The sequence below is a fragment of the Cucurbita pepo genome, chromosome 5 (assembly GCF_057944985.1).
Source record: "Cucurbita pepo subsp. pepo isolate OVF chromosome 5, ASM5794498v1, whole genome shotgun sequence".
NCBI lineage: Eukaryota > Viridiplantae > Streptophyta > Magnoliopsida > Cucurbitales > Cucurbitaceae > Cucurbita > Cucurbita pepo.
This window is the reverse complement of record NC_141802.1, coordinates 4397088-4535134: the sequence shown is the minus strand read 5'-3', so window position 1 is coordinate 4535134 and position 138047 is coordinate 4397088. Positions and strand designations below refer to the sequence as shown.

General features: G+C 34.7%; 18 protein-coding genes and 1 non-coding gene across 32 annotated transcripts; 10 read left to right on the top strand and 9 right to left on the bottom strand.

The window, feature by feature from the left end:
• Positions 1-540: 540 nt before the first annotated feature.
• Positions 541-3852, bottom strand: LOC111795986 (uncharacterized). 3 transcript variants are annotated; one of them, XM_087124376.1, is made up of 8 exons: positions 3691-3851; positions 3401-3463; positions 2884-3295; positions 2432-2594; positions 2086-2262; positions 1923-2006; positions 1681-1762; positions 541-1321 (listed from the first exon to the last, which is right to left on the bottom strand). In XM_087124376.1, the coding sequence occupies exons 3-8, from the start codon at positions 3210-3212 to the stop codon at positions 873-875; spliced, it is 1284 nt and encodes a 427-aa protein (XP_086980502.1). In that variant the 5' UTR covers positions 3213-3295; positions 3401-3463; positions 3691-3851; the 3' UTR covers positions 541-872. The 3 variants fall into 3 exon arrangements, with proteins under 3 accessions (XP_086980502.1, XP_023534423.2, XP_086980503.1); XM_023678655.2 differs by having other exon boundaries at positions 3401-3852; XM_087124377.1 differs by lacking the exons at positions 3401-3463; positions 3691-3851 and having other exon boundaries at positions 2884-3384.
• Positions 3853-5957: 2105 nt separating this feature from the next.
• Positions 5958-10594, bottom strand: LOC111795995 (beta-1,6-galactosyltransferase GALT31A). The gene is made up of 11 exons (XM_087124278.1): positions 10101-10594; positions 8796-8905; positions 8668-8722; positions 8315-8526; positions 8172-8235; positions 8013-8085; positions 7067-7187; positions 6873-6960; positions 6660-6785; positions 6473-6582; positions 5958-6276 (listed from the first exon to the last, which is right to left on the bottom strand). Exons 1-11 carry the CDS (start codon positions 10202-10204, stop codon positions 6128-6130), a joined length of 1212 nt encoding a protein of 403 aa, XP_086980404.1. The 5' UTR covers positions 10205-10594; the 3' UTR covers positions 5958-6127.
• A 5242-nt stretch (positions 10595-15836) lies between these two features.
• LOC111795031 (RING-H2 finger protein ATL2) lies at positions 15837-16352 on the bottom strand. Its single transcript, XM_023677255.2, has one exon. It carries the CDS (start codon positions 16350-16352, stop codon positions 15837-15839), a length of 516 nt encoding a protein of 171 aa, XP_023533023.2.
• Positions 16353-17956: 1604 nt separating this feature from the next.
• LOC111795988 (metal tolerance protein 1-like) lies at positions 17957-21623 on the top strand. Of its 3 annotated transcripts, none has more exons than XM_023678658.2 (2): positions 17957-18133; positions 20264-21623. In XM_023678658.2, the coding sequence occupies exon 2, from the start codon at positions 20264-20266 to the stop codon at positions 21521-21523; it is 1260 nt and encodes a 419-aa protein (XP_023534426.1). In that variant the 5' UTR covers positions 17957-18133; the 3' UTR covers positions 21524-21623. The 3 variants fall into 3 exon arrangements, with proteins under 3 accessions (XP_023534426.1, XP_023534428.1, XP_023534427.1); XM_023678660.2 differs by lacking the exon at positions 17957-18133 and adding an exon at positions 18147-18295; XM_023678659.2 differs by lacking the exon at positions 17957-18133 and adding an exon at positions 18312-18457.
• Positions 21624-22305: 682 nt separating this feature from the next.
• Positions 22306-25591, bottom strand: LOC111796045 (mitochondrial import inner membrane translocase subunit Tim13). Its single transcript, XM_023678738.2, has 2 exons — positions 25370-25591; positions 22306-22661 (listed from the first exon to the last, which is right to left on the bottom strand). The coding sequence occupies exons 1-2, from the start codon at positions 25478-25480 to the stop codon at positions 22512-22514; spliced, it is 261 nt and encodes an 86-aa protein (XP_023534506.2). The 5' UTR covers positions 25481-25591; the 3' UTR covers positions 22306-22511.
• A 6130-nt stretch (positions 25592-31721) lies between these two features.
• On the top strand, positions 31722-33535 carry LOC111796004 (WAT1-related protein At3g30340). Its single transcript, XM_023678679.2, is given in 7 exon segments — positions 31722-31956; positions 32049-32111; positions 32191-32307; positions 32399-32810; positions 32892-33043; positions 33144-33270; positions 33272-33535. Coding segments are annotated over 7 exon segments (1101 nt in total). The 5' UTR covers positions 31722-31774; the 3' UTR covers positions 33320-33535.
• Positions 33536-33705: 170 nt separating this feature from the next.
• LOC111796029 (uncharacterized) lies at positions 33706-37156 on the top strand. Of its 3 annotated transcripts, XM_023678718.2 has the most exons (7): positions 33706-34169; positions 34467-34774; positions 35707-35841; positions 35936-35978; positions 36357-36413; positions 36485-36602; positions 36684-37156. In XM_023678718.2, exons 2-7 carry the CDS (start codon positions 34506-34508, stop codon positions 36812-36814), a joined length of 753 nt encoding a protein of 250 aa, XP_023534486.2. In that variant the 5' UTR covers positions 33706-34169; positions 34467-34505; the 3' UTR covers positions 36815-37156. The 3 variants fall into 3 exon arrangements, with proteins under 3 accessions (XP_023534486.2, XP_086980066.1, XP_023534487.2); XM_087123940.1 differs by having other exon boundaries at positions 33712-34774; XM_023678719.2 differs by having other exon boundaries at positions 33714-34774; positions 36488-36602.
• Positions 37157-38071: 915 nt separating this feature from the next.
• LOC111796036 (heavy metal-associated isoprenylated plant protein 30-like) lies at positions 38072-39326 on the bottom strand. Its single transcript, XM_023678727.2, has 3 exons — positions 39110-39326; positions 38622-38697; positions 38072-38541 (listed from the first exon to the last, which is right to left on the bottom strand). Exons 1-3 carry the CDS (start codon positions 39278-39280, stop codon positions 38219-38221), a joined length of 570 nt encoding a protein of 189 aa, XP_023534495.2. The 5' UTR covers positions 39281-39326; the 3' UTR covers positions 38072-38218.
• A 2896-nt stretch (positions 39327-42222) lies between these two features.
• LOC111795980 (putative alpha-L-fucosidase 1) lies at positions 42223-44558 on the top strand. Its single transcript, XM_023678646.2, has 3 exons — positions 42223-42822; positions 42907-43146; positions 43684-44558. Exons 1-3 carry the CDS (start codon positions 42272-42274, stop codon positions 44393-44395), a joined length of 1503 nt encoding a protein of 500 aa, XP_023534414.2. The 5' UTR covers positions 42223-42271; the 3' UTR covers positions 44396-44558.
• A 3223-nt stretch (positions 44559-47781) lies between these two features.
• LOC111796005 (B3 domain-containing transcription factor NGA3-like) lies at positions 47782-49365 on the bottom strand. The gene has a single exon (XM_023678680.2). It carries the CDS (start codon positions 49034-49036, stop codon positions 47972-47974), a length of 1065 nt encoding a protein of 354 aa, XP_023534448.2. The 5' UTR covers positions 49037-49365; the 3' UTR covers positions 47782-47971.
• Positions 49366-56205: 6840 nt separating this feature from the next.
• LOC111795952 (nuclear pore complex protein NUP98A) lies at positions 56206-65474 on the top strand. Of its 3 annotated transcripts, none has more exons than XM_023678601.2 (13): positions 56206-56321; positions 56993-57053; positions 57339-57641; positions 58344-58991; positions 59103-59330; positions 59420-60021; positions 60483-60543; positions 60636-60696; positions 62513-62648; positions 62797-62916; positions 63053-63224; positions 64154-64210; positions 64565-65474. In XM_023678601.2, the coding sequence occupies exons 2-13, from the start codon at positions 57035-57037 to the stop codon at positions 65236-65238; spliced, it is 3081 nt and encodes a 1026-aa protein (XP_023534369.2). In that variant the 5' UTR covers positions 56206-56321; positions 56993-57034; the 3' UTR covers positions 65239-65474. The 3 variants fall into 3 exon arrangements, with proteins under 3 accessions (XP_023534369.2, XP_023534368.2, XP_086980232.1); XM_023678600.2 differs by having other exon boundaries at positions 60456-60543; XM_087124106.1 differs by having other exon boundaries at positions 56225-56321; positions 56905-57053; positions 60456-60543.
• Positions 65475-67422: 1948 nt separating this feature from the next.
• On the bottom strand, positions 67423-71306 carry LOC111796008 (cinnamyl-alcohol dehydrogenase). Its single transcript, XM_023678682.2, has 6 exons — positions 71072-71306; positions 69619-69732; positions 69307-69537; positions 68136-68421; positions 67885-68035; positions 67423-67770 (listed from the first exon to the last, which is right to left on the bottom strand). The coding sequence occupies exons 1-6, from the start codon at positions 71158-71160 to the stop codon at positions 67574-67576; spliced, it is 1068 nt and encodes a 355-aa protein (XP_023534450.2). The 5' UTR covers positions 71161-71306; the 3' UTR covers positions 67423-67573.
• Positions 71307-71739: 433 nt separating this feature from the next.
• On the bottom strand, positions 71740-75066 carry LOC111796041 (tumor necrosis factor receptor family protein). Its single transcript, XM_023678734.2, has 2 exons — positions 74675-75066; positions 71740-72143 (listed from the first exon to the last, which is right to left on the bottom strand). The coding sequence occupies exons 1-2, from the start codon at positions 74912-74914 to the stop codon at positions 71910-71912; spliced, it is 474 nt and encodes a 157-aa protein (XP_023534502.2). The 5' UTR covers positions 74915-75066; the 3' UTR covers positions 71740-71909.
• Positions 75067-76498: 1432 nt separating this feature from the next.
• Positions 76499-77280, top strand: LOC111796038 (RING-H2 finger protein ATL79). Its single transcript, XM_023678730.2, has one exon. It carries the CDS (start codon positions 76560-76562, stop codon positions 77109-77111), a length of 552 nt encoding a protein of 183 aa, XP_023534498.1. The 5' UTR covers positions 76499-76559; the 3' UTR covers positions 77112-77280.
• A 2123-nt stretch (positions 77281-79403) lies between these two features.
• Positions 79404-108865, top strand: LOC111795951 (ARM repeat superfamily protein). 3 transcript variants are annotated; one of them, XM_023678597.2, is made up of 27 exons: positions 79405-79661; positions 79746-79841; positions 81379-81542; positions 82409-82682; positions 84619-84686; positions 88727-88796; positions 88892-89242; positions 90197-90276; positions 90436-90487; positions 90644-90797; positions 91544-91631; positions 94291-94393; positions 94474-94564; positions 95327-95412; positions 95861-96043; positions 98446-98697; positions 100168-100263; positions 100359-100453; positions 100552-100615; positions 100709-100796; positions 100892-100965; positions 103530-103739; positions 103850-103923; positions 104572-104678; positions 104914-105029; positions 107060-107137; positions 108111-108865. In XM_023678597.2, the coding sequence occupies exons 1-27, from the start codon at positions 79485-79487 to the stop codon at positions 108318-108320; spliced, it is 3501 nt and encodes a 1166-aa protein (XP_023534365.2). In that variant the 5' UTR covers positions 79405-79484; the 3' UTR covers positions 108321-108865. The 3 variants fall into 3 exon arrangements, 2 of the variants coding, with proteins under 2 accessions (XP_023534367.2, XP_023534365.2); XR_002815271.2 differs by lacking the exons at positions 103850-103923; positions 107060-107137; positions 108111-108865 and having other exon boundaries at positions 79404-79661; XM_023678599.2 differs by lacking the exons at positions 103530-103739; positions 103850-103923; positions 104572-104678; ... (1 more) ...; positions 107060-107137; positions 108111-108865 and adding an exon at positions 102020-102489 and having other exon boundaries at positions 79404-79661.
• A 2793-nt stretch (positions 108866-111658) lies between these two features.
• Positions 111659-115856, top strand: LOC111795972 (putative methyltransferase PMT18). Of its 3 annotated transcripts, none has more exons than XM_023678634.2 (6): positions 111659-112405; positions 113155-113869; positions 114229-114439; positions 114516-114813; positions 114879-115343; positions 115420-115856. In XM_023678634.2, exons 2-6 carry the CDS (start codon positions 113183-113185, stop codon positions 115655-115657), a joined length of 1899 nt encoding a protein of 632 aa, XP_023534402.1. In that variant the 5' UTR covers positions 111659-112405; positions 113155-113182; the 3' UTR covers positions 115658-115856. The 3 variants fall into 3 exon arrangements, with proteins under 3 accessions (XP_023534402.1, XP_023534403.1, XP_023534404.1); XM_023678635.2 differs by lacking the exon at positions 111659-112405 and adding an exon at positions 112499-112618; XM_023678636.2 differs by lacking the exon at positions 111659-112405 and adding an exon at positions 112511-112535.
• Positions 115857-118115: 2259 nt separating this feature from the next.
• LOC111796003 (uncharacterized) lies at positions 118116-126040 on the top strand. Its single transcript, XM_023678678.2, has 10 exons — positions 118116-118606; positions 118706-118784; positions 118939-119033; positions 120572-120676; positions 121311-121390; positions 123622-123712; positions 123792-123899; positions 124139-124225; positions 125325-125393; positions 125512-126040. The coding sequence occupies exons 1-10, from the start codon at positions 118367-118369 to the stop codon at positions 125653-125655; spliced, it is 1098 nt and encodes a 365-aa protein (XP_023534446.1). The 5' UTR covers positions 118116-118366; the 3' UTR covers positions 125656-126040.
• Positions 126041-129903: 3863 nt separating this feature from the next.
• LOC111795959 (trihelix transcription factor GTL1) lies at positions 129904-133296 on the bottom strand. Of its 2 annotated transcripts, none has more exons than XM_023678610.2 (3): positions 132578-133291; positions 130559-132149; positions 129904-130466 (listed from the first exon to the last, which is right to left on the bottom strand). In XM_023678610.2, exons 1-3 carry the CDS (start codon positions 132988-132990, stop codon positions 130221-130223), a joined length of 2250 nt encoding a protein of 749 aa, XP_023534378.2. In that variant the 5' UTR covers positions 132991-133291; the 3' UTR covers positions 129904-130220. The 2 variants fall into 2 exon arrangements, with proteins under 2 accessions (XP_023534378.2, XP_023534379.2); XM_023678611.2 differs by having other exon boundaries at positions 130334-130462; positions 132578-133296.
• Positions 133297-137564: 4268 nt separating this feature from the next.
• TRNAM-CAU (transfer RNA methionine (anticodon CAU)) lies at positions 137565-137648 on the top strand. Its single transcript is given in 2 exon segments — positions 137565-137602; positions 137613-137648. It is a non-coding gene; the product is annotated as a tRNA-Met (tRNA).
• Positions 137649-138047: the final 399 nt, after the last annotated feature.

The following is a 138047-nucleotide window of genomic DNA, read 5'->3' as shown; positions in this document are numbered from 1 at the left end:
TAATGTTTGCCATTTTTTAGTGATTAAAAAAAAATCCATTTCTAAAATAATTATTTATCATTGTGAATTTGATAGTTCAAAATATATATAAAAAAGAACAATAAGTTGATTTGAATTTTTTTTTTTTTTTAATATGTTTAAGGTTTAGTGAGTTTAGATGGTGTGAAGTGATTTTTATATAATTTTTTTAAAATAAAAAAACACTTAAAAGAAAATATATAATCTATCATCTAAAAAAGTACTTCAACTATGTAGAGAGAAAACATAATTATAATAGAAAATTAAAAGAATAAAATTTACAATGATTTATATATAATTTACATTATCTCGATGATAAATCAAATTTTTATTTAATGATAAATCAAATTTTTATTTTTATTTAATGATAAATCAAATTTTTATTTAATTATATACTAAATTTGCGATCCCAACACGATCAATTGGCACAACTAAGTATTAATCATCAACCCAGAGATCGGTCTCAAATCTACCCAATCATAAAGAAAAAAAAAAAACATTCTTACAGTGAGCAAGTAAATATAACTAAGCAATAATTGACATATATTACTTTAAATTCTTCGTTCTCGTATATTGGAGAATCGGGACTAAAGCTGGTAAGAGATGGCCATAAAAATTAAAAAAAAAAACAGCTACCTAACATTGCTTCTTACTTTCCCCTACTCATTATTCTACAAACACTTCCATCTCCAAAATAACAGGAAGATGAGGAGATGGGAAAACAAAATACAATCATACAAATCTACTTTCCCCATTCCAAACCTTCTTTTTACAACTCAAGAGGGTTAAAAAAAAATTACCACCTTCAGAACTTTCTTCAAAGCTGAAGCTGATTACGGGCTTCTTTGCACCGATCATCTCTTTCCGATGTTCGAAAATCTCCGAGCAACTCCGAATACAACTGCTTTCGTTAAGAGGCCGTGGTCGAGAGTACAAGCAAGGGCAATCGCTCCACCCACCATAAGAAGCTTTGGAAAGTTCTTCCCTGCTGCTGCTTTTTCAGAGGGCTCCAACCTTTTGTTCACCTCTGTGGGATCATCAGATGCATCTTCTTCTGAGCATCTCAGAAACTCAGTACTCACTTTTGTGTTGATATTCCCCATCACTACACACTTCGAAACCGGGGCCTCGGTCGCTCTATGCTTTTGATACAAACGTAACGCGGGATCCATCTTCTTCACAGCTCCCCACATCCCCTGCCTCACTCCAAGCTTGGCAATTTCCCATGGAATGCCCATGTCTTCGTAGTGAAATAGCGACACCTCACATGCACTCAGCTGCCCGTTCCCCGTTTTCGACTCCACTGTTCCATATACAAGCCAGACGAAACTCCTTTAGTTACAGTAATTGTATCAAAAAAGCAATTCAGAACTCTAAGCTACTACTTTGATGCATAGAATATGTAACTGTCCAAGCCCACCAGTAGCAGATATTGTCCTCTTTGGGCTTCCGGTTTTTAGAATGTGTGTGATAGGGAGAGGTTTCCACACCCTTATAAAGAATGTTTTGTTCTCCTCTCCTCCCAACGGATGTGGGATCTCGCAGAATAAATTATTTTCCCCGCCATCCAAAAAATTGTATAGTGAACGTTGCAGCCAAGAGAGTAGGAATTCTACTTGTTCAACATATTAAAATAAACAAGATGACGAAGAACTTAGTTACCTGCACGGATGCACCAACTCGAGTAGTAGAGATCGACACGTTTTAGCTTGTTTTGTCTAGGTACTGAGGAACAAGGCACACCCTGAATCAAGAGAAACCAAGAAAATCTATTATTTCCTGAAAACCAAGTGTTTACAACATAGCAAAAGACTTTAAGGGTTGATTACATCAAAGAATTAACCGAATCGCGAAGAACAGACAAACATGGAAAGATAGTACTACACCAGCATAGTATGTCTTACCTTTGTCACACAGTAATATGACTGTCCCGATTCCCAAATTCTTCGTCCGATCACGTATTCTCGATTACTACAGAAGAAAGGGAACTGCACAGACATAAAAACAATGAGAAAACAATACAAACAAGATTAAAAGATAAGGGTGACAGAAACAAGCTTCACTCACCTTGCGCACCCAGTGGACTGTCATGGTCCCTGTGGTAGGACACTCCTCCAAAGTTTGAGCATTTACAAGCATATCATCCCATTTCTGTCTAAATTCATCATCCCAAAAGAAATCCCTCACCATCTGAGGTGTTGCATCCTCAAAAATCGTTCGGCTTCGATACTGCGGTGGCCCGGTCTGGCAAAACAACCATAATAACACACCTCAATATGCAGATACTCATAACAATTGTCTTCATCAAACATTCAAGAACTTTTCACTAATCATAATGCCAAATTCGTTCAAAACAAAGAAGGTCTATAAACACAAGAGAATATAGTAATGTAATGGATAGCTAGCTGTGTACCTCAGGGTCTCTCCGCCATGCTTGATAGCTCATGGTAGCAGTAGAGCGATCCATCATTTGAATCCATGAGGCTCCTCCATCTTTCTCCTCAACAAGCCTGTATAAATGCTTTAAATCCTCCTCAGTTAACTGGGCTCGATTTTCGCCTTTGAGTTGCGATGAACTGTGGTTAAGAATGTGTTAGAGATTAAACATATCATAACCTATTCTCAAAACTTTTAGAGCAGATTTTAGTATCCAATAGTCACGTCTAGTTTCCTTAGAATTTCTAAGCTCGATATGTTGAGAATATGTCTAGAAAACAAGATTTCCATAACCAATCAGCTTAAATATTCAGACTGAATGCTACATGAACAAGTGATAAAGGAAACCCAGAAGTTTAAATCAAACACAAAGTCACAAATAAACATCAAATTCAAGCATCATCGTTGCTATAATTGAAAGCAACAAACCTGGAGAGGGCGGTGGTAGGTGGGTCAAGTAGAACTTCTTTTTCATCCACACAATTTGACATCAAATTCAAGCATCTGGGTAGTTGAATCTTCACCAAATCCAAGCCAGAAATTGATCCAACAGAGCAAGACAACAGATTGTCCTTCAACTTTGAAGAATGGAATAAATCACTACCGAAATCCGCCCATTTAGGTTTCCAAATCCATCCCACCAACACCCCCACAATAATCCCCACCCACAAACGAACAATGAACATCAAAATCTTAAACGCTGAATCGTAGGCAGTTGAAGCCTCCGCCGCCTCCAACAAGAACGAATCCACCGCCATCAGCTCCCAAAGTCAAAAAAACGAAACGACCCACAAAGCCAAATAGCGAAGAGAACACAAGGAGCGAAGGAATTGGGTGAGGGCTGCCAATCGCGAAGACCAAATAGAATCAAACTACTGAGAAACGGAGTAAGAAACGGAAATATATAATGCAATCATTATAGCACAATGAAAGAGAGAAAGAATACCGGGATTCGGGTATAATTTTACCGAGATTCGGATATAATTTTCCGCCCCTTTTCCCTCTTTTTCTGCGAGGGGCGAAACAGAAGATCAGAAAATGGATAAGAATCCAGAGATAATCGGTGAAAAGAAGATGAACTCCTCTAAGAGCCAGATAAATTTCTCGGGTTATAGAGAAAATTTGGGGCCAAAACAGATTCAACTCTAAATATCTCCCCCTCGTTGCTTAAATATAGATAAACAGAAGAAAGGGTTCTCTCAAAATCACAAAAAGAATCAACGAGTTTGGCCGAACTTGGAATCACGCTGAAATGGCAGATGGGTATGGTCGGTCGCTCTCTAAATCGCCATTAAAATGCCCAAATACCAATTTCCAAGACAGCGATCGGTCGTGTTTTTGTCACCGCGTTTGCATTTTTCACGTTTGAAACTTTTCTTCTCTTCTTCTTCTTCCTCGTTTTCAACTCTACGAAAAATTTGACTAAATTTAAGGGTCCATTAGTGGGTTTTTGGTGCATTAACAAAGATGGGATTTGTGTACCGACCGGATACTAAGATAATGGTGTAATTTAATGTCGCTAAAATTGGGAATTGAGTGTCCTACTTTTATCCATTCAAATGCTTAATCCTTCAATTTTGAATAGAATTAGCTATTTGGTCACAAATGTTTTGAAACTGTGCTTCTAACCTTATTTGAACATCATGTAGATTATTTATTTTATTCTACAGTTTCGTTTCCATTTTTTCATGCTATATCAAATTAGTCAAAGTTTTATATTACGACATGCCACGTGGAATTACATTGGGTCAAAATTTTATTTTGAAACTTTGAATGCAATCCCGATATAGCTACAAACTATTAATAAATAAGTTTGTTAATCTATTTCAAAGTCATAACCCCTTAAAATGAGGCAAAGAAAATTATATTTTTGTCTGCAAATATTAATTCTTGATGACATATTCAAAGCCAATTACATATTTTTTTAATAATTTAATATGACATAGGAAGAGAATCTAAATATTAATACGAATAAAAATAATAATTTAAATTGAAAATTGCTTTATATATATTTAAAAAGAGCAACCGATTATTATTATTATTTATATATCTGGGTATAAAATTATTTATTGTTTAATTAGGCAGCTTTTTTTTATGAAAAAAAAAAAAGAAAAGAAATAGTGAGTTTGACCTATGAAAGTAATTAATTTAATATTAAAGGAAGAGGGTTGGTGGAATGCTAAGTTGTCACATTGGATATGAATTTGTAAATAAATATTAATTGGACTTATTCTTCATTCTTTGGACAAATCACCACTAATAAACTCTATTTTTATTTTTATTTTTATTTTCATTTAATCCTTTTTATTTTTGCATGCAAAACACATGTGTTGAGATCCATAGTTGGGGGAAGCATTGGTGTATCTTTTCAAGAAAAAACACAATATTTTCACAATTTTAGGAACTATTTCTAATTTATTCGTTTGTGATTGTGATCGTGACACCCGAGAAAATGAGGGATACATGAGTGAATCATATATTTGCCTCTCAAATTAATAATTTTTCTAAAAATTTGATTTGATTTTATTTTTTTTTTCAAAGGGTCAATATTCCAATATTCCAGACTTGAAATGAAAATCTTGAACTTATTCGTGGTCGCAACCACCAACTGTTTATTAATTAATTGATTAATTAATTAATTATTATACTGATTTTCAAACCTCAGAATTTTGGTCACTTTCGCTGCTTCTTCCACCACGAAATATTTATTTCGGGTATGAGGAAAGAATAATATACACGAAACTATATATATTTAAATTCAATATTTTAGACACCACTAGGTAATTATTTGTTGTTTTTTTTTTTTAATTTTATAATTAGAAATTATTTAAGTATTAGTCCAATTGTAAAAATAAAAAATAAATAAAATAAAATTTAAAAACTAACTTTATAGCTTTTAAAATATATTTATAAAATAGATAACAAAATCTATGAATCAAATTAGTAGATAACTTTTGTTCGGTAAACAAGCTCCTAACATTCAAGCTAGAATGATTCAAAGGTAAAATACAATCGAGTATTACTTTTTTTCAATCCGAGATTATGTTACTAAATCAACAACTTAACGAGAGAGCATGCACTACTAATAAAAATCAAGTAGTCTCGATGAGATGACTTTTTTTATTAACCTCAATTCAACCTTATGACCTACTAATAGGAATGCATATTTTAATTAATTGAATTGTGTTTATATTAACGTAAATGATTACGATATCACACCGACGTCTCGAGTTGATTATTGGATTGGATGTGACCCACAAAACCAAACCAAGAAGAAAATGTACTACCGACCATACATATGTCTCTGTTTCAAAGGGATACAGGGCACAGCCAAGCAATGCCACAAATTTTGGGTCAAAGATTTAGCAATGGCGACGCCCTCTTCCGCCTAACATCTTTTTGGGGCTTTCCCACCTTCTTCTTCTTCTTCTTCTTCAACATTCTAACTATTACTTGTTCTCGAGAAAAATTTGTTAGAATATCGAACGAAAAGTGGAGGATGATTGAATAATAGCTTCAAACCATTAAATTAATCAACACCCACTGCCATGAAATAATAAATAGGCAAAAATTGGGCATGGGTTTGTGAGTATCAGTTTTGTGTTGATGGTACAAACAAATATTCTACAAATATACAAAGACAAGAAATAATGATATCAAATTCAAAGGGCTTCTAAAAACTGGTATGCCAAATAGCTTCATCGCCTTCCCCACACCTCTGGTGTACCTCCTCCATTCTCTCCACTGATTTGCAAATGCCACTGCAACTCCAATCAAATGATGCAGCACAAGGATTCCCTGCTTGAGCCTTCCACTCACAGTCTAAACCCACAGTTCAACCAAATTCAATCACACATTTCATTATCTAGAATCGCATTCAAATCCATTCAAGAAAACTTTTGGTATTTGAGTCAGCTTTGATGAAACGAAATGCGATATTAACTCGTTTTTCGACATGATGAATTGAAATTTTGAAACGATCGAGTAAGCGAAGCGAAGGGAAAAGGTATCGTCTTACCGAGTGGAGTGCCACAGCAGAGGTTCCTATCATCAATGTGTTCCACATCAAGACCAATGAACCATGAACCCAGAGAAACATCTTCATTTGCATATCTATGTAGTATGGGCCTAGACAAGAAGCAAATTCTTCTTGTAAGTGCACACACCAAATTACTCTAGTGCCAAGAGAACACCTATGAACTTACTTATTAACTGAAATGTAGGTAGCCAAATCTTTGGAGATCGCATAAATTTGCCCAGTTGCATGTCGAAAGTACTTGTTGCCTTCCTCGCCAAATTTCCAGTATTCAGGTTCGTGGTACTTAACCCCTCTGCAAAGATATTACCGAGTTAGTATTTGATCTAACATTCCGGGAAGTAACATAACGTTCGTGAGTACACAGTGTTTAATTGCTTACTTTTGGGCAAGGACTGGCCCCGACTTCATGCAACCAAGATAAACGCGAGGCTTCGATCTATGACGAGCCAAAGTAGAACCAACCATACCTGTGGAGAGCAAGGGGAGGCATCACTCAGCATCCCACCCTCAACATAAACACACACGCACCACTCGTACATAGAAGCAATAATTCTAGAATGTGAGAACACTAACCGAGATTTATGTGAACATCGTCGTCAACTTTGATAAAGAAATCTGCATCCCACTTAGCAACCACGGTTGAAAAGTATATTTGGGTTTTCGAGGATAATTCGTGATATCCTTCTATGTGATTCTGTAAGAAAGCAATACAAGTTTAAGTACACTTGATTTGTTTCACAACTAATGCATTATTTCACACAGTAACTCAAGAAACGACGTGCTACAAGATTCGTTCATTATTAATAAATAGCATTGTTTAAATTGAATGGCATTGTGAAAAAACTTGTCACATCCACGCAAGTCGGGATGCTACACCCATGCCTCAATCTACATATAAAAATTCTAGGGTCGCCCATAATTATTAAAGAATTTACTCCACACGCTCAAGCAGCACGCTAATGTTCTCCTCACTTGGGATCTTCTGTAGATCCTAGCATAAATCTGTCCTCATTTCATCCACTACAACTTCCAATAACTCCTCAACAGAACCAATTTTCCCCTCCATGTTCTTCCCTTTTGGCATTCCTAGAAATAATTTGCTCTTACACCAAAGTTACTAGATGTGAGATCCCACATCAGTTGGGGAGGAGAACGAAACATTCTTTATAAGGGTGTAGAAACTTGTCCCTAGTAGACGCATTTTAAAAACCTTGATGGGAAGCCCGAAAGGGAAAGTCCAAACAGAACAATATTTGCTAGCGGTGGGCTTAGAATAGACAAGCATTAGTAAGGGCAATTTACAAATCTTTCCAAGCATTCTAGAGATTAGACTTCCCCTTCTCTCAATTCTCATTGTCCTTTGCTAGCTTATTTTGATTATTAATATCAGTTAATAACTGTAACTAACAAAATGAAGATTAATTGAACCCATAAGAACCTCGCCAATTGCCGACAGTAACTAGCTCTCTCTTCCCTCTCCTCGCATACGTGAAATGCACATCTATTAACAGTAACATACCAGTCTTAGGAAATCCTTGTGTTGTGCATCCTCTGCATCGACTGCACGATCCAACACGCCACCAGGAGTTGCACTGAAAACCAGAACACATTAAATTAACTATTACATTATGAAACATGAGACTTTGCAGCTCATTGCATGCATTTATAACAACTCTACCTATGTCCAATGACGAAGCGCATTATAATTCCCTTCTCCACCTCCAGCTTCCTTAAATTTTCACCTAAAAATTAGATATAACCATGTGTTATAAGGAACAAATTTGTTTCAGTTGTGACAGAATGACTATATTATGGTTAAACCTTGAGGCATCCATGTTTCTCTGATAGAGTCTCTTCGCTTTCTGCTGCTGAAGGCCGTAATGATTCCCATAACAAAGAAAACCTTTGGCCGCTCCTTCAAATTCTTGATTCCGGGCTCTGTAACCATAGGAGATCCTTCGTCATTATTTGCTCGAGAAGCTCTAGCTGCAGCTAGCTGCACCTCCAACGATGAGATTGTTTTGTCTAATGTCCTGAAAAACTCATGCCATAATATGCTTCAAACTTAGGACGGCTCAACAATTAATTGTGAATCATGAAATTTGAGATATGATTACAAGGGAACAGCTAAATGTCTTCAACATCACATAGACAGGCAAGAGACTGAAACTTACATGATAACATCATGGGTCTCTGATACCCGAGAAAGTATGTCATCCTGTAGGGAAGCTTCCTGTGACACGAACAAAGTCATAAAATATTGTTGTAAAGAAAAAATAAGTAACATTTATTATACTCTAACTTGCCTTCTTCTCACAATTAACAATAGGCTGAGAGGTTTTTGATTGAACTTTCTCTAAAGACGCCTCCTCATTTGTTTCGACTGGATCAGGCACAGGCACGGCCCAAAACCTACAAGACAATACAAAAAAAATCAACCAACCAACCAACTTCATATCTAAATGGACAAACTTTTCATAGCATGAAGAAGATACTGGAAATATGAATCTTTGTAATAATAATTAAGAATATGCACAATATCATACATGAACAGTTGGTAAAGGTTAATTCTGAATTTGTTACAACGGAACGGAGGAACTCTCATGGCACAAGGAACTCACTCAATTGATTTAAACTCGCCAAGACGATCTTTACTTATCGCACATAAAACACGAGCATTACCTAAGAGTCTAAGACTATCCCCTTAAAAGAAAAGAAAAAAGAGAACCCATATTGCAGTTCTTTCTTCTGGATCCAATTTTAAAGGCTTTAAAAGTCAGTGAAACATAATGAAAGTCATCCATGTTCACATGAAGGATCTACTGATTAAAGTCCTCACATCTAGCCCTTCCCCATTTCCTTAGCTCGCCCAAAACGAGAGAAAGAAGCACAAAAGAAGTACATGAAACGATAACGAGACCATGGACGGTTTAGAGCGCTTCATTGCAACAACAGGATTGCCCCTCAGATTTCTTTTCGATCAGTACCACCAATTTTTTTAGTAATTCTTCCATGAAATTGTTTCCTAAAGAAATCAGAGCCAATGAGGACTCAAATCCAAAGTTGTTCATTGTATTCACAAAGGCACATCAAAATTCATCCCAGCTTTAGAAACTTGGTACTCTATTTTCAGGATCAGTAACAAAAAGATTAAACTTGATACTAACAATGTAACAATCAAAATTGATAGGCTTTTGGTATACTAGATCTCGAAAGTTCACAAAACCAACTTTTCAAACCAATGCCACGATCAGAAAGAGTTCTCATAGCTTGCACTGTTCTAACTAGTTTACATCTAAAGCTAAACGAAGAAATCAGAAACAGGAATCTGCTGCAATTGACCAAGAATTTGCTAATCGGGCAACACCAAAAGATCCAGCCCCAGGAAGCCCAGAGATCAAAAGGAACACACAATGCCTCCAAAAATCAAAGTACCCATGCAGCCTAAACACAATTTCAAGCATCCGATCAGGCAAATTCCTCAAAAGAACAGCTCAAGAACAGAGCCCACTACCCTCAGTAAAAATGGCAACACCCATTACCCAAAATCAACAAGAAGATTCCATTGAATACAAGATCTCAGGCACAAAAGAGACAGAGAAAGTACCTGTCAACAACAAAAATACCGAAGAAGAAGCTAGCAATGCAAAATAGAAAAACCCATCTGGGAGAGAAGCCATTGGTGGCCTTGTGGGGTCTGCTCAGACCCATTAGAGCCCAGAAGCTTCCAAAACTCAACGAAACGCGTCCAGACTATTCTCTTGAGATTAGCCTCAGAAAGAAGAAGCAAAGAGAACCCATGAAACAAGAAGAGACGAGAAGCAACAAAATCAGAAAGAGGGTTCCGATTGTGGTGGGAATATGGGAATATAGGAACCTGGAAAATGATTTTTCCTTCGCAGCTCTGTTCTGGGCGAAATCGAAATGGTAAAAACTGTTGGGATTTTGAATAATTTTGATTAATCTGGAATCATTGCCTCACGGGAATGTAAAAAAATTGGTATATTCAAATGGAATTGGACTCGGGTCTCTGCTACCCCCACCTAGTCACCTACTCGTCGCCGTCAAGGTCAAGCGGTGTCTAAAGCACCAGCAGATGTATTAATTTTGATTTTGGGGTCTTTTTCTCTGCATCTTTTAAGGATGCTTTTCAATTATAATTTCATACATCCATTTCTTTAGCTAAATTACAATAAATAGAAAAATATTTTCCCACAACAATACACACTGCCAAATTAAAAATACAAACTTTAAGTATGACATCAAATCATAATTAAATAGTTTTCTTTTTAGAGAACCCATTTATTAGTAATTTAATTAAAAATATAGACTTAATTTTAGATTTATTAATTTATGTAAAAAATAAATTATACTTCCTATTTTTAGAAAAAGAGAAATTTTTGTTTTTTTTATATATTTTGATTAAAGCTTAAGGCTACATATAAAGTGTAGCTCACATGCAAGTGAGTGGATAAAAATAATAAATAAATAAATAAATAAGGAAAGAGAGAGAATTGTTTTTTTTTTTTTTTTTTTTCTTTCCATAAATTTTTTAAATATTTAATTTTGGGTCTCGAGAGACAGAGAATAGTTGCATTTTGTTTTTCAAGGTTGCCCATATCTTGTAAAGAAAATATAATTTTTCCATTAAAATAAAGAACCATATAATAAAATAAAATATATAGACACATTAATAACATAAATAATTTAATTCGTGTCACATTCTTATTTATGGGATAGAGGATATGTCGTTTTAGCTTAATATTTACATTTCCTATGTTTATACTCGCCTAAATATAACTATATAATTAATAAATGTCTAATAAAAAAAGAAATGGTCCATCATGGAAGAAATTAAAATCTTTAAAATTGATAAATTTATAAATAAATTGCACCACCAAAATGGGAGGACATTTACGTCATTTACTTAATTCAACAATAACAGAAAACGTGTGGTGTCTGAGGGTGTATGTGGACACACGTGTGAGAGAGAAAAAACACGAGACACGTGGCATCTACTTTTGCAGGCTGATTCATCACGGGTTTAAATTATTGTGGCCCCCACTCACCACTTCCGGTTTGATTTTCGTGTTGGATACTATTTGTATTTTGAGTTCAAATTTCAAATTTAAAATTTAGCTTTTTAATTTTAAATATCTACTTTAGTAACTTCTTAAATATTTAATAAAGTTGTGTGTATTTAATTATTTGATTCCCTGCGGCCAAAGTGGATCCCGATCATAAAATTTATGAAAAACTAAAACATATGGGCCGAGGACAAACAGTAGCAGCCCCAATGGACTTTCATTTTGTAGATAATCTTTTGTTGTCACTATTTTAAAAACATCATACGAAATTGTGTTCATTATAATTTGTTGCATATTTATATTAAATTTAAAAGTGTTAAAAAGGATATTTAGTATTAAATATATCATATTTTATTATAAGTAAATATCTACATGTTTGACTCTTTAGCATAGATATCTTTCCATATATTTTTTCTTTCCACTTATTACTCTTTTCTATGTCTTTGTAATTTATTTGATTATAAATAAGATAATTTTCACGCTATTTAGATGTGGTCGTTATAGCAAACATTCTCAAAAAGCTAAATTCTAATTAACAAACTTTAAAATATTAATTGAGATATGTAATTATACTTCCTAGCAATATAGGTTAAGAGAGACATTGAAAGTTAGGGGGTACATGATCTGGGTTGGGTTGAGGAATTTTTTTTTTCCAACCAAAAGTTCGGTTGGTTGGATTCGTAACCCAACCCAACCCAAAACTTTTTACAACCCAACCGTCGAGTTGGGTTCGGGTTGGGTTGTCAAAAAAAATTTTAAGTTTTATTTATCCACCGTTTATAATTATTTCGATACAATCGCATATAAAATATATTAAAAGTTCACAAATAAACACAAATCAATCTATAATTATTTAAAAAAAAATCAATAAAAAATAACGAGTGAAAATTGTAACATACTAACTAGTTCAACATTGTCATAAAACTAAAAACAACGAAATACCGACATTTCTTGAAAATTGGTTAAAATAACAAAAATAATATTAAGGATAGATCATTAAGTTAAATAAACAATAAATAAAAATAATTAGTTTAAAAGTATTGTATAACAAAAAAAAAATAAAAAATATATAAAAATATTTTAATTAAAATATGTTTATTTATATGTGATCTTATATAATCAAAAAATTAAAAAATATATAAATTGTGATATAATAACATTACAACAAATAGATAATAAATACATTAGAATTTAGAATATGCTTTAAAATTATATATATATATAATTTATGAATCTTCACGGTTTCCATCTAAATCATAATTAATAAACCTTTTGTATTATAATAAACTTTTATATTATATAATAAATAATATATTTAAATTATATACAGGTTTAAATCATAATTAATAAAACTTTCTATTATATAATAAATAATATAATTAAATTAAATGTTGTATAGTAGAATTTAGAATTTAAATATTTAAAATTATATAATATATATATATATATATATATATATAATTTATGAACCTTCAACACGTTTGTATTATATAATAAATAATATATATAAATTAAATGTATGTACATTGGAATATGCTTTAAAATTATATACATATATAATTTATAAACATTCCTATAAATCTTAATTAATAAACTTTTGTATTATAATTAATAAACTTTTGTATTATATAATAAATAGTATATTTAAATTAAATGTATGTATAAATCATAATTAATCAAATTTTGTATTATATAATAAATAATATATTTAAATTAAATGTATGTATATTAAAATGTAAAATATATTTTAAAATTATATATATATAATTTAGGAATATTCAACCTTGTTTCAGTATAAAACATAATTAATAAACATTGGTATTATAATAAATTTAATCTTTGTATCCTAATAAACATTTGTATTATATAATAAATTAATATTTAAATAAATTTATATAAATCCTAATTAATAAACCTTTTTATTATATAAAAAATGATATATACCTTTGTATTATATAATAAAAATTATAATTAATAAACGTTTGTATTATATAAGAAACGATATAATAAACCTTTGTATTATATAAGAAATTATATAAGAAATCTTTGTATTATATAAGAAATTATATAAGAAATCTTTGTATTATATAAGAAATGATATATACGTTTCTATTATATAATAAATAATATATTTAAATTAAATGTAGGTATAAATCATAATTAATAAATTTTTATATTATATAATAAATAATATATTTAAATTAAATGTAGGTGTATATTAGAATATGCTTTAAAATTATATATATATATATATATATATATATATATATATATATATATATATATAATTTATAAACATTCGGTTTCGTATAAATTATAATTAATAAACTTTTGTATTATATAAGAAATGATATATACAGTTTTGTATAAATTATAATTAATAAACTTTTGTATTATATAAAAAAATGATATATACCTTTGTATTATATAATAAAAATCATAATTAATAATAAATCATAATTAATAAACATTTGTATTATATAAGAAATGATATATACCTTTGTATTATATAATAAAATAATTAATAATAAATGATATATACAGTTTTGTATAAATTATAATTAATAAATCTTTGTATTATATAAAAAATGATATATACCTTTGTATTATATAATAAATGTCATAATTAATAATAAATTATAATTAACAAACCTTTGTATTATATAAGAAATATACATACCTTCTGTATTATATAATAAAAAAATTAATAATAAATCATAATTAATAAACCTTTGTATTATATAAGAAATGATATATACATTTGTATTATATAATAAAAATCATAATTAATAAACGTTTGTATTATATAATAAGTAATATATTTAAATTAAAATTAAAAAAATATGCATTTGTTTAGCGTCCAACTCGAACATTAAAGTTTTTAAATTGGTAAGTACCACTTTAACAAATCCATTAATATGAAAAAGTTCTTGATATACTATATATATTTTATTTGGATTTGGTCAACCCGAAGGTTTTACCCACGAACTCGAAACCGAACTGATTCCGTTCGGGTTTAGAAAAATGAACAAAATCCTACCTGAAATGCTAATCCAATCCAACTCAACTTCGAGTTGGGTTGGTCCGAGTTGTCGGGTTGAATGCACCCCTATTGAAAATAAAAATTAAGCTATATTTAAATTATAATTATCTTTTATATTTTGTTTTGATGCTAAAATTTTATTAAACAAACGGCTCTATATTTTTTATCGCATGTTATATTATATATAATAAAATTAATTTTAACTAAAAAAAATTAAAAATGAAAAAAACAACGTTTTTTTTATGAGAAATGGTTAACCAAATAGTTTTTTAGATCTTTAAAAGATAAAAAATGAAAAATAGAAAATACAAAAAAAAAAAGAAATGATAACATTATTATATGTTCGTAAATATTTCAGATCACCATCGTCAATGAAATTTATTTATTTATTTATTTATAACATATTTATTTAGGAACAAAAAAAATCAAATATTTTAAATGCAATAAAAAACAATTCAGTCGGTGTTGTCTTTATACAGGTTTAATGGCCTTCAAAATGAACGTACCTTTTATTATTATAATAATAATAATATTATTATTATTACTCTAATTTATAAATTTTGTATTTTAAAACGTATTTAAATTTTAATTATTCTCTGCTATATCTCTACATTACATATTCGATTAAGATAATCTGACCAATTTTTTTAAATATATTAATTTATTAGTTTTTCTAAAAACTGGGATAGGATTGCTTTCCACGTCCCCATAATTCGTGCCAGGGTGGACCAAGATTTGTAATTGGATAACTCTTGCCAGCTCATTTTTCCCAGATTGCTTGCCATAAATGTGAACCAATATTCTTTTTTTTATTATAGTTTTATTTGTTTGTTAATTAATGCTACTAAGTGTACCATAAATAAAATTTAGGGTATATTTTCCTCATCGTCTTTTATATATATATATATATATATGTTATCTTCTTTAAAAAAATTTACGTTACACTCCATTAAAAAAGAAATTAATAGAATAAAAAATAAAAATAACTTATTATCAATTTCATTCTCATTTCTTATATAATAAAAGAATGTTATAAATGATAATTTAAATTATTAGTTAACGTAATGAAATAATGAAGAAGGATGTGACAATTGATTGTTTAAACAAATTAAATTTTGAGTGAAATACGATTATCTATAAAGAAAACTTCAGTCAAAGGAATCGCCGCCGTCCGTCTCAGCTTGCGGATAGTGGTTCGCTGCGGCGGCTCAATCTAACGGTCACCGGAGAATCGAAATCTATCGGCTTGACCGGCGGGAAAAAGCATGGATCTACAAACAGGGCAAGTAATCCGAAACTCATCAATCCACGTATCCAAACAGTCCCGATGGAAGACATGGCAGCAATTAGAGAGCTCTCTCATCGTCTCCGATCTCTCCATTTCACACAAACAGATCGTACACTTTCGATTCTCTTCATCCACCTTATTTTCCGGCGACCCCCTCCCCTGTTTTTCAACAAAATCCCCATACTCGATGATCGGAAGGCTGGTCTTGATCCTGGCCTGTAAATCCACGGCCGGGACAGTGACCAGCGAGGGGTAGGGGCCCTCGGTGAGCAACACGTAGCTTGTAGGGCGCTCGAAGGGAGAGTCAGCGACGAGCTCCGGTGAGGGCTTGATGAGGCCGAAATGAGCAGCGAGAAGCTTGAATTGGAGGAGGATTCTGGTGAAGAGATGGAGGATTTGAGAGCTTCTTTGGCCGTTAATGGCGAAATGGAGGAACCCCATGAGGTTTTTATGGATCAAAACGAAGGAAAATCCCCAAAATGCTCTGTTTTTTTATGACCGAATTGGAGTTTTAAAGGGGAAAATTTGGATATGCCGGCCGGTGATTTCGTATAAAATATATAGCTCCCCTTACCAACCCACAACAAAAATAATATAAATCTTTAGAATTGATTATGTACCATATGGAATGGACAAGGCAGCTGGATCCTAATAAACCTTCTTACAATAATAATGATTCAATCTCAGTTATGTTAATCGCTAATATATATGGTTTACTTTAGTATGTTATTTATTGCCGTTAATCCGTACTGTTTTAAACGCATCTATTAGGGAGAGATTTTTATACACTTATAACCAATGTTCTGTTATCTTCTCTAACGCTCTCATAATTCACCCCTCTTAGAGCCTCAGTGTCTTCGCTGGCATACTGCCCGGTGTCTGGCTCCGATGCCATTTGTAACAGCTCAAGTCCACCACTAACAAATATTGTCCACTTTTGATCGCATCCCTGTCAACCAATAATAAATGCTAGTGAGAGATTTTCATACCCATAAAAGGAATGCTCTATTTCTCTCTCCAACCAATCGTGACTTCCTCTTTAAACATTATTTCAGGTATCACATGAAATTTGGGATGTCATCGTTCTTCTTGCCTCCTAATGGAGTGCAAGTTCTAAGGAATTAATGACTCTTCCCCTTTCTTTATAGCCCCTCTCCCCTTTACAAAACCATAGGAGTAGATATATGATTTTTTTTTGTTCATTAAGAAAATTGGGTTTGTCAAGTAAATCTTAGTTTAGACCATACATCAACGTTTGCACGAATACCAAAAAAAAGTAATTTTAGCATATTCATTTTCAAACACGGTTATTTTCAGCTAGTCAATCAATAACTAGCCCAAGTTCAAGTCGATAATGTTGAGTTTTAGTGGTGGAGACATGTGTTTTGGTGCAAACGAGTGTCTTCTTTTGAGAATGAGATTCCAAAGACAATGTCAAGTGGCACCATGAGTTGAAGGTTGCATCATAGGGTTGGAATTCAACAAAAGTAACTTAGCATGGACATGAAAGGGATCGTGTCGCACTAGTGTCAAAATGAATCATGAATGGATAACTGAGAACTCCCAATTCTTAATGGGCATCTTTGAGCGAGCAACAAAAATAAATAAACATCCTAATGCTTGCCTGCAATAGGAACTGTTTGCATAGTTATGATTTTGGTAAGCATTACTAATCCTCGTTGTGTCTTGATAAGTGCTGAAACCATCTAAACTACAATCGAGAGAAGGCCATTTTAGCCCTGAAACCATCTAAACTACAATCGAGTGAAGGCCATTTTGGCCCAACAAAAAGACAAACTCATTCTAATGAAGCTTAAATCGAGTCGTGTGATTGGAAACTGAGATGCAACATTTTTGGAAGGACCTAAATTTTAAGTCATGGTTGATTTTTAAAATATTGCTTGATTTTTAAAATCCATGTTCTGTAATATTTTTTTCTTTTTTGAATTTTTAAACCCTATAAAAGTACAGAATTTGACATATTTCAAAACAATAATAAGAATAATTTCCTTATATATCAGTTTTTTTATTGGGTTAATTGAATCAATTTTCCATTTTAAAAGGCGAAACCAAATCATTGCTGCGATCCCACACTCACTGCGCCTCCAAGAAAGCCAAAAAGCCCCGGCGGCCGTCCTCATTTCTCCTCTGCCACTCAGTTTTAGCGATCCCCTTTTGCCTATGCACCTCCTTTTCTCTGAGTATATCAGCATTTTACGAAGGTTTCTCTCCCTTTCTCTCTCAGATTCTTGTTGGGTGTTTTTTTTAATAGTTTTTTCCCCATTTATTTTAATCCTGTGGAATCGATCTGATTTCGTTGACGCTTGAGCTTCTGGGAATCCTGCGAATATTCGTTTATTGCCCCTTCTGGATAAGCGTATTGGGTATTTCCTTTTTTTGCTATTTCCTTTCTGGGTTTTCGATTTTGCTCATCTCTAGATGGGGTTTCGTAGTTTTCATGGATTACATTGATTGCAATATTGATTTGATCGACAAATAGTGTTAGGTTTTGTGCGTTGAGTTTCTGTGTTGTTATCTTTGTTACGGTATATGTGTTCTTGTTCCTTGAATCTCTGATTGAGTTGCTCTTGTTCTTTTTTTTTTTTTTTTTGGTTGCTGAGCATTACTCTCTCTGTTTGCTTGCTGAATGAAGGTCTGCCTCTGAAATAACGAGCTTATGTAGTTCTTTCTGGGTTTGGAAATTTTTTTTAGCTGCTACATTTTTTTATTTTAATTCTCTTTCAAGAATGATATTCTTTATAATAATTGAAGAATTTGTTGTACAAACTATAATTGTTCTTTGAGGAATCTATTGAAGGTGGGGGAACTAGATACTTAATATTGAACTTCAATTTTTGTTGAGTAGTTCAATTTCACCCAGTAGTTTTGTACTTGTATCATTTGTGGGAGATAATGATCATTATATTAGAACAGTTGTTAATATGGATTTCTACCGTAAATTTATTGATTCTCCAGTCGTATATCTCTTGCTGTTTTACTATTGTTATGCTGTTCATGACAGAAAACCGATTACTTTTGCTCCACCCTTCCTTTCTACCTAGAATTGTGAGCTACTGAGTGAGGGATCATGCAAGGCTTGCTGTGTTTCGCTTTGCGTTGTCATTATATGCTTGTCTTTATCTACTTTTTCCTTATTCTACAGCTCACATGTATTCTACCTCTCCAGTTGTCTTTGTCCGCTTTTATGCTGTGTTTTTGTCAAGTCATTAGTCTTAGCACTGTGGTTGGGAAGGGGTTCAGATATAAACAAGAGTTCTCGTTGACTAATGATATGTAACGCATGACTCTATTTGAAACTGCAAAGTTTGATGAGGATGTTGACAGCTATCTTGCCAATTTACTGTCATGACTTTGCCTGAAATAAAGATATAGTGTAAGATAAAAGTGATGCATGGTGCTGTAACTGACATTAAAGCTCTTTAAATATTGCTTGGTTCATCCATTTTTGTAGGAGTTATTCACTGTCATGATTTCAGGAAGGAAATTTTTTATGTTAGAACTTTTGATGATCCATAGTATGAGAAAGTTAATGTTCGGTGAAATTAGTCGAGTTTCGCACGAACTAGCGTAGACACTTATCGATATAAAAAAAAGTTTTTCTTGTGGTAACTAGATTCATGAATTTATACTTCCACTGATCAAAGTACTTTGCATATACCTATTCAATATCCTTACGAGAACTTATTTGTATCAAAGTGTTCCTGCAGTTGAATCCATTTTGAACAAATAAAAGCAAACATCCTATTTGATATATATGATATTTAGTACTAAATTATAGTTTACCATATATATCATATTTGATATTTTATTATAAGTCAAATATCTAAATGATAGTTTACCATATACATCATATTTTATATTTTATTATAAGTCAAATATCTAAATGATAGTTTTTACCATATATATCATATTTGATATTTTATTATAAGTCAAATATCTAGATATTTGCCTTCTTACCATAAGTATCTTTACCTTTGTTGTTATTTTCATTTATTACTCTTTTCATATCTATGTAATTTATTTGATTATAAATAGATAACTTTCACACCATTTAGGTGTGGTGGATTAAGTAAACATTCTTAGTTTCAGCTAGCTTTCAAAGTTGCGAGCGTATCGTCGTGTTAAAAATTTCGTCTTAAATCTTCTTGTTGCAGTATGAATACTAATTCAGCATCAAACCTTACTTGAACATGATATGTTCTATAGGTCGTACAATTGTGTCCTCGAGTTCTAAGAACACTAATTCATCGTACTAAAACAAACTGAGACGTTTATGCCTTTGCTTTTGTGTTGTTCTTATCGTTTAAACATCTTTTCTTCCTGAAACTCAGATGGAAGTGCAAAATCATGATCATGGTCACATGATTGAAGTAAGTGGAGATGTGCAAGCAGTAGGGCCTAGCATTGTGGGAAGTAAAATTTGTGGGGAGGCACCTTCCTGTGGATTTAAAGATGCAAAAAACAGTTCGATTGATATGAGGGAGCGAAATGCATCGATGCGGAAGCTTTTCATAGCAGCTGTTTGCTGCATCGTTTTTATGAGTATAGAAGTAGTGGGAGGTATTAAAGCAAACAGTCTTGCAATATTGACTGATGCTGCTCATTTGTTGTCGGATGTTGCTGCTTTTGCCATTTCCTTGTTCTCTCTCTGGGCCTCCGGTTGGGAGGCAACTCCGCGCCAGTCATATGGGTTCTTCCGGATTGAAATACTTGGTGCCCTCGTTTCCATTCAGATGATCTGGCTTCTTGCTGGGATTCTTGTTTATGAAGCCATTGTCCGCCTTATCAATGGTCCGGGAGAAGTCAAGGGGCTGCTCATGTTTGCTGTTTCTGCATTTGGGTTGGTTGTTAACATAGCTATGGCTCTGCTGCTCGGTCACGAACATGGTCATGCTCATTCTCATGGTCACAGTCATGGACATGGTGATCACGACCACGGTCATGGCAGCCACGAACATGGTCATGAAGATCATAGGCATCACCATGGGATTAGTGTTACCGCACACCACCACCACCCCCACCCCCACCACGAAGAAGAGGGAGCTGCCGGCGATAGTGTTAAGCATCACCATCATCACGCACATGAGGAATCAGTAACTACACCCTTACTTGAAAGCCATTCACAAAAGGTTACCAAGACACAGAAAAGAGAACGAAACATAAACGTCCAGGGGGCTTACCTTCACGTACTCGGAGATTCCATCCAAAGCATCGGAGTGATGATTGGCGGGGCAATCATATGGTATAAACCCGAATACAAGATTCTTGATCTGATATGCACTCTCATTTTCTCTGTAATTGTGCTATACACAACAATTCAAATGCTCCGAAACATCCTCGAGGTTCTAATGGAGAGTACACCGCGAGAGATTGATGCGACGAAGCTCGAGAAGGGTCTATGTGAGATGGAGGAGGTAGTTGCAGTTCATGAACTGCACATCTGGGCGATAACGGTTGGAAAGGTTCTATTGGCATGCCATGTTATAATAAAGCCAGAGGCAAATGCAGATATGGTATTGGACAATGTTATAGAGTATATCAAAAGAGAGTACAACATCAGCCATGTCACCATTCAGATAGAGCGCCAGTAGATTTTCGGATTCAATCAATGAATGTTTATTTGTAGGTTTGGTTTAAAAGGAAAGATGCTTTTGAATTCCCCAGAATTTAACGTCTTCATTTTTCTTCTTAGATCTCATTTAAAAGTGCTTTCAACGATCTAAAAAACAAATAGGTCGATAATTAAATTAGCATTGTTTTAATTTCAAAATCAATAAACTTTTCTGAAGGGCATCTTCTAGTTAATGTTAATATTGTAGTATTCAAAACACCTAATCATGCGACTTTCAATCAATAAACTATTTCCCTACTGATACCTTTTTACAATTCTGATTTTGAATGACGTGTTCGAGAAAAAATCAAGCATGAGTGATGACTTTAAAAGTTAAGGTAATTGTACTTTGTCTCAATAGTTTCGATTAAGATAATTTTGATCTGAGTTAGAATCAGCTAACCAAAAGGTACCTTCCATTGATGTAGGTTTTCATGATTGTACTAAGGCTGAAACATAATCTATCCCTGTAAAATTTTTGGAGCATCTCATGTAATCATAGATGCAAACATTGACCCGATGAGAGAGAAGCTGTAATTGCTGGTCCTACTCCTATCATGTGCCTCCCTTAGTCGCAGGCTTTTGCACTATCGATAGTGACCTTGTTTCTTACCTACTTTAAATATGATATCCTAATCTTTAAGGAATCATCTCAAAATTGCTATCAGTGTAGCTTTCAAGGTACTTTCACATCGTTCTACCCACTCATCTATTTACTTTATCCGACCAATAGAATCATATCAGCTTGGTAGAGAAGTTAACTGAGAAGGAATGAGAGATTAATTGAGTTGACATGTTTGTAAACAGGTAAATGATACCAATATTATCTATGGGGTCTCAAATAAAAAGTACTTCTCCTTGCGAAAGATTCAAGATCTGGAAAACAAATATCAAATGGGGAATCTCAGAAAAATTGTAGGTTGCTAAAGATACCTCAAACTCGTAATCTCTCAGGCAAAACCTTTCCTTCAGTGTGGTGTCTTAAACAGGGCACTACTGACGATGCTAGTAGCCTCAATATAGCGCTCCATGCACCTGGAGATGCAACTGCTTTCACTCCCACTTAGGCTTGACCCTGGCTTTGTGATACACTTGTCAAAACACTTTACTCTTAAGGTCTGCAAAAAAGTGCAATTGGCAACTCCAAATTGTTGGAAAGTTCATTTCATTAATCGCAACTAAATTCAAGAACCATGATGCTGCTACAAGGAACATACGCAGTGCAGGAAATATAAATGAAAATTTTTTAATTGTGAGAAAAAGAAAAAAAAAATCAAATACCTAATTTGAATCCGGCTTTTAGATCTTTTATCAAGATACAAAACTATAACCAAGTTTGATATTACAAAGAGCACACAAGGTGCAAACTGCAAAAGAACCGGCAAACACAACACCACAGATCCATAGGTATGCTCCCAAAAACCCTTGACAACTGAAAATCTTACAGGAATGAAAATTCTACTGAACTCAGTATTTTCAATGTCCTACCCTCCTGAGATATATTGTAATTCCATACTAATTTTTACAGCAAAAGATATGATGAAAATATCAAAGATATCACAAAATTGTTGAAATTTCATAAATTTCTTAATAAACATCCCAGAAAACTTATTTAAGTCATAAACAATCATTTTAAACATTTATAACATTAACATATACATTAATATGAAAATAGATAGTAAAATAATGTATCTAAAAATATATATAAAATTTTGATTAATTAATTAATTTATAGTCATGTCAACACACAAATACATCATTTAACAATAACAAGATATCTTTTTGGGAGTAGACAATCATTAATATGTTATTGATAATTGTATAAGAAAAACAATGAAGGAGACATTTGAGACAAAGATTTTTAATATGATTTGGGTATGGATTTGTGACCCTAAATTCTTGGCCTAGCCCTAAAACTCACACTATACCGTTTTAAAGTGTGATAAATCAAGGTATATGTTGTAATCGAGAGAGAAGAAAAGCAACAAAGTGTCATGAATATAAGCAAAATATCACGGATATCAGATAAAATATCAGAAAAATATCTGTAAAATATCAATAAAATATCAACAAATATCGACAATATCATTGATGTTTTGGAAAAATGACTCTCCCCTTTATATGGTTTTCAAAAATTCAACTTTACCGATATTTCGGTCAATATCAACAGTATTTTCATCCTATGAGTGAGCATGATAAGAAGAAGATGGTGTATCTCAATCATAGTGGCCTAGACTATAAAGTCACGGAATCATAGCATTAACCCCGTTATTATTCTACAGCCATCCTTTTCTTTTCCTTATCTTCCCTTCGTAGTTTCAATTGAACACAGCAAAAAAATTTGTGCAGGTTGCCATTATTCCAAAAATGCAATTTTCCCATTTCCGAGATAACTGCTAGCCCAAAGAGCCTCATTTTCTTTTAAATCTCCTTAAGTGAAGTACATCGGATCTAAAAAGAGAAAGAATACATAGGGGCACTAGACAACATCAATTGACCAACCACCGTAAGATGCTTTCCTTTACATACGGCAATTGGAAATGTTCTTTTTAATCGGTTCCTCCAAGAGGCATATGGGGTACTGAAGTCTGCAGGGATGACTGGCCCCTTCTGTGCCTCTTGATGTGCCTTGTCTAATAGCAAGCTGTTGCAACTCCAGATGACATGAATACATATTCCTTATCTAATAGCTAAATGTTGCACCTCCAGATGACACATATAGATGGCCACAATCACAACTTTCCTCGCATCAAACTTAAGGGTTGGTAATAATGTGAAGAATATAGAGGATATCATCAGTTGATTTATCATTCTAGGGGCAAGCAAGGTTCAACCACTATGATCAACCCTTTTCAGGGTTCTGGTAGGGGCCTAAATTGTTTGTCAAAATATCTAGAAATGATTTCTAATCTTTCGTTCCACATGCACAAACACTTTCCAGCGTGTTGATCTTGAAGAAATTCTGAATCACAAAGAAAATCCCTTCTAGCCCTTCCTGTTAACCTAAACAGGAACAATAAGATTCTTCACTCTCCAATTTCTCAAGACCTCTTCACAAAAGTCGCTATCTTATTAGAGAACTTTTTGATCCAAGTAAAACCATCGTTTGTACTGATCTTATAAAAACTTACAGTAAGAGTAAATTAAAGAACGTGTCCTCTACCACACACCAATAATAGTTTCATGCTAAGGCACTAATTATAAGGTTAAAGAAATTTATTTCAGAAAGTTTGCTCCTCCTACTAGTACTAGCCACTCCCCTTCCGCGTCAAAAACAACGGGCAGAAAAACTATTCTGTCAATAAATCCTACAAAACAAGTTAGACAACAAAACTACAAGATAGTTGCTAACTTATAATCACCAAACCGAAAAAGAAAGTCTAGAAACAGAGAGCAAGATCAAGTACTTTATTTCCATTGCACTCAAATCACTAAAGAAACTCTAAATGGATTGAACATTTCTACATCTTCAATTAGCAAATTTAAAAAATGAGGATATAAAAAACAAGTTCGAACTATAACTGAGAAATGCGCATGTAAAGGATTCCATTTAATGTTGCGAAAGAATACTCCAAAATCTGTAGTCTCAACAATTCGCATTGATTAATTCTTGCATCCCATCTTCAAAAGCCAGCTCCTAGCGCTACCCAAGCTTTAGACCCAGAAATTCCGAATTCATTTCTACTATCACATAACACATAAAAGTGAAACGCATTCATCAAACCGAATACTCTAAGAAATCCAGATATACGTACATCCGCACATACATATCGGTAACTCGACCAACAAGTTTAGTAGAAAAGAAACAAGTAGGGGAGAATTGAACCTCAAGAAACTCCTCTGCGTAGGCCTGGGCTAGCTGAGTCTTGAGCTGATCCCTGAATTCATTGGCAGAAAATTGGGAAGAATCGCTTGATGGTGCCGAAAATGAATCCATTTGTTCGGTGGTTGCAAAACCCTATAAACCACTGCCTATTTGTAGTTTGGTTGCGCCCCAGAGCTGATTTTGTTTTCGAGGGAGGCGACGGCGACACAATTAGGGCGCGTAGGGTGTGGTTCAATTTTATCCCGCCGTTAGAATAGTTTATTATTTTATTTATTTATTTATTTATTACTATTTTCATTCTTAAATTTAAATTTAAATTTAGTTTTTATTTAATCTACTGGATTGATTTTAATTTTTAATTAATCTATAAATTTTGAATTTTGATAATATATAGAGTTGAAAAGAATTTATTAATTTTTATTTTTTATAACTAAAGGACTCGACCAAACCTATACCAATTTTCTTTTAACCGAGAACGAAATCAGGATCAAACCAATAAAAATCATCTTTTTCACATATAGGATTAACAAAATTGAGCTATTTTTTTTTTTTTGGTAGGTGATTTAAATTTAAGGATAAATCTTTTAAATAGGGTGAAAATGATAAGGAAGTGAACAACAGAGAAAGCACAAATGAAAGTCTCTACAAGATGAAAATCGAGCTTTATAAAGATCAGATGAAGCTTGTCCACAAAAGTCAACGAGAGTCAATTATAATTCAACTAAATCATGTGATAATCATTATGTGACACTACCACTTGTCACAATCGCACTTTTGATGCCAGCGGACTTGTGAATGTGCGACATTTAGTTTCCAACGACAAGTAAGCTAAGCTAATTCGTTCTTACGTCGCCTACGGCCAAGCGACATATGCTCGAGCCTCTAGCATCGATTTAAGAAGAAAGTTTTAGAAAATGAGGGCATAGAGAAATTTTTGAAAGAGTCATTATATATGCAAGCAAGAGAGTAACAACAACGGCTCACACTATATAATTATTGGCAGAGAGAAGTTGACAAAGGCGCCATTCTTTACCATTATTCTTTATTTTAGTACTAAAATAGAATTAAAAAATTCGTTAATTAGTTAATTAAAATGAGTATCTTAAATAGCTCCAACATTCCCATTTTCATGATTCTTTCGCGATCAAATCTTTTTATTATTTATTATTACCACGTTATGTGAATTAACGAAAAAAACTTAAAAATCATAAAAACTCTAAAATTAAGTATATTTTATTGAGAGCAATTTTATGTTTGACGACCTCCTATAAATTTTATAGGAATGAACGCTAGGGAAGATAAAACATGTTAGAAACACTCCTCAGTTTATGGGGAGGAAGAGGTAAATTTGAGGTTCAAAATTTTATTGTTAAGGTTAAATTAAAATAAAAAAAGAGAGAGATAAATTAAAAAAATAAATAAATACTAAAATATATAAAGTGTGTATCTGATTGCAATCATTGTAAATAATCAATTAATTTAGGAAGAAGAAAGCATCATTAATGATTAGTCATTGTTTAATTTTGTCTTTGGTTAAATAAAGTTGCAAAAAGAGGCAAGGACAAACCTGTATGAGAAAATGAAGTTCACTAACTTTATAACAAAAAAAAAAAAAAGAATAATAATAATAACGAAACCAATTAGAAAGTTGAGACATTCAATTTTCTTTTTATCGTACCAACTACTTATTTTTGGTAGCTCATCAGCCCATCAATAGTACTCTTAATTACAAGTATATATTCAATTGAATAATCTGAAATGACCCAACCCAAACTACAACGATTAGATTGGATTGAATTAGTGTTTCGAGTTAATTTTCTGAACCCAAATAGATTCAGTTTGGATTTCGAGTTTATGGATTAATTATCTTTATCATAATTCAAAGATTTGATACGTGAAGAATGAGCACTTTTTTAAAATAAAAAAAAAATAAAAAAATTTAAAAGTGGTGTATTGAGGTAGTTTCTATAATTTTTTTGTCTATTTTTTTTAATATATTATATTAAAGATAAAATTATAAGTTTAGTTGATAAATTTTTAGAGGTGCGTTTGCTTAGTTAAAAGGTACCTAATAAGACATTTAACGTCCAATTTGTTGTATAATAAATTTTTGAACTTTAATAGTATATAATAAATTCATAAAATTTAAAATTGGTGTCAAATAGCCAAATAATATATTATATGTAAAATTATAAATGAAACTAAATTTTATATCTAAACAATACCGTAACTCGTCAATATTATATTTAATAAATATATTAAAAAAATCTAAATTAAAACACAAACATTATAAAAATTCATCCGACACAAAATTAAAAGTTTAATTATTATTTTTTAAAAAAATTAGAAATTAAATAGACACATATTTTCCAAAATATATATTTATATATATATATATTGTACAAATAAATTATGAGAAAGTGCTTTAAAAAAAATAAAATAAAAAATAATAGTGTGGAAGATATTTTGGTGAGATGAAAATAAAAAAATTGGGCCCACGTGATGAAAGTTGTCACTAGAAGAAATGTGGAGAATATGATCAGTTCCCACATCGAATTTCTTCATCTTCAGTTTGCCATATCCATCTTTTTCTCCCTCTCTTTTTATTTAATTATTTAATTATTTAATTTTCGAATAACTTTAATTAAATGCTTTAATTTTTTTTTATTAATATAAATAATTTTAAAGCTCATAACGACATTGTAGTTGAATAAAAAAGCTGATTCACAATAATAGTCAAAAGATTTAAATGCAATAATTTAATTCTATATTATATTAACTAAAGCCAATAATAATAATAATAATAATAATAAATTACTCACCAAATTGTTTCAAAAGACATATTATGCAATCGTCTTATTTTATTTATTTATTTATTTATTTATTCCACTTTGATTTTTATATTAAAAATAAAATAAGCATAAATATAGGGAAATAGAATGAGATTCTATTTTCAAATTAGGTGAATTGAGGGGTGGAATATTCTATTCCAAATTGATTCCTTTATTCTCAAAACAGAATACAAAGAATTTTGGTGAAGCATTTATTAGTGTTGGATTCCAAAATACCATTAATTTTAATGTATTTCATTCAACCATACAACTAATTTAATGCCCTTCTTTATTAGGGTTTTCAAGGAAAGTGAAGGTTCACACTAATGGATAACCACCGCCCTTCGAGATGGCTTACTATAACCGAATCTCGAGATAACAACGTTCATAGTATTCCATATAAGCATTCGTGACTTTGCAAAAGCTTCGAACCGATCAATTTTGAGATTGGTGGTTTAAATCTTCACTCGATATATATCTTCGAGTTCTTCCTATTTGACCTGGGTTGAAGAAAGCTTTAACAAGCCTTGGAGGACTGAACCCACATATGTGGCAAAATACGAGAAGAACCAAGATTGGATATAGCTGGTTTTTCGTGAAATCTATTTCAGTTGAGCGTATGATGTCGATGACCCAAGGTAGAGCACTCAATGGACTAAGGTGGTCTGTGATGCATTGTATGTCTCATAATAGGTCCCATTCTTCTAGCCTTTTTTTGGGAGTTGATGACTATTCATAGCTATTAATAACTTGACACCAAAGAAGAGTTTGACCCAATGCTTTATATATGGCTAAAACTACGACTGTGTGTCGATCCATTCACCAAGTGTCTTGAAATCAAACTGTTCGAGAAGTTATCAGCTAACTTTTTTAGTCAAGTCTACGCATAATAATTTTATCTTTTTCATTTTAAATAAACGTGAGACTATGTTTGATTGATTCAAAAAAAAGAAAATGAAAAAAATATTCTTCTCTATCTCTTTTTTTTTTTTTTTTCATTTTTAATCAACGTGAGACGATGTTTAATCGATTCAAAAAAAAAAATGAAAAAGTATTCTTCTCGATCTCGATAAACACGCCACCAAACACAATAAGAAAAAAATAATAATAATGAGGGGAAAATGTCTTATATTTCTTAAAAAAAAAAAAAAAAAATGTTCATAAAACGATAATGTCTTTACACGTTGGAGCATGGTGCAACAGACTTTGGCTTTAGCTTTATACTTGTCTATGTTTTTTCTTTTCAATATTAACCCTTTTGGATTTGACATTATTGTTCTTCCTATTTTAACCCTCTAAATCAAAGTTCAAAACTTACCCTTTCAAGCTAGGGTTTTTATGCTTTCTTTCCTCCATGAAGAAAACCATTCAGGGGTAGTAAGGGTATTAGAAAGATTGACGGCTCGAAAAAATCGAGTAACTCAATCGAATCTACCTAGTATAGGTTGGTTCGACTCTCCAATCTATAGCCATAAATTATAGGTTGATTAAGCTTTACTCATCTTTAAATTAGGTTTACTATTCTCTTCCTCATGTCACACTCTACCTCTCACTAATCACCCGTTCTCTAGCTTTCTCTCTTACCCAGCTCGATATCGATATCGAAAGCTCTCACTCGTGCCTTCATGTTTCTCTATTTATCATTTTCTCTCTCATCTGATACCAACATTAAGAAAGAACATGAAATTGAACCATTCCAACCAAATTTGTGCGCGTTAGTTTAGTTTGAGTTCATAATTTAGTAAGGTATAGTTTGAAATAGAGGCAAAGTTCATTACATGCAATATTATTTTCTTATCATCTAGAACAACATATAGGGTACAATCCTGTCATCCACCTATTAGTAGATATTGTTCACTTTGACTCATTACATATCGTCGTCAGCCTCACGATTTTAAAACATATCTATTAGGGAGAGGTTTCCACACCCTTATAAGAAATTCTTCGTTCCCATTCCCAATCAACGAGAGATCTCACACTTAAAATACCCTAAATTCAACTCAACCCACCGTTATGATTCCTTATTTGGTTGGCTATGGATTGACCTTTGGTGCAAAGAGTATGAGAAGTTGAGTTATTGGATTCCTTTAAAGAGATTTATATAAACTAATATATAGAGATAATATATATTTAGGGTTAGTAGTGAATGTGACTAGAATGTAATATGTTATTCTATATGGAGTTTCTATTTATTATTATTAATTTATTATTTTTTGGGTGGGGGGTGTCTGATCATCTCTTTAAATTAAGACCACAGAATAAAAAAGTTATGATATGACACAAAATGGGAAAAAAGAGAAGAAAAAAATATACATAAGATAAGCAATGATAAAATGCACTATTTTACCACATTTTTACCCTCTTTAGTGAAATTTACAAACAAAAAGAAACCCAAATCTAGCATCATCGGGTTTGATTCTTTCCACAAATTTTAAATGTGTTTAAATATATATTTAACAACAACAAGAGTAGAACGGACATTGTTTTTTTTTATTCTTATTAATGGGAAACTCATGTTATATAATTCTTCCCGTTCGATTGTATAGCTTTGTTCACTTAGGCTAACTCATAAAAGAATTAATTACGTGTTTATATAGCTTGAGTTGGAATAGGTTTCCAAAAATCTTTGAAAACTGGTGACCCGAATGACTTGAATATGGTTCACGACTTAATTCAACCCTCTGTTTTTTAGTTGAGTTAGGTCTAGTGGTTAGACTGTTTATATATATTTTTTATTTAAAAAAATTATACTTATCTTTTATATTATAAAACTCAGTCATCAAAGATTCACTAGTTATAAAAAATCACTCATATTTGTTACAAACGTCGAATGTTTTTATTCTCCGTACCAATCTTAAAATTAGTGTAGGGTTGGGTTGAGAACCTTACTTCAGGATGGTCGAAAAATCCCAACTCGCAAATCGAACCAAATTTTAGGGTTAGGTTTGGAACCCTATTTTGAGATGGTCGAAAAATCTCAACTTGGGAATCGAACCAAATTTTAGGATTGAGTTGGGAACCTTATTTCGGGATGGTTGAAAAACTGACTAAATTTTTTATTTTTAAAAAAATTTAATCCAATAAAAAAAGAATCTAACCCGACCCAATAACCAATTATTATGGGTTTGGTTAAAATGTTTTTTTTTCGTTTCTTTTTCATCTATTTGTACGCTATTAATAACTGCTACCCATATTTAGAGAGTCTTCTTAAATAATTTTCCAAGAAGGAAGAGAGAATAAATTGAATAATAAAATGTTTTTTTAATGATAAAAAAAAAAAAAAAAAAAAAAAAGATGGGGTGGCTTAAAGCCATTGATGTGATCTAAAGGAATTTTAATCTCGCTTTGTGCCCACTTATTCCAGAGGCTGATCAGACCCCTTCTTTTGGGGTCTCACTCTATTTATTTTCACCCTCACTCACCTCTCTCTCTTACAAACAAGAACAGAACAACAAACCAAGAACAGGAGAATCAAAGATTAAAACAGAGACGTTTTTTCCTCTTGGAATCAGTTTCCTGAACAGATCAACAACAAAAAGTAGAACTTTTGAAGAGCCGATCGAGTTTGTTCAGAATGAAGCGTTTAGAAGATTGCAAGCCATTGATGGCGATGGTTGCCATAGACTTGGCTTTCGCCATTGTGAATATTCTGCTCGAGGCAGTTCTTGATCATGGAATGAACCATTTGGTTCTCATCACTTATCGTCTCTCAGTTGCTTCCATTTCCTTAGCTCCAATTGCTTACTTTTGCGAGAAGTAATCAACAATTTTCAACTCTTTTCTTCTTCTTCTTCTTCTTCTTCTTCTTCGTCTTTGGCTTATGAAATTCTTTGCTCTGTTTTTTGCAGAGACGGCAGAGCCAATCTCTCTGTTCGTATCCTCTGTTACTTGTTCTTCAGCGCCATTGTTGGGTCCGTTCAAACCTTGATTCTCCCTGTTTTTAAAATTTAATTCATGGGTTTTGATTTGTTCATCACTGTTTTCTTGCAGGGCTTCACTCACCCAATACTGCTTTCTTCTGGGTATCCAACATACCTCTGCCACTTTTGCTTGTGCGTTTGTTAACTTAGTCCCTGTGGTTACTTTTCTCCTCGCTCTCCCATTTGGGTAATTATATTTCAAGTTTGTAAACTATATATGCATAATTTCGGATTTCGATCAAACCCAGTTGAACAATTTATGATTTTTCGCCGCCCAGGTTAGAGACAGTGAAGTTGAAATGCAGCAGTGGGAGAGCGAAGATAATCGGTACGGTGGTGTGTATCTCCGGTGCGGTGTTGTTGACGGTGTACAAAGGTCCAGCATTGCTGAACGATTCATACTCCATTGCCGCCCTCGCCGCCTCACACGGCGGCGATGTAAAGCTGAAGAAGACAGGGGAGAGCTGGACGGTAGGCTGCATAGCGTTGGTCGCCGGAACTCTGCTCTGGTCTTCGTGGTTTCTGTTACAATCGAACATCGGTAAGAGATATCCGTATCAGTATTCAAGCACCGCCATCATGTCCGGCTTCGGCGCCGTCCAATCCGCCGTGTTGAGCCTCTCCACCGGCGCGAAGTCCTCCGCTTGGGCTCTCACCGGAAAGATTCAGATTCTCACTGTTCTGTACACAGTAAGTCTCACAAACCCATTTTTCTTAGAATTTATAGGTTAAAATATCTAAATTTGCAACAAAATAATCTTTTTTTTACAGGGAATGATCGGATCGGGCATGTGTTTCGTGGGAATGTCATGGTGTGTGAAGAAGAGAGGACCAGTGTTCACGGCGGCGTTCAGCCCATTAGTTCAAATAATGTCGGCCATGTTCGACATCCCCATAATGCACCGACCACTCTATCTCGGAAGGTAATAAAAAAAGGCTTTTTAAAATTTCTTTAACACACAAAAGAGTCCTTGTCGTCAATTCCATTTCTAAATAAAGAAACGTTGTAATTTGACGTAACAGCTTGTTGGGTTCGGTGAGTGTGATAATTGGACTCTACATTCTACTATGGGGGAAGAACAAAGAGATGGAGACCTCCACTTCAAAAGTAGTGGTAGTGGAGGGAATTACAACGACAACAAACACTACTCAAGGCTACTCAAGATCATATGATTAAGAACTTACAACATCAACCATAAGAAGATGAAATCATGATATGGGATTGTGTAATTTGACCTTTTTTCGACGGAGAGGTGAAAAAAAAAACATCGAGAAGTAAAGTAGACTTTAGTTTTAAAAGTTTCTATAATCGATAATATATTATCTACACGTCAAATTATGAATATAACACTATAAATGTAGAGAAGTTAATTAACATATATATTGTGTTCTTGTGTTCTTGAGAGTTGAAACTATTTGACCTTTGTCTATGACAAGATATTATATAATTTGACAAGAGATAGAGAGAATTTCAAAGCCCACCCCTTTTATTCTGTTCTCATTTATGGGTCAATTTCTGATTTGAAATTTCTTTTTGACATTTTTCGTATCAATCCACTCACAAATTTAATGATGAAGTGGGCTATTTTCTAAGAACACTAAACTGCATAAAATTTTAATTTCATGAGTGGAAGAATAAGAATTTCAATCCCAATTTTCATGAGAATAATTCAAGAAAGTTCTCATTTGTCTTTTTTTTATTTTTGTTTGTTGAGGAAAATCAATTAAAGGGGTCGGGGTCTCTTTGGATGTGGGAGTGCATTTTGGCGCCTGAATTGCGAAAACAATATCCTTGTGTTCGTTGAAGGCCAACAAATAACGTGGATCCTTGTACGCTTCTCATAGTTACGTTTTCTTTTCCCGTAAATAAAAACTGGGTTTGTTTCGTTGTTTGTTTTTCAGTTCATTCCGCGTCAAATCCGTTTCATATGCTCACAAAACCAATCAATTTCAGAGCCCGTTTTTGCTTTAATTGAAAATTTCTCTGTTCTTTTCTCTCTACTGCTTCAAGTAAAGAATCTTCAATCCGTCATATCCGAGTCTCCCCAGGTACGACCCCTTTTGATTTTATTCGCTTTTCTTCTCGAATTTGCTACTCTTTGCGGCTGTAACCTCGTTAGTGATTTTGTTCTTGATTTCTGTGTGTAATGCAATCGTTTCAGTAGCCTTTTGTGGCTCAGTCGTTTGGACTGATTGAAGTTTGGTTAGGGGAGGTTTCGCTTTAATTTGTTTGTGGGCTTGGATTTCTGAAATAGGGTTTTGTGAATCGAGGCTCGTTCGTGATTTTCCCTTTTATCTGGAGTGAATTTTTAAGTTCATTTGTGACATATAATGCAATTTTTCAAGGATTTTGGTTGAGTTTATTCAAGTTTGTGGACTTTCAATATGTCGGATTGCCATTTAAATGATGTAAAAGGCAACACCAGCGCCGATAAGAACAATGAAGCGGACCTTGAGAAGCAGAGGGTTGGGCTGCCGTCAGCAGCAGATCCCTCTACCAGTGATGTCGATGATCATACACCATTGACAATTGTTGTGTCTAATGGGGAACTTAAATCAATCTCTGAGGTTCCTCGAGAGGAATTATTGCCTTGTGCAGTTTCCCCCATGAAGGAACTCTTGTCTACAACTTCTAGCTCTGATGAGCAGTGCAGGTACTTTTGAATTGCTACTCTTCCCTGAAAACTGTTCTGTTGTTGTTTATGTTGTTTGCTCATTGCTTGTCAGCCATAGAACATTTTAGATACTCCCAAAATGATGTTTTAGCCTATTCTATAAGATTAAAATCGTTAAACATGAGCATAGTTTTAACAATTAAGTCATTTACTCTTACTTCAACCTTAAGGTTTGAGGTTCGTGTAACAACCCAAGCCCACCGTTAGCAGATATTGTCATCTTTGGAGCTTCCCCATAAGGTTTTAAAACGTGTCTCCCCCCTTGAGGGTCCAGCATCCTCGCTGGCAAACCGCTCGATGTGTGGCTCTGACACCATTTGTAACAACCCAAGCTCACCGCTAGTAGATACTATCCTCTTTGGGTTTTTCCTTTCGGGCTTCCCCTCAAGGTTTTGAAACGCGTCTACTAGGGAGAGGTTTCTACATCCTTGTAAGGAATGCTTCGTTTCCCTCTCCAACCGATGTACAATCTCACAATCCACCCCCTTGAGGGCCAAGCGTTCTCACTAGCGAACCGCTCGGTGTCCGCTCGGTGTCTAGCAAACATTGTCCTCTTTGGGTTTTCTCTTTCAGGCTTTCTCTCAAGATTTTAAAACGCATCTGCTAGGGAGAGGTTTTCACACCCTTGTGAGTGCACTAATGATCTGGCCTATGTTCAAGTCTCAACCGATGTGGGATTTCACAATTCAAGTCTCCACCGCTCATTAGTGCACTAATGATTTCATAATGCTATTGGTTTTCCTTTTCGGAGATCTGGCCTATGTTGTACATTATAAATAACATTCTACCAAATGCTGTTATCTTTCCATGCATTATAGTGGAGTATGTCCACAATAACAATTGGCTTCATTTATCTGGATAATGTGTTGTAAAGGATGTTGAGGCCATTAAACCTGAGTACTGTTATTCAGAATTTGTCAGCAAGAAAAGGAAGAAGTCTTGATAGAACTTGGATGTCATTGTCGAGGTGGTCTTGCAAAAGCTCATCGGACTTGCATAGATACTTGGTTTCGTAGTAAAGGATCAAACCGATGTGAGATTTGCCAGTAAGTTAGTCGTTTCGAGGTCGACCTTCATTGACTTGACAGAATCATATTGTTTTGGAGCCACTTTGAAATGTTATTTTGCTAACTTCTTCAGGGTTGTAGCAGCGAATGTATCGCCTCCACAATCACATCATGCTGTAGGTACTCTGTAGCTTTTGGTGCAATGCTTTTGATTTGGTGTCTTAGTTTTGCATTGGCAACATTTTCTTGCTTCCATGAATGTTCGGTCAACTTGTGTGTACCTTAACTGTTCTTCGATCCTATTACATTTGATCATGAAAGTAACCTCGAAACTACATACAAATAAACCGAACTTCTAAACTAATTACATGCCTTTGAAAATTCTTAAGGTTCCGTTTTGATTGACAGATAAGTACCTATGAATTCAAACTATTTATTCACGAGAATCGCAGCTTAAAACTATATATTTAGCATTGAACTCATGATCATGATGGAAGGATATCATATTGGAACTAACCCGAGTTTCAATTATTTCTTGAATTCGAAAAACACAGACCAGCTACTGGATTTGGAGGATTGATCCAACCTACAGAACCCAAGAACCTGAAAGGGTAAGAATCTCACTTTTCCTGCCTGTTTAATAAGTTGTTAAGAACATCAACCTTGAGTGTTATTTATGCAGCAGCGCTACTTCAGTCCAATTTGGCTAGCTTTTGCCATCCTCATCGGAGGTCTGTTACTGGACATTCTTGTATCCATCACCCTCGGCATTTCGGCGTTACCTGTAAATCTCATCATCGGTACGTTTATAACTTTCATCGCTCGAGCTATCGAGTTTCATGTTATGTATTTATTTATGGTTATGAAACCTGGAAGAACAGGAGTTATTGTAGTGCTTGGACTTGGAACTGTTTTAAGACTTGCCCTGGAGTTCTTTCAAGAGTGGAATTCAACAAGAGGATCGCGAAGGGTGGAATCAAATGTCACAATTGGGTACTTTCCAGCTATATAGTCTTCAAAACAACAAACATGGTGAAAACAGGTTTTATTCTTTGTCTTTTCCGACATGTTTTAGCTTCTTGATTAAACATACAATAAATCAGTAAATAAGTGGAGTGAGATTACAAGTTGTGAGATCCCACGTCGGTTGGAAAGGGAAACAAAGCCTTCTTTATAGGGTGTGAAAACTTCTCCCCAGTAAGGACATGTTTTGTAATCGTGGGCTTGGACTGTAATAAATGGTATCAGAGCTAGACACCGAGAGGCGTGCCAATGTGAACGTTGGACCTTCTAGGAAGTGGATTGTGAAATCACATATCAGTTTGAGAGAGAAATGAAACATTTCTTATAAAAATGTAGAAATCTCTGTCTAGTAAACGCATTTAAAATCGTGGAGCTGACAACTATAGCGGGTTTTAATATCTGCTAGCAACGAGCAAGAGGTTAAAGATTTGAAATCTTCCACCTCCACGTATCTTAAAATTCATTCGAAATCCACACGAAAAACGTTTACAAATAAATTGAACTTTGCCGCCACAATGCATACAAACATACAAAAGGGATTGAAGAACAATAAAACCAAAATGGACATATACATGAAAGAAACCTATCAATAATTTGTTAAAGGTAATAGAGAAGCAAGGAAATTAAAAATTAATCCAAAGTTTTTCATTAACAATTATTATAAATTCGAAAAAAGGAGGAGTGGGAATTAAAATATATTAAAAATTCATCATTTTCCGAGGCCCCATTATGTCCCATTAGGCCTAGCAAGACTTGGTGAGTATACACTCATAACTCCATCATATTCAACAAAAGTTCATCCCAATTCCCAAATTTCGGTAGACACTGCCTCGGGATTTGGAAGATGCTACTTTTTTTTTTTTTAATTTTATAGTCTCGAACGACGGTGCTATACGAAGAAGGTGCTCCTTGTGTTCTTCCAACGATAGTATACACCAAAATCTCATCCGATCTATTTAGTAGAAATTACTATCAAACAGTAAGGTGCTCTTTGTGTTCTCCCATTCACGATGTTTAGGGACGAAATTCTTCATTCATTTTTGCGCAATACGAGACATTGGTTAGATCAGCATTACTAAAAATTCTAATGCTCCAACCTCACGCATGTCGTTTTATCCTCGTTATCCCTAGCAATCCACACTAATATATATATATTTTTGTCTTGGTGCAAACATGTATAGAAGCTCGATTTGGTTATAAACGTGGTTATAATAATATAACTCATGCTTACAAATACAAGGAAAAAGAAAGGAACAATTAAACTGCATTTTACACACTTTACTGATGACTTAGAAACAACATATGAAAGCATCAACCCTTAAAATTCCAAGATACACTTAACTGCATTTTACACACTTTACTGATGACTTCACATTCATATATCATCATATATTTACATGACATTACAAGCATTGACATTGTCATCATTGAACATGTTGCTCACTTTGTCGTCGCCTCGATGAGATATCGGAATCGTTCCATGCTTCTCTCCGATATTATAGCCATGCCTGTAATAGTTATAGCTCTCTTTGAACTCACGAGTTGTATCTTTAAAGTAATCAGCAGCAGACGTGAAGTATAACGGTGGCTCTGGATATGGCCAAAACTCTGCCCTCTTCCCGGCCCTTCGAACCACCTTCAACACCTTGTTTCGATCGACATATCCAATCACCGTCACCTTCTCCAGCTCCAAGTTCACCTCAACTGAATCAACTCCTACACAAAGCAAGACAACCCTAATCATGTTTTTTCGTAACTAAAAACAACCTTTCTTTTGTTTCGGTTCTTTTATGTACCTCTAAGTTTGTAGATCGCATCTTTAACGACCCGTTCACAGCCGCTGCAGCACATCCTGACTTTTAGCTCAACAGTCTGTAAAAGCACAAACCATAAGCAAATAGATAGATATAGATTCTGTGATGATATTATTATTATTATGATACCTTTGTTCCTTTTGCTGATCTGAGAAAAAAGAAGAACAAAAGAGAAAGAACCCTTCCATAAGGGGTTTTCACATCTACAAGATTCTCACATCCAATAACCCTTTCTTCATCTCCCTCTCCTCTTTAGACAAAACAACTAAAAACAAGAATTACACCTTTAAAATTGGATTTTTTCAAAATTTCAAAGCAAACCCACATGAAAATTCAACACAAAAAAGCCAAGAAACATGTAAAAATTTGAAATTTTCAAATCCCCATCATAAAAGCTCGATTTTTTTTCCACTTTTGAGCATAAAAAAACAAACTTTATCAACCTTAATCCTGAAAAAGAGAGGAATTACCTGCAAGGAAAGGGGTTTGGCCTTTGGCATGTTGAAGAGGATACGATTGAAGCTGTTGTGATGATTTTGATGACGACGATGATGATGATGATTATCGGGATTTCCAAAACAACGTAGGAAATACGAGTAAACGACAGAACCAAACGTAGCTCTATGGAGTACGGTAGCCATAAACTTGTTTATATAAGAGAGGGAGAGAGGGAGAGAGGGAGAGAGGGAGAGAGGGAGGGAGAGAGAGAGAGAGAAAGAAAGCACAAAAACTGAAAACAGTCCCCAGCCTTTGAAGATATTCCTATGTGTCAGAGGCATCCTGTTTAGAACACAATCGCTTCCTTAATGCTTAATCCAAAAACCACTTTTTTGCTTCTTAGGAGAGATGAACTCTACAAAGTTATTAATCAAATCCAAATCCCAAAGTTTGTTCATTGCTTTTGTGTTTAATTAACTTAGTAAAACCTTGAGAAGAATGGAATCAAAATGGAACAAAATGAATGGGAAAAAGTTATGCTTTTTGTGAAGTTTTTTGGTCAATTGATGAAAAGGGGTGTCTCTATATTGTGATGTGGATTGGGTTTAGGGAAAAGGGTAAGCTTTTATTCAGTAAAAGATGTGAACTTTGATGCTCAGAGTAACCAATAACATATATATTCCAAATATCATCTTTTTTTGGTTCTTTTACTTTATGATAATAATTAAATTTGGAACACCCCACCACAACCAATATCTCCTTGTCTTTCTCTTTATGTCCCGAACCTTTTATCTCTTAATCGAATATATCACGTTAATTATCATTGAGTTGTGTTCACTCTCAAGGTTATCCAATTGTTTATCTTGATTATGATATACTGTGAAATCCCACCTCAGTTGGAGAGGGGAACGAAACATTTTTGAAAACTTCTCTCTAATAGATGTGTTTTAAAACTGTGAAGCTAACGGCGATACGTAATGAGTTAAAGCGGACAATATCTACTAGCGGTGTGCTTGGGCTGATACAAATGGTATCAGAGCCAAACATTGAGCGGTGTGCCAGTCAGGTCGTTGGCTCCCAAGGAGGTGGATTGTGAGATCCCACATTAGTTGGAGTGGGGAATGAAACATCCTTTATAAACGTGTGGAAACCTCTCCCTAACTGACGCGTTTTAAAATTGTGAAGCTGACGGCGACACGTAACGAGTTAAAGCGGACAATATTTATTAACAGTGTGCCTTGACTGTTATTATATATATATATATAATATATCAACCCCGTTCTGTTTAGTATTCTTACTAGTTCTAAAGCCCAGGTCGCTGGTGGCCAAGAGGGCCCACTTGGAGACTTGGGATAAACCGTGATAATTTGACATGAAGGTGGCGGAATCTTACATCATGTCAAAATATTGTTTGATCAGTTCAATTACATGTCAAGTTAATATGTAAGTAACCATTATGTAACGAACATGTTAGACCCTTCAATCGTGTGGATATCCTTACCCGTATCATCGCTATTACTTTTCGAGGATTTCAATCACCGACTGTGAACCGGTGGTCTCATTGTTCGAATTATTTTGGTAATTTATTTATTTGAAACATTGAATTAAGATTTAGAACGTCGAGTTTAGAAGCCTCGATCTTAGAGAAAGAGAATAAGCCATGGAAAGCAGTGCGAGAAAGAAACATTAAGCAGTAAACTACAGCAGAGAAGAGGAGAATATTAATGTGTATTGTTGTTTTGTATGCGTCCACTTGTTGGGTATCATATATGAATTTAATATCCAACCACTTACGTGTAAAGGACAGCATATTTGATTTAGGTTTAGATTTTGATGTAAGCTCATTGGCAAAGAAGTATTATTATACACTTTTGATTGAAACCAAACCGGGTGCGAATATAAACCCCACTCCACCCAACAAGGTAATTACTTGGAACAATATCCGATAGCGTTCCATGATCTTTGACGATAATGACATGTTTTGTGAAATTCCACGTCAATTGGAGAGGAGAGCATGTGCTAGCGACGACGCTGGCCCCGAAAAAGGTGAATTGTGAGATCCCACATTGATTGGAGAGGGGAATGAAACACTCGTTATAAAACCTTGAGGGGAAGTACAAAAGATATCTGCTCGCGGTGAGTTTGAATTGTTATAAAAGTATAGGTTTCCTAATATATGATATCAAGCTGAGTGATCCTGAAGACGTTAGACTATCAAATGGCACATGTTGGTCCAATAAAAATACTTCATTTCGTCTAGTTGTCATCATCTCATCGAAAATTCGACGTGCGACATCGTGGATATCTCACTGTTGAAGATCGTCCGTGAGTACTCTTTCCCTCCCATGTTCTTTTTTTCTTTTTTCTATGATTCTTCATATTTAATAATTAATAAAAAAAACTTGAAATTCGTGTTTGAATAAAGATTTACAATATATTAATAATAGTATTGAATAATTTTTTTTTATTCCGCTAAAAAGATCATAAAAATAATATTTTATAGCACATGATGAATTAAATATTGTTCGTAATTTAAATTATATATGCTTTTGTGAAACACATGATGAATTATGTATTATATAAAATTAAAAAAAAAAAAAGAGTTTTATGTAAATTAATATTAAAATAATAATAATTTATAAGTTTACTATTTTTGTTATTTGATTTTGAATAAGATTAGGTTGTGGTTATTTTCAGGAAAATATAATAATAATAATAAATAAATAAATAAATAAATAAATAAAATCTAAGCTCGTGACTGACTGTGACTGTGGCGACGCAGAATCACCATTCTCAACGGCTCCAAACTCCAATAACTTTGACTTTTTAAATCTTTTAAATAAACCACTTATTTTTTAAAAATTAAATTTATAAATACTCTATTTACTTCTAATTTTTTTTATTTTTTCTTTGGTTGTATATATTTTCAAAATCTTTTTAATTCAACATAATTTGTAATAATGATATGGTAGTTAGGTTGATTAAACATTAACCCGGATATGTTAGTCTAATATTATTTGAATTGTTACAAGTAAAGCACGTTTAACCATGACTAAACCATAAAAAAAAAAAAAAAAAAAAAAATTATGGTGCTCCTTATTAGTATATATAGCGATAGTATTGTGGCACATTATGGTCTGACCTCTCGCAATCCTCTGTTTCAAGGATGCACAATTGAGCTCATAAATCCATCCATGGTGGAAATGGGTCACTGTTTTTCCTTCATCTTCACCCTCACATTGCTCCATTTTCTCCATTTCTGTTCTGCAAAGCTCGGGGTCTCAACGGCGCCGCCATTGCCAATCCTCCCACTCCCTTCTTTTTCCCAATTGAAATGGCAACAGAGAGAAGTGATTATGTTCCTCCACTTTGGGCCCAACACTTTCACCGATTCCGAGTGGGGCACCGGCCGCGAGTCTCCCACCGTCTTCAACCCCACAGCCCTCAACGCAGCACAGTGGGCAGCCACCGCCGCTGCCGCTAACATTTCTCTCATGATTCTCACTGCTAAGCACCACGACGGCTTCTGCCTCTGGCCTTCCAAATACACCACCCACTCTGTCTCCCGCAGCCCTTGGAAGAATGGCCACGGCGACGTTGTTAAGGAGTTCGTTGACGCCGCTGCCGCCCGTGGTATCGACGTTGGGGTGTATTTATCGCCGTGGGATCGGCATGATCGGAGATATAGCCATGAATTGGGGTATAATGAGTATTACTTGGCTCAATTACAAGAGCTTCTCAATAAGTGAGTTACTTAATTTAATTTCTGATAAATCTCTATGCTTTCAATTCTTTTTTAATTAACAATTTGGATTTGGATCAATTTTAGCTATGGGAATGTGAGGGAGATTTGGTTTGATGGAGCAAAAGGTAAGAATGCTCCAAACATGTCATATTACTTCTCCGATTGGTTTGCAATGGTGAAGGAGTTGCAGAGCTCCATCAACATATTTTCGGATGCCGGACCCGATATTCGATGGGTTGGAGATGAGAACGGCTTCGCTGGGACACCGTGCTGGTCGACCATCAATCGTAGTTCGCTGGCAATCGGAGCACAAGGAATTACCCAGTAAGTGTCTCTTGTTATGAATCACGACTCTCCACAATGGTATGCTATTGTCTGTTTTGAACATAAGCTCTCGTGACTTTGCTTTTGGTTGACCCAAAATGCCTCATACCAATGAAGATAGTATTTTTACTTATAAACTCACGATCTTCTCCTTAACTAGCCTATGTGGGACTTCTCTCCCAACAATCCTCCCTTCGAACGAAGTACACCATAGAGCCTCCCTTGAGGTCTATGGAGCCCTCGAACAGTCTCCCCCTTAATTTTGAGGCTCGACTTCTTCTCTAGAGCCCTTGAACAAAGTGCATCATTTGTTCGACATTTGAGTCACCTTTAACTACAAAGTTAAGGGCATAACTCTAATACCATTTTAGGAACTATTGTACATGATAGTATGATATTATCCACTTTGAATGTATAAGTTCTCAGGTCTTTGCTTTTGTTTTTCTAAAAGGCCTCGTAACAATGAAGATGGTATTACTACTTATAAACTCATGGTTTTCTTCTTAATTAGCCAATGTCGGACTCCTTAAATTGCAGGTACCTAAACGAAGGAGACCCAGAAGGGACGCATTGGATACCCCCAGAGTGTGATGTATCCATAAGAAAGGGGTGGTTTTGGCACAAATCAGAGTCCCCAAAGAGCTTAAAAACGCTCCTGGAAATCTACTACAACTCAGTGGGAAGAAATTGTGTTCTTCTCTTCAACGTCCCGCCCAACTCCACGGGTCTAATTGCCCAAGAAGATGCCCACACTCTCACCCAATTCAAAGCTGCCATACACACAATTTTCTCCTCAAATTTGGCTCAAAATTGCTCATTAAGAGCCAGCAGCCAAAGGGGTGGCAAAGAAAGTGCGTTTGGGCCTGAAAATGTGTTGGACAATGACCATTTGTGGACTTATTGGGCACCCAGGGGAGGTGATGCTGATGCTGATGCTGATGCTGATGCTGGTGGTGACCATTGGATTGAGATCAGAAGTCAGCAGAAGCAAGGGCTGAGATTCAATGTGGTGAGGATCCAAGAGGCCATAGGGCTTGGTCAGAGGATCAAACGGCACGAGATTTATTTGGATGGGAAGAGGATTGTGGAGGAGAGTAGTATTGGGTATAAGCGGCTGCATAGGATCAAAAGTGGAGTGGTTTGTGGGGAAGTTGTGAGGGTTAGGATCACCGAGTCTAGGGCTGTTCCTCTGATCTCTTCTTTGGGTCTCCATTTGGACCCTTTTTGGGACCCAACTGGGCTTTCATGACCTACAAGTTTTGGCTACTGGGCTAGTTCTGTCTCAGAGGACTTAGCCACATTTCTTTTCAAATAATCACAATTTAGTATTTTATTTTTATTATCAAAATTATGTAATAATTTTCATGGGTAAAGGCTTAGTATTTCTAATTTATAATCACATTTTATTTCTAATCATTTTACATGTAAAATCCTACAATATTCTCCACACAAAATAATGGGTTATGTTGCTCACGAAAACTAGTTGAAAAAGAACCCAAGATTAACTCGATGGTGTCGAGTAAACGACAAGCAACAAACAAGTGAAGGAAGATCAGTTGTTCACATCCTCTAGTAACACAAATTTTTTCTTCAAAAACCCTAATCTCAGCTTTTGACTTTGGTCCAAGTCAAAGTTTTTTTTTTTTTTTTTTTTTTTTTAAAGTACAAGGATTTGAACATCAGACCTTTTATTTAAAAAGGAATAAGTAGATGAGAAGGGTGGATGGGCATGCATTAAGATTAAATAAAAATGGTAGTGTTGTGTTGGGAAGGGTGTAAGAAAGAAGCAGAAATATGGAGAAAGGGATGAAGAAATGAAACAAGAAAAGCTTAAAAGAGTAAAGTAAAGTATGGAGATTGTGGAGCAAATAGGATTAAAAGATGATCCAAAAAGTAATGGGGTTTTCAGGGAATTAGGGTTTCTTTTTCTCTCTTCCCTGATGGATATGGGAGGAACATGAAGGGTCACTTTCCACCCAACCTTTTGTATATACATATACATATATTCAACGCTTTGCACTGTCATTGTTGAATGCTCTGCCTCAAAACAAAGCTCCAACCAAGCCCCCTCCCCCTCCCTCTACCTGCCTGCCTACGCTACCCAGTCCCCCACCACCTTTTTCTTCTTCTCTTCTCCAGATTAATATTAATATTAATAATATCATACCATGGTTGGATACACAAACAGAATCAAAGAATCAAAGAAAGAAATAAAGCAATGTGCAGCAGAAAGTATTTAATGATCACACAAATCAATAAATGAATAACAAACCGCTGACATATATCTTAATTTCATCATCTTTTTCTTCTGTGGTTTGTTTGTTATTCATTTATCCAGTTTTGTGGTCAATCAATACATATCTGATGCATCACTGCTGCCTACGTTTTGTACAACATTCCCATTTTTCCCTTTTCTAATTTGCTTCCTCTTCAAATGTCAACTCAGTTGAGATGCCATTAATTTAATATCTTCTCACCTTTTACCAGTCACAAAAAACAATTTTGGCTTCTCCTTCCCTCTTGTAACAATCTCTCACGAGATCCCACGTTAGGAGGAGAGAAAAACGAACCATTTCTTATCCGAGTGTAGAAATCTCTCCCGAACAGACATGTTTTGAACCCACAAAGACAACGATACGTAACAGATCAAAACAAACAATATTTTGCTAATAGTGAACTTGGACTTTACTTCAAACTCTTAAAAGAAATTATAGGGCATCAGAGAATGAAAGAAAGATTTGATTTGCTCACACCCCACTTGCACCACGACACAATCTCCTTTTACAATATAAACGCGCGTCAGAAGTTCAAATCTCTCCGCCCAACTTCCATCTTTACAAAACAAAAGAATGGCTAAAATTTATCGAGAAAATAATTATGATTATAAGATCAAAAAGAAAGCGAGTTTTGCATAAAAGGAAGAGGGAAGAAGAAGAAGAAATGAAATTGTGTTTGTGAATGGAAAACCAATGATTTGGGTGTCACATGCTAAGCTCCTCCAAAGTCCACAAAAGCTGCTACAACAATTTTGGGTATAAACTCCATTAATAAATACACAACAATTGGCCTTAAATCCATTTTATTTTGTTTGGAAAGTGTGTGGTTTTTGTTTTGGGGTTTCTTCAGTCTCTTTCAAAATCAATGATTTTTCCCTCAAAGCTGACAGAGATATGGTCTCTTTGGGACACACATTATCTCTCTCTCTCTCTTCTTGCTTCCTATAAACCTTTGCCTAACCATATCACTCTCAAAGTGGCATTGCAGCCTCACCCACACCCACCGCCACCGCCGCCGCCGCCACACCCACAGCTGCCTCAGGCTAACTTTAGGTTTTTTCTTTTTTTGCTTCTAATAGTTGAATTTTGTAGGGTGGAATAAGAATCTTTAGGTGATTAAGGTAAGTAAATGAAGTATCGATTAAAGGTGAATTTTGAGATGTGATTGTGAATAATATCGTCCTTGCATTAATTATGATATTTTGTCACACCCCACTTTATATTATCACACTACTTGTTCCAAACCATGGAGAAATCAACAAGTAATCAAAATGTCCCCCCCTTCAAACCAAAAGGGGAAAAAAAAAATAATAATTTAATGATAAGAACGAATGTTATTGCCCCCAAACTAAAATATTGAAGAATCAAATTCCATTATAAAAAGATGTATAGATTAGATCGAATGTTTCATCATATATGAAAATGACCAAAATACCCTTGTTCGTTTTAGCTCAATTACACCGATTTGCATATTACACTGCCACCTACACTAGCGATCATAGCTAGTAATCACTCTCAAAATTTTATGATATATAAAAATGACCAAAATACCGTTATACGTTTCAGCTCAATGACAACCATTGTTACACTGCCTCTGAGAGTTTCTTCATGTGACCACTGATGACTCCTCTCATAAGTGGTAAGTGATAGCTAGTTGATTATAATTTTTTGGATATAAATTTAAATTTATAAGTTCATAGTATATAGTATTGAATAGTCGTATTTACGCATATATAAGGCCTAAATTGAACGTTTGATCGTGTACGAATATTTAAAAATCATTAGTTTGAAACAAAAGGAAACCTAAAAGGCAATTAGCTAGATAGTACAGTACCCTTGATGATGATGATGAAGAAGAAAGCTACAAAATCTAATAATTAATTCCCACCATAATGAACATAAGAACTGAAGGAATTAATGAATCCCCAACTATATACAACACAGCCATTATGCATACATAATAATCAATGCCAAATCAAATCCCAACTTGCAAATTTCCAGATACAAACAACAAAATAATTCAAACAGAAATTCAATATTTCCTCCCAAGAAACATATAACTTCGTAGCTTAATAATTTTAATGCAACAATAATGAACATAGTCCCAAAAACCCAACTGTTTTTTTAGTTCAACAGCCAAAAATCGAACATCGGTTCAAGAGGGAAACGAAACATTCTTTATAAGGGTGTGAAACCGAGAAACTGACACTATCTAGTAGCAGTGAGCTTGAGATGTTATGCTATTAGTCTAACATCATGGCATTGCATGCAAATAAGCAAGAGGGAAAGTTAAGAAGTAGGGTTAAAGAAGAGCAGGGCATGTCCAAGGAAGCAGTGACAAGAACAACACTTAGCTGCCTCTACTAATTGATCCCATACTTCATTCATTCATTCATTCAGAATCCAACTATGATATATATATATATATATAAAATGTTGTGATTTGATTGGAAATTGTGATCTATTTTGGTTTGATTTGGTTTGAAATTGGACATACATAATATATTTGGAACCTCAAAGATATGAAGTTTACCTGTAAACAAGGGAAGTCAATTGGAAGGAGCGGTGGTTTTGGGGTTTGAATTAGAAGAAGAAGACAGTAATAAGTCACATTCATCTGAAGAAGATGACATTATTGGGCACTCCATCTCCATATTTACACCAAAAAGCCTCAGCCTTGATCTCTTCACCGGCGTATCTTCTTCGCTGTAACTCTCTTGGACCGCCATCGAACCACCACCACCACCGCCACCGCCACCGCCGCTACTACTCATATACTCCGGCTGCATCTCATTCTTCCCCTCCAAACCATCCCCTAATCTTGAGGCTCTCCCAAAAAACACCATTTCTGATGACGATGATGATTCGACACTCCCATATCCGTAAGGACAATACCCTCTATTCCTATCATACATAACGTTAACGTTGCTGCTGTTGTTGTTGTTTATTCGCGATATGTGTGTGTGGTCCTGCGGTGCTACGGTAGCTGGATGATGATATCCAGTTGCTGTTACGCCGAGTGGTTGCCATACTAATGACCCCCAAGCGGTGGTGGGCATGACGATGCTTGGTCGGATGCCGATAGGGTGGTGGTGATGGTGGTGGTGGTGGTCAATTGGAAGCTCCGGGCGACGACGCCAGTCAATGTAAAGACGATCTCTTCCAATTTCACCAACTCCACGTTGAAACGACACGACATCACCGGCGTCGAGACGCTTCTCTTTAACGAATCGACTCCAACCTTTAGTCATAACATAACTCTGGCTACTATTCCAGTAAGAGTAACGAAACCGCCACGATTTCCCGTGACGATCTTCGAAATTTAAAAGCAAACCCTTTTCATTTGTTGATGAATCTAATGGGAAAAACCTCTCAGCATGTTGCTTTGGAATCACTAACCGATTCAATTTCCCAACATCACTCGGCGTCACCACTTTGTCAAACATATGTTCCCTCTCAACCTCTCCTCCACCACCTCCACCACCACCACCACCACCACCACCACCACCGTCGAAATCCACGGCGGCGGAACTAGCTTCCTCCGCCGGCTCCAAATTCAGGCCATTTCTCGAGCGAATATGGTGATTTTGAAGTGAATTGAACCCAAAATCCATCCTTTAACAAAACCCAAATCGAAATTTTGGATTTTGAAGATCTAAAGAATGGTGGGTATGTTTAGGGTTGGAAAAAAATGTAGTAATTTGAAGAACAAATTGAAAAGCACCGACGTTAAAGAAAAAAAAAAAGAATTCCAAAACGATGAACTAGTTTGTAAGTAAGTAAGTAGATGAGTAACCAAAAGAAAACAAAAAAAAGAAAAAAAAAATTGGAAAAGAGTTGAAAATAAGAAGGAAAAGGAAGGGTTTTGGAGTGATTGGTCCCTCATAACTCATAGGGAATAGGGAATAGGGAATAGGGACCCCATGAATTATCTATCTGCTTACGCCTCTCATGTGACCCTGTCCTTCTCCCAATTTATATTCTTTTTTTTTTTTTTTTTTTTTTTTAAATATCACCCTTTTAATTAATTTATTTATTTATAGGTTAATTTAAATTAAATACAAACTCCTAAACTCTATACCCATTTGCGTCAAATTTCAAAAAAAAAAAAAAAAAAAAAAAAAAATTAAGAGTTTTGATTGTATGTGGACGGATGTATCATGTTGCTTGCCGACCATTGGTGTCTTGACAAATCCAAATGTTTGACTTTTTTGCTTTCGGAATTAACCATGTTTTAAATACTTACTGGTTTTTTTTTTTTTTTTTTTTAATAATTTAAAATTGATATTAATATTTCACACAAAAGTAATAATAATAACACTTTGTGAGGAAGAAATTTAATATTAATAATTTAAATTTGGTTTTTGGTTTTCAAATCTTGAAAAGATCTCTAGAATATACCCTACAAAATATTGGTCCAGAGTTTTGCCGACCATAATTTTTAAATCATTTAATATTATAATTCAAATATTAAAGATAGAGACTTTCGCCTAATCAAAAAGCTACAAATTCAACTATATTTCACTCGAATAATTTAGAATTTAAATACCAAAGTTGCACTCAAAATAATAAAATTATGCACAAATAAATTTATTGATATATAAAAAAAATTATATTAATAAAGTTGACTTACTAAGTAAGTCAACCTTAATTAGTATTAAAATTTTCAACCAAGCCTAAATTAATATTTTTAAAAAAATAATATTACACCGTCCAAAAAATAAGACACACATAAATGTATAAGATAAAACTTTATAAAAAAGACAAAAATAAATATAAAAGATAAGATAAGTGGATAGGACCACAAATTAATGCTTATGACATTGGAAAAATTAGTATAATAATTAACTTATAATTAAGTATTTAATAAGTTTGTAAATTAATATGAAATTAAAATAAATAAAAAAGCACATTCCCCACATGTGACGGTCTTGTCCCCTTCAAAGTCTCTATCCCCCACGCTTTCTAATTTCGATTTCTATGCAAACTTTCTTTTTTTTCTTCCATTTTTTTTCGTATCAAATATCTATCGACAAATCAATATTTTCGTCGGTATTTTCATATTTTCAAAGATTTTAAAATGACATGTAAAAATATCGACAAAAATATTAATAAAATATTTATTTATGATTTTTGAATAAATATAAAATGGACAATAATATTTGGAGCACCGCAATTAACAGTGACGTTAATGCTTTTATTCAAAATAATTAAATCTCTTTTATTGGTTACTTTCATTACTTCTTGCTTTATTAATGGAAAATATTTATGTAATTAAGTCTGTTCATTAAATTTTCTGACTTTTTGGGAACTTTGTTAAATACTCCATTTTGAAATTAGGAAATTTTTTATTTTTCTAATTTATTTGAAATTTAAATTTTAGAATTATCCGGTGATGACACGTGTATTTAGTTGGTTTTAATTTTATTAATAAATGTTGATATTAATAGACTCAATTATTTGAGTGTGGCACTTCTGGGGAGTTTATTAGTAAGGAAGTAGACAATTTGTAAGAATGGACTAAATGATAGAGGGGACCAGATGAAAATTTGAAAAGTAAAGGGACCATTTTGAAAATAAAATTAAAGTATTTAAAATGATTTAAAAAAAAAAAAAAAAAAAAAAAAGTAAAATGGAACTAAACTGGAAGGACCGAAGAGGAAAGATGATTAGGCATAGATTGGGGTAGGAGGGGTAAATGTGGGGCATAAGTAACATAAGAATGATGAATCATGCAATGTGCTAGAGCGAAAGAGCATGGCGTGCGGTGTCCTAATTTAATGGTACCCCCCCTACCCCACGCCCCTTGAAACCCCTTTCCCCTCCTTTGCCAGTTTGCCTAACCCCATCCCCATCCCCATCCCCATCCCCATCCCACTTTCTCTTCTGCTCTTTCTATCCTACATTCTCGAGGTCTCACATTTCTTATAAGAGTGTAGAAATTTCTCCCTGTTAGATGGGTTTTACTAGTAGGTGAGTATGGATGGTTACAAATGACTGTGTGCCAGCAAAGATGCTAGGTTCTTAAGGAATAGTGGATTGTGATGTGTTAGCGATGACGCTAATCCCTTAAAGGGAATGCATTGTGAGATCTTATATTTCTTATAAGAGTGTGAAAACTTCTTTCTAGTAGACGCACTTTAAAACTGTGGAATTGACGACGATAAATAATGAGACAAAACGGATAATATCTACTAGTGGGTGGGCTTGGACTATTACAAATGAGTGTGCCAACGAGGACGTTGGGCCCCTAACGAAGGATCAATTTTGAAATTCTAAAAAAAAGGGTCAAAATGGACAACATCGGCTAATAGTGAATTTGAATGTTAGGATATTAATGGTTAGTTTTTAGAGGGAGGGGTCCTAAATTTAGTTGGGAAGTAAGGAGCAAATAGGTAAAGGATATGTGAGATAGAAAGGGATTATAAATGGAGTTTATATTGGTAGTTTTGGAAGAAGAAAAAGGACCATTTGGACCATCTTCTACTACTCTCTGCACCCTCCCCCCTACACTTGGCGGCTATCTTGTCTTCTTCTTCCATCTTTTTTTCTTTTTTTCTCAATTATTTTTCCACAATTATTTTTATAAATTTTTTTTATTAAATAAATTGACAAATGTTGGTAGAGGAAGAAAAAATAAATGGAATGTACTATGTTTGGTAATATTTAATTCCTAATTATTCAAGCTTTCATTTTATTACTATTTCATTTCCTTACTTATTTCTTATTGGATGCTACCATATCTTTAATTATTTAAAATGTTAATTAAAACAAAAACAAAAAAAAAAAAAACAAAAAAAAGTTTGGACCACTAGACCGCCTTAATTGTCTCTGTTAATCATTTATTCGCGAACTGTCTATTATTATTATTATTTAATTTAACAAAGAAATAGGTTTTTATTTATTTATCTCTCTCTTTCTCCCCAAGTTATCAATTTCACTATTTTTTTTCCCAAATTCTTTTCAATATTCTCCGGATCTACGCTTATTTTCAACTCTCCTAAGCATTTCGTCGCTTACTACGCCCTTCCTCGTCTCTGCGTGCCTAGGTATCCACTGTATGCCTTTCTTCGTTTGAACCTCGCCCTTAACTTTAAGGCTATGCCTTCCTAAGGTGCTGCTAAATGGAAGGATCTTATCAACGTCCATGAATGATAAATCATAGAATATTTTTTAAAGTTAAAATATATTTTAAAACAAAATTATTCTCGAACACTTTTGAAATTGTTTGAAAGTTTATATTCAACTTTTTTTTTTTTTTTAAGTTTAAAAATATTATTTTAGATAAAAACATATTTAAAACTATTTTTAAAAGTATTATTTTCGAGACTATTTAAGAATTTAAGATAAAAATATTTTCAAGAAATAGAATAATGATTAAAATTTATAATCTACGAAATTAACTTTAATCTACTTATTAAAAGGAATATAATTTAATAATAATCTAAGAATTTCAAATCCAGTAATGTTTAGGTTAATGTGATTTCCTCCATCATCTGTAAATAGTTTGTAAGGTCTTTAATGACAAAAAAATAAAAGTAATTAATAATCTTTAATAATCAACTTGAATATTTATTTATAAATTATACACCTAAAAAGTGGTTGGTATTTCAACTCTACTACCAAACCTATTTCATCATTTTTAATGTCTTTAATTAATTCTTATAATTTTCCAAATATGCGACACGTTTAAATGAGAATCTTAATAATTTATAAATAAACTGCATTTTTCACTGACTCAATTATAAAAATTTAAAGGTTTGTGTTTCAGAATTTTTCTAAGTGGAACTTTTAAATATTTATTTTAAAATCTTTTGTTTTGTCTTTTAAAAAAAGTATTGTAGTCGTTGCATTATTATGTAGATTTTAAATAGGGATGTTGATGGGAGTGCTGAATTTTTAAATGGTCTGATTTCTAGTTGAGATATATTGTATATTGACATGAATATATACGTTCGAAATCATGTTATCCATTCGTTAAGTTGTTGATAACATCAATCAATTTGAACATAGATTAACCGATTAAAATATATACTATCGACAAAAAGATATGAGATTTAAACTCAATCCAAAGATTTAAAGCTATGGGGGTATATACATAAAGTTCCAAATAGAAATAAAAATTTAAGGTTGATGAAATTAATGTAGAAAATGAGAGAGTTTGAGGAATTGGGTGGCGGCTAAAGCTTATAGCTTCAGGAGGGATTTTAAAGAACATCATAATTGTCCCTACAATCAACGTTATTAAATTGTAGGTAGTTGGATATATATATATGGCATGGACTATATAAGTCTCTAACCATTTATTGGATAAATTGATAAGTCGAGCGTTCTTGACCTACCAACAGACATTGATAGGGTCTTAGTCACAACCCGTTAATACTTAAGTTCAATTAAAGAGCGTTTTTAAGAGTAAAACTTCATTCTAATCTTTAAAAATAGTTAGATTTTTTTATGAAGAGACTTCAAGTTGGGCTTGAAAGCCCCAAACAACAACAGGACCAATTCAAAGCCCTAAAACACATTTTTACACCAATCATTCCGAGTCATCTATTCATACCCTTCTTCTCCATAACTCATTGGTAGTCCAATAACCATGAATCTTGGTGATAATTATACTTGAGATGATTAAGGACATGGCTCTGGTACCACTTATATGAATAACTACTATTCACACTAGTATGATATTATCAAAGGTTTTGTTTTTAGTTCTTCCAAAATGTCTCGTTCCCATGGAGATAGTATCTGTTGGATGATGGAAGTCCCACTCCGGCTAATTCAGGGAATGATCATGGGTTTATAAGTGAGGAATACTAACTCTATTAGTCTGAGGCTTTTTGGGGAATCCAAAGCAAAGTCATGAGAGCTTATGCTCAAAGTGGACAATATCATATCATTGTGGAGAGTCGTGTTCGTCTAACAATATCATTTACTTATATACCCACAATCTTTTATTGGGATTCCAACAATCCTTACCAACAACGAAGTTGGGAGAGCTCAGAAGCAAGTAGTCAAAGTTGGTGTGAGTAATGGAGACAATGAGAGCTCGTGTTGTATTGCCATAAGCCCGAGCCACCTCCTTGGTGGTGTCGAACGTGGCTCAGACCCATCTACCGGAGGGCCTCGAGCGAATTCCTACGTAGGCAATAGGTGGCTTTATTGATGATGCCTTCTTTCTGCAGCTCCCCATGGCCATGGCGGCTCAAATGTGGAGCTTCATGGCAACAAAATGTGAATATGAGGAGAATTTTCATTTATAATATTTGAGTTGACTCCAAGTTTCAGACATGCTTGTTTGTATTGAAAACTGTTTTTTTTTAAAAAAGCTTAATTTAAAGGGCCTTGGGTCAGCCCAAGTTATGACGATGAAGGAGAAATGACGTGGAAATTTAAGGCTAAATTATTAATTTTTGGTGTTTAAAGCTTGACTTTAGTTTTAATTCGTTATATTAAAAAATAATTTAAAAAATATATTTTTCATTAAAATAAAAATAAAACGTGATATTATTTATTGTTATTACCATTTATTTCATTTTTAAAAAAATATTGGTAAATACTATCATAATTTCATATAAATAAATAATATATATTTTCAGTTTTGTATTACCTCTAACAATTTTACTGCATTATTAATTAATTTATTTTTAATAAATAGAATTATTAAAATAATTTTTTATTTACTTATAACTAATCAATAGTAATAATTGAGAAATTTAATAATATTGTACAAACTCTAAATGATAAATAATTAGTACCAACCATTTGGAGAATTAATTATATGTTATATTTTAAAAATTAAATATAATCAATTTATTTTACTTCGTACGACATTAAATACATCTTTATTATCGCCTTCTCTCACCATTTTTTAACTATTTTAAAATAATTAATAGATAAAAATAAAGACTAGTGTAAAGTCAACCAAGCTTGAAACTTACTTCAAATCTGAAATTCTTTCTAATCAAATTTTAACATGAACAAGAAAAAAAAAAAAAAAAAAAAAATAGAGATGTCCACGGGAGCGAGGTGAGGATGAGGAAACTTTCCCATCCCCATTCCCGCAAAATTGTCCATTTATTTTAGTGGGGATCAGATTATCCGGAAAAAAAAAAAATTCATTATTATTTCTTATGAAAAATAATTATTAAATTTTTTTAATATATACTTTTCATTTTTTAATATAAACTATTAATTAGTATTAATTCACTCGAAGTGATTTTTTTTTATTTGTTGATTAAATTATTCTTCGTATTATCATACTAAAATACATAAAATTAATATATAAAATTAATCTAAATTAATAGTTGAATTAACAATAATAGCAATTAATGCGTGGTTTAGATGTTACTCATAGCTAATTAAAATAATTTCTAATATCAAAAGTTAATTCATAATTTTTATATTTTAATTACCACAATAAAATTAAGTATTTAATAAATTATTGATTGATTTTGTGTGTAATAAATTTATAAGCTTTTAAATATTAATAAACAATTAAATATCTAAACGATACAAATTTCAATCAGATTTGATTTAAAATGAAATATAGTAATTTTAATTAAAAGAAAACACAGGATTAAAGTTTTAATTTGATTGGAGTAAAAATGTAAAAAAGAAAAAAAAAAAAGAAAATCGTGACTAATAATATGAAGTAATTTAGAAGTAAAACGAGATTAGGGGAAGCAAAACGGTGTGGTAAGAGGATTAGTTTTGAACGCTAAAATGCGGATTAGTGAGTACGGAGTTTTCCCCATTTAAATAACGTGGTTTCATCTCTCCATCCCTCGTTTATTCCTTCTTCTTCTTCTTCTTCTTCTTCTTCTTCTTCTTCTTCATCTGGGAGCCTTCTCTTGTTTCCTCCCTTTCGACCTCACTGCCTATGCTCACGAAATCGATTCGGTAAGCTTCTCGTTCCCTTATGCAGATCTATGCCCACTCCTCTTCCTCTTCCCAATCCCTATCTTCCCGCATTTTTCTTCTCCCCTCCCCTTCTTTTGCTGTTTTCTATGCTCCAATTTCTCGTTTCCTTATTGGAGGCAGCTGCGTTTTTTGGTCCTTTCTTGAATGGTTTGATGCTACGGGTTTCTTCTTCGTGTGTGACTGGATTTTGGTTTTTAATCGCGATTTTTTTTTTTTTTTTTTATATGTGTGTGTGTGTGTTAATCGATGCTGTTGTTGATTCCAAATTGGCAATCGGAAATTCTGCTCAACTTAATGGATGCCGCATGCTCCGTCATGTTTTTTTTTTTTTTTTTTTTTTTTTTTTCACTGTATGCTTACCTTGAGTTTGGTCATTCCATTGTTGAATGCTCTCTTGGGGGTGTGTTCTCGACTCTGGATGCACTTCTGTTTTTCCTACTAGGATGTTTGATTGTCGTTGAACTAATTGTGTGGTGTGCTGTATTGAATATTAATTTTCTTGCTTCACTGTTGGTAAGAGTAAGAATATGATTTATGTTTGTTTTTGCGGTTTGTGACTCAGTGCTGGTGGTAGTGGAGGCTTTTGTTTTATGTTGTTTGCTCCATGATTGATTGATTTGGATTCTGTTTCTTTTCCATTTCGAGATCAGTGGCTAACCTACTCAGTTACGTCTGGGGATTAATTAAGAAGGATGTTCGGTTCTCCCAACCGTAAGTATCTCTTTTATTTTACGTTTTAAGGAATTGGTGCTTGTCTTCGCATTTTCGCATAGGTTTGTTATCCTAATTGCATCATATTTGTTAACCTGCCGATCTATCTCAACCTATGTTTCATCTTTAAGTTGGGTAGAATAATTGTTTTTTGTTTTTCATTTGAAAAAGAAGGGAAGGAATCAAGTGGAAAGTTTTGGTAGAAGTATTTTTTAACTTTCTTTAGCTATTGCACCGATCGAAATTCTAAGTTCTTGTACTAAGTGGGATTGTTTTGACACTCAGCTTTTGGGCAACCGTCTAGTAGCCCTTTTGGATCTCAACCAGTCTTTGGGCAAACTGCCAACGCAAGTAGTAATCCTTTTGCACCTAAGCCCTTCGGCAGTACATCACCATTTGGCTCACAGGCAGGAAATTCAGTGTTTGGTGGTACAGCAACAGGTGTGTTTGGGGCAGCCCAGTCTTCTTCCCCATTTGCTTCTTCAACCACAACATTTGGTGGTTCCTCATCGCCGGCTTTTGGAGCTCCCACTTTTGGATCGACATCAACTCCTGCTTTTGGTAGTTCATCGTCTTCATCATTTGGAGGTATGTCTATAAGTAATTGTCTTTTGTCCGCTGATGATCAGTTCTTCACTGACCCTATAAGAGCTTCAGCGATGCTAGTGCTTTTACATGGATTTGATCAAATATTTGGCAGATTGTACATGCATTTTATTTTGGTTATTCAGCTATAAGAAATTTTCATTGTGTTCTTAAACAATCATTTTTCTGCAAACGCAGTTCTGCAATATATATTTTATGTTGAGTTGACCATTTCTTCAATGAACACGAGAGACTTCATGTCATTATGTGAACAAATTTCTTCCATGTGTAGACTTATTCGTTCCGAAAGGCTGAATGAATGGTTATAGCAATTTTAGAATTAAAATGAAAAATAACATGGAAGTCAATTAACTTTTCAAAATTTTCCTTTTGGGATTGTGAAATGTGTTAATTGTAATGATTGCTCTTTATCCCTGCTTATATGCATGCATTTATTATCTTCCTTTGGTGAAGGTTTCTAGTGTTATATTGTTTGATAATACATCGACTCTTTTAATTAGGAATTGTTTGATACTTTTTCTTTGTATATTCTTTTTGATGAAGCCACTATATATTCCCTACCATTACTTTTGTTAAATGGCATTCAAGTCAGAACACAGATTGCAACTAGGAAAATTTGAAATTATTTTATCACATATTCCATTTATTCTATGGGTTTAATTATGTTGCCCTCTTTTCTGGCAGGTTCCTCCATTTTTGGGCAGAAGCCCCTGTTTGGAGGCTTTGGATCTACTCCTGCCCAAACAAATCCATTTGGAAGCACAAACCAGCAATCTCAGCCAGCATTTGGAAGCACAAGCCAGCAATCTCAGCCAGCATTTGGAAGCAATGTCTTTGGTTCATCACCTTTTGGTGCCCCTAGTCAGCCTGCATTTGGAGCCACTAGCTCTCCTGCCTTTGGCACGACAAGTACTCCTGCCTTTGGTGCCACAAGCAGCGCCCCAGCATTTGGCACCACGAGTACCCCGGCATTTGGTGCCACAAGCACCCCTGCATTTGGCGCTGCCAGCACCCCAGCCTTTGGCGCTACAAGCACTCCTGCCTTTGGTTCTACAAGCACTCCTGCATTTGGTAGTACTGGGAGTTCATTTGGTTCATTAAGCACCCCTGTTTTTGGATCTGGAGGTGGATTTGGTGCTTCTAGTACTCCTACTTTTGGAGTTTCTAGTACTCCTGCTTTTGGGGCTTCAAGTACTCCTGCTTTTGGAGCTTCTAGCAGTCCATCCTTTAGCTTTGGGTCCACTCCTGCTTTTGGCCAGTCCACTTCTGCATTTGGTAGCAGCACTTTTGGCACTAATACATCTCCTTTTGGAGCGCAGAGTTCTCCCTTTGGTGAGGCAGTTTGAAATATCTTACTAGTTATTGCAATTAATATTTCTTTTGGAGCTATGGAATTTTTTGCTTCATTGGTATTGAATACGGGTTCTTTTGAATTTAATACAGGAGCACAGTCCACTACTACGTTTGGGACTAGTGGTTTTGGGCAGGCAGGTTTTGGTGGACAGCGTGGGGGCAGTAGAGTAACTCCATATGCACCAACAACTGAGCCAGATTCTGGAAGTGGCAGTACTCAAGCAGCTGGAAAGTTGGAGTCTATATCAGCCATGCCTGCTTACAAAGATAAAAGTCACGAAGAGTTGAGATGGGAGGACTATCAATTGGGAGATAAAGGTACCATTTTTTTTTTTTTTTTTTTTTTTTGAAAAATGTACAATGTTTGGCCCCTGATATTAATAGTTCTGAATATGTTTGCTCTGCAGGAGGACCTCTTCCTGCTGGTCAGTCTACTGGTGGTGTTGGCTTTGGTGTTTCTACTGCACAGCCTAACCTTCTAGCTTCTTCAACATTTAGTCAATCAAGTTCAAATCCTTTTTCTACAGCCGCATCTACCAATCCATTTGCACCTAAACCTTCTGGTTTTGGTACTTTTGGACCTTCAACGACATTTTCATTTAATTCTTCAGCATTTGCTCCATCCTCTTCATCAAACCCATTTGCATCAACGACCGCTGCATCAACATCATCATCTTTTCTATCCTCAACAACCTCTCAATTTGGAAGCTCATCCTTATTCGGTTCATCTAACGCTCAACCCCTTGCCTCACAACCTGCTTTTAGTTCAACTACATCTCCTGGAACAAATCTTACTTTTCCTTCCAGCTTAAATTTTAGTAACACCCAATCATCTTCCCTTTTCCAATCCACAGCACCTTCAATTGGGCAGACTGGTTCAGCCTTTGGTGCTCCCTTTTCACAACCCAGCTTGTTTAGTCAACCTTCGTCTGGGGTTGGAGGGAACCTTTTCTCAAGCTCGCCATCACTCCTAACTTCAAGCAATCCAATGGGTTTTGGTCAATCATCTGTATGTAGCCTTTTTTGACGTTACCATATTACTTGCACTTTTCTTCAGGTTGGACAACTGTGCATTGATTAATAGGTCTCATCACTTTTATGTAATTATATGTCACCATATTCCTCCTTGTGTGAAGAAATGGGAATAGAAAGTTTCATAGAGTAATATGTAAGTGTATGATAATGAAATTTTATATTTGGCATTTCACTTGATATTACTTCGGTAGGTGCAGGAGTTCACAATTTCTTCTTCTCTGGTGTACTTTCTTTTGTTCACTTCATGAGTTGGGCTCTGATTTGATTTTTTTCCACTTCAAGATCAGTGAACTTAGTAATGATTATTGATTAAGGGCTTCTGTTGTAATTAATAGTAACTTGAAATTGTAGTGTTGGTTATCTGTAGTTTTTATATAATAACAATTTGTAAACTTATTGATACTGTAGGCCTCTTTCTCTATGCCTTTTCAACAGGCACAGGCACAGGCACAGGCACCCACTTCCTTTTTTAGCAACCTGGGTCAGACTCAACCAAGTAAGCTCATTTCATTAGAACTGACCAATCATTTTGTTGAGCATTCAAACCTTTTATATTAATGTACTAACTTGATTATTTTTACCCCTTAGTTGGTTCAAGTAGTTTTGCTGGAACTTCAAGCATTTTTGGGCAGAGTAACTTTGGACAATCGTAAGTCACGCATTCCCTTGTTATTCGCTCTAATCTGCATATTTGTTGCGTTTTGATTTTCATTTGTTTTGACTTTTTTTTTTTTTTTTTTTTTTTTTTTTTTTTTTTTTTTTTGCATTTAATAAAGTTGGCGTCTCTTGATTTTGCTAAGGAAGGATTCACATAATGTTTGGTAGAAACTAAAAATCTTAGGGGGTCTCTGGTCTGGACACAAATTTTCAAAGAAAATAAATCCAGACTGGTTAATTCTTTTTAATATTATAAATGTGTTAATTAAAATTTTGCAGAAGTGTTGTAGGATGTTCTAAAAAAATGTGTTTGATTGAACAAAAATCTTCAATGTAAAAGTGGCATTTGGTTTCTATTACAAAGTGAAAAATAAATTATAAACATTAGAGATGATAAAAAAAGTAAAGATATTTCTCTATATTGTTAAACTACAGGTAAAATAACAAATGGTCATCAAAGGTATGTTCAAAACCCCTATGAGAAAAAGAATGTTAAAATGACTTGTAGCAGGACAGTACCAGCAGCCTAAGCATTCATGTATGTAAGATAAATAATCATCGAGTTATCAAATTAAAATATCAGTCCAAATAAGCAATGCATTGCAGGAGGTGTTGTTCACACTCCTGTCCTTGAGATAAGGGATTTCTCTTGGCTCACTGTTTTCTTTGTGGTCCAATAAAACATTTGGCTTGATAAGAATAGGAGTTGGGTTCAGGAGGTTGCAGGTTTCTATTGCCAAAGATCTAAACCAAGCTTTCCTTGAGAGAAATGAAAAAATACATAAGGGGAAAAAAAAACTGCCCTACAGAAAAAGCTTAACAAGCAACAAAAAAGGACCTCTTATGCAAAAAAAAGAAAAAAAAAAAAACCATACTTTAGAAGCACTTATTGAGACGTTAAACCTAATCAACTACCTCTACTCTCCCTTTAACTTCACACCCTCACCAAAAACTCTAAGATTCCTCTCAAGCCAAATCCCCCACATAATAGCAAAAACCAAACGTACCAAAGGAATTTTGCCTTTCCTCTAAAGGGAGATTCATCAAAATCTCCTCGAACATCCGCCGCTCCCTACTCCATGCTATTGAGACACCAAAAACATGAAAAACCTGCACCAAATTGACTGGGTAAAGTGCTATCTCCTCAAGACATGGTCTAGGTCCTCAAACGCACCTCTGCTAAAGATTCTTAACTTTCCACCTTTGGAATTAGTTTCCTGCATGCAGGCTCCTTTTATTTTGGGCCTTTTTCTTTGTTTTCTTTTATATTCTTTCATCTTTCTCAATCTTGATTTCTCATTAAAAAGAATTTCTCTTCAAAACAGGTGACGAAGCAATAGAGAATGAGCAAACTAACTTGTTTAAGATATGTGGGGGACAAGTATTTGTTTTTCTTTCCTAACTAGCTTGTATCTAGATTTGTTTAAAGAGCATGGCCAACAAAGTTTGATGTTTATCCTATGATATGTTTGTTTCTGAAATTATCAACTTTCTTGTTAATTCTTTACCAAATGTCCCTTAAATTTTATAGTAATATTTGCATCAGGCACCAATAGTTCATTTCACTGGAAAAGCTCTAAATTCTAATGTGCTGTACTTCTTAATTAATTAAATCTGAATTTATGAGTTCAGTTTCAGTAGTTGGTTTTTATTAGTATTGTTTATGTTTCTTTTCTATTTTTGTTGGATGGATTTTCGCTTTTTTTTTTTCCACCATTTTCTTTTTCGTGTATGCATAAAACATTCAGTCTTTATTGTCTACATATTCATTGCCATGTATCGGTAATTTGCATGCATGTACTTCGTAGGCCTATCACTCAAAACCCCATCGTACAACCAGCACCGGCCACAAATCCATTTGGGACACTCCCTGCAATGCCACAGATGTCAATTAGTAGACCAGGGGCAGCACCTTCTATTCAATATGGAATTTCCAGCATGCCGGTAAATTGGACTTGTTTTTATTTACTGAAGTTTGAGTGGATTTAGATCAATGGTGTCTAATTTTGTTGCCTATATCACTAAAATCTGCAGGAAGAATGTTGTTTGGTGCTGTTTTTTTATACTCTATTAATTGATTTTGCTCATTCAGGTTGTTGATAAAGCGGCTCCTGTGAGAATATCATCCTTCTTGACACCCCGCCACCTGTCTCACCGACGAATGAGATTGCCTGCAAGAAAATATAATCCTAAGAATGATGGCCGCCCAATGGTATGAGTATCTTCTACTATAGTTAATCATTTTCCTTTTCCCCTTCCCCACATTCTACCAGGGCTGGTGGTTACTGAAATGGTGCCTCACTTGAATGTTCGTGTCTATAGACTACTTATAGCTCTGTCCTTTATAGGTTCCATTCTTCAGTGAAGATGAAGAGACACCAAGCACTCCAAAGGCGGATGCTCTTTTTATTCCGAGAGAGAACCCTAGAGCATTGGTTATTCGTCCCACAGATCAGTGGCCTTCAAGGGCCAGTTCAGAGAAAGTATTGCCATCGAAGGATACCTCAGTGCGTGAAAATGGTATGACTTTTTTGTTTAGTGCCTTCCACCGTTCAGGTTTCATAGTTGAGAACACTTAAAAGGTTTGTTTGGTTGGTGATCATGATCCATGAATTTAAAACAATAGATTTAATAGAAACAGAGTTGTTATGTTTTCATTATTTTTAATATTGTTAGTAATATGTTTAGAATTTCAAAATATTAAAACCCATGTAAATGTTGTTTTTAAAGTTTTTACTGTTTGAGTCCTAAAAATCCAAATCCAAATACTGTTTTTAGAAATAAACTCACTAAACTAAACTTAAATTCATTAAATTTATTTGATTCAATAAAATATGAAACAACAAATTCGAAGTCAGATACGTACCTAACAAGTCTATCTATTGGAAGATTAATTAAGATAGTCTTAGAACTTTTTGCTTTTACTTTATTCGGTGAATTATGATTTTCTTCTTGTGGACTATTTTATAAACTGCATTGTAAAATAGTGTTTTTTTCATATTGTTGATTTGTCGATAGCTAGGTGGTATTTGGCTAGGATATCTGTAAAATGTGATTCAGATTATTATTTAGTTATAAAATCGATCTTTTTTCTGTAAGTTAATTAAATTCCAAGTAAAAAAATTGAACATTTAATTTACGGAAATTAAGTTATCCACTTAATTTTTATATGGCATTTGGCAGTTTTTCTCTCTACATTATTTGCATACAAAATGTCCAAAAGCGCCCCTATAATTTCCGCCTCTGGAGTTTTTGTACTCTTAAACGTTTTTTACTTCTATGACAATGTAATGTTAACTGTTACCAAGCATGATAGTATAGTTTCTTTTTCTTTTTTCTTTTTTCTTTTTTTATTTTTTTGCTAAGATGTAATGGCCTGTGGTCCTGTGAGGTGTAATGAAATTTTAAGTTTAATATGTTGTTGACTAGCAAATCTTAATTTTTTCCAGGTAAGATTGCTGAAGGCACTTCCTCCATGGCTGTCAACAATTTGAAGGATACCAATGGTTAGTTTTGCCCTTTTGAAATTTTGTATATTTTCAGTTTCTCTGTTCCATTTTTCCTTTCCACACGCCTCAACGAACAAGTTCTTATTTCTTCTTTTAACGTCTGATTTCAATTTCTCTAGCTTATTGTTCTTATGAATTATTTTGTGGTGGAATCTATTTATAAAATTGGAGTCTCTAACGTCTTTGTTGGAGTTTCTACATAAAGAAAAAGGTTCCGCCATGCACATAGCTTTGTGAACAATTTGGTTTTAAGATCATCATGCTTTGTTTGTGGAAATGATAGTGTGCATCATAGCAGTAGGAGCTTCACTTTTTCATGATAAATGAGTTTTATCGATTTCTTTTTTGCAGGAAATGTTGTTGAGAATGGTACTAGCAAAGACAACATCCATCCTAACAAAGTAAATAAAAAACCCAATGGGGTTCATGAGGATCACTCTGCCCCAAAGGAGGATTTGTACAGGACTTTTGGAGGGCATAGAGCTGGTGAGGCCGCCATTGTTTATGAACATGGGGCAGATATTGAAGCATTAATGCCAAAGCTTCGGCATTCAGACTATTATACAGAGCCAAAGATGCAAGAATTAGCTGCCAAAGAAAGGGCCGAACCTGGGTTTTGCCGTCATGTTAAAGATTTTGTGGTGGGTCGCCATGGTTTTGGAAGCATCAAATTCTTTGGTGAGACCGACGTGCGAAGGCTTGATTTGGAGTCCATTGTCCAGTTTAACAACCGTGAGGTGATTGTCTACCTGGACGAGAGTAAAAAGCCCCCTCGTGGGCAAGGTCTGAATAAACCTGCTGAAGTAACAATACTCAACATCAAATGCTTCGACAAGAAAACCGGGCATCAATATACTGAAGGGCCTAAAGTTGAGAAGTATAAGGAGTTGCTAAGGAAGAAGACGGAGGCTCAAGGCGCTGAGTTTGTATCCCACGACCCAGTGAAAGGGGAATGGAAGTTCAGGGTTGAACACTTCAGCCGGTACAACATGGAAGACAATGAAGAAGTTGAAGATTGGGAATGAGTTCATTCTCAGGTTACTCAGTTCAGAAGGAGGGAGCTTATGCAATGTAAGTTGGCTGCTGTTTCCTGCTTTGTACTTTAGGGATTTTGTGTTGAATGTGCTTTGAAATGGCGCTGTAAAGAAAAATATGTTCAAGTAATGGAGTACTAAGTTCTTTTCTTTTTTTAGTTATTATAACAGTTAGGAGTCTGTATTGGCGTTCAAATTTGGTTTCTAATTCAAAGGAATTGTTTAAATTGATTTGTGTTACTGATAATGATGTAAGCCTACAGATGTTCTTTTCTTCAAATTTCAGTTAAATACTTTGATGCTAAAATGTCTACTTTTTAGACCGTTGGTTATTTGGTTAGTGCTGGCTTGGTTGAAAGATATTTTTGTTTTTGTGTCTATGGGACAATGACACAAGTTAAAGTATCGAGCTAACCTTACCTTCTAAAATAAAACTAAGAGGGTAAGAGTTCTAAGTGACGGAAGAAATTTATATTAGTTTAGATATTATATTTTTCACAAATGTTCGAAGTTTAAATCTTATTTTTATACCCTTCGGAAGACCCTTCGGAAGAATGTATAAAGTTAAGCGATACAGACAAATCATATTATGACGAATAAATGATGGAAAAAAAATGTACCTAATTTGTTCTTTCAAAAGTTAATAGTTAATTTTTTATTTTTTCAATTATAAAAGAAACTATTGTTGAGTTGAGAGATTTGATTGAGCTAAAACTCTAATATATCTTTGCCCCGTAAATTCATTGTTTTGAAACACCCTCGTCACAAATCAAAATACCATCTAAAAGAAATATTAGCATAGTTGAGTATAAAAATAATTAATAAGGAGTCTCACTTGCCAAGCCACAATTAGTTAAAATTGTTATGGGCTCCTACTACTTTGTTATCACTAGGCTCTGGATGTCCATTCATACTTATCTTCAAACATAAAAATCATAATTCTAGGCTTAACTAGTTTAGATCGGTAATGCAATTAACTAATTCCTTGTCTAGCCAACTACAATACTTTGGTCATGATAACTCTTCACTATTTGAGGTTAATTGGTGACTCTCAACCCTATCATAGTATCTTGATGACATCATACGAAAGGAGTGACCTCGTACTTGAACTATCTAAAATATATGTAAGTCGATCATAATAGACTTCACACTATTAGAGGTTACTTGGCAACCAACTAGTAGCACTATCATAATAACCCAATAACATGAAAGACAAATACATATTCATAGACATAAGAAAGCAACTCCATGCAATATTGAAACTAATTAAGATACATATGTGAATCAATCATAATAAACTTCTCACTACTAAAAATAGTTGGTGACTCTCTAGTAGCCCCATCATGGTATCCCAATAATATGAAGAGACATAAATAATCATAAATACGTGGGCGTGACCCTGTGTCTGAACCAACTAAAAATAATCACAAACATGTGGGAGTAACCCTGTGTCTGAACCAACTAAAAATAATCATAAACATGTGGCCCTGTGTCTGAACCAACTAAAAATAATCATAAACATGTGGGAGTGACCCTGTGTCTGAACCAACTAAAAATAATCATAAACATGTGGGAGTGAGGGTCAGAACCAACTAAGATATACACGTAGGCTAGTCATAATAGATTTTGCACAATTAGTTGCCAACTCTCTAGTAACCTTATCATAGTAAATTATCTATTACATAAGTAGAATATGTTTGGAACATCAATGGGTACCATAGACAATAAGCACTTTCATACTTCAATCGTACATAAAAAAAAATGATGTGTTATGCTCTTAGCCATAATCATCACCGTTCACAGCTTACGAAATTTCTCCAATAAACTACTTATCTCACTAAAACATGAGATAAAGTAAGAATAAGCAGGGTTTTTTCGTTTATGGTTCACGAAAACTCTATTAAAACCCTATTTAAAATCAGCTCCAATCAAAATAAAGTTAGAAATCGAAGACAACTGAACTAAACCAGACCGATTGAACCCAACTGGAGCGAGCCGAGACAGATCGGACCAGATCGGTGGCGCGTGTGGTGTGGTTTCCTCGGCTGGTGTGTATGTGAAATCGGCGGTGGCTGCACAGGACCGACAGCGTGAGGAGCTGCAACAGAAAGTAACGATTTTTTCCACAGCATTACAAAATTCATAATGAAAACGAAAATTTTCCCATCTCAAAGATTTCTTCACAGAAACGAGTTAACGTGAATCTTTATTTGACATACTGTTGAGATATCATTCTTAACACATACAAATGCAAAAACGTAGAAGAAATAACATGCTGGTGTTCTATGAAAAGTCAGTCTTATCGCCTTTTCTCTGCCTCTCAACATCATTTTAGGGAGCCTTGAATATCAATTACAAATCGGTACTTGACATCGTTTTTTATTACCCTTTCAATGGCTTCATTAGAGTATTGAATTGGAATCACGTCAATGTTTGGATAGATTCCATGAGCAGCACAGAAGTCGATCATTTCTTGGGTCACTCGAGTGCCTCCAGTTACGCTCCCAGAAATAGTTCTCATACCTGCCAGAGATAGTCGATTCATACAATTCCGCAAGTCCCCAATTTCAGATTCTTCGAAATGAGGAAGAATATGAACACATTATATTAAATTAAAACCAGTTGCCTCAAACATACCCAAATTTAGGCTTGCAGGACTGAATTTGACTTGAGAAGGAAACCCAACCAGAACCATAGTGCCACCAACCTTCAATGTAGACATGTATGGATCAAATGGATGATCACCAGATGCAGCATCGATAATGAAGTCAAGGGACTTAGACAAGGCCTGTTGAGAGTAATATGGTTGGAATTAAAGGGGCAGATAAGAGGATGATTCTGATTCGTAAGAAAATGAGATGCATAAGAGAAAACTAGTTCTATAAAACCTCCATTTGCTCGGTATCAGATGAGAGAACAAATTTGTCTGCTCCAAGACCGCTCAGGGCTTCTTCTTTCTTGGATATGCTAGTGCTAAAAACTGTCACATTTAGTCCAAAAGCCTTCCCGAACTTCACTGCCAAGTGGCCGAGACCACCAAGACCAATCACTCCTAGAGATTTACCAGGTTGATTCATCTTATGACGAATCATTGGAGAATAAACTGTAATTCCAGCACAAAGCAAAGGAGCAGCTGAAGCTAAAGGATAGTTCTCAGGAATTCTGTAGCAGTATCTGTAGATCAATGACCAGAAAATAAATGTGAATCTGCACAAACTTGCCATCCGCTGGAGGATCATATGATAAGTAGCTATGTTGTAAAGTATAAGATAGTATGTGTAGACTACATTCAGATTCACATAGCGAAGGTTAAGACTTCTAAGTTTGTAAACTACTTTCAAATTCATTTATTTCCACATTATTCTTTTACTATATTGGGAAGACTTACAAAAAGAGTACTAATCATGACTGGTAAAAGAATAAAGTTACTCTCACTTATAATCTGGATGATAATTTAAGTTCGTAGTGTGTTCTTTAAAATATTGGGAATCAATGGAAATTTGTACATCCCAGTACAAAGGTAAAAAAAATTATTTTTTTTTTCCATAGAAAAATTAAATACGTGAAAAACTTGAACAAAGAATAGGCTAACAGCACAGAAAAGTTTCATGCATACTTGAAGAGTTGTAATTCCTGCATAGAAGCGTGTATGTGATGAAATGTTAATCAAAGTGTAAAACGATAGATCTATACCTAATAAGAAATATTATTAACTGTTATACCAAAAACTATTAAAGTAACAAGTTGCCTTATCAAAAAAAAAAAAAAAAAAGCGTACAATTATTGAAGATGCTTCTTTAAGGCTATGGAATAGTCCCCCCATGACACCTGAAATTCGCTTTGTGACTAGGAAAGTTGAATTGAAAATAATTGAGAAAATTCTCGACCAATTTTAAGGGAAAGAAGGGAAAAAAAAAAAAACATACCAAATAAGTCAATGCTTAAATCACATAAGGATCGGCTATTTTTAAACAATTTCCCACTTGAACTTGATGTTTAGAAATGGTGTAGAATTGATATCAGATTAATAAAAGAGAATAGGTTGGAGTTAGAACTGACCTCTCATGGACAACTATGTAGTTAGAATATCCTCCCTTTGTAATTGTACCGTCAAAATCAATTCCATTAAAAGTATTAGTGGATCCACCCGTGCAACAAACTTCTTGACCATCTTCACAATACTCGCATTGTCTGCAAGAATTCACGTAAGTTCCTACCCCAACATGATCTCCAACTTTAAATCGGTGAACATTTGTGCCAACAGTTTTCACAATTCCTGCAATCTCATGTCTGTTGTACAATTAATGACAAACACTACAAAAGTTTCAAAAAAGATGAGAACTTGTCATATCAAAAGAAAGATTAACGTACCCAGGCACCAAAGGATATTTTGAATCTCCTAATTTATTTCTTGTCCATAATACGTCTGCATAACAAATTCCGCAATGTGTTATTGTAATTGAAACATCATCATCTCCAGGAACCCTGACAATGTTAAGAGTAGGGTTAAGACTTAATCAGTATATTTCTGAAATATCAATAAGAAGAAATTTTCATCAGGTTTTTTAAAGTGATAGAAATCACATAGGTCAACGTCAGAAGTTGGCACATGGAGGGTGTCCAGAATTTTTAGATCAGCATCATGGCTGCAAGTGATTCAAATAATGAAAAAATGCTGAATAAATTACACTGCATAATGATGATCAACTAGAATCCTGGATTATCAATCCATCATTGGATCGTACCCTAAAGGAGTCCTAGTACCTTAAACACTAGTTACGCGCAAAATAACTATACTTCAAAATTCAAACAAAACCAGTTTGCAGCATACAAAAACTTAAATGCGTAACCCTCTTGAAAAGCAGGACTTGGTTTACTCAAGAGGTTAATCAGTAAGTCATTGATACTAGATTGAATACTTAAATCTCAGAGCATTTATGATTCATAAACAGTTCATTTGCATTTCACTTCTCAGTATTTATCTTTAATATGGTATCAGAACACTACTAGAAATGCTTGGTCGTGGCAACCAGTAAAGCTCAGCCAGAGGGAACACTTTATCCTCTTCATCAGTGACCGATTCCAGTGAGCACCAATGACCATTTCGATCCTTACTTCCTATATCATATGATGAACCCTGTCTAGTGCTCATTTCTCAGTGAACAAATTTACACCTCTTGAGCAGATCAAGGGAAACAGCATTCCAGTAATGAACAAAGTTGGCTTCATAGATGGACAATCATGTGACTTGAGAGGTACATTACGCAATAAAATAATAACATGATCATAGAATCATTTCTTGGATCTTAACAGCAGTCTCCATCTATTATCTACTCTAGATAAATACATGACATTTAGCTTGATTTGAATCCAAAATGACATCGTCCTCACATCTTCCAACTCAGAGAAGGATAAATTTGTCCCGTGAAAATCGCCATGTGGGGGAAAAAGAGAAAGAAAGAGGAAGTTATGTCCCCACTGGGAGCCACGAAGCTGAAAACTCCGACAGGAACTGATCAAGTATAAACTTTCCAGTTTGTAACTAAGATAAATGCCTTAACTGAAAACTCTGTAACTCCATTGACGAAGAAGAGAAACAATGAAATGACGAACAACTTAATTAGCATCCATAATCTGAAGCAACTGTATTTAGTTTAGTTAAGAACAATCATAAACAACAAAAACTAATTCGCATTTTATTTCCCGGTGCAAGATCTCAGAAAAACAGAACAAAACGTAGAACACGATCAGTAGTAACTCAACTAGGTATACCAAAAGGAATTTCAGTGTCCTCGTTGCAATAAAGGATTAAAAGATCACATACCTACGACTGAATTTATAAGGGGACAGAAATCCAGACGGATCTCTTGCGGCCCAACCGAGACAATCTTCAGAGGCAGTATGGGAACTCATCGCTCTCAAGAAACGATCAAATGAAGCTGAAGGAAGAATTTGACTTTCATAACAACGCAATCACTCGAGAAATGAATCGATGGAGCGTGGAGCTCAACACCCCGTGAACTGGATTTGTGGAATCCTTTCTGAATACGTTATTATTCTTTTAGTATGTTTATCTTTTCTAATTAATTTATGAATTTCCAAATCTTAAAAAAAAAATTAAAAATTTATATTCTTTGAATTCATTTTTCTAAAATCCCAAACCGTTTTCAATTCTTTGCTGATAAATTTAGAAAACTTGTTGTTTTTTCTTTTAAAGATTATGATTTTGAATTTGATATTTATGAATTTCCATAAACTCTTTAACCAAAATTGGAATATTGTTTTTGTATTAAATGGGTATAAAAATGAGAAAAAAAACATATATTGTTGAGATATATTTGATTTTAAACTTTGTCATATTTTAAAAATTCAAGATTTTTATTCGACTTAAATTGTTTAATCCAATGAGACATCCTAATCCATGCTTTTTTATCAACCACGATTCAAATGCATGTTTGTCAGTCAATGCATGGAAACCAAGTCAACGTGAAATGTTCAAAAGAAACCTTGCATAACACCCAAAAGAGTTGAAATTTGGGGGAAAACAGTGATGGCAGAAACTCATAAATTCATCGTCATAAGTCGTGAGCCCGCCATCAGTACTAACAAGTCCGAGGGTAGTCCATCGACTGCATCGTAAACTCATGGACGTTGGCAAAAGTTTATTTTGATGTCTTTCTCCTCCTTATTTGTGCCTTCTGTTTCTTTCGTCTCTGGACTACTGGTTCTGAAGCACTCTTCAACTCTTCTGCTCGAGGATCATTGGGCGTGGCGAGCAGAAATTTCTTGTTCGAACCAACTTGGTTGCAGAAAAGCTGCAGCATCTTCCTTCCCCTCATCCATTTCAGCAACAGCTTCATGTGTGTTTTGCTGTTCAATCCACCCACGCCAGATTCCTGATATGAAAAGCAGTATTAGATAGAAGGGCCATAAAATTCAATTCAATTCACTGCTTTTCACGAGGGCTGATGAACGGTGCACAATTTCTATATGTAATAAGTATTCCTACGGCCTTCCCATGTCACAGACATGATGGATTAAGTCATCATTGGCTTCTATAAGATATATTCCAATGATCCAATTTCAAAAGTAAGAATTCTATTGGAACTTTTTATACACAACAACTATGTTCTTTGTTCAACGTTGGGGCATGTTTAAGTTCTTTTTTTAATTATCCGTTTTGTACTTTTTTCACTCTCGTGTGAAATTTGTATCTCTCGTTGGCACACCAACCGCTGTCTGACTCTAATGCTGGGCCTCTAAAAGGGGTGGATTGTGAGATCCCACATCGGTTTGAGAGGGGAACGAAACATTCCTTATAAGAGTGTGGAAACCTCTCCCTAGTGGACATGTTTCAAAACCGTGAGGCTAACAGCGATACGTAATGGGCCAAAGCGGACAATATCTACTAGCAGTGGGTTTGGACTATTACAAAAGGTATTAGAGCCAGACACCGAACGATTGCCAACGAGGACGCTGGGCCTCGAAGGGGGGTGGATTGTGAGATCCCGCATCCGTTGGGGAGGGGAACAAAGCATTCTTTATAAGGGTGTGGAAACCTCTCCCTAACAGACGCGTTTTAGAACCGTGAGGCTGACGGCGATACATAACAGGACAAAGCGGACAATATCTACTACCGGTGGGCTTGAGCTGTTACACTTCTATTGTTGATATTAGTTGTTGGTTTGTCTTTGAATATATCCAAATTTACTCGCGGCACTTACAGTTACAATTGGGACACGACTTTCAGAGTAACTAAGAAAGCCATGACCTTGTTTCTTGATTGTTCAGTTAAAGGAGATACTGTTTCATGTCATGCCTGACAAAAGAAGGGAAGTGTCATACACTGCCTCGCCTCCGTTTCACTCGTCCACTTATCCTCTTGAAATAGAGTGTACTGATATTTGGCGGCCAGCGCTCATCTCATATCTCCTTCTGAGGAAGCTATTAAGTCTTTCATTCATTTCCTTGATGACTTAGCTACATTTACCTAGATCTTTCCCCACACAGTCAAGTCTGAAGTTTTCACTTACTGCAATACTACCTTATCTCCCTCTCACTCATACACCACTTATCCTCTTGAAATAGTGCATATTGTTATCTGAGGACCTACACACATCCCTTTCAAAGAAGGCTATAATTTTTTAATTCGTTTGCTTTATGACTTTGGTAATTTACCTGGGCCTATCCTGTCAGAGTCAAGTCTAAAGCTTTCGCCATATTCAAGAAGTTCAAAGCTCCAGTAAGGACCCTTTTGGTACGTTATTGAAATGTCTTCAATTTGATTGAAGGGAATATTTCCACTCTTTCAAAGGTTTCGATAGGCCACTACTATGCATACATAGCACAGAAAGAAATTGAACGAAAACTAGCAAGTTGGATGCATGATGTACTTGATGGTGTTCTTGAACTAATTAACTTGGCAGAAAAGAGTCCATATATGATGTCCTTTTGGGATACCTGATGCAAGAAGGAAAACACCCTTCTAGGTGTTAACCAAAAGTAGTGCTAGATTAGTGTGGTTCTAGGAAATGCTTACTAATGAAAGAAAATGAAGACAAGACTAGATCTAGATGTCGTGGAAGGGAATATCATAAGAGTATAGAGTACCATTGAGATGAAACTTGTTCATATCGAGGAGGAGTTTAACATGGTGACAAAGATGATTACGAAACTAAAGGGAATTTGGAAATAGGAAGTATCTATCCTAGAAGAGAAGACCAAGGAGGCTTATGGAAAATTGCCAATGGAAGTAATACATTACAGAGAGTAAAGGAAGGTGGTGTGAGCAGAGGGGTGTCAATAGGACAACAAGCACACTTGGGACAGTACCAGTGACACATGCTGAAGGTACCTATTTTTTATGGAGCCAATCCAAGATGGTTGGTCCCGCTGGGCTACTCATTCTAACCCACTTCACTCGCCACTGCTCCTCCTGAGCATCTCTAGGAAACAGCAACAAACGGGTGTTCAATATAAAACTACATGCGGTAGTAAGTGTTCAAGGGAACAAAGCTTGTTTGTTGCAGAAGAGTTTCGTCAAAAATACTCAAAAACTTCTCATTTGCCTTACTAATAATTAGTATTGCTTTGAAAAATGGTCGCTAATTTGGGTAGCTAGATATTAATAATTCATTTCTTAATGGCGTTTTGAATGAAGTAATCTACATGCTCCAGCCGAATGACTTGGTAAGCATTCTTCAATAAGTGAATGAACATTCATCTAAAAGATAGGTCACTTCAAATCAAAAGCATATCCCCATTCAGATTGAGACTCAATATCAGGCTTTAACTAATGTGGCTGCAGAGCTAACCTAGATCAAGCAACTTTGAGCGGTCCATAAGCTGCAGTTTCGATAACCATCATCCAACTTCGAAATGAAAGAAAATAATCGACGAAATGTAACAGAAGGTGAAGAAAACCTACCTGGGCTTTAATCCAAGCATTGGAAACTGTGAGCGGTCCATGCTGCTTGACGACACCATAGAGATCTTGAGCAACCAAAGAAGCCTCATGAGGGGTCAACTTGGGATTGATTTTCCTAAGATTCTCTGCTCGCGACCTCGAGAAATACCTCGCGAATGTGCTGAAAACAAGGCCAGCAGAACCTCCACCTCCACCTCCATCTGCATTTCTAATTGTTTGAATACCGCGAAGCCACCACATATCTGATGCTAGTCTACCGCGCTACTTCGTGGTACAAAATTCTCCCACTATTCGTCTATGGCTACAACTGCGCGCTATTGCACTGCTATCCCGCTGCCGCCAAGGCACTTAGATTCGAAGAGAGTCGACGACGAACGAACAGAATTAGACACGCAGGGTTTTTCTTTACTCCTGAATTATGATGGAGATCGGTTCATGCCGCTCCAACCGAACCGATCCGGTTCGTTTGGATTGAGTGATTGTGATGTGAAACGTATGGTCTCTTGGGCTTAATTCCTTCCGATAAAGCTGTTGGGCTGAGCCCATGGTCTCTTAGGATGAATCTGTGTAATTTTTTTTTATTTTTAAATTTAACGAGTATTTTTTACACCTAATTTAAACTATAAATGTGACTACAAAATAAAAATATACCCGATTCCTATAAAATTAAATAGGATAATTTCGTAAGAATTGAGGAATGAAATAGGTGAGAGAATGGAGATAGGAACGACTATTCGATCACTATCTCGTGCCCATCTCTAAATTCAACTTACCAACTAAACAGACGTAGCACAGGACTCGAATCTAGAGTTCTATTTCAAAACGTTTCTTAATTCGACCAATTAAAGTAGTTGATAATCCAAACTTTTGTCTGTATGATAATATAAATTCTAAACTCCAAAAAGTGAAAATAAAACAAATTATTACGTGGCACTGATTTTGTAAGCCAATTAAAAGGCAGGAAATGATGGAAAGAGAAAAGGGTGACGAAGATTATGGCGGCCGGGAAGCTGCATGCAGATGCCGATGCCGACGGGTTAATGATGGTGGGGCTGATGGTGTGGGGACGTTAGAAGAGTCTACGTCTTTCTACAATCTTTGACACTCAATTCAATACCTCCAAAATAAGTGCCCATCAGTTTCTTTCACTTCTTAATATCATCGCCTCTCATTTTCCACACAAATATTATCTCATTTGGACTCTGTCGTAAAATAGGTTTTCACACTCTTATAAATAATGATTTGTTTCTCTATTTAATCGATATGAGATATCAGACAAACAGTTGCTACTTCTGAAACAAACACTTTCGCATGTTCATAATAATTATAAGACTTATTAGGTATACAGATTTGATCAAATTTGTCACTCGTTTTACTAATAGGTTTGTTTAGACCCTTCAAAATTACGCCTTATAACAAAATACTATAAATTGCATTTTTTTAAATATATAAAAATGATTAAATATAAATTTATGGGTATATACGGATTTGTATCTACGAATCACGCGTCTCCACAATAATATGATATTATCCACTTTAAACATAAATCCTCATAGATTTGCTTTGGACTCCCAAGAGGCCTTGTACCAATGGAGATAAATTTTCTCACTTATAAATCCATGATTTTCCACTAAATTAACTAACATGAGACTCATTCCCACTAATCTTAAATCCAAATAATGTTTCTAAAAAAAATAGAATAGTGTAAAGTTTGGTAGAAGATAAATAAGAAAAATGCCTCAAAATTAATATGCCACGTAGGAAAAAAAGAGAGCAGTTAAATGAGGAAATCTTAGCCACACATTTTTTATATAGTCTCTTTCATCTTCTGCAACTCACTAAATAAACTTCCTTTCAGAACTGAAGAGAGAGAGAGAGAGAGAGAATGCGGCCAACTCCTTTAGACGCCGACGACACTGTGGCCCTCCAGCCACCGCAATCGCCGCCGTGCCACGATCACCATCCCTGTACATGGAGGCCGTACTCCAGTTCCAAAGACTTCGAAGCCAACGCCGCCGTCGTCGTCATCCTCCTTCTCTGTGGACTCATCTGTGCTCTCGCTCTCAACACCGCCATCCGCTGCTTCCTCCGTCGTAGCGCCGATCATGATCCGTCTAATAGCCAACAGGAGGAGGAACTTCAGGATGGAACGGCGAAGCCGACGTTGGTGGACAAGTTGAAAATGGCTCCGGCGTTGGTATTCACGGCGGAGATGAAGTCAAAGCTCGCCGGTGCGGAGGCGGAGTGTACGATTTGCTTGACGGAATTCTCGGAAGGGGAAGAAATTCGAGTATTGACGAATTGCAAGCACGGATTTCATGTTCAGTGTATTCAAAAGTGGTTGATTTTGCATTCTTCTTGTCCGACTTGCCGCCGTAGCTACCTCCCTCCCTCGCCGTCGTCCTCCGAGCGCGGCGGCCGCCATGGTGACCCTTGAGCTTAGATTAGTACTCTGTCGTAGCTGTTTGATAGTACTTCGAATTGAGCTTTTTTTTTTTTTTTTTTTTTTTTTTTTTGGTCTGGAATTTTTCTGATAAATTTTCGAATTTACCAAATTCCAGCGACACAATACTGGTACCAGAAATAATATTAAATTGTTAATTTAATCTCCAGATTATTTTGTTAATTACAAATAAATAATAAAATGGTAAAATGATATTTACTATTTGAAAAATTGACTGAATTGAAAGAAAAACTATTATAGTAAAAATAAATTAAAAGAATTTATTATTTTAAAAAAAGTATTAAATTACTATTAAAAAAAGAAAAACTTTTAGAAAGTAGCAGAATCTTTGGAAATTGAGGCGCAGACATGCAGAACAGACAAAAATGGAAAGGGACTCAATCATCCAGATGATTATTTTGTTAATTTTGTTAAATGAAATGGTAAAAAAAATAAAATTATTTATTGTTAATTGGGAAATTTGGAGTGTGGATGAGGCGCCACGTAAGCTCTGACAAGGTGGCTAACGTGTGACGTTTTGATGCTGTGTTTCAGCTCAACAGTGTGGTGTGTGCTTTCGGGAGTGGGACATAAACGTTGCGTCCACAGATTTATTTCTTTCTTTTAGAAACAAAAATTCAATTTTGTTTAAAATGGCAAAAGGATAAAAGAAAATCATTCTGCAACTGTCTCCTTTTTTGTGTGCCCAAATTTTGGACTTTTCCTCAAAGGTAAATGCGTTTTTACTTTCCCCCAAACGGGGTAGATTTCGATTTTACCTCCCTCCTATTTATCCCTTCTACCCATTTTTTATTTAAATTAATTTATTTATGAATACTTTAAAATTTTAATTGATACAGTGGTATGCAATACACTCTAATATTAATATTTCACTATATATTTCTTATTTTGTGATTTCCCAACAAACACACTCGTATATGGGTGTGGAAACCTTCCCCTAGCAAACGCGTTTTAAAATCTTGAGTATAATATTGACCGGTTGTAAATATGGAGCGTTACAAATGGTATTAGAGCCAGACATCGGACGATGTGTTAGCCTTCTCGCTGTTCCCCGAAGGGGGTAGACATGAGGCGGTGTGCCAATAAAGACGTTGCGCCCCAGAGGAGGTGGATTTTAGCGGGGTCTCACGTTGATTGGGAAAATGAACAAGTGCTAGCGAGGACGTTGGACTCCAAGGAGGGAGGGTGGATTTGGCGGGTCCCACATTGATTGGAGAAAGAAACGACTGTTAGCGAAGACGCTGGCTCCGAAAGGGGTGGATTTGGTGGGGTCCCACATTCATTAGAAAAAGGAACGCGATTTGTGAGTAAACAAAAAAAAATTATGAGTAAACAAAAAAAAGTATGTATTAAAATGTTTGAACATATTTATTAACTTTTTCTAAAGTTTTTATGAGTAAACAAAAAAAAGTATGTATTAAAATGTTTTAAAATATTTATTAACTTCTAGAAATCATGACTTTCCATTGTCCAAAAATATATATATATATATATATATATATATATATATATATATATATATATATTAAAATGTTTATTAACATTTAGAAATCACAACTTTCTACAATGATATGATATTGTTCACTACAAATGAAGATAGTATTCCTCACTTACAAACCCATGACCTTTCACTAAATTAATCAATGTGGGACTCACTTCCAATAATCCTCGACATAAATTTGGTGTAAAATAAGTTCTTATACTTCTAAATACTAATTTAAAAGTTTAACCAATTGTATAATATAAAATAAAATATACAAAAACTTTTAATATTAAACGTAAATGAGATATAACCTCTTTTAACAACTGTCTATTTATATTTATATAAAAGATAATTATTTAATTGCAGTTTTAGTTTATTAAAATTTGATGTTTATATTTATTTGGTGTATGAATTTGATAAAATATTCCATACTCTTATACGTTCAATTTTGTCTATAATAAATTTAAATTTTTAAAAAGTACATTTTCGTGTACAATATATTTATTCAAAAAGTAATAAATGATCCTTGGTTATAAAATTACATGGTAGGTATATTAATATCCAAAACTTTTAAACTAATGTTAGGATAGAAATAAATTAAAAAGTTTATGTATATGATAGATATAAAATTAAAATTTCAATCATAAAATAAATATAAATTTAAAAATTTACGGATTTATAAAATTAGGAAATTTATAATTGAGAAAACACACTCCAAATATGAGTGTGAATAGCAATAACAATTCCTATATATTTTTTTTTTAAATTTAAAGAACTATTTTATTTTTTTAATATCTATATTGACACTAATTTCATCCGGACTAAGTCGCCGGAGTTGAAGAGTTGCAGCCCAATCGTCGAGGATGGCGGCGCCGTCATCGTCCTCAGCATCTTCAGTGAGATCGTGGAGGACGGCGTTTCTTACTCTGAGAGACGAATCGATCTCTTCTTCAACTTCAATTTCCCAACTTCTTTACGACACCATATTCTCCCACTCCGACTGCTTAATCGCCGCCGCGCACTACCTTCCTCCACCCGAAGTATGATTTCTCCCCCTTTTCTATGCATATTAATCGAGGTTCTTAAAAAATGCATGGTCATCGTTTTTTTGTGTGTGTGCATAGGTTTCATCAGATCTGCTGTTTCTCTTAGAAGTGGCTACTCCTGCTTCCGACTCCGTGCAAGACGTTGCCCTTCTCTTCTCGGACATCATACATCTGGTGCAATTCACATTTTCGATTTCTATTTTTTATTTTACATTCTTTCGGACCTATTTCCTCAGGGTAGAGCCTGAATGATGAAATTGGGAAGTTTGTTCTGTTAGTCAATTTTCGTGCTTCTGTGAAGAATGTCCCCAACAATTTGACAATTATCTTTTTATCGACCAGTACTTTTGAGAATGCAAAAGATTATGCAAATATTATTTGGTTATGGGATTTGAAATCTTCAGTTTATTGGTGAATGTTTTGAGTAATAGATATTCTATACTTGACACGATGCAAGTTGATCATCAAATACCAAAATACTATATAATCTATCTATCTATATATTTTGATAAGAGACAATTTTCATTGACGTTTGCAATTTGCCAAAGGGACATGTTATTCATGTTACTTACAAAAGACCTTACCAATTTACAGTGAGAGGAGTATGACTATAAGAAGCAGAAGTATTAGACAATTTACACCCAGAAATGCGTGGTAAACAATATTTTTGAAGAGTTTAGTAGTCGTGTCTTTTTTGTGAACACTCTCCGATTTCTTTTTTTTTTTTTTTTTTTTTTTTTTTAATTTCATAGTTTCCAAAAGAAGACCACAATGAGGTTTGTCTATAGTATAGTTTTTGCATTTTTGTAAGGGTGATATGTTAAGACCATGTCCAATATACCTCCCAAGGAAAGTGAGATGCCATATGAAGATATTGAGAATCTTTGCCCAGAATTTAGAAGTATATGTGCATTGCATAAACAAGTGGTTTTGTGGTTCATTATCTTTCCTCCATAATGGGCATCAATTTGGAAATAGAGTCATGTAGACTTTTTTTTTAGGTCTTCACTTGTGCTACTGGCTTTATGTACCATCTTCCATAGGAAAAACTTCACATTTTTTAGGGTGATTTCTTTTCCATATTGTCTTTGTTAGTGTGAGGTTTATTGCTTCTACCTTTTCCCCCATATCCATCGACAAAAATTTTGTGGAGAAGACTCCGTCAACGCTAGGAAGCCACTTCAATGAGTCTGCCTCTTGAGAAAATACAATTGGGGCAAGGTCAAAGCTTAATTCGGTTCATTTTGTAGAGATGCAAAATGCAAAATTCAGCCTAAATACTATTAGAGATGCAAAATTCGTATTGTCGATCTAGTTTCATTTTTCTTCATTGTAATAACTATGAATGTGAAAATTGAACATTAAGTGGGGAAGATCTATTGATTCACTTAGAATCAAGTATAGTGGAAAATTTCACTGTATATGGAAGATAATTTGCATTTAAAGTCATTGAGAAAATATGTGCAACAAACATTGAACATATTTCATAGATATGCAGCCTGCTAGATCATTGTCATCAAGGTATATGATTACGTACAATGTAGTATTTACTAAAAAAGATACATTCCCAAATGATGAGGAATTCGAGTAGTGCATAATTTTTATCTAAACATTTTTGAACCTTTGCTGTCTTAACGTTGTTCTTTCCCTGCCTTTGCTCTTCTGAAATCTTCGTTTTCTCTAATTATTAATATTCTTGCACCCAATGCAGATCCACGGTATTTCTTATCAAGTTGTTCTTGAATTTAGTTCTTCCTCTTGGAACCTGCTTCTTCAATATTTTGGAGATGCGATCCAATGCATACTTGGAAAGCTTCATATTCCAGGAAATTATGCTCAAATAAGGACCGTCTCGGAATCTTTGGAGATTGTAAGGTTAGCTTCCCTTTTCTCTCCTGTTAGCTTGGGGAAATAGTACTCTGCTGCTTCCACTTCTACACACTAGGCCAGCATTTTGTCATTTGGGCCAAAAGTCATGTTTGCTCATTTGAGTAAATTTATTGAATTTTGTGATCTATATGGTGGGAAAGGGGAAATTTTTTTTGCTTTGTCATTTGTTGAGAGTGAAGCAAACTTTAAACTCTTTGACCTAAACACTGCAGAAAATACCGTTTATTCACTACTTTGCAAGAGTGCAGATTTTATTTTATTTTTTAATGTTCTGGATGCACTGGACGTTCAATCATTTCCGATGGTCTCTCTCTCTGTCTCAAGGATCCCTAGATCTTGCTTGTTAATTTGGATATGTTGTTTGTGTGGCAAAGGTGAGAAGAATGTGATTTGTTCTAATTGTTTTCTTCATTTGCCAACTCTTCGTGTATGTACTCAGGATTTATGGTAAGCTAGGCTGGTTACTTTTCAAAGTGTCGACACGTTTTCATTGCTGAGAGAGAGAGAAAGAGTTCATAAAGCTGAATAAAGGGAAAAAATAATTTTCATTGTGATTTTCTAATTATCTTTTTGATGCACGTGGAAAGAGAAACAACGTAATTTTTGAATATATATGGGATGCTATAGCTGCTATTCGGTTGAATTCACTTCATAGCTTCTCTTGGGATTTCTTTGATTAAAGAATCTCAAAGTTGTTGTTTGTTTATGATTTGGTGCTTGTATTTTGTAGTGTTCCCCTTGTATGGACTTTTGATCAATTGTGCACATTGTTTTTATCCTCTTAGTATCGGATATTTTCTTTCTGCTTTTAGTTAATTTTCTTTTCCTTGTTCCTTTCTCTCTTTTTGCAGCTACGTTGTCTGTTCACAACAGCGCAAATTTTTACCAGCAGAAGATATCCAACTCTCAAAGTTTTTGCTTTCTGTGATTGCTGGCTCTCAATCAGCAATATTTCCTTCGTCAAGTTCAATCATTAGACATGGTTATACCGCTGAAATTGTGAAAAATGTTACCAAATGCAACAGTTTATGGGATGTTCAGGCTGTAGCCTTTGATCTACTTAGTCAGGCCATCACAAGTCTGGGGTCATATTTCCCAGTTGATGTTTGGAAGTCAACAATTCAGGTAGAAACAATTCTCTTACATTTGTAGTTTTTCATATATGTATTTGTAACAAGTGGAACATATTCAATATGAATGATTTGCAAGCAATATATAGGCAGTCAGCCAGTAAGGAAATAGTGTTTAGTCTCTACACTCTAGGAACAGTTAAGAAGCTAACTATTGAAATATTTATGAACCAACACAGGAATAGGATTACTAAATCAGTTGTTGGTGATGATTCCTTGATGCCATTGTTAGCCTGGATAGTTTGACAACAATGTATGGTGTCTCCAAGTTTAATAGGATGAGTAAGTGATCAAATGTCCAGAATCTGGCTAGGTTAAGTGTGGGGGTAGGGAATCTATCAAGAAAAGAGAGTTGGGTTATGAGCCTGTTGACAACAAAGCGTCAACAAAATCACATCTCAAACACCAATTGATATGAACCAAGACACCTCAATCATGCAATATGAACTTTAAGGAAGAGATAAGGAAGATGTGAAAAAAATGTTGTTCAAACTACCACAAGATAAACTCATGTTGCAATTCATTCCATATAAAGAAGAATCAAGCTTCATTTATTCTTGGATAGTTACAAATTTTGGGTGGATGATAATCTAGAGTTATGGTGATTCGTTAATGTAGTTTAAGACTTTTTATTTACTTTAAGTTTGCATATGTACATAGTGGCTAATTATGGTCATAAAGTATGAAAGTTACAACTCTGTAAATGACTTATAGAAGGTCAAAGGTTTTCTTGTGGGGCTATATAAAGCCATGTATGTTGTTTTTATAAAGTAAACTTGAAAAATGTAGTAAAAAAGCATTTGTGCTCTCTTTTAGCCAATGACTAATTTTCTTTGCAATTCTATATAGTTTAGGTTACATGCTTATAATCATTCTAGCTTGACTTAATCAATCTTGCTTGTGGAGTGATTCGAATCTCAGACAAGTGTTCTTGCCTTGAGATATTCGAATAACAAGATAATTTGAATCTTACTTTCCCTTGGATGATTCCTTATCATTTTGGAGTTCTTGAATATTTAGATCTAAAGGTATTATTTTTCTATAAGATTCTTAGGTCAAATTTTCAAGGGTTTTCAATCATTTAGAATGAAATCAACTCGATTTGGGATTTTAGCTTTTGTGGTTTAGGGGTTTGCACATCCATGAGCATTATGAGGGTTCTTAGATCCGATTGGCTAGGGTTACCATTTCACCAACTAAAATTTATCATCACTCGTAAAGTCTCCACTCCTCTTTCCCTTTATTGGATCTTTCCCTTTTAAGATCACAAATTGAACTTTCATTATAAAAAAAGAGTATGAAAGGTAATGATTTTAATTACGGCATCAATTCAATGCGAGGGCAACAGAATGTTGCTTATGATTAACAATGAGATAGTAATAATTACAATATTTTAAGATAAAAGGGAGGCCCTTTAATTTTTAGGAACCACGAACTTCACTCCCTTCTGAGCTGACCCTCACCTCCCATCTCACAACGGTTTAATCTTTTGTCTAAAAAGATGGCTTCAATTTTTCTGTTAATTTCTTGTTAGTGTGGTTGGTTTGAGTTTGTAAGCTCTTTTTCATGTTTTTAGGGCCTGTATCGTTCTTTTATTCAGGCAGATGTTTTTTTTTTTAACTTGCTTCTATCTTCGTTCATTTTTTTCTTCTAAAAGGAGTACCATATTTTGTAGCTTTTCGCTACTTTAATCGAAAGTATTGTTTCCTTAAAAAGAAAGGCTGCAATTCGATTAGCCAGGTGCTCAAAGTTGAATTCTGAAGTACCAAGAGATATTGACTAGTGTTTTATGTGTGGTTGATAATGTTTGAGGGAATGCTTGCTGTCATAGTTGCCTAAATTTTTTTGATATGAATGTAGAATATTTCTAGCTAGCATGATAACCTTCAACACTGCATATAACATGTTGAGCTTGTTTCTTTTGCCTATAGGTTATTAGAAAATTGATGGATTTCTTGGCATCTAATAGCCTACTCGTTGAAGACAAGGTGATGTCCAGGTATACAGTGAGCAATGCATTATCGTTCAGTTTTCATCATTTACAAAGAGATTTGTTACTTTTGAATTACTTGTGGATTGTTATGTCAGCTGGATCCTTTGGCTTTAGTTTAATTGCTGTAATTTTCCTGCTGTTTTTCGTTTGGTTGTTAATAGTCTTGATGTTTATTTAAGAAGCCTCTGGTCATTTCTTATGTAAGATGGACTGTTCCTTGAGAGTTTTGAGTCTTAATGATATTTTCTCCAAGCCATCTTTTGATTCCAACTTGAGTGTTACATGATATTGCAACATGATAATGATATTGCAACAGTGAATGGGTTACATGATATTGGTTTGTTGTCCTCAATTTACACAACTTTTCTTCACTTTTGTGGAGCTCTAGCTGCGAAGGGGCTATCAATTTTATTATTGTTATGAAAAACTGTTGCAATATTTGGTTCAAACGGACCTTTCATTTGAAGCACTCGATCCTGTGGAGCACAAAGATTTTGGCTCTCGTGAGACGCTGACAAAGAAAAAAACTCTAGCCTTCCCTTTGCCTAGACTCAGTTTGCCGCCGTCGCCTTTAACCACTGCACCCTGCTGCCTTCCGCTGTTCTCTGTTCACCTAGATTTTGGTGGTCCTGTTCCACTTGTTTCTTAATTATTGTTGCATCGAAGTATCTTCTTCAGTATTTGGGGTGAAAGTGCTATAATTTCTGTGGAAGAAATGGGAAGTAATCGGACACATTTTTTCTTTTAATCCTTCTCATTTGTTGGTTCGAATGTGCTGTGATTGATTTACTGCAAAATCTAGTTCATTAATTCTTTTAGAAGAAACTTAAGGATGATTTCGTGGTCATTTGTTTATCTAAATTCAGATAACCTTTTGGTTGACATTTTGAATGTTCAAGGTTGATTTTGAGGTTGTTTGTTTTCTAAATTCAGATCATCTTTTGGTTGACATTTTGAAGGTTCTGTTTGCCCTTCCTTACGAGGAAGAAAACTTGTGCAACTTCCTACTGACATTGATAAAAAGGATGGATGGTCTTATGGGAAATGGTAAGTGATTTCCTTTTAACTTTGAGAACAAGACGCAATTAGAATATAAAATTTCTCATCAGTTGAAGGTAGTAGGAAATTCTTGAGATGGGTCAGATGCTCACGAGAAAATTTCAAGAAGCTATGTAGAAGAGATCAAGCAAAACTAAAGTTATTTTTAGAATCACAACTCATCAGACATGACGACCAAAGTTCACTCCCCTAAGGCTTCTTTTTGCATAAGAAAAGAAACGGAAGTGGTGGAATTGAATTTTAACTCTATTTGGGGGTATATACTCATGGAAGGGAGTTCAGAATTCCTTAGAAGATTACTTTCGGTGGAATGTTTCTATTAATTCTTTAATGAATGATAAGGCCTTGGTAATGATTGATGATGATTTTCAGAATTAAAATTTGATGGTAAGTGGAGGTTTTTCGGCAAACCTTCACTTGAAAATTGAGCATTGGTCTAATAAGAATCATTCTCATCTGGAGTTTATTAAAGTTATGGAGGTTGGATATCAGTGAAAAACTTACCTTTGGAATATGGAAACAATCCTTCTTTGGAGCTATATGGCAACATTTTGGTGGTTTAGTCAACATTGCCCCCCAAACCCTTAATTTCCTAGATACTTCAGCTGCCCAAGTATTTAGTTAAAGTAGAACATATGTGGCTTCGTTCCAGCAAACATTATTGTTGTAATGGATGGTAATACTTGAAATTTCTTTCTTTGACTTGGTAATATAGCTTCCGTTGAAACTCCGAGTTTGAGTAATTTACTTCATGGTGATTTATCATTTACAGATTTTTTTTTTCAATTTTGGTGGCTTTAAGGAGGATTAAAAAAGTTATGGAAGATGAAGAATTTATTTTGTCGTATGAAGACAAGTTGAATGTAGTAGCTGTTGGATCAAAGTCACCTTTAGTGCATGATTTGCTTCTTAATTTGAAAGATCCGGATGCCTTAAAAACTATCAATTCCACTGATCATGATGGAATTACTGCTGTCAGTTCTTATGTGGCTGATCCTCTCTCTTCTATTGATGATATTTTACCACAAGAATAGCCATAGGAAGAAGCTAAGCTTTCATTGGGAATTCTCCAGAATTTTTCATCTCCTAAAACCACACCGAGTACTAATGAGGTGAATCCAAGATTTCTAAAAGCCTTCCCTCTTCATTATTCACGTAAGAAAGAAGCCCTTGTTATCCTCGAATACTCAGAGGTTAATTATGATACTTTGAAGGAATCTTGTACTTGTCAATTGATTTCCTCTTCACACTCGATAGTGCCTCATAATATTGTTTCAAACCAACATCAGTCTTTGATTCCTGCCAATTCTTTTAAGCAATCAATTCTCTCTCTTCCTAGTTCAGACGTTCAGTTTATTAAGGGCCTCTCCAATTCCCCTTCTCCTAGAGTAGCTTTATCAACTTGAATCTGATGAGGAATCTAATGTAAGTCTAAGCAGTTAGGAAGACACGCTTCTTATAGAGGAATCAAAGCAACAAGAGTTATTATCAGATGATTTAATTCCAAATGCTTAAATAATCTATTTCCAAATGAAGCCAACTGGTTAATTGTAACATAGCCTAATGCAGGAGCAACACCAGTGTCCGCTCCTTTAATTCCAGCCAACTTCTCTTCTCTTGTTGAGGTTTGTGGTCTTCGATGCTGATAATTCCTACTCGACCTCCGGAAGTTATAGTTTAATGGTGATTGCCTCATTTGATCAGAATCGATGGCAATTTCATGGAATTTTTGTGGCTGTTTTTTTTGGCTGTCAGGAAATCTGAAGTCCCAATCGATTTGGGGTCTTGCCTTTTGGTTCTTTAATTTGCTTTATGGTTTTCCAAAGAGGTGTTTCCTGGCTCATTTAGGTTTTCATTCTCCTCCTGGTGCCATTTTAAGAGTACTTTCGCCTGGTGTGGAAAATTCTCTCTTGTCAGCTTTTTGTTTGATTTTAGCTCCTTTGGCTCGTTCATTTTGGTTTAGGTCGGATCATGGCTTCTTTAGGGTGCTTTTGTAGAATTAGACTTTTGGTCTTGTTTGGCTTGTGCTCACTTTCAGTTGTAGTTGCTTCTTATTGTTATTTTCTTCCTGTTTCAAATTGGGGATTTTGTATTTTCAAGCATTAGTCTCATTTCATTATATTAATGAAAAGTTTTGTTTCCTTTACCCAAAAAAAGAAAAAAGGTTCAGGCATATAGGCAGCTTCTGTACAAGTCATTAATGTCTGCTGCTTTTAATTAATAGGAAAAAGAAAAGATAAATCCAACCATGGACTTATAATCTTTGTACATTGTAGTGTGGGCTTTGGGAGTAGCTTTAGTCTTTAACAAATTACCATTCAAAACTAACTACCTTAACTAATTCTTACTCCCTACTAGTATCAAAGCTGTTTTATATGGCTTGGGTTTTGGATTAAACATCAAAGGAGAATATCTTCCAACTGCTGATGTTGTAGAATAAAGCTAATTTTTTTTGGGGGTTGTTGTAAAAACTTTCTTTGGACATTTTTTTTTGGAAGGAACTAAAGAATCTTTGAAGGAAAATCTTTACATTGTTATGAAAGATTGGACTTTGCGAAGGATGATGCTTCCCTTCTGTGTTTTCCATGTTATTTTTCTAATTGTTTCGATGTACAATTCTAGTTTGGTTGGTGTTTGCTTGTTCTTTTTCCTGGTAATGATTTGGGCAGTTTTCTTTTGTAATTCTTGCTGTACTTTTGGAAAGGGGGAATGTTAATCCGCGGTGCGTGTTTCTTTTTGGACTCTCTACAGAGTCATGTTTTGTTTTCTTATCGTTTTATGATTTCTCATTTATCAATTAAAATAGAAAAACTAATGACTACATCATTTACCCAGGTAACAGCCATTTCATTGGCTTTATTAGAGTTACAGTGTTTTGCTTACTGTTTATCTTTATCCTCGTCCCTAATGAGAAATTGTAATTCGTTATCTTAGCACATTTTTGAATTAGTCATCCTTTTCATGCCTTGGTGTTTTCTGTTCTGCAGGTATTATCTATCTCTTTTGAGATGTCTTCATTTGGTTATAGCAGAACCCAAATGCTCCCTTTCTGACCATGTAAGAAATAAAGCTACACTTCAAGACCTAAATTGATCTCATTGAGAATGCTTACTTACTGGAGAATTTTTTTTTACCTAATTTATTTGTTTCAGGTGTCAGCTTTTGTAGCAGCATTGCGTATGTTCTTTGCCTATGGCTTTTCTAGTAGACCCCTACTTACATGTTCAGTTGGTAATCAAGGGAAAGAACCTAGTTTGACTAGTACCAAGGAAGATCCAAAAAGGACAAATCATAGTGCATATAGGCCCCCACACTTGCGTAGAAGAGAAAATTTAAATAAGAAGCTGGGCAATGTTCAAAATTCTCCAAGTTCAACGGCTGGAGAGTCTCTTAACTGTGATTTGATATCTTCAGATTCCGATCATGACAGTGATGGGCAAGTAAGAGATACTGACATCATCCAGAATGGCAAGGTTCGGGTTGCTGCAATTATTTGTATACAGGTAATTCAAAAAGAGAGGACCCATTTGATCGAGTTCTTTGTTGTTTTCACTTATCTATGGAAAGTCAATTGCTGCTGCGCTTCATGGTCACAATTTTTCTTCCTCCTGCTAATAAGATCACGATTGGCAATTTCCCTATCTGATGGGATGTTTCCTATCCAAAGAAACAAGGAAAAAAAAAAAAAAACTTTAAAGACGCTGGTGATAAAATATCAAGAAATCACATGAAAGATTGTGGATTCACAAATTCTATTTTTTTCTAATAAAAGTTCAGCTTCTTACCCAAAGAAAAGAAAAAGAGAACCACATTGAAAATTCGCTGGGCTTCAATGCTTTGAATAACTTTAACGACACCAGTGTTTTTTTATAGGAAACAAAACCTAGTTCATTGATTGATGAAATAGATTACAAAAGGATGTCCTATGTCATTGAGGATTCTTTTGAGTTTTTTTATTTTTTTTTTCTGTAGAAATGTACAACTTACTGCTTCTAGCTGGAGATATAGTTACAACAATTTCTTTTGTAATTACAATCCTACTACGATCTTTAACTATTGGACTGCGTTCTTTTTGTTTGTTCTGGGTGGGAGATCCCTCCACCCCCGGCCCTTAGGTTGTTCTCCCATTTTTCTTCTTTTAATACAATTCTCGTTTCTTATTAAAAGACTAGCTAGATGTCATCAAATTTCTGCCACAGCATTACCTATGCTGATACTCTTAAATCCTCTTCTACTTTCCCGCACTTTTTTGCTATATGTACTTGGTGAAACATAAACTTTTGGAGTTCTAAGATCTTTTTTCTGATTAAAAAAAAAAGAAAAGGATCAGTTGCTGGAGTTCAAAGTTCTAGAGTGCGAGAAAATCATCAGTATTTTATTAATGTCAACCATGCTTGGAATTGTCCAGTTTTTTTTAGGGCTTAAAGTTTTTATGTTGTCTTAATTTTGGTTGACAGGATCTTTGCCAAGTTGACCCCAAAGCATTCACCAGTCAATGGACACTTCTTTTGCCAACTCGAGACGTGCTGCTGCCAAGGTAGGTCCTCTGTTGTAATATCGATGCTGAAGTTTATTAATTTATAGTCTCTGTCCATTTCTTGCTATCTATTTATTAATTTATAGTCTCTGTCCATTTCTTGCTATCTACTTATATTTCATACTTATTTCTTCTACGTCCTTAATTATATTCTTGTAGGAAATTTGACGCAACTTTAATGACGTGTCTGCTATTTGATCCTTCTCTGAAAGTATGTTTCCTGTACTTGTTTAATCAACTCAGCTTGTAATTAGGCTGAAAGTGTGGTTCCTTCTCATTTTATTTTTTTGTATCTACTTCTTGTTATTTTATTTGTTTAGTGTTGCTAGCTTCATCTACCTATTACATACTGCTTTGGCTTGCCCAGGCTCAGATTGCATCTGCTGCAGCCCTGGTGGTTATGTTGGATAGGACTACCACCATTTCCTTGCAGATTGCAGAATACAAAGATCCAACTAAATGTGGATCCTTTACGCCCCTTTCGATTTCCCTTGGGCAGATACTGATGCAACTTCATACAGGTGCTCAAGGTTTTGTTTTTTAAAATTATTTTCTTAAAGAAACAAGCACTTCATTAAGAGATTGAAAAGTAGAAGGGAACCAGGAGCTATATGAATACTCTCCAGTTGGTCCGTATATTGGAAAGAGAGTAATTACAGAAGTATTTGGACTTTTTTGCCCATAACGACAATAAGCAAACAACGCTGTCCTAAAGCTGCTCAATGGGCTTTTTAGTATCCGGAGAAGATGAGGTTGTTTCTTTCCATCCAAAGTAGCACCAATTGAATAATGTATTTTGGGGCGACTAGAACAAAAAATGAAATCATGGTCGGGAAGGTTACAGTAGCAAAGGCCATTGAAAATTAAAAGACACATAGCCGGTTAATTTCCTTACTTTATAGGGGCTGCACAGATTGATAGATAATAGGTTGGGAGGTTTAGAGAGATGATTCCAGTTTTAACTTCATTGTAGCTCCTTTTTATTACAATTTGTTTCCAATGAGATGAACCACAAATTCTTTCCACCACATCTATATTTGCGTTTCTAGTGTACTTTATATATTTCCTGGATTGTTGCAGTAGAGTTTCAGTACTTCAGGCTTCTGTTTGTGATGGATTAGTTAAGTCCCCCTCCTCCAATTAACTTTCTTTGGTTGTTAACCGCCTTTCTCTCATCTTCTAATGTTATTTTCTCTTTTAATTTTCCACAGACCTTTCCTTCGTGTTTTAACCTTCCATTATAACTGCTCGAGTATTTTGGGTATAGGTGTTCTGTACTTGATCCAACGTTCAACTCATGGTAGATTGCTGACAACCTTGTTCAAGATTCTTTTGCATCTGATATCATCTACTCCGTGCGTAATTCTTTTACATGTCCCGTTGTTGAGTAATATTTTTCCTTCTTTTATATGGAATGTTGAACTTTCTTTATAGATACTATTCATTTCTTTATTTAATTCAGGTTGACTTGTTATGTTGGTGCAAACATGTATTTTTACTTCAAATGTAATCGATAATCCAAGTAAAGGAATCAACAACACACTAACCCTAACTTAAACTAAAAATTACACAATTACTACCAATTACACTACAACAATTCGTTCCTTCTTAAAAGAGAACTTGACCTTGAATTTCAAAAGATAAGGGAGTAGGAAAGCTTCTTTTAATGACCCAGTTCTTTTTTTCATAAAAATATGTTTCTGGCCTGTTGAAGACTTGTTGCACCAAATTAATTAGATTCGTTGAATCTCTGATTTGTTTAAAATTTATCCAAGGTAAGGAATAATACTTTTTCTTGTTACATCTAAAAATCATAGTCGCCATTGAAATTGAAAGCAATAAAAAACTCTTCTTCCATGTCACTCCAAGCCTTTAATGTGTTCTGAAAATTTTCTTCCTTAGGGAACAGTTCAAACAAATATAATAATGTAATGCAAAAGTAGTCTTAATTATTATTCAATCAAAAGGTACCTGAATAGAACCTAAAGCTAACTATTTAAAGGCCACAAACTGCCTAACAACTCATAAGTAACCCAAGTACTCTGAATTAGGCTTGACCAATTTGGGCAAATGGATAAATAAAAGTAAACTTGGGCAATTACAAGATTAAAGATTACAAGAAGAAAGAATCTTGCATGAAATTAAAGAAAATACAAGAACTTTTAAAGAAACATAGAGAAAATATCATTAAACATAGAAACTACCTATATCATATAAAACAGATTATTGACTCCTGAATCAGCACTAAATCATCCCACATAATCAAAAGAAGATCAAAATCTGCTCTGTCTCCTGAATCAGCATTGAATCAAGACACTGATTCTGAATGAATTTCTTTAAGGAAACACGCTTAGAACCAACCCCCAGCCCTTTAATGTTCCAAGAAATTATTTTCATTACTTATTAGTATAAAGAAGCCCAATTAAACCTTAACTTGCGGTAATAAACGAGAAATTTCATGCATCTGTAAGCTACAATCCTCAATAAGAGAAGAAAATTTGGATGGAAGTTTAAGGAGGATTTACTTCTGGTACCTCTAGTTGAGAGTGATCAGGAGCTTCTGCATTAACTACATCTGTAAAAAGAAGTTCAAAGGCTTTCGACTCTTCAATTGCTGTGTCATCAATCTCAACCTCGGCTAATTGATATTCCAAATCTTCACTACTTAAGATAATGTCCAAATCCCCATCAGAATCAATATGAGGAGCAACTGAAGAATCTGGAAGTTCTGTAGATGAAGATGGTCTGATAACCCCTTTAGTTAAGATGACAATTGATCCTGGCACATGCACAACTGATTGGCTGAAAGAATTAATTGAGGGCAAAGGAAATTGTTGTTTGAAGAGGAGAAAATACTGATTTAAGTTATTACCAGAACATGACAACTCAAATTTGAGGTAACCAAAAGACCTTTACAAGATTCTTCAAGGGTGTCTGAATTCTTCACTGAATTTTCAGAATTGTTAGATATACCTTTAAGATCTTGATTCAAATTACCTTCTAATATTTGGTATGTTCTGGTTTTATTTATTTATTTATTTTTTTGATAAGAGACAATTTAATTGATAATTGAAATTTACAAAAGGGATGTAATATCCATGATGTTTACAAAAGACCTTCCCAATTTACAAAAAGACCTTCTGATTATTAGAAAAAGCTCCATTAATAACATTTCTCTACTGCTAAGTGGGTTGAAGCTGGAAAAGAAAATTTATCGTGGATTAGTGACATTAGTGCTCTTATTCCTTCGTAGTTGTGAAGTATTTGATAGTTAACAAAATGCTATTAGCATGCTCTATCATTCGTATTTCTTGGTTTTTGAGGGGTTGGGAACTTGTAGCAGGGGTTTTGATATCCATGAGCGCCATGGTCAGCTTACCTTCACCTCACTATTTTATTATTAAATCCTACGTAGGTGAAATTTAATCCTTTGTAGTTGGGAGGTATTTGATAGTTTAACAAAAATGCTATTAGTATGTTCTATGATTTGTATTTTTTGGTTCAAGGGGCTGGAAATTTGTAGCGGGGGTTTTGATATCTATGAGCATTATGGTCTGCTTGCCTTCACCTCAACCATTTTATTATTAAATCTTACATATGTGATTGCCATGACAAATTCATTCCCTCTAAATCTTTTACTATTTACATTGGTTCTTGACCACTAGGCCAACTCAAACAATGTAATGTGAAATTTAAAGCAATCTAGTTTGTGATAGAATATGAGGATGTTGATTATATGTGGACTCCTCGGATTCTCTGTAACTTCGTATTTTTTCGGCTTGTAAGAACCCCTTTTGAACTTCTTTTTTGTAACAAGATACAAACTTTTCATACCAAATGGATATTGTTATTTATATTAAAAAAGGAGCAATGGTGAAAGGCGTGGCCATTTAACATTGATTTGTACCATCCTATATCAGAGCTAATCCTAGGGCTTCCTCACGTGCTTGTGTGTTTGTGTGCTTTGTCACTTAGTTAAGGGATCTAACACATTGAAAAATCCTGTTATTTCAGATATCCAAGGATGCCTGAAGAGTTATTGCCGAACATAGTAAAAGCCTTGCAAGCAACAATTGAAGAGGGCTTTCCATTCAAAAGTGATCAAACCGACCTTCTGGTTAGATATATTTTTGGAACCTTATCCTGATTTTCTTTTGTGTAGTTGTTAATGAAGTATTTCTTTTCATTTTTCTACAGGCTGCTGCTATCAGTTGCTTAAATGCAGCCGTATCTGTTTCTCAGTCCTCTCCTCATGTAAAAGAGATGCTTTCCGAACAAATATCCACAGGTTAGTCATGTGTTGTGGTTCTTTCTGACATGTTCTTAAGTGTCATATTAATTGTCTAATGTTCTTGAATATTGTGTAATGTGTCCGTCAGAGACTTTTGTGTAATGCTCTTAATCAATTTAGTTCTTATGGGGCTTATTTTCTACTTTTATCCTTTTCTTTATAAAAAATTTCTACTTTTATTCCAATTCACAGACATTCTATAATTAATAAATTGATCCTTGCCTAATAGCTTGCAATTTGTATCCATGATTCGAGGTAATATAGAGATTCATTTTTTTGGAACAAGAAATGAAGTTTTTCGGTGAATAAATGAAAAGAGATTATGCTAAAAAGATACAAACTCCACAAATGAGTGAAAAGAAGAACAGGAAAATAACATTACAAATTAAATAAAAAAAACATTCCAATTTAACATAAATCTAGCAAAGTAAAAGCAACAAAAGGTTTATATGACCACTCTAAGAAGAAGCCTTAAGCATGTGAATTGGTGTAGGGAATTTGTTTTAATAGTGTTGGCTGAATTATTTAGTGTTTTGGTACTTAATTTGTTGTTAAAACTTCTCTAACTAGACTGGTAACCTCTTATGGAATACTTCTGAACCATAATAAGCTCCTTTGATTAAAGTTCTCAGAGCATTCCTTTGTAGTTATCTGCTTTGTCAATGAACATAACATTTTGAAGAAAATCACATGATGTACTTCGAGTTTCTTTAACCAACTTCCTCGATATCCACATGATTTGTTTTTCTGTCTGTGTAGCTCAAAAGGGAAACAGTGTTCTTATCACATTACTTCAATATTCTGAGCAATTAACCAACCCAACCATATGTATAGAGGCTCTTCAGGTAATATTATATTGAAAATTTTCTACAGTTTATTTTTCTGACCACTGGTTTTATTATGTTTGCAGCTCTTCTTTCTCAACCACCTAATATCGTTCACGTGACTTCATATATGTATTGTCATGGTTATGAATATTGTCTTATCTTATCTTTCAGTTCTTTTGAATGTCTGTTTTTCCTGGTCGAGAATGCACTCAGTTTATTGTTTAAGGAATCATTTCAATATTTAACTTATGAATGCTTGATCAATAATTTGTGCATCGTATGGGATTTGAAGTATGCAAATGCATAGGATTTAGCTCTTCACTTTTTGAGCTCCTTATATTATTAAATGGCTCATCAAAGGTATTTGGTCGTTTGGCTGGTGAGGTTTTAATGGAGTGATATCTTTTCTGGAAAAATTACATAGTATATATGGTTGAGACGATTTATGAGATTTGTTTTGTTGCAGGCCTTAAAGGCTGTATCTCACAATTACCCGCATATCATGTTTGCTTTCTGGGAACAACTTTCCTCAGTTGTTTCCAACTTTCTACATGAAGCTGCTCCTGAAGTTTCTACGGGGCAGTGGAGGGTGCATTCGAGAAACAATGTTGGAATTATTGGAGAGAAAGTTATAACGGCGGCTGTCAAGGTAAAATGCTCAAAAGTGCCTTTGGCTTGTAAACGACTATTATAAAAGAAAAACAAATCAGGGGAAAAAGTCTGAGGTGGCCGAGAAGTCCTAACTTATCCAAGGTTAATAGCAAAAACAGTCAAGTTCAAAGAACACTATAATTCCACTTGCATATAACAAGCCCATGCAGAATTAGAAGTTTGACACCCAACAGTTTAATTAGGAATGGAGGAGTATAACTGAAAGTTCCATTTATTAAGAGCCGAAACGAATACCTGTGATAAATTTGTATCATACTTGTAATCATTATACAGAAAATATACAATATATTTTAGAATAGAGAGTCATGTATATATAGGTAAACAAGAGAACCCTAAAGTAAAGGATGTACAATTACACCAAAGGATGACTATACATAACAATGTATATATTATAATACCCTCCTCAAGCTGAAGCAAATATGACAATCATGCCCAGCTTATTACAAAGATGATATATTCTTGTTCCATTTAAGACTTTGATTTCCAATTGATCTCTAGTCTTCATAGATCCTGTGCACACTAATCTTGATGTACTTTCTCACGAATGTTTAGTTCACTCATGAAACACTAGATTAGATACAATGAGAAATGCAGTTTGGTTATCACACCAGAAATTAGTTAAGAGTAAGACTAGAGTCTCTCAGTCAAAAGTTGATGTATGCACACTAGTTTATAGTCAAAAGTTGATGTATCCACATTAGTTTATACACAGGTTGTACCATAGCTCTATATTCTAAATCGTCACTATGACGTGAAATCACATGCTGTTTCTTACTCTTCCATTACACTAAATGACCTCCTACAAAAACACAATATCCAAAAGTTCATCTTCTATCTTCTCTAGATCCTGCCCAATCAACAACCGAAAAATATTTAACTTTTGTATGACCATGATCTTTATACGAAATTCCACACCTATTCCGTACTTTGTGATGGATTCTCTGCCCACGTTAAAGAAGGCCTGCAAATTTCATACATTCAATTGACTTCCTATTTTCTTGAGTTTAAAAATCCAAAAAACTCGAGCAGTTCCTTCTTAAATTGCAATGAGTTACCATGCCAACTACTTCACTCCCAATTGAATTCTTGTTTTGAATGTACAATCGAGTGTCATCTTGAAACCAAGTCTTCTTTTGTGTCATCCTATGGTGGATCCTAATCAATATAATCATCCTTCTCAATGTTTCGTAGATAAAATCAAATCATCCGACTCCAATCATAATAATTGGAGCCATTTAATTTATGCTTTGTGATCTTTGAAGAAAGAGGAACCATGTTAGATACTACCATAGGTTTCATATCTTCAGCCATTAGTTACACACAAACTACAGAAAAATCCCAAGAGAAACATTAACCAGATCTAAACCGTAAGAAAACCAACCGGGCCACACCCAATAGTGCAATTCGAGACAAACTAAGTAGGTTTTGTCAAATCTTAGCGCACATGCTCTAAGCTGAGGCAATTTGAGACAAACTAAGAGAAACATTAACCAGATTTAATGACCAAAAACTTAAAGCTGAGGCAATCCTAGGCAACGGAAATAGGAATGGTGCTCTCACGTGCTAGCGCGTGGCGACGAAGCAAAAGCTTTTAGCAGTGCTTGTGGCTCACACGTGGCTCCTTTCTATGAACGCTCTACTAATGGCAGCATCCTGAGGTAGGTGGTGTTGACGAATGACAATTTTAATGTGATGACCAAAACTTAAAATTCTAGCCTCACTTAGAAGACCTTAATCGCCAAGCAAAAATCCTGAAACCCTAGGGACTCTAATTTCTTGTAATCAAAATTGGAGAAAAATTAGAGTCACATATATATAGGTACCCATGAGAATCCTAATCTGTAGAATGTACCGTTATAATAAAGGATGTTTATTCTTAATAACATAGATATCATAACAATACCATCACGTGATAATTTCATGATGACAATATTACTTTTCACAATGTTAGTTAACAACGCAACTATTACTTTTACTTAATTTTCTTTAGATCATGTAAAGGGATGTATAGGCTAACTGGTCCTTTGACCTTGTGGCTTTTTTCTTCATAGTTTGAAATAGTAATAATAATATTGTCCACATACAATAATAATAGATAGCTTACCATTGGGAAGGGAAGATTTTGGTCCTATCAGTTTTCAATGGAGGCCTAGGCTAGAGTGAAAGAAATGTGCAAGGTCATTAGATGGACTGACTTTGGTGTTTATCAATTATATAATGAATGTTTTATCTGGAACATTTGTAATCTTCTCTTTCTGCAAATATCTAATAGGGGATTAGTTGGTAAACTCATAAATTATGGTACGTCAAAAGATTGATGTTTAAGAGTTGCTTTCTTTCTTTTCATCCCAATTACTTTCCACGTATTAATGCTGTCAGGTTTTGGATGAATGTCTTCGGGCGATATCTGGGTTCAAAGGTACGGAGGATCTTTTGGATGACAACCTACTTGATTCTCCATTTACTTCCGACTGCATAAGAATGAAGAAGGTTTCGTCAGCTCCATCATATGAATTCAAGAGTTCAAATGAGACTGTTGACAGTCCAGAGGAGGAATGCGCAGGAATGAAGCAGTGGTGTGAAGTGATTGAGAAGCATTTACCTAGGAGTTTGTTGCATACTTCTGCAATGGTAGACTAGACTTTCCCTTATTCTTATTCAAAATATTATGGGAAGTTCTATATATCGTGATATACGCATACAGGCGCTGCTTTATAATGTTTTGTTGTTCCGTAGGTAAAAAGAGTATACACCTTCGAAGATGCTGAGAAGGAAATAAGTAGACTCCTAGAATTATTTGGTAGCTATTGAAAGTGAGACCACATAAGCTACAAAAGGAAGTACACACTATACATGGACATGATAATACTAAAAACATAAAAGAGGAAATGAATTGGAATACATGACTGAAGATCCCATAAATCCCAATACTTATAATAATATCAATCTTTTCCAACGTCTGAAAAGAAGTTTTTGCACTCCTTGATAAGCTTCATAATCTTACCATAATGAAATGCTTTCTTCCACGACGGTACGTTCATTGATTTTTTGGGTCCCTTCATCAAATGAAAGTTTGTTTCTTGTCAGAAAAAAAAAAAAAAAATCTAGGGACCATCAAACACTTTTAGTAGGTGCTAGATTTAGACATGGTTACAGATAGACATGTTGACTCAACTAAGAGACTAAGACAAAAACGTCCGAGAGAATGAAACTAGAAGTGGACAACTAATTCCTCGTTATATCAGTCTCCCGAAGACCTCAAACTTGCCAACTCTCCCTCTCTCAATGGTCCCCTTTTGTCATGTGGTGTCTTTTTAAGGATTTTTTTTCTTTTGTTAATGAAATGAAAAATTACAAGAAAAAGTGACAGACTCGCAAGGAAAAAGAACATCAAAACAACTAAATATATGAAACAAACCACAACCTAACTGCACAATCTAAAGAATTAAATAATCCAAAAATATTAGGCTAGAACTGAAAAACTACTATAAATACCAGGCAATACAACTCAAAACTTCTCAAACAGACACGACAATCTAAAGACAAATTGGAAAAAGCTAAACAAAAGTTATATTCTTCAGTGAATGAGATCCTTTTGGCGGGTCCTTTTGATTTCTTGTCTGTTCTCTATTGTTTCTAATCGCTTTATGATCTTATCTGCTTTTCTGTTCTGTTTCTTTTTCACTCCTTTTGGGAATTTGTATCCTTGGAACATTTTCCTTTTCATTGTATCAATGTAAAGTTGTTTCTTGTTCAGCTATATACACACACACACACACACTTATTAGTTCTTATGTTAACTTTTGTTTCAATTTGGTTCTTATTCCCTTAAAAGTTTCAATTACGTCCTTTTGATTTGTCCGGTTGGAAGTAATGAAAATTGAATGAAACAAGTTATTTTCGTTGCACTTTGAGAAGGTTGATAAGAACTTATCTGGCAATATTGGTTCCCTATATACCATTTTTCTGCTCATATGTTTCATAAATTAATAAAATTCAATCCTTTTGAAACTTATAAAACATATTTATCCTGTGAAGTGTGAGATGTTGAGTTTATCTTTGTTATAACCGATTCTTCAACTTGTTTATTTTTTATGGAAGGTGAGAGCAGCATCTATTACATGTTTTGCGGGTATTACTTCCCCTGTTTTCTCCTCTCTCTCTAAGGAAAAAGAGGACTATATATTGTCTTCAGTGGTAAGGTTTCATTTGGATCAGACCCAAGTCTACTCTAGAATCCTTTGTGTTCTGGATAAAGTCAATTTTCAACAGCTATGTACTTTATTTCAAAGGTGAATGCTGCAGTGTATGATGAGGTGCCATCAGTGAGATCAGCTGCTTGTCGTGCCATCGGTGTCATATCATGTTTCCCTCAAGTTTCTCAAAGGTGCTTCTAAAGTAATGGTGTGCTAAATATCTATGTTATTTTCATTACTTCATCTTGAAAAGGTGATTGAACCTTTTCTAAATGTCTAAATGATATAGTGCAGAGATTCTCGATAAGTTCATCCATGCTGTTGAGATCAATACTCGTGATTCTTTGGTTTCGGTAACTGTTTTTATGAATATTCCTTGATATTAGCATACTAAACATTCTGCTTCTCTTTATCTATATATGTAAATTATTCACACAACTTTTTAGGTAAGAGGAACAGCCTCTTGGGCATTGGCAAATATATGCGAGTCGATCCGTCGCTTTTTTGATGATTTTCCTTCAAGACAACCCACAGGTGAGTTAATGGAAACAGACTAGTAGTGTTCACCATCTTTTGTTAGGTACTAATACAGTCAAGTTTTTCTAATCATTTTACTGATTATTTTGTAGATTCAATAGAACGTTCTCATACATTAACACTATTAATCAAGTGCAGTTTGCGTCTAGCAAATGATGGAGATAAGGTAAATCTTCAGCTTTGCAAATTTATTATCGTGGAATTTATTTTTAGCCTTTTATTCGCTATTATCATTTTTTCTTAACAATAAACAAACTTTTCATTGATAAGAGTACATCCTGAGAAAAGAGAATTGCATGTAAATTGCAATCCTTCAATCTGAACAACTGCTGTAGTGTAAACCCTAGAATAGTTACTTACTAGTTTAGACTTTTTGTTAGTCCTGACTGATTGTGATTAGTATAATAGCTGTTAGTTGATTTTCTGATTAGTTAAATATTTGTTAGTGCATCAATATTATAAATATAACTGTTTAGTTTGATAAAGGCAGATTATTATAAACAATAAAGTCTCTGATTTTGGGTTTACACCAAATTGATAATTATAGCAACTTCGTGAGAAGGATTGATGGCTAGAAAAAAGATAACCACTTTCAGAAGCAAGGCAGTTCAGTCCATTAGGGATTCTAAAGTGGAACTCCATAAAAATATGCAAACCATTTTATCACCAAGAACATTGACTCGACTCTTGCTGTCAGTTAAGGATCTCTCGGACAAGTTCAAAGAAATTTGATCAAAGTTCATTGTATGATTGATGATGGCTGGACAGTTGGATCGGTTGGTTTTGAATCTTTCTAATCTGTATGGCCATTGGAAGCAAACAAAAGTTAATGATAATAATCTTCATCAATAATCACAAGAATGAGCCAGACTACCAGCAATGCGACACCAACAATTGAGGGACTACTCCATAGAAGATACCATGAAAATTTTCGTTCTTGAATCAAGATTCCGTTGTTCCTCAAGTTTTTTTTTTTTTTTTTTTTTTTTTTAATGAACAATCTGAAGGTGTATGCATATGCATAGGGTATATGGACGAGAGAACCCCTCCCTAAACGCTATTCCAGAAGAGCCCTCCACTCTTGAAGTATCAAAGAAAGAGGATAATTACAAAATAATTTGTTGTTTCTATAGCAAGAAGCAAATAGTTGTACACTACTAAACTATTGGAATGATCAAACTTATCTTAAAAAAATCCTTTGATTCCCTTCTTTGTAGCAGCACCACAAATTGTATCTCACCCAAGTCTCACAAGACTCTAGCTCTTCCCCTGAGATCATATGCATGAAGAGCTTTCAAAAGCCAAACTTCTACACACGGAGGGAAGCATAAAGAGGTCGCAAAGATATCAATGAGAAAACACCACCCCTGACGCACAAAAGCACAAAAGAACACTGCATGAATAAGTGATCCAGGCGATTCTTCTTCTTGAGAGCAAAGGGAAGAAATGGAAGATTACTGACTTGGGGGCATTTGTTTCCCAAACAACAGAGCCTAGGTTTTCAGGGGATTTTTACCATTCGAATTTAATGGTCCTTGGGTCTTTTATTGGTATTTCCACAAGCTCAAATACTTGACTGTAGGTTGTAAAAGGCAGATTATTGTCATCTAAAGTTGGTTTTACACCAACTACATGAACATTGCACAGATTGTAGCTGTGGGAGGAAAAAATAATATTCTTATTCACTGAAGGAACCAATTACTGGTAGGTATAATACAACAAATTTATGAAAAATGAAAGATAGACTGAGTAAAAATTAAACTAAAACCCAATAAGGAAATATGCGTACTAATTAATGCTAATCAAAGGTGGTTATCAGTAATGTTGTGGTGAGAGTGTTAGCATTTTGATGGCGAGATGATACAATGTTTTGTTCTACTGTGTTATTGATATGAAATGAAAATCCATCTCTAGGTACTTTTATCTGTCATGATGCATGAGATTTTAATATGTTGATTGCTACTTGGCTATTACAAAATATTTGGAATGAATTTGAAGATTTATGTTTAGATCCTTCAAAAGCTTTTGGATTCACATACCTTCATAAATAATACCGAAGGAAGTACACAATATTCTACACTGCATCTTGTTATAACAGCTTGCTTTTTGCTTCTCCAAGTGACCCAGTTGCCCCATAATAGGAGCAATAACTAGTTGTAGATTTCAATAAGTTACTTCTTCAACTTTACCTTGAAAGGAAACAAATAAAACTGATACAAATTTACTAGAAGGGAACAAAGAGGTATGGGGGAGAACTTGGTCTATGAGGTATCGAGCCTAGTTAGACTCCATGAATGAGCTATTTTTGACAAAAGGATGAATGTTTAGAATTCATTCAAAATGCTTTCAGATAGTTAGGAAGTAATGAACATAGCAAAGAATTATGCACACACTCATCAACTCAATATTTTTTTTTTCTATTATTTTATTCACTCTGTTTCCTTCTGTTACTTCAGTGAAAGGTTTCATTTCTTGTTAAAAAATAAATAAAATAAAACTACATTATTCTACGATAACAATGCAGACCTGCCACTTTCACCGATGGAAGAGGCAACTCTAGGGAGCTCTAGACTTATAGTAATTATCTTCTTTTTGTCAATTACTTTGCCACCAAAATTTTCATCTTTTTATTCTTCTAGGTATTTAGTCTTATTGTGAAGTATGTTGTATCTACAAGTTGTTTTTGCCACTTGATGCAGTAGTAAGTTTCCTGTTTTTTTGCACCAGTAGATTAAATCAAATGCTGTCAGAGCTCTGGGAAATCTTTCAAGGTTGATAAAGTTTTCGGATTTAACATCCCCCTGTGAGAAGCCAGTAATTAATTTGGGGTTATATTCAGCAGTTAATAACTCTGAAGATCTCTTGTCGACAAGTAATTCAAATTTTCTCGAGAGGATAGTTCAGGCATTTATTTCTGGGATCACAACTGGAAATGTGAAGGTAATATTGTCATGTGAAATTCAGTTATCCTGTCAGGCTTGCTTTAGATAAGTCTGTCTCTCTAGCATTAAATATTTGTGATCACTAAAATTTAAACGTATGCTGGACAGGTCCAGTGGAATGTTTGTCATGCATTAAGCAACTTATTTTTAAATGAAACATTGAGACTGCAGGACATGGACAGGTAAATTGAATCTAAAATGCTTGATAAAATCAACTTGTCGAGTAACCAGTGGATATTCCTCACTTCCTGCAACATGTTAGACTATAATTTTGAAGAATAACTTCCCTTCTTTGTCAGTCCAATAATTTTTTGGACGGTTGTGACTGCAGGACATGGACAGGTAAAACAGAATTAAATGTGTTTGATAAAATTATATTGTCAAAAAAATATATTTAGACAGACTCTTTAGATTTGTTCGAATCATCAATTGAATTAGAGATTTGGTGCAAATTTTGTCCACAAATGGCCATGTTTGAACCTTCAAATAATAGGTCATGTTTACGTACGTGTCAGAACGCATATTTTAACAAGAGAGCATGCCTTAGGGATATTTCCTTGTAGAAACTGTAGTCTTCTCAATGTAGAAATATAGTTTTGATAATAACTTATAATATGTGAAATTTATCTGTATAAAAGTTCTGTGATGCTCATATTCTTAATCTAGTTGCTCAAGCAACGGTAAATCTTGTAGGTGGTTTGTAATGTTTGTGTACATTTTTCTTAGGTCATCAGTATCCTTCTGTACATTTTTCTCTGTCCAGACCATTTTCCTTACTTGCTGAAAGCCATCGATATTTTTATCATAATTTTTGTTTGCTGCTTTGCTAGGGTCTCATCACTTTTCAATATTCTTTTGCTACTACTGCGGGATTCCCCTAATTTTAAGGTGAGGATACAAGCTGCTGCGGCTTTATCTGTGCCAGCTTCAGTGTATGGTAAGTAGGCGCTATCAGCTAGCCTGAGAACGTAATACTGGAAATTGACAACCTTAATGAAGTCCATTCTACTTGGTATAAATGCACGACTTGTTTCTTGAAGGGAAGATGGGTGGTAGTAATGAGAACTGTATTTTTGTATACCAGTCATACTAATGTAATTTTTCCAAGGTTATAATGAAATGGCAGCTTCCTGCAGATGGGTGTAATTAAATAAGTTCACTTTTTGGTGCAGGCTATGGGAAGTCTTTTCCAGATGTAGTCCAAGGTTTGGAGCACACAATTGAGAATCTAGAATCAAATCATATTCCAGCACCAAGTTTCAAGTATAAGGTTGCACTTGAGAAGCAGGTCAATTTCTTCAACCAATTTCAATACGAGCAATACTGTTACATTAAAACAAACTTAGCACTTAAAACCAACCTTTCATTTCTATCATTGAGTGAGTATTGTGGTTATAGGGAGCTTAGCTGTGAACTCATGAACCAACAAAAAAAAATGTTGGTGATCCCAAAAATGGCATCAACAAGAAAGCCATAAAATGTGATTCACTCTGTTTTTATTCTGAACTTCTATTTCATCCTTCCAAAATTCCCACAAGGTTGTGGTTCATCCTCTTAATCCTGATATTGTCCATGAAAGTTGGTTTTGTATCCAATTAAATCGTAAAAGTGAATGTGGGAGAGGTGCGATAAATGAGAAGTTGGTCAATGGTGGTAAGTGCATAGTGTCTTGGACGTACTTTTTCAACGGTGTAGCGCCATGATTTACACACGATTATGTTCAACGCAGTTGTTAAGGAAAACTTAAGCCGTAATCCATTCTTACGTTATTCTTTATGGCTTCATCAAACTTTTAGGTTCTTTCATCCTCAACGAAGCTTCAATTCATGTTCAACAAAGTGTTCTTGGTCATATACATCGCCCGTACGTGTATCTTCTTTCATTTGTGACTCTAGACTTGCCTCTGCTCTAAGCTAAGTCCTAAAGCTCAATCTTGTCTCTACTCTAGGCCAAGGTCCTTCAAAAGCAACATCTCTCATTTCATCATCTTGATTCTCAATAACACGGCCTACACACTACTACATCGATCTTGAACTTCATAGAGATGTGTTTGGACCCATTGTTGTGTCAAAACAACTTTAAAATGCTCAATCGAAGCTTATCGGGTGATTTCAGCACCTATTGAGCCTTATTGGGGCATTATAACGCTTATCGATAGCACAACTTTTCAAACCAGAACTCATCGAGCATTTATAATGCTTAGCAGGACATAACAGGCAAATACTGTGTTAATAGTAAACTATCCAGTCCCACTGATGCTTCATGATGCTACTCCAAGTGTCACGATGTAATCTGCCTTTGTTGCCTGCTTGGACATGCTTATCGCGAATCAATCTATGAGTTAAATGCATATTCGAGATCTCTTAAACATCCATTCATCCAATCACTATCGAGGCATGAACCCTTCGTGTCCATAAAGTCATTTCTACATATCGTTGTGAAGCTCGGACCTCTAACGTAACCTTCAAGTCATGGAAATGGACACAATGTTGGCACACTCATGTCATCCAACGCAATCCTTGGAATCTCATTCCCAAAGGAAGACGCCCAAGACACTCATATTGCAATGCTCGCCAACACCATGACATCATGGGGTGGCTCACTTCGGCCATGAGGATTAAGGGTGGTGGTGAGTCAACACCATGCCTCCTTCATTATAAGGCACATTTGATTTAGCACCCAAGCACATAAAAATGATGAGGAGTCATATGTCAATATAAATCGTCTGTTTGATGTTTGATTGACACCAAATTTGACAAATTTACATCTTTAACTTGTATAAACTTACTTTAGAGCCACTTGTCAAAACTCAAAATAGAACCCTAACTTTCGAGGTCATCATGCGAGGCCCCATGTAGCTCCGATTAAGCTTGTCTTTGACACCCCTAGAGACATTATTGCTTTTGTTCTTGCTTAAACCATAGTTTGACAATCTTACCCTTTTTGGTGTATTGTGTTAGATGATGCATCGTTCTCGGTTGCATCATGTCACTTCTCTCTATCAGCTATTGGCATGACTCAATGGGAGACACTTGTGTGTCACTGTTACTCTTGTCCACTATGTGAGAGTCACAACGTACTCTCCTCTTGTATGATTGTGACTCTCCTCTTGTATGATTGTGACTCCACTTGTATGATTGTGACACCTAGCTTCACATTTAAGAGTTCAACTATAAAGAACTAGAGAAAGAGAGGGAACAATGAGAATAATTTATAAGCACGGCCATGAACTTTTAACGTGGATCTGGATGAGACTGTTTCATGTTCCTTCCCTCTTAACAATTTTTATTTAACTACTTATCTTTTGGTTGTGTACAGTTGACTTCAACCATGTTACATGTTTTAAGTCTAGCTGCCAGCTCTGACTATCAACCCCTCAAAGATTTTCTGGTCAAAGTAAGTGCCTACGTTCTTTACTGATTATAGTATTTCAGTATAGCTTTCTTTACATAATTTTAGCATATAAGCTTACTATTATAATATGTAGTTTTTATATTCTTCGGCATGGGCCTTTATTTTTATCCAAGAATTATATGTGATGGGCACGTCATGCTATTATGTTAGTGGAAGATACACAGACATGGTGAAAATCATTAGATACATTTGCGTTGCATATTGTTTGAGCTTTGTTTTGTTTGGGACTGGAACTTCCATTCATCTTCACGTACTAAAAAAACAGTGTGTTCAATGCCTCGTGCAGGAATGGGGGGTTGACATTTGAAGTTTTCCAATATGCTTAAAAATCATAATGTTATTACATAAAATTTAAGAGCAACCAATATCTATTTGAAGCATGATGTATTAGGGCATAAGAGAAACATCTAGAGAAAAGGAAAGAGAAAATCCTCTCACAACTTACAATGAATAGCTTTGCAATCATGACAGATGAAGAAAAAATATGAAACGTAAAAAGTAGTTTAGATATAATTAATGCAAGTGTATAGTAAATTAATTTGAAACAGATGAAGTTACTTGCTTGACATTTATATATTCGGTTAATTTGTATTGCATCTCTTTATTGGTTTTAATTTGGTATCATTAGAATGAAGCATAATTTTCATACATGATACATCCTTATCAGTGAATCAATGTCAAACAACTATTCAAATATTTTAGAACACTCTCACAAAATGGTCATGTTAAACAAATACAAATACAGCTGTTCTTAACAATGGCACCTTTATAGATGTGACATGTTCCGTAAGTCATGGTATAATGACTCGCTGCTTTCAAGATTGAATTATTTGCATCCTTTCTTTTGAAGTCCATTCTGTTTCATACATATAGCCGGACACCGACCCTTTCTTGAGCTGCTGTGCAAGCTCTGTTCTTTGTCCACTTATCTAATTGTTTTCCTGACCCTTGTTAGAAAGCAACTTTTCTTGAGGAATGGTTCAAGGTACTTTGCTCATCTCTTGGTGAGAGAAGTAATTGGCGTGATGGTGAAGATAATTCCATCAACAACCAGAAGAGAGAAATGATATCGAAAGCTTTACGGTCACTGATTGAAGTGTATACGAGCAGCAGTTGTAGTGCAATTTCTCAGAGATTTGAGGACTTTGACAAATGGATTCACTAGATACTTCATGTCCTCGTTACATTCTCAGTTCTAAAGAACTCAGCGGTTGCTGTAGCGTAGGCCTCCAGCCAGTTCTATGATTACATGTTTATGATCCAATAAGAGGAATGTTTGGCATAGAGCCTGATATGCCGTACAAAGAAGTTATACAAGGGAAAGTTTGACAGCAGGCTGACGAGCCATCGCCAGATCTCGTTCTCGTCGATCGAAAATGGTATATAAATTGGCCAGAGGTGGTAGTCTTCTGAGAAATTATTGTTATTTAGTTCAAATTTGAAGATTATGCTGGCTATGCAGATTTGAGGAACTTTCCTTCTGGGTAAGCTGGAAGAGTATTTGCTTTTCATTTATTTTCTTTCGGATGTACAGTGTTCGTTTGTGTAGTTCAATTTATTTAATTCCCTATCATATCTTTCAACATGCCAATGGAATATACCCTCTCCTTTTTTGAGTTCATCTAGTATGTAGAGAGAATTTATTTCATTTGTAGAAGATTATGATCAATGAATGATGAAATATGCACGTGAGTTTATTATTACTGTTTATTATTTTGATGTATATGTCCCTAAATATTGCACTTTTATTGAATGGACAACTTAGATACATCATGATTCACTCATCATTTTTATCTTATTATAATGCATCAATACATCATATTGTAAGTTTGTAATGAGAAATTTTCAGAGTTCATAGACTGCTGCCATTAGACGACAAAGAACACAATCCCCATTGGCTTTTTGACCCACAAAACATATTGAGTTGAGCGAGTCTGAGTGACGTCCCATCTCATCCCACCCAGCTGGTCCCTCGTCCATCGCTCATAGTTGTTGTGCAAAAATGAAAAATGCAGTGTGGGTTACTTTAGAAAAACCAACTTATGATGGTTAAGAAAGATAGACTTTAAAAAGATATATTTTATGCTTTAATAGATGCTCTAGAGATATATCAGTTGAAAAGGATATATGAATTAATAGATGCTCTAAAGACTCGAACAAAATTATCTTTCGTGAAGTTTCGTATTTTATGCTTTAAGCAGAAAGTGAACGATAGAGATCCCATTTAACTTAAGTTAATATAGGTTAAAAGCAGAACTTAAGTTGACATAGTGCTCCTAGATTCGAATAAAAAAAAAGTTTATAAAGATCCCACAATTATATTATAGAACTTGTTTTATAATATAAAATGGTATGCTGGTACTTGGACTTAAACCAATATGCTCTAGCATTGCTTCTTAAGAGCAACGTGCCTATCGATATTTTATCATACTAGCTTTTTCAAAATAAATTTTTTATTTTATGTCTAATAAGTCTTTAATTTTATAATACTTATATTCGACAACTATAAAATTTCTTCATCATTAATGTTAAAGAGTTAAAAACATTAACATATTAATGATGTGGGCCATGGATTGACCATCATCATTACGTGGCATGATTGAAATGAATAGAATCCTACAGTTCTATTTTTTGAAACTAAGGCAGAAAGGATTGAGAAAAAATTAATTAAGAAAAAATTAATTAGCTAGTGATGAAGAATCGGATTCATCACCTTCCATCGACCTAAGATTATACTCATATTTATTTCTGAGCTCCTAGGTTGGTAGTTCAGGTGATGCACCTCATCAACAATAACATTATTTGTTCATTCCAACCTTAGTAATTTGCATCACCTACCTAGGGTCGCCTTGAGATTTGATGTTACATATTTTAAGGCGTCCATATACTTTGTGTTCAATCATTTTGGACAAACATTTTTTTCTTCAAGGACAAAGCTTGCTTCCCCCATACCATTGTTGCAATTCACATTTAGACCCTGCTTATTTTTCTTAAACATTGTCATTCGTCCCATTAAACTATCGTTTCAAGAGGTTATTAATATTGAATGGTTCAATTTTGATATCAATGATTAATCAATATCTTCAATATTTCATATAAATAACCATAATTTTTTGCGAAAAATTATAAATTAATCACTAATATGAATATAAATGCTAACCATATAGTTTATAACTCATTTAGGAAGCTAATTGCTTTTTCAATTACAAAGATATAACTTCTCGAAGTGGATAAATACCGATAATAACATACTACTATACTATATTCACATGACAACAAAAATTTAATCATATAAGTATACAATACTAAATATATAATTAATTATTTAGATGTATATGAATCAAAACATGAAAATATAAATTTGTAAGCCACTCTGAAAAATGTTTGTTTTTGTCCCCATCAGCTTTTGACCATTTTGGTCTGTTTTTGGTCACTAAAACTCAATAAATTTCTTTAGATATTCATATCGTTGCATTAAATAAATTTCATTGTGTATAAAGTTTGTGTTTAACATATTTTGTTATAAAAATATGTAAATCCAAAATACAAGTACAACCATAGGGTTCTTTGAATGAAAGAAAAAAAGTCATATAAAATGACAATACTCCCACAGGTATTCTCTTTGTCTAGCTCCCATAGAACACTTGATGGTTGCTTTTACCATAGTCAAAAGGAGAACCACCGACTTCCCTTCTCTTTATCTCTGTGTAGGCCTCCTTTTTCACGAATCCGTCACCAAATTCCTAATCTTATGTCTATAAGGTCTTAAACTTTAAACATGTCTAACAAATTTATGAATTTCGTATCTAATAAGTGTTTAAACTTCCAAATAATTACTAAAGAAGCTTCTCCACCCTATAGTATTCTAAAAACATTATCAAACTTAAAATAAGGATGAAAATGTGTAAAATATTTAGCCAACATGAATATTTTAGAAACTGGGAGTGCAAATGCATCGACGTGGGGCACTGATTCTCTCCATGAACCATAATCAAATATATATAAAAATGGGAAGACGGAGGACAAGCAGATTGGTAATGTAGATCAGATGTAGGGACAAATGCCTCTAATAAATATAAGCTTCACGTGATTTCTTTTCTTTTTCTCTTTATTTTCTATCCTTTTTTCCGTATATGGCTCTTCCTCTGGAACTCTGTCTCTTTCTCATTCTTATTTATTGTTATTCATAATGATTTTCACTTTTTCATTCTTGGTAAAATCTTTTTAAACATTTTCTGTATTGGCTTACTGGGGAAGCTCGGATCTATGGGGTGTCGGCAAAGGAATGGTTCTTGGGATTCCCTAGGGAGTGTTTAAAACAGTGTTATTAACTGTGATTATTCACTCAATCACAGTAGTTTTTTTCAAAAAGAAAAAAAGGAAAAACCACAGCTGTCCGGTCATTAGCTTTGAAGAATGGACAAAAATAAAAATAATTGCTTGTGGTCAGCGACTTTTCGGCATTGGTTGGAATAAGAACCTAAAAAGTTGGGGATATGAAGGAGGAAAGTTTGGAAAAGAAGAAAAAGGGATGGGGGGATGAAGACAATGGAATGAATGAAATGCAGCAACGTGTGAAATGTAAAATGAAATGAAAATGAAAGTGAAATGAAAGCAAGGTGGGGAGTGATTTGAGGCTCCTGTGAACCCTCTTATTCCATTAGACTAAATCCTTCTCTCATTCTCTCTCTCCTTCCCCTTGTCTCTCTGTCTCTGTCTCTCTCTCTCATTGCCAAGTTTAGAAATTTAAGGAAAAGTTATGATATAATCGACGACCATTCAGATAGCAATTCACCTTCTTTCTGTGTGTGTGTGTGTTTTTTTCTTTCTGGGTCTGTGTTAGATTCTACAACGAAGGAGGATAGTTTTGGCTCTGTCTTTTGGTCTGCCACTTCTAATTTAGTGTCAAATTTGGGTAATAAAACTTGTGAATCTGTTGTATCCACCACTCACTGCCTCTCCTCTCTTATGGCGCAGTGTCTCAACGTCCTTTCTCCGACTTACCCATTATTGTTGCTTTTTTTATAACCTCTTACTTTACCCTTTCATCTATGCCTGACTCTCTCCTCGTACCTTCCCACCACTTTCTAGTTCTATCTCCTCTTCGCTAATCTCTCACTATATTTTGAGCTTCCATTGTTGATAAAAAGTGAAACAAGCTCGCTTGCTGCCATGGTCCATGTTTGCATCATCACATGATACTCTTCTTCTAGCCCAAGCAGGCAAATCCTAGTTCAGATCCCTTTTCAGGTCTGTCTTTCCTCTTTTTCTTCTTTATTATTTCCTTCTATCTAAAGGGATGCTCTTGAAAAAGAAAATGCTGTTCATCTGGGTTGGAGTTTGTTCTTATATTTAAATCAAAACAATGGGTTGTTCTAAGGTAATGAGTCCAAGTATTTGGTGTTCTTCTTCCCCTTTTCTTTTGGTTTGTGAAATTTTAGCCGTTGTGGTGAGGGGACAAAGGTACAGGCTTGATTTTTTGTAGTTTGTCGTTTCAACTTCCTGTCCAAATTTTGAACTTTCGGCTTGTGCTAATGATTTCAAAATTTTATTTTCTGTTGGTTAGATTTTCCTGCTCAACTTTCAAATTTCTTTCCCTTCAATTACCAGAACCCAGAATCAAGAATCAAGAGTGGCTTGTGTTCATGATATCAAAATTTTAAGCAAGAGCTTGCATCTTCTTTTCTGTCGATTTTTCCCTGCTTATCTTTCAAATTTGTTTCCCTTCAATTACCAGAATCAAATCAAGAAGCAAGAATCAAGAGTGGCTAATATGTGCAAGTGAAAATAGTATCATGTAACATTTAAGAACAAGTTTTCCCCATAATTTCCTGTTGTCTTTCAAGTTCTTTCCCCCAACATAATCAGAACTCAGCAATCCAGAATGAAGAGTGGCTAATATGTGCATTTGAACATGATATCTAAAATATAGCTTTAGGTTCAACTATTGATTCAGTAGTGATTCGTTAACAATCAGTGTCTGTTGGATGATTTCACAGGAATTTCCAAGGATCAAAATTCAAATAAATGGCGAAGGAGTACAGTACCTCACCGAAACATCACCATCTCGAGTCGAGAAGGAAGCGGCTGACATTGATTCTCGGCATCAGTGGGCTGTGCATTTTATCATACCTCTTCGGGGCATGGCAGGGCAGCACAACATCGATCAACCAATCCGAGGCATACTCCAAAGTCGGTTGCAACGATCAAACATTCCCATCCACCAACGTCCAATCCTCTTCACCAGCGCGTTCGCTCGACTTCGAGAGCCACCACGGCGTCGATTTCAACTACACCATGGAAACAGCCGCAAAAACGATATCTCCTTGCGACATGTCGTTCAGCGAATACACTCCCTGTCAAGATCCGACTAGAGGAAGGAAGTTCGACCGGAGCATGTTGAAGTACAGAGAGCGCCATTGCCCTACCAAGGAGGAACTACTCGTCTGTATGATTCCGGCGCCGCCGAAGTACAAGACGCCGTTCAAGTGGCCACAGAGCCGCGATTATGCTTGGTACGATAACATTCCTCACAGAGAACTTAGCATTGAGAAGGCAGTGCAAAATTGGATTCAGGTTGAAGGCAATCGGTTCCGATTCCCCGGCGGCGGAACTATGTTCCCTCGCGGCGCCGATGCTTATATTGACGACATCAACGAACTCATTCCTCTCACTACAGGGAAGATCCGAACCGCCATTGATACCGGCTGTGGTGTAAGTAAATTTCTCTACTCGAAATCGTTCCTCTGTCTGTTCTTGAGTTTACCAATTGCAGCCATTTTCAATAATATTTTTTCAGTTTTTAAAAATTTTAAAAAACTAATATAAAGATTATCAATACTCTCTAATTTAGTGTTCATAAAAATGTTCAAAATTTTAAATCTTTTAATATTTTTCTTCCAATTTAGAACAATACATGGCAACGATCGTATAATATGTATAATATATACTGTATCGATCGTATAATTACATAATATGTACGGTATCGATCATATAATTACGATTATATCCTTCGTAACTATACACATAATGTGTGTTTGGGTCATGGTGGCCACTGGCTTTGGGTGTTTTAGGTAGCAAGTTGGGGTGCCTATCTGCTGAAGAGGGACATCTTAGCCATGTCCTTTGCCCCAAGGGACACTCATGAAGCTCAAGTTCAGTTTGCGCTAGAGCGCGGAGTTCCCGCCATGATTGGCATCATGGCCTCTCAAAGACTCCCTTACCCGGCTCGGGCTTTCGACATGGCTCATTGCTCCCGTTGTCTCATCCCGTGGGCCAAGAATGGTAACACTACATAAATGCACGCAATGTCTAAGATTCGTTTGAATGATTTTAAACGTGCATTCTAAACTTTACACAGATGGATTATACTTAATCGAGCTGGACCGAATCTTGAGACCCGGTGGGTATTGGATTCTCTCGGGCCCTCCGATCCGTTGGAAGAAGTATTGGAAAGGTTGGGAAAGAACACAAGAGGACTTGAAACAAGAACAGGACTCCATTGAAGACGTTGCCAGGAGACTGTGCTGGAATAAAGTGATTGAGAAGGATGATCTTTCCATTTGGCAAAAGCCCCTCAACCACATGCAATGCATTCAGAACAAGAAAGTCATGAAAACCCCCCATATTTGCAAATCAGACAATCCCGATGTTGCTTGGTAATCACGACTTGACTCATACCAATAGAGATATATTCATTTACTTATAATGTCTAACTTGTTAGGTACACAAACATGGAGACATGCATTACTCCATTGCCAGATGTCAGTAGCAACGACAAAGTTGCGGGCGGTACGGTAGAGAATTGGCCAAACCGTGCATTCGCCGTGCCTCCTCGAATCAGTAGTGGAACGATACCGGGCATCACCGCGGAGAAATTCGAAGAGGATAACAAACTATGGAAAGATAGAATTTCGTATTACAAGAAAATGATCCCCTTGGCTCAAGGACGATACCGAAACATAATGGACATGAATGCAAATCTCGGCGGGTTTGCAGCGGCAATGGTGAGTTTTCCAGTATGGGTTATGAACGTCATCCCTGCAAATTCAGATCACGACACGTTGGGCGTAATATACGAGCGCGGGTTCATCGGTACGTACCAAGATTGGTGCGAGGCCTTCTCGACATACCCAAGAACATATGATCTCATCCATGCCTATGGCATATTTAGCATATATCAAGATAGGTAAGATTGAAGCTCTTTGTTTTATTTTTTTAATCTCTTTGTTTGATCTAAGAAATGCATTGTTTTGTGAATGCAGGTGTGATGTAACTTACATTTTGTTGGAGATGGATAGGATTTTACGGCCGGAAGGGACAGTAATTTTTAGGGATACAGTGGAAGTGTTGGTGAAAATTCAGAGTATTACTGATGGAATGAGATGGAGGAGCCAATTTATGGACCATGAAAGTGGACCATATAACCCTGAGAAGATTCTTGTTGCGGTTAAAACTTACTGGACTGGTGAAACCAACCAGCAACAAGAGAAACAGGCATAGTAAATTTCAGATTTTACTGGAACAGTTTGTAACTTTCTTTCTTTCCGTTTACCCTCCACATTTTTCCCTGCTTAGGTATGTCTGTAATTTCCTTCCTCTTTATTTCTGTTCCTATGTTATGTAATTTTCTAAGCAATTCTTTTAAAACATTTTATATATATCATTTGGGACATTATTGTTCCAAACTTTGATTTTGTCATTTATACGTGTCTATTTAAATTATAAGATTTTACATCGATTGAGAGAAGAATGAGTGTCATCGAAGACGTTGAAGGGGTAGATTGTGAGATCGTGTCTAGGTTGGAAAGAGAACGATACATTTCAGGTTACGTTTTTACTTTATTTATCCTACATGACAGGTTACATTTCTGTAAAATTTTCGATCTAAACTCTAGGATTTTGTAGACTTGTGTTCTATTGAACTGAACTAAAATCATTTTATTATCAAACTAAATGCAACTCTAACGTATCTTGCACGGGTATATTGGCATATAAAATATCATACAATTATATAAATTTAATATAAATATGTTCAATTTATATATATCTTCCGTATGGATGACATGATTTAGGTCTACATTTATTTTACTTATATGTCGTAAACTTCATCAAAAATAAATAACTAATTATACAAAAATAATTTTAAATATATATAATTCCCGACTTAAAATACAATAACCTTGAGTTTCTAGATGCGTTAATCTCACGAACTTCAACTTCAAAGTTAGAATAATTTACCATTTTACCCTTGCATATTAATTTGTAGACTTAATAGACATACCAACTAAACAATAATGGATAAATTATTAAATTTTCTTCATTTTTGTAATTTCATAAACACCTAGCGAAGATATGGCAAACAAATGAAGTAGCCCTATATTTGGATCTGACAATACCATCCCATAATCAAAAGGTACAACCGCCCGAGCGACCTGACTTAACGTAAATGTAGCCACTGGAACCATTCTAAAAAGGGAGAAATTAGCACTACTTGGTGAAAGAGGTTCTTTTATCATCAATTTCAAACCATCTGCTAGAGGTTGTAACAATCCGAACGATCCCACTACATCAGGACCCTTTCGATGTTGCACAAAAGCCATTACTTTACGTTCAACGAGTAGAGAATGGAAGAATCAGATATTCCTTTACTGGAGAGAAGAGAAGCAGCTTGCCCTCGTGAAAGAAAAGAGTTAGAGTGAAACCGGAACCCTTAGGTAATGAAAGAAGGTAGCAAGAAGATGGACTTTACCCCGGAATAGACCTACTATTTAATCTCTGATGGAACTTTGACCTATATCTCTCGTTAATCCATTATTAGCAACTCCTTATGAATGAGATAGATTGAACTTGGCTTCGCTCCTCTCCCTATTTATGCTTTATCCGTTTTTTGTTTTATCCGAGTGAGTTTTACGGGCCGATTGGACCCAAAGCTTCTCAAGCTCAAGCATTTACGTTTCTAGTTAGAGACCAACTAGGTAGGTTATTCATTCCCCCTGAATGGAATGGCCCATGCCTGCTTGACCTTGTTCGGACAATGCTTGGGGATCAAGCTATTCAGCACGGCTTTCTGCCGGATGCCTACTATGATGTGATGTTATGTGGCACTCATAGTTGTGGATGCTTGGAGCTCGCCAATTTGCTGGATCTAATCCACTATTCTATGCAGGGGTTGTCAATGACATAGGGTTCGTGACGTACTGGAGTTATAACATTTGAATTTCTCTAACATTCTACGTTCTAAAATTTTCGAATAGTAAAAAAAAAATTATTATTTTTTAATTAATTTTAAGCAAAAGATTGGTTGGTATTTTTTTTATTATAATTTAGTCCATAAATCAAACATTATTACCCAAATTATGCAAATTCATACTTCACCTTTAGATTACAAAACTATAAGCAATTATTACAATAATAATAATAATAATAATAATAATAATAATAATAATAATAATAATAATAATAATAATAATAATAATAATAATAATAATAATAATAAATATTATTATTATTATTATTATTATTATTAATCGCTATGGATTGATCTAATGGCTAATTAAGGACCCATGTAAAAGATGATTTAGAAAAAAATAATGGTTCGGGTCATGGTGATCCTTCTTAAAATTTAATATTTTACAAGTTCTTTTTAATATTAAGAGTTAAATATGGTAAGGTTATATGATTCTTATGTCAGAATCGACCAGCTACACTTAATCTAGCTCAAACACTAAAAAAGAATATTCCACAAATATTTATTAGTATAATTTCAAACAATTTTATATATTATTTCGTGTATTTAAAAATAAAATTTGAATGTGAAAATGTTATAGCTCAAGATCTATTTAATTATATAAGGGTGAAATTTTGATTTATTTATACATAAATTTTTTTATATAATATACTTTTATAATTAAAATTATTGTAAAAAGCCGTCATAAAACCGATAATTTTGGACCGCTTGTAAGAGAGAGATTGCGTGTATGCGCGCGAGAGAGAGAGAGAGAGGAAAGGAGAAAGGTTACGTGAATGTGAATCGTCTGAAGAAGAAACAGCACAGCCCATCGTCGATACTTGGCTTCTCTCTCTATTAGCTTCTCTCTCTATTAGCTTCTCAAGGGGTGGTCTACCAAATTCGCCTTCTCGTCATCTACCTTTGTGGACTTGCAGCCTCAACCAAGATCGAGTTCACCATCGTCTCAAGGGTGGAGAGATATGGTGGAGACGGAGAACATGGTCGATTCGTCGCACAACGTGGAGGATGAAGTTGGGAGAGTGGTGGAGCAGGCGAAGGAGCTGCATGATTCGGCTGCATCTCTAATTTCGAGAACAGCCAGCGATGAGCAGTCTCTCTGCCAGCGTGCTCTCTCTCTTGACTCTTCCATTCGCCGTCTCCGTTCTTTACTTGATTCGCTTCTCTCGAAGAAGCTTTTGGACCCTAAGATTGCTGACAAGGCATGTTCCTTTCTCAATTTTGCACGCATTTGATTTCAAATCTGTTGTTCTACAATACACGGATCGATTCATTTTTTTCCCCTTGTTTGGACGAATCAGCTGGAAGATGACTTGCAGAGAGCTAGATGTCTGATGGTCGATGGAGAAGTTGCATCTTTTCTTCCTAGGAAGGCTCAGGGTTAGGAGTCCTTTTCATTCGTATTTGGAGATCTTCAATTTTTTATTTCTTTTTTTAGGGAATCGCGGAATTAGGAAATGGAAGGACAATATCAGGATTAGTGTCCGTTTGCCTTTTGCTGCATTTAGTGTCTGAATATGTAATTTGATGGCAGGGAAGTTCTTGCAGATGTTTCTGGGACCTATTAATGTGCGTGCCTCACGGAAAGACGTTCAGTTGAAAGTTAAAGAGGAGTACAACAGTTACAGAGTATGAATTTCTGTTACTATCTGTATTTCAAAATCTCATATCTTTTTCCCTTTAGTCGCAGAGCTACTTTTATTGCATGCTTTAATCTGCACCTTGATGAAGCTTTTCAATCATTACGGCTATGCCATACCTCGAACTCTCCGAAATTAGTGCTTTGTTGTAAAGGCTTATTTTCTTTCTCGCTTTTGTATTTTACTCGAACTGTATTCGGTAGTCTACCTTTTGAGGCTCAGCAGACATCAACAGCTGATCGAAACATTCTTTCTTCTATGGATTTGCATAATGATGCTTTAGATGGAACAGATTAGTTTATTTTTACCTCTCCTCCAGCTTTTGGCGTAGTTTCCATTTTATGTTTGTAAGAAACAAAATTTCATTAATGGAATAAAATTTCTAGTCATCGAAGAATTGGTGCCCTCAAACCCTATGCCGGAGGAGTTATAAAATCACCCTCTAGTTGGAAAATAGAAGATCAATGACAGGAAGACTCTTGTATTGGTTTTCAAGTCAAATCTCCCATAAATTGGCATTGTATTTGAAAACATTTTCCCTAAATTGGACTAGAGTGCTGTTCAAGCATTTACGTCATGAATTTTCTAGCAGTCCTTCCTAGTGTGGATGGAGTAATCCTAGAAACATCAAAAAGCTTTCAACACAACATTGTATGATAAAGGACATGAGAGGGGGAGGTTTTACATTTTCGCAACTAAATTTTTCATTGAATTGTGTGTCACACATATTCGCCCTTCTAAGTAGTAGAGAGTAGAGGACTTTACATTTATTTAGGTAGTTTCCTTCCCAAATAATATTGCTCAACGTTGGAGCAAGGACGACATTGACAGGCATTAAGCCATGGTAAATGGACTTCAATAAGATTGGATTTTTGTATCTTCTCAGATTTTTCAAGTATCCTTCAAAGTATTCTCAGTGGGTGGAGGTTACACACTTGCAATATGCTGACAACACTTCACTTTTCTGCCCTGGATCCTCGGGTTCTATTAGAAATTGGTGGGATTTTATGTGTGAGTTGATTGCTTGGTGGGATCCTCGGGTTCTATTAGGAATTGGTGGAATCCTCGGGTTCTATTAGAAATTGGTGGGATCCTCGGGTTCTATTAGAAATTGGGGTGGAGGTTATGTTTGAGTTGATTGCTTGGGATTTTATTGGCAATTGAGATTCTTATTGGAACATTGCCCACATCTTGTTTTTTCGTCAAAAGTAATCGACCATTTTTCTTTTAATACTCTGCAAATAAATTATCAGTTTTGTGTTCGAGTTGCTTGGCTATTGGAGGAATTTTATTGAAAAAATTCCATGTATCATGATCTTTCATCTTATCTGTTTTATTTCTACTAAAGAAACATACCACATATCATGTGTTTAGTGTTCTCTTTTTACTCTCTCTATCCATCTAGACTCGCATACTTGGAGCTTTCTTCTATTTTTCTTCTTTTCACTTGTTCCTTTGTCCACTACTACCTACATTTCCTAGAGAAAATAATTTATATGGGGACTCACAATGATCTTCTTCGAGCAGGATAGGACTGCTCTTCTTTTTCTTCTTTTCCCATCACTGCTGCTAGTTCTAAGAGGCTGGGTTTGGGATGGATGTTTGCCTGCATTTCCAGTTCAGCTGTATCAGGTATTCTTTTTTTCTTTTTTCTTTTTACATCGGTCTTGCTCTCTCTAATTGAAGTTCTTGTTGCACATTGAATTTGATTCTGTACAAGTTTTCTAGGTTCCTATACTCGATAAAAGGAACTGTGGAGCAAATGCCTTGTGATTGATCAGATGAACATAATTGTTTGTATCTACTTGGCATTCCTCTCTGAATTCTTCACAATTAGATGATGCTTCTTTTATTGCTTTTTTGGGGTCTTCTCAATCCTCTGACCTTTGGTTATTGCTTTGTACCTTTTCTTTTAATATATTATTGTCTTCTATAAAAGAAAATTTCAATTCAGTACAACATAATTTAATTTTATGTAAGAATAATTAAATATTCTCTAACGTTCTAAAAACCACATTTACATTAACTCAACAGTGTTTGTACTCTACGTTCATCATTTCTAGGCATATGGGACTTACTACCCGCAAATATCAACACATGCTTCCGTTTTCCATACATCCTATTCCAGACATCTCATTTTGATGCAAAACTCAGACTAAATACCCCCTAGACGTTTTGGTTTATTTTCTTGTAATTGAATTGGATGCCTTGAAAGAAAACTTATAGAATCATATAAACTCTTTAACACACCATATTTTCTTTCTAGGCATGGCTTTTGTTCCTATACACAGGATTGGCATTGCGTGAAAACATACTAAGAGTCAATGGAAGTGACATTCGTCCTTGGTAAGTGATATGTTGTTATTTACTGCTTGATTTTATTTTATTTTTAAATGTTATTATGATAGTTTTGAATGTATAAGATTACAAGTTTCTTTATACTCAATTATTAACTTTCGTTGGATAATGCAAGTATAAAAGAGAAGGTGCACAAGTGAAACCAAACAAAAAATCTGAACATTTACATCTATTGTTTACAACAAAAAATTTGATGTTACTTTTTCAAAACAAAAAAAATCCCAGTAAGAATGCTCCCTCCCATCCTTTTCCCTCTCCCTCCCATCCATCCCTCTCGCTTCATCATGAAAATGATTTTATTTTACCCCAATATGTTGATTTTCTCCTTATCATCCTGTCCCTCCATCCTTCTTGGCATGAATGGCAACCTCCAAAGCGATATTTTGAAGAGTTTGGTGTTAACATTTTCTTATAGCATTCTGCTAAAAAAGAAAGCCACTCTGAGGTTCTTTTACTTGCGAAAGTCTGTCTTTTTTTTTTTTTTTTTTTTTTTTTTGAGAACACAATACAACAACGGCTTCATCTGGTTATACGAGACCATAATTAATGAGGAATATTTTTGGAGACTACAAACTGTTGAAACTATGGAAGGAAGTTTTGTAAAGCCTTCCTCTCAAGTGCCAGGTCCAATGTTGTGTTCTTTGTAAATAAACATAAAGGGTTAAATATATTCTTTTCTGCAAATATCTATTGTAGATTCTTACAAGCTTTCAAATTGACTAGTAAATTTACTGATTTTCTTTCTTCCTTTTCTTTTTTTGGATTATAAACAAACATTTCCATGAATCAAAATGCGCATAACAGTCTAAGGTAGGTAAAGAAAATTTCCAATCAAATAAAGCTACGAAATGAAAACTACCTTAAATCAAGAATGATTGAAGAGCTATCGAAGTTACAAAAATATTTTGTGAAGAGCACTAAATTAGGAGTGTCAAGTGTGCTATAAAAAGTCACAAAGTAAACCTAGATATCTCTCTTCATCTTTGAAGGGTTCTTGATTTCTTTCCATCTGAACAGGCCACAAAAGAGTGGCATATTTCCAAAGGTTTCTTCATTGCTTAGAAATTATGAGAGTGGTCAGGAGATGCATATCTTGAAGTGGTATTTGTTTCTTAACTATACTAGGAGTGTGAGAGGTTTGGGATTCCAGGTCAAGAGACTTGTGGTTTGTCTACTTGGAGTTTAAGAGATATCTATGGTTTTCTTTAGTTGTAGATGTTTCTTCTAGGGGCATCCTCGTTCTTATTCCTTTCTATGATGGTTAAGATGGTGGGTGATTTTAGTCGGTGGCTGTTTAGAATTTATGGGCCTTTTAGAGAATTACTTTTTGGAGTGAGTTATGGAACTTCGGCTGGATTCAGAACTGTGGCTGGAATGGGGAGGCACATATTTGGGTTAGGACTCCTTTTTCTGCTTAGCAGTGAGGCATTTTTTAGTCCAAGCTTATGGTAGGGTTTAATCTCAATATGGATGTCCAAACAATAGCAGGAGAAAGGTTCAATACTCACGAGAAGGTGTTAACGATCATATTGGTCTCCGCTAGAATGTTCGGTTTAAAGGCAAGAAGCCTCAAGAGTTAATATGTGGATTTAAGACTTGAGAAGACATTTTTTACTTTGTCTTTATGGTCTTTGAAGTCCAAACACTATAATAGTGTTACAGTTCAAAGGTCTTCATAATATTGAAATAGTTTTTTGCAAACAATCTTAGTGGCTATCATTATGAGCAAAGCTCATGTACCAACTGTAGATGATTATGATTAACATGCACCGTAGCCCACCCTCCCTATGTAAAAGCCTGTTGAATCACCTCTTTTCTTTCCACTCTGAAGTAGGTGAAAGCAATCCACCACACTAATAAAAAGGAAGGCAAAGAGGATTCTCTTGCCTGAGCCAACTTGGGCATTGGAAGGGTTATCATGCATGTGTTCTCTTGTCACTGCATCTGTTTTAAGTTCAAATTTTTATTTGGTCCGTGATACAAAGATGTCTGTTCCACGGGAGCTTTAAACAATTTTTAGTCTCTTCCTTTTGATATGGTTTGATGGATGGGATTTGTACTTTACCAATGTTTTTAAAATATCTGTGGTATGGTACAAATAGTATGGTGAAGTATGTGATTGTGCTTTTTCTGGTGGATGTATCATCACTATTATGCTCTATGATCCCTTGTTAGTTCTACAGACATTTTGGTGAGGTTCGTGAGTAATGACTTTACAGGTGGATATACCATCACTATTGCGCTATGATTATGGCCCTTGTTAGTCTTACGTGGGAGATCAAAGGACAACCAAATTGTGCCCAAAAACAGGTTTTTCAATTGTTATTATCTGCTAAATACGATCATACTCTTTGCATTAGATTAATTTTACCGGTTCAATCCCCTCCAGAGAGGTGTCCAACTCTTCCTACAGTGGGCCATGATGCAAGGAGTTGCAATGCTTTTACAAAATAGATACCAGCGTCAGAGGCTTTATACTCGGATTGCACTTGGAAAGGTGCCATTTGAGACTGCCTTCATTTTACAGCCAACTACAAAACAATTTATTCTATTAATGTTACATCACATTCTGTGACTGGAACTCATTATCCCTACCCAAGGCACTCATTTTAAGCATCTGATGAGGCATGCACAATAACAAGCGTTTGAATTTTGCTTATGTTTTATAATGGATGGTTGCTGTTCTGTCATTTTATTTGTCTGTTGATTTCCTTGTTCATTTTTTTTTATTACTAGGCTAAGAGAATGGATGTCGTTTGGGGAGAAACAGCTGGTGTAGATGGTCAACTTTGGATACTGTGTCCTTTACTATTTATCTTACAGGTAATTTAAGCCTCAATTTTTAAGCAGCTTTTAAGTAAGTTCAAACTAGCAAAACTCTTTTCGTTTTTCATTCCCTTGGTTGAAATAGTTGGAGGGCATCTTAATGCACTGACCCTTTCCTTAACTATCTAATGAATTGGAGTCAAATTACAAAAGTGTAATCCATTCTTTGACTTGGTGGGAGTCCTTTGCTTTTTTTTTTTTTTTTTTTTTTTTTTTTTTTTTGCATGGAAGCCTCTTTTTAGAGTAATAATATATCCATGGTGCATTTGATCTAAACTAGCATCTGTTCTTAGTTAACAATTTGATTGTATGTGCTCTAATTTCCTTAACTGCAGAAGATTTATTGATTTATATTAGAAAAACTATAAAAAAAAAAAAAAAGATTTTAAATGTACTGTTGCTGTTTTTATTAATAGCAAACAATTTTCTGCTTGAACGTGTTAATTTTCTGAAAGTTGACAAAAAACCGTATCATGTAGTACAGATAATCATTCATGAAATAGTTTATGTATGCCAATTTTTGTAAACTTTTTAAGCGATTGGATAGTCCGGTAACCATGAAGGTAGCTGTTTTGAATTTTTCATATAAAAAAACTCTGAAGTAGAGATCGTATAGCTTTTAGATTTTTAAGCTAAGTTGTTGGAGATCAAATTAGAAAAGATGCTAGTTAAGTCTTAGAATACATCTACAATTACAAAGAACTTAGGAATCAGGATCCTCTCCTCAAGGTCATAAACCGCTTCTGTTATATGGTGTATACAATTTTTTGTGATGGTTCGAATGTGTGTGGTGTAAGAAGCTTGTTGAGAAATTTTTTTTGAATCTGGCCTTCCCAGTATGTTATGGTGGGTTATTTTCTAAATTTTGAGTAATCTTGTAAATGGTACTCTTTTACTGTACATTTTACAATTGATGTCTCAGTGGATTTAACATTTTACAAATAAACGATCTTTGTTTGGGAAAGGGCATTTAGCAGCCATAAACTGCATAGCCATAACCTGCATAGCCAAAACCTGCATAGCCATCTGCTACACAATGGAACTCTCACGAGTGTTCGTAATTTCCTAATGTATGTATATGTGGTGTATTTAATAGGGCTTTGAGGCGTATGTTGGATTGCTCCTCCTCAAGACTGCATTGGTTGGCGTGGTTCCTGAATGGCAGGTCATGAATTGCTTCTTGATTCTGCTGGTTCTAATTCAAAAATACTATTTCATACTCTCAGAAAAAGATTGTGAACATCCTTCTTAGATACAAACTGATGGATAAATGTCCGTTGCAGGTATTATTTTGTGGATTCCTTTTGGTTCTAATGGCAGTCGGGAACTTTTCAAATACAGTGCAAACCTTAATGGCAAAATCAAGATTCAAGGCAAAGATGAAGAGAAGCAAGAGCAAGCAGGAATTGGCCCCGACCCGTTCTTAATACATAGGATTACTTGATTAACGACTTGTAGGATCTATTCTTCACCTTTTCAGGTTCTTGATTATGTTGTCGAAGCCGAGCTGTGAGAATTGCCCTCCCCCTCCCTCTTCCTCCCTCTCCCTCTGATATCTTTTCACTTCGACTCAAATACACTTTTTATCATGTAAAGTTGGTCTTGCATAGGTTCTTCCCTGGAGAAGTTGATGGAAGTGCTGCACCGCAGGACTCATTTTCTAGTTTCCCATGTAACTTTCTCCTCTTTTCTATTGCAGTTCATTGCGAGGTATTGAGTTTTTGAACTTTCCTATTGAATATCATATTGTAATTTCTGTTGATTATGGTATGTAATTCTACTGAAAACGGTTTGGACGTTTTCACTATCAAAGCTTCTGTTCCTTTCCATTTTTGTTAGGCTTTGCAAAATGTAAAAGCCCCATTAGAATATGCTATCTATAACCCAATTATGAATCTCTTTGAGCTGTTTTCCCTAGATAATTTCAATACTGTTGCCTTCATTTTAAGCCCAATAGAAGAAGAAGAAGAAGAAGAAGAAGAAGAAGAAGAAGAGAGAAGGATGGGATTTCTCCCTAACCATAGCTGAAGAAGGATGCAAGCAAGAATGGAGAAGGTTGATTCCTCTTTACTTCTTTTATATTTGGTATCTTTGAAACTTGAGATAATGAAATATTACATTCTCATAATTCCTACAGTTCATTCCTACTTCCCCATGAACTAACTTCCCTGAGTGTTAGGATGAAAGCTCTTGTTATTGGTTGGCCAACTTTAGCAAGTCATGAGTTAATGTGAGCCTACAAATATTTCGGGTTTTAATTTTCACTAGACTTTCAATTTCATTAAGTTAAAACCTACTTGGGGAATGAAGAATACAAAATAGAGTGAAAAAAAAGAAGAAAACACCAAAATCCATTTGAAAGAGACTCAAGTTTAATTATGTCGACTAACCCTCTTGTTATAAAATGGAACGAGTTGGATTGATTGTTTAACATTGATTGAGAAACTCAGACAAAAAAGGAAATGGGTTTTGTTGGTATGATTGTTTAATTCATTTAGGAAAAAAGACAAAAAGAAGAAAGAAAAGTTACTAAAAACCATATAGAATATCGACGTTATTTTTGGTTCTCCCTATGAACTTTCACAAAAGCATTTAGAGGATAAGAGAAATAGATTCTAAAATTTAGGGTAAATGATTAAGAAGTTGATAGGTTAAGAGGTGGAAGAAGGTTGATAGGAAAAAAAAAAGGAAAGTTGATGTGGTTGGTTGGGATAATTTCACATGGAAAAAAAAGGAAAAGTAAGTACTTTTGGATGCACATCCAAAAGGAAAAGAAATTAAATGGAATGGTTTTGTCTTACACTTTGTGTACAAGTACTTATTGTTGGAGACTAGCTTGGCAAGTAAGCTAGCACAAGCAACAAATAGAAATGGTGCATTCACTTTTTTGGTCCAATTTTTTTAAAACAAGCAACCTTCACAAATTCCTCTATTTTCTCCTCATCCTCACCATTTTTTTTGTGTGGGTATTTTCCGGGTAAGAATCAAACTAACACGACCCTCTTTTTTCCAGGCTTTAGAGAAACTCAAGATTATTTTGACTTGTTCGAGATCAAATCGATTGTTACGATCCCAAAGGTAGATGCTCCCCTTATAATATTTCGAAAGGGTTAAAATTTTTGGAGAGGGAGAATATGTGAGAGAATTGCAAATTGAGCAATTTTGTTGAGAAAATGAGGATTGGAGATTGTTGGAATTTTTGGAGGAGGTGAAAGTTGAAGGTGAATATGGCTACTTTTTTTTCTTTTTAAAGAAAAAAAACAAGAGATTAAAGATTAGCCATTGGATTTAGGGTAAGGGAATCGAACGGTTGGTATTAAATGCTGGGAAATTGGATATTGGAATTTAAATTGGGCTAAAAAGATCTCCAGCCGACAGTGAAGACAGCCAGATGCGCGACTGCATAAATTCCTATACTCGCGTGGTTTCATCTTGCACGTAAGGCGTGTGTACTGCACACCCGCGTACGCACGTGAGGGAGGTGGCAGACAACTGCATTTTCTTTTTTTCTTTTTTCTTGAATAATAAAATCCTTTCGAAAAATTAGATTGCGACACGTTTAATCTCATTGGTGAGCGTGAGCCCCTTTTCCTCATTGCCTTGCTGTTCATCCACGTGTACAACGTCATCGCCATATCACGCCACACGTCATCAAAAATTTGACCATTGCATGCAACGTCAGCAACAAGATATGTCTATGGAGCACCACATTGAATGATACATCACCACCACGTGAAAACATTTTTCTTCTAATCTTCTTTTATGCATCGGTCTCTTTTGCCCTTCGAGATGTATTGAAATCGTACTTTCGAGCAGAGTAAGATAAATGGTATGAAATACTGAAAATATTACGATAAAATTTGAATTTGTTGTGATATAAAATTCTTAATTTTATTAAAGCTCTGGCAATCTCGTCTTTTATAATGGGAATCCATATATGATCTCAAACTCGAGAATTTGAGCTTCCATCTTCAACTCGTTAAGGATGTTACTCACGATTCGACTCTTTTTCATCAACCAACCTGATTACTTTCCTTCGTCTTATTATTCATGGTATTCTAATACGAAACTTTTAATAAAAGCATCGTTCTAACCATATGGATGGGCAATAATTGATGTCGAAAATTAGTATACTAAAGCAACGATAAATTTGTATGATCGAAAAATAATGTGTCTAGAAAATAAAGGTAAGTGATATTAGGATGGTGCTAAGCCAGCTAAATACTAATAAAGCACTAAGAAAGTAAAATGTATGTGTTGTTCATCCAAATTTATAATTTTTTCAGCTCTCCTTGAGAATTTCATCTAGCTGTTGGGTCGTCATAATCATGAAATACTCGTGCTCAATCTCTTTGAGCTCAACGAGACCCTTCGACAAAAGGTTGGTCATTGACCAACAATCAGCTTTCTCTATCACCTTTAAGGTTTATTTTACTTCAAGGTTCATCGTAAATTTGCTGGTCAACTCCCAAGAGATTGTTTGAAGCATTCATCTACAGTAGAGGTATGTTTAAGAAAATTAGGTCGCCTCATCAAAGAGTTGACCAATTAGGCTATTTGGTTGACCCCTTGAGAAGTCAGTCTTATATGTCTTTTTGTCGATTCTCGATGGATCTGCCAAATGGATTCAATTCGATTTGTTGGATAAATTCATATAACATTGTACATAAAAAGGAACGATAGGTAGTTGTTAAAAAAAGTTGAGCCTCGGTCGCTTTACCCCTTCTATACTCCCTTATATATATATATACCCATTACACTTTGAAATCAGCCCTCAAAGTATCGAATACTTTATAGTGAAGGAGTGAAAGAGTGAAGGAGGACATCACAATTATTCAATAGGATACTTCAAACTTAGGCTAACTCCATGTGCCACTACTAAGCTTATAGGCCCTACGTTGGGGCATGTGCCTTTAAAGTGAAACCCACATTATTATTGAACCCTATGTATATGTATTTCCTCGCATCTCTTTTAGGTTTAGATCTATCTCACTTTTTGTTAAAAAAAAATAAGCACAATTTTTAAGAACTAAAATAAAAGAACGAAGAACTGAATAGTTATTTCAATGGAGTCTAAATTGTTACACATCATTACCAAACAATACTTATAGACCAAAAATGACATGAACAATTAATTAATTAATTAAAATAAAATAAAATAAAATAAATAAAGTTTAATGATCTCAATTACTATGAAAGTTGGAGCAAGAAAGAAAAGGAAAAGGAGTCCTTTTCAAATAATACAAATTTAGTTTTTGAGAAACAAAAAGAGAATCTAATAATAGAAGGGAACATTCTTTTTTGCATAATTATTTTGTTTGCCCCTCCAATTTCTCACTATTTATAAAATAAACCCCTAAATTATGTGTGGACAAAATTTAAAATATTTACCCTCTAATCCCTTCCCATTATAATCATCTACTAAATTCAATAAAAATAAAGTCTTAACAAATTAATATATAAATAAATCACATTTAACTCTTAATTCAATAAATAAATAAATAAAATGGGGAGACAATAAAATGTGGATCCAGTAGACATTACATGTGATTAGGAAAGGAATTGTGTGTGGTTATCACGTGCCTCTGACCCCACTTTCTTTTCAAGATTATAACACCAAATTCAAATAATTAAATATAAATATATAAATATAAATATAAATATAAATAAGCATCTTTCTTAAAGCTCACACTATTATTACAACATAAACAATATCATCACAAACTTATTCACCCAAAACAAATGGAATCATTGAATTCTTGAAGAAAGTATGAGGAAGATTAGAAGGGAAAGAATCTGGGCAATGATTTTTTGTTTTCTGGGTGGGGAATGGAAGGGGATTAATAATGATGATTTTGGGGATTGTAAAACAAAAAAAAAAAAAAAAAAATGTGTTAGGATTGTTTTCGGTGTAAATGAAACAGAAGATTGAGATGTGTTGTGTGTTGTGTGTTGTGTTTGAAGATGAATATGAAGATGGAGCTCACTCACTCTATTGAACCACCGCCATTGACTGAAACTCATTCCCCACGCCATTGGAGCTCCCTGCATTTCTTCTCTCAAACTCTATTTTGTAATCCATGTTCTTCGTGTTCTTTGTGTTCTTGTTCTTGTCCTTGTCCTCGTCCTCGTTGTCTGGTGTATCATCCTCATCTTCGCTGCAATACTCTTCTTCATTGTTGCTATCAGGTCGGTAGAGCTCATGCAGCTCCATCAGCTCATTCACAATGTCTTCTGGCTTCAAATGCAAAACGATAATCGGAATTTATTCATAGAAATATCTAATGGGGTTGTGAAATTGTGATTTGTTTTATGAATTCATGAGTTTACCTTCGTGGATGTTGCTGGTTGTTCTTCAGTTCCTTCACCGAAGAGGCTTGCGGATAGGCCTTCAGTGAGTATGGTTTGAGAAGTTTCTGTAGCTGTTGATGGGGCCATTTCCGTGTCCATATTCTTAATGGGGTCTTGTTCGGTTTTGCTCGTGTCGCTAAACGAGCTTCTACTGCCACTACCACCGCCATCAGAACCACCGCCGCCGCCGCTGCTGCTGCCGAGGATCTTTTTGCGGTAAAGGGCGTCGAGTTCGTTGAAATAGGGGCAGGTTTTGGAATCCTCGCGGCGTTTTTTGTTGCTTTCTTTCACCTTCTTGAAGTACTTATTGATGTTTTCCCATTTCTCCTTGCATCTTTTGGCGCTTCTCTTGTAACCCATCCGTTGCATTCCAGCTGATATCTCTTCCCAGAGAAGACCCTTTGGACCTGTCTCTTGATACCTCGTTTCAAGCCCACCTCTCAGCTTAATCAGAGCTAGAACTTCTGGTTTGGGCCATCTTGAAGAGAAGGGTTCGGCACTCCCATCTCCCCCATGGCTGATTTCCTGATATGGCATTGGCTGATCCAATGGCGACAGTGTATTTGAAGGCGGCGGATTCTGATCCTGGGCGGTTTTTTTATTTTGCTGCAGTGACAGAGCTGTTTGTGGTTGCAATGGCGGAGGGGGGACAGGAGATAATGGCACGGGCACTGACACTGGGACAGGCACAGGCGTAGGCGTAGGCACAGGCACATCATGTTGTTGATGTTGGTGGTGTGGGGCTACAGAAGAAGGGATATTCACCACAGGTAATTGAATGGTTTGGCCAGTAAATTTCTGAAGAAAAGCAATGATAGCGGCATCCCTAGAAGCAGAAATTGTCCGTTCTTGTGCCATTCTCTCTTGCTCTCGGCTCAATCTAGCCATTTCTTGCCTTTTCCACGTCTCTTCTCTAATCATTCTATCCTGCTCTCTCTTCCCCATCGCTTCCAGAAACTTCTGCTGCATAACCTCCTGTTTATGCATCACTTCCTTCATCAAACCCTCAAAAAACTCCATCATCATCTTATGGGTTCTCGACCCACTTCCCTTAACCACCCCCCTCCGCCGCTTCCGACTGGTTCCGGCGACACTCGACGGCTCCCCTTCAAGGTCAACATCAAACCCCATCTCTTCTTCATCGTTATCGTCCTCCTCCGTGGATGCAGACGAGGTGTTCGACGAAAAGCTGACACCCATAGGAGCGGTCACAGGCGGTGGCCTGACGGTGAAATGGTCAGCAGGTGAATAGATTCCCATTGGGGTCTGTGAGGAAATAGCAGTGGAAGAGATTTTGACAGATGAGATTGGAGTTGGGTTACTAATTCCAAAACCAATGGGCGGCGCTGAGAAACAAGAAACCGCCACGTTGGGAGTAGATGCGACGGCGGAGGCGGAGGCGGAGGCGGAGGCGTTGTGAAGTGCCTCAAGTTGTGTGAAGAATTTGTAGGTTTTGCCATCTTGACGGCCACCACGGCCTTCTTTAGTGCGCTTGTAATATTTCTGAACGTTCTCGAATTTCTCTTTGCATTTTTTGGCGCTTCTGTTGTAACCCAATTCCGTTAGCTTCCTGTTACAGAAGATTGTTGCATTATTCTGTTGATGATGACGATGATATGGTGGTGAAAAAGACGTAATTACCCTTGGAAGTTTTTGGCCGTGAGTTCATGTACATTGTATTCTATACAAATTTTGGAGCACGGAAAAGAAGGAAGAATTATTCTCGGGATTTTAATCTCCTCGGTTTCATAAACACAGCCTTAATTGCTTCAGCTTCATCTTCATTTTTCTTTTTTTTTTTCTTTTTTTTTTTTTTATAAAATACTGAAAAGCAAACAAGAAGATGGAGAAAAAGTTTTTTTGTTTTCGTTTACTTTTTTGTGTTCGATGATTGGTTAGGATTCATGCAGCGGATCTGAGCAGTTCAATGGAAATTCGGAACAACAAAAACGATGAATCGATCTAATAAAAATTCGTTAGTTGCACAGAAATTCGTACCTGGAAACTTCATCCCACAGAGGACCTTTGAGTGTCGCATCACGGAAAGCGGAATCCATATCTGACCTAATTCTAAGCAGCGCTAGAGTTTCCTGACGAGGCCATCGATTACCAGCGCCGCTACTCCCGGTTGTTCGGTCGGCATCATCTCCTGCAAGTGCTTCATCATCGCCGACGACCGGCATCTGGACAGTAGTGGAGAGACGAAAGATTTCCTCATAATTCAAGGAAGACGATGCAGGAGGACGACTACTAATCGGCGAAGCAACTTCGACTTGCTGAGAATCGGTTATGGCGTCTACAGTCAAAGACGGAGTGGTGATATCCGGCGGCGAAACTGTAAATTGAGATTGAGATGGAGGTAATTCCAATCCGGATCCGGATCCGGATCCAGGTTCTGCAGCGGGTTCCATGAGCTTAAAATCTCCGGCAAGAAGAACTGTAATCTCTCCACTTTGAAACAGTCCAGAAATGAACGCCGGGAAGTGAAAATCGAAGGGAAACCCAGCTTCAGACGAAATGGAGACGGCGGAGTTGAGGTGGAGAGTTGAATCCGTTGGTTGGAAGCTCCATTAAACGATCTGTCGAGAGAGAAGATGAAGAAGTGGGGAGGAGGCGGGGAAGAGAGTTTAAGGTTTGGAAAAACTAAAAAGAAGCCATAATTAAAAAGGAACAAACAACTCAGAGAGAGAGAGAGAGAGAGAGAGAGAGAAGCAGTAGACAGCTGGAAAATAAAAAAATTAAAAAAAAAATTGAAGTCAGAAAGTGAATTCCTACGAGTTAGTGCTCTAAGAGCCTTTCAGATTTCGATTCTTTTTTTTTTTATTATTTTTATTAATTACATAATTTTAAAATAAATAAATAAATAAAAGAAAGGAAAAGAAAAAGACGGCATAATCATCCTCATCGCAACAGCTCTGCAGACCACTAGCAGTTGTTTTATTTATTTTTATTTTTTTTACCACTAAATTTTTTTTTTTTTTTTGTAAGATTAAAATGAAAATTAGTGAAATAAATTATTCAATAACCCTGCTGTTGTGTCGGATTTATCTCTTGAAATTTTGGATTTAAATCTTAATTTTATTTTCTTTTTCTATTTTAATATTTTTTAAATATTTGCAACTAATAATTTAATGTAATAAAAAATAACTGACAAAAAACACCCTTCACTCCAGTTCAGTACTTTTTTTTTTTTTACTTTATTCGAATTATTAATTCTAATCGGAACTGGCAATCAGCTTAAGGGAATAAATCAATAATTATATAAACTTTTTGCATTTAAACTTTCTAATCATTATTATTTTAGTTTGTTCTGTTTAATCATCTTTCAATTTTAACTAAAAATCATACTCCCTGCGGATAAAAATACTTTAGGCTAATTTTAAAATTAAATTTATAAATTTATTAGATACAAAATAAAAAATTTAAAGAGTTTGGATTTATAAATACTAATAATTTAAATATTTTTCTTTAAAAAATGAAATCAACAAAAATTAAAAAATGGTAGAGTTATGGAATCGCGTTTTAGATAACTATTAGATATTTTTTAAAGTCATTATTTTATTTTAATATTATATTTTTAAGAATTTTTATTTAAGTCTCTAAATTATTTAATTGGATTTATGTTTAGTCTTTGTTTTGAATGTATATATTGTTCATGTATTGATTTAAGCTCATATAGAAATTTAGAGTCAAATAAGTTGGTTAAGTGAGTATTAGGTGAGCGGATCTTCTATGGTAAAATAATAAAATTCATCGAAATATGGTATATTTTTTTGTAAAAATAAAATCAAGAATTTAATCCAATGTCAATCCAAACATTACAACTTTTCTTAGTCATCATATGTGTTACATTATACACCGTATGTGTTGCAAAATCTCATATAATTCAAATATTAAAAATTTACAAGTTACAACACATCATTAACATCGGTTACAAACATTAAATATTATCGACTCTACTTTGAGTTACATAATTTTGAGCTATCTATTCATATTATTAAAAAAATTAAAATTAAAAAAGGGAAAATAATCAGACACAAACGGGAGTAAGATAAGAAGATAGATTGGAGGAAGAGGGTCGGTGATTTGACCCAACGTTTCAGGGGGCGGTGTCGGCGTGGCCTTTCATAATTGGATTTTGCCTTGACTTTTCCCAAGAATTGACACCAGCTTACCCTGGCCCCAACTCTACACCAGATTCCCTCCTTCTCCTATTATTTTTTTTTTATATTTATATAACATCTTATTAAATCAAAAACTAAAATCATTAAAAATATATTTTATTTCAAAAAATAGTTTTAAATTTTTTAAATTTTTCTTTAACTTAATTCAAAAATAGCATTAAAATTTTAAAAAATTTATATATTCTTACTCTTGGTACGGTATTAAAAAAAAAAACACTTGTAAAAATTTAAAAGTAATATAATCTATCTACATCTCATACATTATCTCCGAACTTTTTAATTTATTTCTAAGAGTCTAAGGGTATTAATATTACCGTGAATATTTGTTTTTAAAGTTTTTAAATTCATGGTTCAAAATTAAAAAAAAAAATTAATTAGGAGGAATTTAGTTTATCATATAAAAGGAAAGAAAGAAGTAACATAGAGAGGGACAGGACGTATTTAAAACCATGCAAAGCATAGAGAAAACATTAAGAATAATATGAGGAGAGACCACATGTAGCGCACATTCTAATTTATAATTATAATTAATGTTTGAGTTAATATAGATTCTTAATTTTTTTTTTTTTAAATCCATTTTTTAATACATCAATAATTTTAAACTTTTAAAATTCAATACAAATTTAAAAAAAAAAAATACAAAATTATAATTTAATCACTAAAATTAGTAATTATGAAAATGAGAGGGAAAAGAAAAGAAAAGAGGAAAAAAAAAGGGAAAAGGAAAAGGCAAAATGGTGGCATGAGGGGCACATGGTGATTGACTGTAGTTTAACGAAGTTGTCGAACCATATTAAATAAGGAGCACGTGATGGGAAAGAGGGATACAATCGTAAATTCACACCTCCCCTTTCGTAAATTTTCCCATCCATCCAATTTCCGTAAATTCACTTCCTAAAAAACAAAATAATAAATAATAAATAATATCTAATTTGACAGCGCATAAATCCTGTACCCATTTCCTTTCCTTTTGCTTGTCTCTTTCTCTCTCTCTCTCCTCTTTTTTAAATTATACAGGTTGTATATACAAATATCCGATATTAAATTAATTTCTTTTTTTTTTTCTTTTTCCCCCTATTTTCCTTAAATTTTAATTTTAATATATTAGTATTTAAGCTTATTTTACCCTAATTTAATAAATTTATCATTTTGTATTTATCTCAAATAATTTTAAAAAATTTCTTTTTTTTAATTTTATATTTAATATAATATTTTTAAAGTCTAAACTCCGTTCATAGAATTAAGAAAAAAAATCAATAATGTCGCGGTTATTATTGAAATTGAATAATTAAATAATGATGGAATATCTTAAAATAATTAATTTTATAGTTACATTAAAATGAGAACTTGAAAATGGATGGTAACACTCAAAAAAATGTCACATAAATTTGTATATTTTATTAATCAGAAAAAATTGAAGATTTTACTATGAAAGGTTTGACTTCTTTTTTCTTTCATTTTTATATTTTATTTACTAAATCATTATTGGAATAACTGTTTGACTTTATATCAAAAACTTAATATATTTAAAAAATAATTTTTTTTTTTTTTTTTTTTTGGTTAAAAGGAAGAAAATTACAACAAGAATTTAATTAAGTTTAGGATGAAAATCCAATTATTTTTATATTATAGTAATTATAAGGTTGTTTTAGCGTGTAAATTTAAATAAAGATATAGAAAATGAGTTTGAATTTATTTAATGTATGAAATGCTTCCAAGAAATCAACGGTTTTGCTTATACAAATCATATAATGAATATTTTTTTTATAATAAAGTATTAATTTAAGTTATCTCAAATTTGATTCCACATGGTTTAATAACAAACTATTAATTACGTTTCCTTTTCCACTAAAATAAATAAAAAAAATTCATTTTAAAAATATATTTCTTCACAAACAAGTTTGGGATGTAGAGTGGACTTGACATCATTTTCAGAATAATTATAAATATATTATTATTTTCATTATAAATTTAAAAAATCAATAGTATCTTAAATAGACTATAAAGTAAATACTTATTATTTATGAAATAATAGATAGGCATAAATGTGACAACTATTCAAAATAACAAATTTGAAATTGTGGTAAGATGATGACCATGTTAATATGTCGGGCTAAGAAAATAAAAATAAATTCTCTAAAATCCCAATTAAAATCTACAAAATTTAATTAAATTAATAAAACACGTCAAAACACATGGTACGCACCTCATTAATTATAAATTTGATTTAAACCAAGCACATGCATTATTTATTAGATTCAAAATAAATATATAAATATATATATATTTTTTGTCAAATTGGTAATTTAATGAAAATCTTGATAGATTAAATTAACAAACAATAATTAAATAAAATTTAACCTAAACTAAAATGGAAAAGTAATTTGTGATTGGATAATAATTGGGATTGTGATTTAGTAGGCTGAAGATGGAATCAGTTATTATCATAAATATTAAAACATTAATTCTCGTGTATATATCAGCATTATTATCTACAAGTGTTCGGGCTTGTTTACGTGACTCTTGACTAATTTCACCGAAAAGTTGTATGACTTTACTACATTTGGTTGAAAGAAAACACGTAGGATATAGGTATCGTAAGTCGACTAATAATGAGCGCGTACGGGAACGTGGGTGGCGTTTCTCCTGGATTTCAGAATCCCCCAACTGCCCTCCATCTTGTTTTCTTCCCTATACTTCTCTTCCTTTTCCTCTTTTCTAATTATCTCTTCTAATTTTTTAAAATAAATAAATATCATAAATAAACATTATATCAAATGTTTTAAAAAAATGGTCACCAAGGGGTGGTGGCGCAGTTGGCTAGCGCGTAGGTCTCATAGCTTCGAGTTATCCTGAGGTCGAGAGTTCGAGCCTCTCTCACCCCAATATTTCTTTTTATTTTATGTTTTTTAAAAATAAATTTAAAATGGGAGGTTTCGTTTTGGGCCTTTAATGGGCTTTGCTCGACCTGGACAAAAGCCCAAACAAGGCCCAAACTAACCATTGTTTTAGCTTGAGTATTATTATACATTACTTAGCCTTAAATATTATTATTATAAAGGAATAAAGAATCCACATTTGGTCCAAATAAAAATGGTAAATAAATTATTGCTGCCACGTCATCTTAACACATCCAATCATTTGGTCAAAAACTGTCGCCTTCACTTGATCAATCAACAACAAACAATTACAGAAAAATAATTATTTAAATTTACCGATAATAATACTTGGACTTCAAATAATTCTTTTTTCATTTTTATTTTTTAATGATGAAAACTAAATTT

Excerpts from the sequence above, each read along its gene's own strand:
- LOC111795986 (XM_023678655.2), bottom strand. The coding sequence starts at position 3,212 with ATGGCGGTGGATTCGTTCTTGTTGGAGGCGGCGGAGGCTTCAACTGCC. Across the intron at positions 2,263-2,431 it reads CATGGCGGAGAGACCCTGAG|ACCGGGCCACCGCAGTATCG; the intron begins GTACACAGCTAG and ends TTGTTTTGCCAG. Across the intron at positions 1,322-1,680 it reads GAGTTGGTGCATCCGTGCAG|TGGAGTCGAAAACGGGGAAC; the intron begins GTAACTAAGTTC and ends TATATGGAACAG.
- LOC111795995 (XM_087124278.1), bottom strand. The coding sequence starts at position 10,204 with ATGGGTCTGAGCAGACCCCACAAGGCCACCAATGGCTTCTCTCCCAGA. Across the intron at positions 8,723-8,795 it reads TAATTGTGAGAAGAAGGCAA|CTTCCCTACAGGATGACATA; the intron begins GTTAGAGTATAA and ends TGTCACAGGAAG. Across the intron at positions 8,086-8,171 it reads CGCTTCGTCATTGGACATAG|TGCAACTCCTGGTGGCGTGT; the intron begins GTAGAGTTGTTA and ends TCTGGTTTTCAG.
- LOC111795031 (XM_023677255.2), bottom strand. The coding sequence starts at position 16,352 with ATGGGGTTCCTCCATTTCGCCATTAACGGCCAAAGAAGCTCTCAAATC.
- LOC111795988 (XM_023678658.2), top strand. The coding sequence starts at position 20,264 with ATGGAAGTGCAAAATCATGATCATGGTCACATGATTGAAGTAAGTGGA.
- LOC111796045 (XM_023678738.2), bottom strand. The coding sequence starts at position 25,480 with ATGGATTCATTTTCGGCACCATCAAGCGATTCTTCCCAATTTTCTGCC. Across the intron at positions 22,662-25,369 it reads ACGCAGAGGAGTTTCTTGAG|ACCTTAAGAGTAAAGTGTTT; the intron begins GTTCAATTCTCC and ends ACTTTTTTGCAG.
- LOC111796029 (XM_023678718.2), top strand. The coding sequence starts at position 34,506 with ATGTCGGATTGCCATTTAAATGATGTAAAAGGCAACACCAGCGCCGAT. Across the intron at positions 35,842-35,935 it reads AACCGATGTGAGATTTGCCA|GGTTGTAGCAGCGAATGTAT; the intron begins GTAAGTTAGTCG and ends TAACTTCTTCAG. Across the intron at positions 35,979-36,356 it reads CTCCACAATCACATCATGCT|ACCAGCTACTGGATTTGGAG; the intron begins GTAGGTACTCTG and ends CGAAAAACACAG.
- LOC111796036 (XM_023678727.2), bottom strand. The coding sequence starts at position 39,280 with ATGGCTACCGTACTCCATAGAGCTACGTTTGGTTCTGTCGTTTACTCG. Across the intron at positions 38,698-39,109 it reads CCAAACCCCTTTCCTTGCAG|ACTGTTGAGCTAAAAGTCAG; the intron begins GTAATTCCTCTC and ends GTGCTTTTACAG. Across the intron at positions 38,542-38,621 it reads TGCGATCTACAAACTTAGAG|GAGTTGATTCAGTTGAGGTG; the intron begins GTACATAAAAGA and ends TGCTTTGTGTAG.
- LOC111795980 (XM_023678646.2), top strand. The coding sequence starts at position 42,272 with ATGGTGGAAATGGGTCACTGTTTTTCCTTCATCTTCACCCTCACATTG. Across the intron at positions 42,823-42,906 it reads TTACAAGAGCTTCTCAATAA|CTATGGGAATGTGAGGGAGA; the intron begins GTGAGTTACTTA and ends GATCAATTTTAG. Across the intron at positions 43,147-43,683 it reads GGAGCACAAGGAATTACCCA|GTACCTAAACGAAGGAGACC; the intron begins GTAAGTGTCTCT and ends CTTAAATTGCAG.
- LOC111796005 (XM_023678680.2), bottom strand. The coding sequence starts at position 49,036 with ATGGATTTTGGGTTCAATTCACTTCAAAATCACCATATTCGCTCGAGA.
- LOC111795952 (XM_023678600.2), top strand. Across the intron at positions 59,331-59,419 it reads CTATCAATTGGGAGATAAAG|GAGGACCTCTTCCTGCTGGT; the intron begins GTACCATTTTTT and ends TTTGCTCTGCAG. Across the intron at positions 60,022-60,455 it reads TGGGTTTTGGTCAATCATCT|GCCTCTTTCTCTATGCCTTT; the intron begins GTATGTAGCCTT and ends TTGATACTGTAG.
- LOC111796008 (XM_023678682.2), bottom strand. The coding sequence starts at position 71,160 with ATGAGTTCCCATACTGCCTCTGAAGATTGTCTCGGTTGGGCCGCAAGA. Across the intron at positions 68,422-69,306 it reads TACATAGTTGTCCATGAGAG|ATACTGCTACAGAATTCCTG; the intron begins GTCAGTTCTAAC and ends ATTGATCTACAG. Across the intron at positions 67,771-67,884 it reads TCCTGCAAGCCTAAATTTGG|GTATGAGAACTATTTCTGGG; the intron begins GTATGTTTGAGG and ends TATCTCTGGCAG.
- LOC111796041 (XM_023678734.2), bottom strand. The coding sequence starts at position 74,914 with ATGTGGTGGCTTCGCGGTATTCAAACAATTAGAAATGCAGATGGAGGT. Across the intron at positions 72,144-74,674 it reads ATGCTTGGATTAAAGCCCAG|GAATCTGGCGTGGGTGGATT; the intron begins GTAGGTTTTCTT and ends TTTTCATATCAG.
- LOC111796038 (XM_023678730.2), top strand. The coding sequence starts at position 76,560 with ATGCGGCCAACTCCTTTAGACGCCGACGACACTGTGGCCCTCCAGCCA.
- LOC111795951 (XM_023678597.2), top strand. The coding sequence starts at position 79,485 with ATGGCGGCGCCGTCATCGTCCTCAGCATCTTCAGTGAGATCGTGGAGG. Across the intron at positions 94,565-95,326 it reads TTCCGAACAAATATCCACAG|CTCAAAAGGGAAACAGTGTT; the intron begins GTTAGTCATGTG and ends CTGTCTGTGTAG. Across the intron at positions 95,413-95,860 it reads TATGTATAGAGGCTCTTCAG|GCCTTAAAGGCTGTATCTCA; the intron begins GTAATATTATAT and ends GTTTTGTTGCAG.
- LOC111795972 (XM_023678634.2), top strand. The coding sequence starts at position 113,183 with ATGGCGAAGGAGTACAGTACCTCACCGAAACATCACCATCTCGAGTCG. Across the intron at positions 114,440-114,515 it reads CATCCCGTGGGCCAAGAATG|ATGGATTATACTTAATCGAG; the intron begins GTAACACTACAT and ends AACTTTACACAG. Across the intron at positions 114,814-114,878 it reads GACAATCCCGATGTTGCTTG|GTACACAAACATGGAGACAT; the intron begins GTAATCACGACT and ends CTAACTTGTTAG.
- LOC111796003 (XM_023678678.2), top strand. The coding sequence starts at position 118,367 with ATGGTGGAGACGGAGAACATGGTCGATTCGTCGCACAACGTGGAGGAT. Across the intron at positions 119,034-120,571 it reads AGGAGTACAACAGTTACAGA|GATAGGACTGCTCTTCTTTT; the intron begins GTATGAATTTCT and ends TTCTTCGAGCAG. Across the intron at positions 123,900-124,138 it reads CTCGGATTGCACTTGGAAAG|GCTAAGAGAATGGATGTCGT; the intron begins GTGCCATTTGAG and ends TTTTATTACTAG.
- LOC111795959 (XM_023678610.2), bottom strand. The coding sequence starts at position 132,990 with ATGGAACCCGCTGCAGAACCTGGATCCGGATCCGGATCCGGATTGGAA. Across the intron at positions 132,150-132,577 it reads CTGTGGGATGAAGTTTCCAG|GAAGCTAACGGAATTGGGTT; the intron begins GTACGAATTTCT and ends CTTCTGTAACAG. Across the intron at positions 130,467-130,558 it reads AACCAGCAACATCCACGAAG|CCAGAAGACATTGTGAATGA; the intron begins GTAAACTCATGA and ends TTGCATTTGAAG.